This window comes from Cygnus olor, chromosome 6, assembly GCF_009769625.2.
Source record: "Cygnus olor isolate bCygOlo1 chromosome 6, bCygOlo1.pri.v2, whole genome shotgun sequence".
Taxonomy (NCBI): domain Eukaryota; kingdom Metazoa; phylum Chordata; class Aves; order Anseriformes; family Anatidae; genus Cygnus; species Cygnus olor.
In genome coordinates, this window is record NC_049174.1 from 5,742,847 (window position 1) to 5,884,070 (window position 141,224).

A 141,224-nucleotide genomic window follows, 5' to 3' on the forward strand; every position below is an offset into this window, starting at 1 on the left:
TCTTCAGGATTTTAATGTTAATTTTTTTTTCTCCTGTATTGTGAGTTTGATTTGAATGGAATATAGTTTTCATTGTAGAAAGAAAAGGTTTTCTAAAACCCAGCCTGGCCTTCTATCTATAGTAGGGAACTCAGTGACAGGATATTTTTGAGCTTCTAATTGATTCTTATCTGCTATAAGGTATCAAAGTGGATGATCATAAAATGTGACCTTATTTTTATGTGGCATAGCGTAGGAGTTCTGTAAAGCCAGAGAAATAAAAAGACAAAAATCCTTATTAAAATAACTACCCAGAGCTTTGAATTCCACAACATAAATACAGTTCAAAATTTAACTTTTCAATTATCTAGTTTAAGCAATAACAAACTATCCCCAGAAGTAATAGTCAATAATATAATAGCAAGACATTTGTTTTTTCAGTCCTAAAATAATCACATCTCAAAATCAATTGTGAAAGTCATTTACTGAAAACGATATGCTATGTGACTTTTGTTATATTTGCCTTTTTTTTTTTTTTTTTTTTTTTTTTTAAGGCAAGGCAAGGAAAATGCTGTCCTATCCCAAGGAATACAAGAGAGTTATCAAACATGGCTGTGTCCCTCTTGCCACTTTGATGCTGAGGGACTCGTCCAGCTGTAAACCCACAGCATTGTGAGTATATGGTGTACACATACCTATAGTATCACAGTCTTAAATTCCCATATTCCCCTGCTTTGCTTTAGAAATTGGTTAAATAACAACATTAGCTTTTCAGTCTTCTGCCCTGATTTCCATGTAGCTGTCTTCTGATATCCCAGCTGTGTAGATCTGTGCTGCGTGATAGCATACGAGCACTGTAGGATTGTCTTGCCATCTGGTTTTACATCCTAAGGATCTGAATGAATAATCATTCACCAGAAGTTCATATCTTACAGAACATTGCCTAAAGTAATCCTTGACTCTAAGCATTAGATGATTCCCTCCAAAACTAGTACATACACACACATGCACTCAAAAAGAGAGATGTAGAGAACTGTAATAGAAAGGCTAGGGTCTGTGTGAGGGGAGAATCAGTGGGAGTATCTGGGTGTGGAAGTACAAAAGGGGCAAACATCAGGAAGGAGGCCCTCTGAATGATTTATGTTAATCTACCAGGTTTGAGAGGCCATCAAGACCCAAACAGACCTATATGCGGTTTCACAAGGCACCCGGTTTTGGAGACAAAGGACAGTGATGACTCTTGACGATTCACAGAGTTGGGATAAGATGGAGACACTGCTCACTGTCAGCTCCAGAAGGTCTCAAAAACTCCAATCTATTACCTGGACATTGTCATCAGCCTACAAAGAACCTCAACCTTTGTGACAAAATCTTGACAGCTGCCATCTCTTGTCCTCCCTGTCATCACAATAAATCCTGGACCTCACATTTGTGGACAAGAAGCCTGAGACACCACAGACATCCAGATGCTGGTGAGTACAAGAATTTGAGAGCCTGAGTGAAAGTTTTTTTGTTTGTTTTTAATTTGAAATAAGTTCACCTTCATCTCCTGTAAGATCTGAGATGGGTATTTGCTACATTGCTGATATGGTGTTGCAACAGTATCTCCTACATATACACATACACACACAATTGGGAATGTGTCTCAAATATGATTTCAAATGTGAAGAATCTATACTTGATTGAAATGATCTGATTAAAAACACTTCCTTGGGCCCATTCGTTCAAGACTTCCCCCTAGGATCCTTTCTAGCAGTTTATCAAATACTTTACAAAAGTTACATGGTCCAAAGCACATACAGCCATATGTGCACCTATACATTTATCAAAATGTATGTATTCATTTAATTCTTGCCAACTTCTGCCTTATTAGTAAAACCCAGTTCCCCATTTGGTGAAACAATGACCTTTATATTATAAATTCAAGGATTTATAAAACAGATGGTGGAGATAAAAAAAAAAAAAAAAAAGGAAAAACAGAAAGAAAAAAAGACAACAAATAAAACTCCAGCTTGTCCGGCTGCAAGGACCAAAGTATGCATATTAAAATAATCTTGGAAAGCTGGCTGCAATAGCTAAACCATATGGGCTTAGTTATGTTATACGGTACCCTTGAGTTAAAAATTATTAACATCTTCTCTTATGCTGTTCATGAATAATATGTAAAAAGCTATCTGATGGTGTTGATAAGAGGTTTAACATTAGTGAGTAATGGGATTCATAGGGTGTGTGCTGTTCATAGTATTCAGGATTCAGACTGTTTTTGAGTAGAGATTCTGATATAAAGGGGAAACGTGGTACTTATGTGGCTCTAACTATGGTGCTTAATGTAAACAAAAGAAAATCAGTAGGGTTTAAATAGCTGAAGACACCTGAAGAAAATTTATTTGACAGAAAACTCTCATCTGTTTGTCCACTCAAACCAGTTGCTTGGGTTAAAAGGTATTTGTTGTCTTTTTATTACATTTTGCAAAGAATTAAAGGGAAAAAAGAGTCTTAAGTTGTCATTAGTCCATGTGATTGTTTATACAAGTATGATAGGAGGAACTGGCTTCAGAAAGGATTCCTACTTCCTTTTGTCTTCTATCCTGACTATAAGGTTTTAATTTGTAGGTTCTCTTCATTTTCTCTCATAAAGTATGATGTCTATGTAGTTGTTGTCTTGGTGGTGGTGGGTTTTGTTTGTTTATTTCCTGAATGATATGAATTTATTCTTCCTATATTCTAAGCTTTCTGAACACAAGCCAACTTTAGAGTGGTACCTGTCTATTTATGTGTATGTGCTGCAGTGCTAAGCTAATAATTTCTGCTGAAAAGAGATTGCTTTGCTTTGGGGATGTGTCAGTTTCTGGTCTGTTTTAGTGTTTGTTCAGGCTGTGGACCTTGTGCACAGACTTTGCAGTCATGCCTATAGTCAAAGTAGTTCCTAGATCCTGAGACAGAGTCTCAAAAATTGCAAAGAGAATTTATATGTATGTACTGTTATAAGTGCTTGAGACATGGAAATGTGTGATTATTGTATGATAACAGAATCAAATGCATTGAAAGACAGAAAACATATCCGTTTCTTGCTTTCTCAATCCTGACTTGAACATGACTGAATAAGAGATGGAGGGTTTATACTCAAAGCTGTTTGTCAGAAAACAGTACTTGTAGGTACTTGGGCAGCTTATCATCTGACAGCATAATGTTGACCTTCTCCTACTGTAGTTTTCATTTCTGTTCTGGCAAAGTGGACTTGCTGTGGGCTCTGTGCAGTACAGATATTCAGATAGCAGAATTTATCTAGCCTGTTGTGTTGTGTTAGTATGCTGCTGACAGCATCTTCCTTGTGCAAATAAAACATAAATGATGTCTTTAATTAGTTTCCTGCCATGGCATCCAACATTAAAAATGGTCATCCTCAAACACATTTGTCACCCTGACATGTTTCTGTGGAGGCAATGGTCAATAACCCTTAAAGTATCAGTTACATTCCAAAGATAATTTCTTATGTTCCTTTAAAAAAAAAAAATGCATAAAATAATGACGTTCTTCAGAATGATAGAAAAAAACTTGATATTTGCCCAAGAGTGAAACTAGGACCTACTGGGCTCTTGACTGATAGGATCAAAGAAAGAGAAAACCTTTGCCAGGTTGAAGGTTTCCCTTTTAACTGCTGTAAAAATATTTCCAACAAGAGCACAAATCTTTTTTTGTCTTGATGGACAGTAGTGCTCTGCCTTTCATGCCCCTAGTTGGTAATTTGTTTACATGTTAGTAATTTTATATTATTGGTGTATATGTCTTTCATTGACATTATGCAGCTTTATTCATTTTGTACTCTCATGGCAATTCCTGTTTAATTTAAATACTGCAAAACCTAAACCATTCAAGCACAACTTTGCATTTGACCTGTCAGAGGAAATGACTGACATCTGTTATCCCTGCTCATTGTTTTGAGGCTTTGCAAGTTTTCCATTTGAAAAAATCAGATGTAATGATTGTTGTTGAAGACTGCCGGATGCAGTATCAACAGATAAGATGGATAAGACTGCTATTGGTTCGAATAGCAGTTGATATGCGCAGCAACTTGCAGGAAGCAAATTGTTTAGTTGAATTTTGTCGCTGCTCAAGCATAAAAAAAAAAAAAAATGTACAAAATACTTCTGTGTTTCACAAATGTGAAATTTAAGTCTTTTAAATTCAGTGAAAGTACTTGTACAAGATCTGACTATTAATTCTGGAAAAATGCATTAATTCTACATACTTATTATACTCTCATTTCCATTAGAGCAAGCATCTTCTGTGGAGTTCTGGTATATTCTGCTGCTGCTGGAATAATAGTCTCTCCATTTACCAGCCCCAGGCACTGATGATATGTTTTTACTCTCTTCATGGTCTTTTGTCAATAGTTGGCCAAACAATATTGAGTTGTATGCTGAGGTGTTGGCTTTGAAAGATAGGATGTATTTAGCCTGCAATTGCGTTCCATGAGCAGCTGAGCACTGGCAAAGGATGGAACCCTGGGGGCATCGAAGGGGAGCATAGGACCCCAGAGCTGGAGGGATGGAGTGCAGAGAGTGTTGACAACCCATGGACCTTCCCTCTGGTCTCTGCTTTTTCAGTTTTCTATGAGTAACATGGTGATAATGATGCTTCCCTGACTCACAGGGATGTTTTGAGAATAAACACATTGAAAGTGTGTAAGGCGCTTAGTAACTATGCAGATGGGAGCTATAAAAGTCCTTCAGACAGAAAAACCTGAGCCTTAGCAGTTCTGTGACCTAGATCAAGCAGCTCTGTTCCTGTCACCAGACCTGCCTGAGCTCATCTCCCTCAACTGTGTAATTAGCTGGTCTCAAATGGAGTCCTAAAAATTTCTAGAACCTTTTGCAGCTTTTCCCTTTCCCTTAGGGTCTGGGCATGCCACTTTATTTTAGTGATCTACAGGGTTTAGATTACTTCCTAACATACTTCAAGGCTAGTTTCTACCTGGTCTTCCCCTCTTGTAGCTGCTCTGCTGACACTGTAGCATTCAAGTATTAAAATAAATAATTCATGTAATAGTTTTTTCTCTTCCAGAGGGCAGAATTAGATCTTCTCTAGAGGAATCTCATCTTTGTTGTAGCATCTCTCGGGGTGTGCAGGAGTTTAGCTGAGGGAGCAGAACATTTCATCCAACTCTTGGTATAAATACTGGAAAATCAGTCATGATCATAGAACTCTTTTCTGCAATAAACATTATTTTTCTATAATTTGTTCTAAACATAGAAATTAGTGATATATATTGCAGAGTTTTTCTGTGCTGGCTTCCTGTTAAATGAAGCCAGCAATTAAGAGTTAAGGATTTTTTTCTCCTTTATATAACGTGATTTTTGACTTGCTACCAGTTGAAGGAAAGTATTGTTGCAGCTGAGATACATTTATCTCCTTTAGGTGACTTTTTTGTTGTAGGCAGATGAGTAATTTGGTAAATTTGATAAACTAAATTTAATATGTTGCTTGGAGTTGTGTCAAGTGGAGCAATTTATTGAATGGTTGTAATTCCCAAGTGGTGTGTGAAGAGAAGCTTTCTTCTGAATTTTTCTGTCTGGCAAAGTACAGACATCCTTTTCCAGCACATAGATAACAAAGATAATGAATGCAATTGCCAGTTTGCTTGCAGTGAGGAGAAAGAAAGGGAAGGGCCATGACAACAAAACGATACATCTTATGATGTGATTCAGGGATCTTTTTTTAGAAAAATAAACTTTCTTTTCATTCCTACCCACCACCATCACCTTTTCTCATATTTTAGCCTTGGAAATTGTCCCATCTCTCTTTTGTTGCAATGTTTTTGTGTTGTCTTTGCACCTGGGACACTGCTGCAGTGCGGCAAAGGGCTGCCCCTTGCAGTGGCTGTGCTGCCTGAGGTTCCGCACAGCAGCATGCCCAAACTGGATGAAGTTTGGGATTGCAAGGTCCAGGCTCTATCATCCAGCAACCATTCTTCTTATTAGCACCAGAATTACACTGGAGTAAAGCCACAGCTCTAAAAATAGCAAATCTTTTCATGGATTCTTATGAGGAGAGTTACTACCACTTCTCTGGGAGAAGTCCTGGAGACTACTGAGTGATACAGATCAGTTAGGAGGACTTTTCTCTTTTATCCAATTGATATTTGTAGTTTTCTTTGAAGAGTTACTGTTTGCCACTGTCAGACAGCAAACACAGCTCAGGAGTTCTGTAAATGGTATCTCAGACATGAGTTATCTCAGAAATAATGAAAGGAGTATAAACCAAATCTGCATTTCCCTGCAAGGATGGAGGTGACCAAGACATGAAAGATCTTTCCAGCTCTGATGATATGCTTCTTCTTCCGGACAGACAGAAGTAGAGCAATATGGTAAAATTCTCCCTAATTTATGAATTAGATGTAATTTTCCTGTGAAATGTAACCATTTCCAATGCAAAGGATGTCCTGTAAAAACTCTTTATTCATGTTATACCTTAACACAAATGAAAAAAATCAGTGAACTGGAATTTAACCTCCTTTCACAAATTCACCCTTTTTTTCTGAGTTCAGTAGAATTGCTTTTCAGATGCTTCAAGAAATGAGAAATTCAGAATGTTCAGATGGAAACAAAAAAAAATCTACTTTCCTGTACTAAATTAGTTGTGGTTATTTATAAATAAGAATGAAACAAAGGAAGACAATGGGCAGCAAAATAAAGACTATTTAGTGGTCGTCTTTGTTCAAAATGCAAAACAAACTTTTACAAATTTGTTTTGCTTCTCTCTTTTAGTAAGGATTAGTTACCATAGCAACTAAAATATAACATGATATATCCGTTGCTACTCCCAACATCTACAAAGCAGTTTTTAAGAGAAAAAAAAAAAACTTAATATCAAAAAGAACGGAAGAGATGAGGTCTTTATGCAGCGTAAGGAAACTGCACTGATACTCAGCTTTCCTTTGTGAGTGTTTGATCAGAGCAGTATGAGGGACCTGTACTTCCACTAATGAAATGGGGTGGAAGAGGGAGATTATGTGTGGTTCTGTTAAGAGGTCAGTGAGAAAATCTATGACCACCTAGCTGAAATTTGGTCTGAAGTACAGTGAAGTCAAGTTGGTTGCAATGAAGATCATCTCTAAAGCTAGAAAGAGCTACAGCATCTCAGTAAATTATCTTTTTAACTCTGCTTTAAGTGCATGACCACAAACAAGACAGTCTCATATTATATACCTGAAGTCTGGAAGGATTTAGCAGCCAAGGTTCCGGGTCTGAGTTCTGCTATCAGCATAAGAAAAATAATACTTTCCTGTTTAGGATGCTGAGGCCATGGGTAATCTCTCCAGTGCTCCCTTGGGCCTGATTCCATGGCTGAAGGGGGTATCAAATGGGGATTTTTCACATTTATATTGTCTCATATTTAGCTGATACTGTAAAGAAAGTTGTTAACTCACAATACAAAGTGACACGCTTAGTGGATGAGGGAAAGGCTGTGGATGTGGTCTACCTTAACTTCAGTAAGGCTTTTGACACTCTTTCCCACAACATTCTCCTCAAAAAACTGGCTGCTTGTGGCTTGGACTGGCATACGCTTCGTTGGGTTAAAAACTGGCTGGATGGCCGGGCCCAAAGAGTTGTGGTGAATGGAGCCAAATCCAGTTGGAGGCCGGTCACTAGTGGAGTCCCCCAGGGCTCAGTGCTGGGGCCAGTCCTCTTCAATATCTTTATCGATGACCTGGATGAGAGGATTGAGTGCACCCTCAGTAAGTTTGCAGACGACACCAAGTTAGGTGCGTGTGTCGATCTGCTCGAGGGTAGGAAGGCTCTGCAGGAGGATCTGGATAGGCTGGACCGATGGGCTGAGGTCAACTGTATGAAGTTCAACAAGGCCAAGTGCTGGGTCCTGCACCTGGGGTGTAACAACCCCAAGCAGCGCTACAGGCTGGGAGATGAGTGGTTGGAAAGCTGCCTGGCCGAGAAGGACCTGGGAGTACTGGTTGATAGTCGGCTGAATATGAGCCAGCAGTGTGCTCCAGGTGGCCAAGAAGGCCAACAGCATCCTGGCTTGCAAAAGAAGCAGCGTGGCCAGCAGGTCTAGGGAAGTGCTTGTCGCCCTGTACTCGGCTCTGGTGAGGCCGCACCTCAAGTACTGTGTTCAGTTTTGGGCCCCTCGCTACAAGAAGGACATCGAGGTGCTCGAGAGGGTCCAGAGAAGGGCAACGAGGCTGGTGAGGGGTCTGGAGAACAAGTCTTATGAGGAGCAGCTGAGGGAGCTGGGATTGTTCAGCCTGGAGAAGAGGAGGCTCAGGGGTGACCTTATCGCTCTCTACAGGTACCTTAAAGGAGGTTGTAGCAAGGTAGGGGTTGGTCTATTCTCCCACGTGCCTGGTGACAGAACAAGGGGGAATGGGCTCAAGTTGCACCAGGGGAGGTTTAGGTTGGATATTAGGAAGAACTTCTTTATTGAAAGGGTTGTTAGGCATTGGACTAGGCTGCCCAGGGAAGTGGTTGAGTCACCATCCCTGAAGGTCTTTAAGAGACGTTTAGATTTAGAGCTTAGTGATATGGTTTAGTGAAGGACTTGTTAGTGTTAGGTCAGAGGTTGGACTAGGTGATCTTGGAGGTCTCTTCCAACCTAGATGATTCTGTGATTCTGTGATATATCATAGGCTGACAGTATATTCTTGAATGTGATAAGCCTGGTTAAGTAGAAGAAAACAGTCCATCTAGAGTGTCATATAGTAGTGGCCTGATAGAAGGACAAAGTGTAGGAAAAGGCCTGGCTGGGTAATACGTCTAATTCCTCCTCCAGATAAATCAGGCACAAAAGGAGATGCATTCTTCCTTGCTAAAAGTCTTTAGAGCACAGAAAAAAAATTCTCTTGCTACACCTGCTAGTAGGTATAGGTAGTGGAAAAGTAGCAACTGAACATTTTACAGCTCTCAGGAATAATTTCCAGATATTATTTACCTACCTCGTATTTAGACTTTATGTTTAAAAGAAGAGTACTCAAAAAAAAAAAAAAAAAGACTTTACCTGGTGGGTCACGCATAATCATTTTCTGTCTTAAACTACCTGTGGCTCACATCCCAGGAAATTGGAATCTGGATGAGAATATTCCTTGCTTTGTCCTTGATTTCAAAGTAATCTACATAGCTTTTCTCCATAACATCCATTATCAGTTCTCAGAGCCTGTCTAACCCCCTAGTAAAATGCATTAAAGAAATTCACAGTACATTTACTTACAATTGGAATTAGGCTATCTTAGATATTTCCAAAAATAATGCTTTTGAAAGATGTTTGTCTGGATCAGGACCAACAGAAAGGCCTTTGGGCTAAATTTTCAAATGTATATGGTTTTGTTTTGCTACATTGATGATCCTGCTGTTTGTGGGTCAGTTATATGAATCCTCCTGAACAGATATAAGCAGCATAAAATCTTTTATATTTGCTGTTTTTCCACAGCTGAACTTAGATTTCCTTTCTTATTCAATATTGCAGTGAAAATAAAACAGATTGTTTTAGTTTTTACTGTGAAACCTGGGTTTGAATGAAGAATCATTAAAAGGTTTAATACCCTATCTTACACTTTGGGAACACAAAATTTGCTGCTCCTGTCACCGTCACCTTCACATTCACATCCTGAGTTCCAGCTGATGAATAAACAGACTGGAGATTATCACACAGGGAACATTCATGTGTAAAATGAAATTCCTATTAAAGTTCATTGCTTCAAATGAAATACGCTTTGTAGCTCTTCCTGTAGCGATTCCTGCTGGGTTCTGTCATGATATGCTGAAATGTAGTCTTCTTTCTCTCATCCTTCTGCTCAGTCCTGGAAGAATGTGATCATTTTGATGAGGCTTTGTAAAGTTTTTGACAGAAAATGCTAGCAATTATTGCATTATTCAATTCCTTGATTAGAAACTGGTCTTGGGCCATTAGCGACATGCTCATTTAAAAATACTTCTGTTTTTTAAATGATTTTGAGTTGCTTTCACCTACGGTCTCTGAGTTATTTTGAATGTGCATACCATACATTGGAATTTTCAGCCCCATGTGTGGTCAAGGCTGCATGAAGATGCCTTGCTCTACTTTCCATAGTCCTCCAAGCCTACCCCAGAAGGCTTTGCACACTCAGATAAACCCACATACATCTATGTCCCATGCCAGGGCACCCAACAAGTCAAATGACCAGGAAATAACCTTACATATTTCTCTGAAGTACCCTTTGTCCTGGCTTCTAACTCTGTAACACTCCAAGGCTGTATGTAACACAACATTTTAGAGTTTTTCTTTCCTCTCAGAGATGTGCGCAGCATCATTTTAAGAAGCAAGTTCATGTTTTTTATGTCTTCTCGTTATCTACCTGCAACTAACCAACAATTCTGACTTTCTTGTAATCCAGATATTCTCTTTTATAAATTTCTGGGTTAAAATAAATAAATATATATATATTTTTTAATTCTGCAGTTTAAGTACTATATTAATTTGTACATTGCTGTCATCTGAGAGCCGAGGATAACGAGGGCTTTCAGTGCTGTTACTCATTTGACATTAAACATTCCTTAAATCCATTCCCATTAAATTGCAGTCTATTGCCAGAGATGTTCATTTCAGATACCGTATGCTTAGTGAAAATAAATGTATACAATTGCTTGTTTAGCCAAATATCCTTTAGAAAAGAATCTCAGTAAAGTGACGTGGAGCATTTAGATTTTTCAGAACTGGTGTTTGTTTGTTTGCTTGTTTCCAAGACTACACAAGCAAATCTCTTGCTTTTGGGGGTTAATTTTTCTTGTGCTACCATTAGCTTTTCACTTAGCCAGTATTTTTTTGGCTTATGCAATGAGCCTCAACAGTGCTCTAAGAGGGTGTGCCTGCAAGCTCCAAATCTCTCCCAGATATGTATTCAGTTTACAAATCATATCCTTTTCTAGTTGATGATACTTATGCCTATTTTAGGTGTGTGTGATTATGACTGACAACTCCCACTGAGTTATTGTGTTGTTTATGGTATTTCTGCTAATCCCAACTCTGAGGGAAGATTTTACTTGAGTGTTCTTATTACATCCCAGGCTTCTAAGAGGTGACTGGGGGACATAAAGCCCCATGGGGAAGAGCATGGGGTGGATATTTTTTCTTCCCTTGGGATCCGTTGGGCACAGGGAAAGTCTATTCTACAGAACACAAGTGATTTGCAGTAGTAGTTAGATCTCTGCAGCAAGGTGCAGCATCAGAGGGGATGAAATAAATATCTCTCTAGGGCTTGGAGAGTACTGGGCAGAATTTGCTTTAACTCAGAAATTCAGTGGAATAGAAGAACATAGTGAACAGGTAGAGTCGTTTATGATTTTTTTTTTCCAGTTGCTTCTCCAGGCTTCAAGTTTTAAATATGTTGGCCTATATTCCAACATATGGGAAGGCCCTATTTATTCAAATACAACTCATTCTAGTTTAATTTCTTTCATCTTTCAGAAGACATAAAGTGCAATTGCCAAAAAAGGAATGATTGCATAGACCCACCCCTAAGTTCAGGGCAATTGGTTGTCCTGTAATACTGGTCTTTTACAGTAACAATGCGACACTTGTTATCTCCATCTACGAATGTGCAAGCCATCTCTTGTATTCAACTACTGAGCCCAATTTTTTATTTTTATTTTTTAATTTCTCCATGTCTTGTGTTTCTCATTTTGAGCCTCTAGACCTGTTCTTGAATGACTTTAAGACACCTAAAGTGTCTTAAAGTGTCTTTCTTTATTTTTTTTCTGGTTATATGTAAATAAATACAGCTATGTTATAAAAATATAGCAATGAGTTCTGATAGATTTTGATTACCCTAATACTATTCGTCAGCCTCTTTCTCAAGCTCTGATTGATCTTCCTGCAAAACTAGTTAGTCTTGGCAGATCTAAGACAGCTACACCGCTCTCAATTTGTCCCTTTTCTGCTGAAGAATTTTCCCTGATAGGTGTTTGATACAGTTGAAAACATTTGTATTCCTTTAGCTCAGCTGGAGAAACTCTCCCACTATTGCGAAGAAAAAAAAGAGGACTCGAATTCTTTTCTGCAGATTTTCCTAGCAAAGGCCTATTGTATGTAACTACTGAAGTCAAACCCTTGGTAGTAACTGCACTAGTGAGCTGGGAATTAAGATGTGCACTTAGCAACCAGGGGCCTTCACTATGCTCCCCCCGGTCTGCTAAAAAGATTTTCCAGCTCTATTGAAGAACAAAGTTCACACCTCCCTCAATCACTGGTTCAATCACAATGGCTTACAGTTAGACACCTTCATCATAAAGAAAAGGAGTAAGTTAAAAAGAAAGAAGCTTTAAATAGGAAAATGAAATTTATATTCCTTGAAAATAATTATTTACGAAAGTAATGAGTAACAATCAGTGGGAATATTTTCAATAACTAAGATAAAACATATTCAGATTTTTTTGATGACTGGACTGTATCTGTCCTGTTTATTCTTTCAGTGTTACAGACTATGAGGCAGCGGGACCTCTGAGTAAATAAAGCGTTGAGGATCAAGTTGGTGAAACAAAGCTTACCTCCTACCTTTGTGAAAATACAACTTACTTCTTTCCTGTTGCCTGAAATAACACAATAGCAAACAATCAAGTAAGTTTAATTACATTTTATTATTTAATTAATTTAATGAGTTCATCCACTATTTCATTACCATTACACTTCTGCATGAAAAGGAGGTCATTTTTCTCCCTTCTTTCATAGGGAATAGCATTTTTAAATCTCTGTGTAAAGACAGCTTCTAAAAATGACTATTTAAGCAAAACCCCACCATCTGAGGAGTGGGGAGTGTTTTATGTTCAATATTAAAGAGTAAGGTTAGTTTACAGCTGGAGCACTTCTTTCACAGGTGTTACAGGGAGAGTAATGAAAATCGTTTATTAGCAGGTAAGAAATCACATGTAAAGGCAGTTCTTTGCTGAGTGTGAGTCAAAAGATGAGAATTATTTTTGTGTTAGCATTTCTTTGTCATACATACAAATCCACATGCAAAGACCTTTCTGACACCAGTTTTTAACCTAATGAATTTTTTAATTTCTTTGCAAAACTCCTGAGAGCATTGCAGATGGGCAGGTGGGTTACCCTTTGCTCAACAACAACAAAACCAGATCCTCCTCCTAAAACTTAAGCTGTTGTTCCCTATCACCTGTGCTAAGCAAGTTGAATTTGTCCGGACATAACTTAAATGAGCTTCAGATCACACCTGTTGGAGTGTTGGTGTAATAGAATGATTTACAATAGTTGAGGTGGTCTGATGAGGTTTCTTTCCACACCCTTTTGTACTTAATACCAGGCTGCTAAACCGTGGATGAGAGACCCACATTGAAATTCTTTTTGCTGGAAAAGAAAATAGGAAATAAAGGGGGGTGGAAGCAAGGATTTTGGTGGCTTTCTGAAGCAGAAAGATTGCACAACCTTTAATGGTAGCCAGGCAGGCATTTAACAGGTTTTTTGAAGACCAGAACGAGTTTGTGACTGGGTATAAAGTAAAGTTGAGACGGTAAGTACAACACGTGCTTATTTATTGTCTAGCTGTTTGTGAAATCTAATGTTAAATGAAAATGGTATTGTGGAATGTGCAATGCAAAAAGGCTTGAACTGTCCTTTCACACCTTTTTCATCTTTGATTTGATAACTTTCAGCAACAAATGGAATATGTGCTCTTTCTTTTAGTCCTACACAGGAGAGGGAGGGGGGAGCAGCTGGTGAAAAGGAAATGAGGGAAGAGTTTGGCTGAATGTCTGAAACACTGATGGGTTTTCTTTGCTATGGTTTGGGGACATTTTTTTCTTTTTGCAGAGCCTTTTTTTTGAAATGCTTGTGTCACATGCATTTTTAAGTTTCAGAGTATCCAAGTCCTGCTCATTGTTGAAGAAGTTACATGAGAGAGATGTATGTTTAACAAGTTTGTATTGCATTGGGAATGTGGGACAAATGGGGTTGGTAGTTAATAGTAGCATGCTCTTGCACAAAAGGTGTATCGTTGGTGTGTGAAAGAGATCATTTCAACTATACATAACTGTCTGGACAGTGTGCTAGTTGCATTTAGCAAAGTCACAGTGGTGATCTTTCAAAGATGCTTGTGTCTGGAAACAGTTCTTAAAAATACACCTTGGCAAGAATCTGTGCTACTACTTTCTTTTTAACACTAGTCTTCATCAAGGAGTTCCGTCTTACAATCAGTAAAAATATTTTATAGATAGAAATCTTTTCTTTGCAAGATGCGTTTGAAACCCAACTTCCAAGGAAAAATAAGGAAACATCTGTATGTGTGAAACACTATAGCCTTGCATACCAGTGCCTCAGCTCATTAAAGTCCATTCTCTGACTAGTGTTGCTCAACATTTTCATGCATTCAAACTCTTTTGTTTTATGTGCGTTATAGCTCTATAACATGGTTAGCAAATCACCGTATATTGAATTATCTTTGAAGGTTCATGTGGAAAGGAAGACAATAAAATTAGTCTAGTACTAACCTAGGTGGAAGCAAGTTTAAGCTTCATGCCAGTGCTATCATCTGCTGCAGTGCTGTCAATTCCCTCAGTGGGAGAGCTGCCCTCATTAACACAGCTTTAAGCCTGGAGACAGCACAGAGCATTTTCAAACAGTATCAGCTGACTAGAGTTAGTTCATATAAATCAGTGGGTAGATCATAAAGTTCCTACTGCTGCTCATTAATTAGTGAAGTTAGCTACATCTTCCTGCACATAACTCATATTTCCTGGTATTATAAGAGTCTGTGGTGTGTGATGGTTTTACTGCTCTCTGAGGACAAATTTTAACGAGTTGTACACTGGAATTTCTTATGACAAACTAACAGTGTTTTGCATGCATTTGTTCAGTTTCAGTTTAAGGGTAGTCTGGTTGTGCATCCAGCATTTTGCTTAGAAAAGCTCATGCATGGTTGGCTTGTTTGAATAGTCTACTGCTGTAGCATCTTGAATAAGTTTAAAAGAAAATGCTCTTAGGAGTCTGAATATTGATGCTTGTTTGCACAAGCATGAAAGCCTTCTTGAAAGGTCAGTCTAAAGCATCATTGCCTGGTTTTGTTTGCCCTTTTTTTTTTTTCCCCCTAGCAATAGCATTTCATGCAATAACGTTCTTTTACTGTAAGTTACTCTTATACCATGACTGTTTCCCTAATATGAGTGAGTTTATGACGTGCTAATGGCATTTCATGTTTTGAAGATGTTGTATGGGGCAGATGTAGATTTAGTCAGTTTGCTGTGCACTGGGTAAGTGGGACAGTCAGGTTTGGAACTGAGTAGTAACACGTAGCACTTCCATCAAACACAGTTCAGCAATTAACTGTACTCAGCTTTGCCGTCAAAGAGCCTGTTATATGTTCTTGTATCTGAGATAAAGTTACACAGTTAAGTGTGGTTGTAAAAAAAAGAAAAAAAAAAAAATGGAAAAAGTAGTTAAGTCCAAAATGTGATTAAACATTTCCCAATTTCCTGTCAAAGTTTGTTTAGAAAATCTTTCTTTGAACAAATTTATTTTCCTTGTCCTGCACATTTATGATCTTTAAAGAGGATTAACTTATTCTGCGTTTTTTCTCATGACAATCATCGATGTATTTTATTTATACACAGGTAGGGACTTTGAGCTCAAAGCACGTCTTCTACACATGGATTTCTTTGAACAGGTTTCCCCAGACCAAGTATTTCCAGAATTTGTAAGAGGAATTTTTTCAGGGAACCCGATCTCTCTTCCTTGCTGTTGTTTATGTTTATGCACTTTACAAGTTATTTTCAATGGAACTATTTATTGAGAGCTATTGTCTCTTAAAAAAAAAAAAAAAAAAGAGAGAGAACAGAACCTAATACTTTACAGATATTGATATATGTATTTGTATGTCATATTCAGCTTTTTATCTGACTTTGAAGTATCTTGACTTGTACTGCATTGACAGTACAATGGATCTTTAGTTGCTGATAATGAAAACTGGTTATGTTAGTCTGACCTGTATACCTCTGATATTTTGATATGAGACAGGACGCTAACAAGGAATTTCCAGTTGTGACTTCTGGAAACAAGACATCTTAAATTATCCGCTTACCTTTTGGGGCTGGAATTCGGATTGTACTTTTTTCTCATGAAAACTTCTCACTTGATTGTTTTTTTTTTTTAACACAAATATTTTACTATGTTTTCCTCTGTTGTTCTTTTTCTACTATAATCTGTTTCTGAAAGCCATATTTATTGTGATGAATTAAATAGAAACAGGTGATAATGATAAATACTTTCACAAATTTAGAAGCATTGTTGACGTATCTATCTTTATAGCAATATATAGGCAAAAATTCTTATCCACCTCTGACTGCTTTACACATTTAGCTTTCCTGCCTGAGACATAATCATCTCCCTCTGGTTTTAATAGAAATTTCTATAAACAAAAAACCATAAAACTTTCACACTTCTTTTTCACTTACATGGGAAACATGACAGACAAAAGTCTGTTTCAGTGCAGACAAATGTCTGTTTTAGTGCAGCAAAACTTTTCTGTGGTATTGCATACAAAATGCATAAATACCACAATTGCCACGAGCCTCTTCCCTTGTCTACTTTAATCAAAAGGCTTTTGATAATGTGTGTTAAACTTAACTTGAAAATAGAAAGCACTTTTTTGTAGGTACTGCAAACATTGTTTGGAGCAGAATTAATGGCACAGTTATGCAGAACACTCATGAATTTTCTTGGTTTAAAAAGTAGGGTTTACAATAGGCAGAAGAACCAAGTATCTTTGCCTTGTTGAAGACACATTGTTTGGAGAATATTGAATTATAATTTTTTTTAAAGTGTCTCAGCACGTTCACAGATAAGTGATGTGCAACCTTGAGTGCAGTTTGACTTTTTGACAGAAAAATCAAACTCACTGCTGAAGCTCATTTCTTTCTTCAAAAATTGCATACATGAGTCATTAGCACCTTTAACAAGCTGGAAGATCTCCAAATTTATTTGGTCAATAACTCTCAGCTTCAGAGTACTCCATTAATTTCTTTCAGGTTCTTGATGATGTGCCTCTCACAAAACTGATGAGCATGTTCACAGCTCTTTCACTTAACAATGGGACATATGGTATGATTTGCATTTGTGAATTTCTTTGCTATTAGCTCTTTGGAACTATTTTAACTTTCTTTCAATGTAGTGTTTTGTCTGGAAACATAAAGAATTTATTGGTGAAAGTACAGTATTGGTGAATGTATTTTAGCAGAGTTTGTGTTTAAGACAACAGTAAAGGGAGATGACATGGTGCAGTACGTGTTCTTAGCTTGTTAATGGATAGTAGCTCTCTTGTGAAAAGTCAAAGCAACAAATGTACGTATTTGTACCTATACATCCATTATATGTATGGTATACTACAAAATACTTGTGGGATAGCTTTCACTTCTTTTCAAGAAGTGAGATATGTTTTCTCTTTGGTTGGCTGTAACTCCCTTCCTTAATCAGATCTTGAAATGTGTAGTTCCTTATCAAGGAAGCAGCTCATCACTACATTTATAATAACCCTGTGGCCCTGTGCTGAACCTGCAATCGGCAGATCACGTTATGGGACAGTAGAACAGTTTTTCTTATTTCTTTGTGTTATGGTTCATTACATATGTATTAGATTTCACCAGCCTTTTTGGTTTCTGGTCACTCCATCGTGGAAGATTGCTGTGAAATTCTCTACACAGTGGTCCCAGAAGTTACTGCCTTCTGGGAGGGGTTATATTTACCACATACATTTTTTCTTCTTTTCTTTTTTTTTTTTTCTTTCTAATAATATAGTTGCATGATGTCAGAAATGACCAGTGTCTAAACTGCTTAACATGAGGTGGAAGTTTTCCCAGCAGATCAGTTGGATCTAAAGCTTCTTGAGAAAGTGATCTTTCAGCAAGACCAAGAATTACCAAGAATGTTGTAAAGTAGGGGAGGCTAAAACAAGGAAAAAATGCGTATAAGCAATTAACTGGGGAGTAATCCCCTTGTCCTGAGTCCCAACCACATTTTAGACTGACAGAAACTACAATGCTGTTTTCAATAATTAGCAAATAGACAAGAATTGAGTTAAAATAGCTTATGTCAGTCTACACCTGATTGTGGCTGCCGTATTTCTAAGCATAGTTTTCCTGAAAGACCCCATGTTCATCTATATTTGCTCCCACCGAAGATTAGAGACTACTACCATCGATTACACCTGTAATGGGCGTTTTAGACATACGAAGTATATTTGTGCTTGGATGTTATGAGGGCTTGAACTGAAGGGTAGACACGAGAATATAGTTCATCTGATCTTAATAGTTAATGTTGATTTACTCCACCCAGGGAACTTTTACCTGGCTTATACTGTCTGCAGCACTCTGTTAAGTACTGTTGGTACAACTGTGCTACTGAGGGAGAACTTAACTTATGATTTTTCCCTTGGCTGTATTTTTGCTTTGCCTCAAGTAAGTCATAAGGGTTGAAGTATATAGTTATTCTTCGTGTGGAAAAAAAACTTTCTTTAAAAAAAAAAAAGCAGGGGATAATTTCCTGCTTCAATGTTGCCATTGCAATGATCAGGCAGCAATAAAATTCTTCTTTGTAATTGTTATTATCATCTGGTGATGGGAGCCTTCTGTTCCTACAAGCTGCTAAACTTTCCTTTTAACTACAGCCTTCCGGACCCAAGTTATGTGCTGGGTCTAAATGGAGGGGAAAAACTTGGGGGGGGAACAAATGCAAAACTGATTTGGGGAGCCTTAATACCCTTTAATAAAGTTTCTGATTTTTTTTAACATAAAACAATCTTTAGAAAAAAATAAAATTGAATGATCTACTGAATGTTAAAGATTACAGTACAAAGAAATGATGATATCTCTTAATGAGAGATCAAAGTACAGTGTTTTGGTACAAATTCTGCATGAAAGCTATTTACATTTCACTGAAGTTGCATTGCCTATATTCCCTTTGCACTACTGTGCATGAGATTAGCTATGCAAGTGACAGCACAAGTGATGCTGTATGATCTACGTTGTGATTCATAAGGATCTTTCCCTGTTTAGACAACTTTGTCAATGTTTTGTGTCCCGTAGTCTCAAATGAAACAATTAAAAGCAAAGAAAAAGATGGATTAGACTGAGAGGTTTTAGGACAAATGCAGAAGTTCTGAAATACGTAAAATTGGTCTGAGGACAAGAAACTGAACAGTTTGGGAAAAGGATGAAAGCAATGTGCTTGTGTTTCTGTACAACAAGGGAATAAAAAAGGCCTCATGTAACTCTGATAAAATATTGAGACTCATTCATGCTTCATTCCTAGTCAAGTCTTGGAAAATAATATTTTGAGTTAAGCATGCAGCTTCAGGTGTCTTGTAGAAGGTGATGGTGGTGGTAGTTCACTTCTCAGGTGTTTGCAGTTGACTAAAAAGCAACATACAGTGGAAGGATCAATAGTGCATGTTCTGGTAAACCTTAATTGTCAATACCATATCTAATTCTTGGAATTCCTGAGCTCCCTTTGTTAACTGCTACTGGTTTGAGAAGTTACTGATGTGTTAAATAGCTCCCTTAGGTTATGGACAGGCAAGGCCAAATCCAGATTAAAAACAGAGAAATGACTATTGAAGACAGCTCTTGCATGTCTTCAACCAGCATAAAAATTGATAGTAAATGATACAGTCACTTCTGTCTAGTTTGAAAAATCTGTACTTACTGGGCCATCAGCCAGGGACTCTTAGATCTCAGAAGAAAATTGCAACTTGATGTACAATATGCAATATGTTAATACATGCTGCTTGACTGCTTGTTTAATGAAAAAAAGTATGTTTTTCAACTTGCTACCTCAGCTCTTCTAGACCTCATTGGAAAACTACAAGATCAGCAGTGTTTAACCACAGCTACTCCACAAAAAATTCAGGTGTATTTTTTGTCATGAAAACATTCCTATTGCTTAGAAATACATTTCAGGATTGAGTTGTTTTTTCAAATCTTTAAATAATTTTATTTGAGTAAGTGAAAATAAGAGTGCATTAATTGAGGGGTACCATCTGATATGAGAAGTATTCTTAGCAAAATAGAAAGTAAACTTTAAATACCAAAATATATTTTTTGACTTCATTGGATCATTTCATGTAGGCTTAATGCATTAGGGATCACTTTTAAAATCCTTTTTTTTTTCTTATTGCAAAGTGTTCACCCCCAATCTTTAAATCATGTTTTTAGTTAATTTCATATAAGGATACTTTTTAGTATGCAACTAAAGTAATTCATAATTAATAAACCAAAGTAAAATGTTTCCCGTATTAAGCTGATAACTGGGCAACTGGTACTTTTTTTAAAATGCAGTCAGGTATTTTATGGGAGAAATTTGATTAAGGGTCAAGTTGTCATGGACAAGGAAGTAGCTTCACAAACTAGAAATATGTTCCAGTTCACTTTTGTCCTATGTAGCTGTAGTAAAGGGGAGATGATGGTGCTTCACATAAAAACCTCGTACATTGTCAATAGTCATACCAATATAAACATTGTGCCACTGTTAATAATGCAGCAATATGAGATTTTCTTAACTCAGATTTCTTAGAACAGGAAGTATTTAATGTTTTCCCAAGTAATTAAGACAAAATATCTTCTTTTAAGCATTGAACAGCTGTATCTACCCAAACTGCATTATATGGTAATTAATCATATGTCTTATAGTTAACTTGTTTCCTTTATTCTTTTTAATACAGTATAATTAAAAGATATTTTCTTTGACTATTACATAATATTAGTATTAAAGCAGCTTGCCTTATTAAAATAATCGGATTTGTGTGACTACAGCTTCATAAAAATCATGCTGTGAACAAAAATATGTATGAAACCAGGAGCATAGTTGGCATTGAGATTTGCTAAACAAAGAACTAGCTGGTTAAGTGGGTGACAAATTGAGCGTTACACAAAAGATTTTAACTGTATCACTCAGAATTTGTGCATATTCTTCCTAGCATATACATCTGTGTGTACAAATATGAATAAATGAATTTGGATAAAATCTCATTGCGAGATTTGAAGATGGAAAACCAGAAGATTCATTGAGGAGCTTGGGGCTCTGTGAGGTTTGGAGTGGTCCGTGAGGTCCTGGGGAGATGTTTGCGAATGTCTACTCGCCCCTTCATTCGTTAAGCAGTTTTATGGGGCAGGAGCTACTTCAGATACATCTGGCATCTACAATGATCATCTTCAACTCTTAGACTTGGAAATTGACATAGTGAAGAGGAAAAAGTAACCTACATCTGGAGTGTGTTGTTTGTGTTGTTATACTGCAAAACTAGATGAGCCTCCCTTGAAACACACTTGGAAAGCTTTTAATAAATGCATGCAAAAAAAAAAAAAAAACTCTGAGTTTTGCTGAGTTTGTTTTTCACCATTTACTCTTGGAAGCTTTTATTTTTTTATAAAATACATTGGATTTTATACTCTTGATTTAGTCTTGCAAACATGTTAATTGAGTAAGCATTAAGGAAAGCAGTTTTAATAGAGTAAGGAATTCAATTAGTCTAGGATGCCATTTTTGGCCTCTGGGTTTGATCTAGAGCCATGTAAATGGCTGATTAGTTATGAGGTGGGAGGGAAGGGCAGAGATCAGTCTTTAACAAGTTCACACTGTTTACCTGGCACCACATGATCTCTCTATTACATATTCTCTAGGAAGTGTTAAAAGTACTTTAAAGCTACTGTCTAATTTGTCTGCACTTGTTTTGAACACTGGATTAACTGAAGCTGTCTGACTAACTGGCACTACCTATACCAAGGTAGTTGTCTTCTACGGTTGCTCACCATATTTCAGAGGTTGTCTCTACACATCTATGATAACTTGACTTGCTTTTTTCCCAAACTTGCAAAATTAAATTTTGCTTGGATCTTGTTGGGATAAAGCTCTTATAAATAGACCAGAAATGTCTGGAGAAATCTTTAATTTTTAAAATTTATTAAGTATAAAATATCTACAAATATATGAGCAGGTATAGGTTGTGTGTCTGTTTTATTCCCCATCGTGACACCAGATAATTAGGAGATAGCAGTATCTCATTTTTTTCAGCTTTACTTTTGGAGGCAAGAGTTAAGCTATCTAAACACTGAGTTTCCAAAAAATGCAGTAAAGTTTTTGAAATGATCATGCATAGAGCTGTGAGTTGTCAAACCTTGTTGAGGTTGTTCTTGGCCTGACCACTTCACAAATTCCTCCTTTTGCAGGTGGTATGCTAAACCTCTGCTACATATCACGGTTTCATAGGAGCTTTCGTAGTGCCCACTAGTGTTTGTGTTTTTACCAGAACATTTAGGTATTCCCTTAATTTCATTTTCCATAGTGCTTTCTATTTTTAAAAGTATCTGAATGGTTATATGAAACGTGACTGCTTGGTTTCTCCAGGGCTGTAAAAGGAGGCCGAAAATATCTGTAAAACGCTTATTTAAAAAAATAAACAAGCAAAAAACTCCAACCACACACACACACACAAAAAAAACAAACCAAAAAACCATAATGAACTTCCAATTTCCTACATTTGCTGGAGTCAAAATCCACAACTACAAAAAACAAAGCACTTAACCAGACTGTAGATCTGTTTGACCAATGGGAAGTTGTCTTATATGAAATGTGTTACCCAGACAGACAAACAAATGTATGTTTTCTGTAAGTCAGAGGAACAAGCCCAGTAATTGCTTAGCTTGGTTCGCTGAACTTGATGGCCATGATTAGACTGGAAGAAGTGCCGGAGGGTATTGCTGAGGTGAGGCTTGATAAATCCATATCTGCATCACCGCCCTTGCAGTAAGCTGTATTTATAGAAAGTTGAATGGTGCCTGGGTGAAGGATGCTCATCCACTAATACAGTGTTTTCCTCTCTGCTTATTAAGGTATTTTTAACGAACTCAAACCAGCATATTCCTTAAAGTTTTGGTAGAGCTGTTTACATGCTTTATCTCTGTGTATTTATGTAGGCATGTTCATCAGCTGCGCTAGGCCCTCTGTGGAAACAAAGCTTTTCATGGAGCAAGCATGGACAAATATTATAGTCCAGAAAGATGAGTCAACTGGGTGAATAACATACTTTGAACTTACTGTGCATGGAAAATAATGTCACTCTGAGCAAAATGAAGAATTATTTGGAATCTAATAAACACTTCACCCCAAACAATTTTTCTTTCCACCTTACTACTTGGATACTAAATAAGGTGCTTTATATGAAAACGCTTTATTGGGAAATGTGCCCTCATAAACACTGTTTTGAGCAGCAGAGACAAATTGAGTTTGCTGGAATAACTAAGTACGTAACAGTGAATTTGTCTTTTAGGATAGAAACCATTTGTGCTACTCTAAAATTTGTACTTACCACATCTTTGAACATAGTGTCTGTGCCCACTGAGTGTGTGACACTTTAACATCACTACTATTGTGGAGTCAAAAAAAAACACAAGTCTTTCTGATGCAAAGTGGGAGCTTTCCAATTGCTATGGCTAATTATATCTGAAGGGAAGTCTAAAATCTTACTTTTAAGTGATCATGCATCTCTTCTGAGGATGCTGGGACAGATACCTGGCTGATATAAATCAGTAGTGCTCAAGTCAATTAACGTAATCCATGATATGTGGCCAGTAGTCACACTGATTAGATGGTCATATTTTTCAGGAAGAAAATGTATTTGGTAGCTTTCAGTAAAACAAAAGTGTGTGAGAAAGTTAACAATGAGCTTTAACCCAGCTAGCTTACATTATGTTTATTCATCAGATTTTTTTCTTAACCTTTACCTGGAATTAGCAAGCACTCGAGTAGCCCAAGTTCATAGCACTGCTGTGTGCAGTGGGTGCTTGTTTAACAATGTTTAACAACTGTAGTCTTCGGTGACTTATATATTCTTTATAAGTAATAATTATTTTAAATCTTATTTCACTTAAAACTGCAGAACAAATATCAGAATTTATTTAAATCAAAATGCATCTAAATTAAATCTACCAAAAAAAAAAAAAAGAAAGAAAACCACCAGCCAAAATATGCAGTATATTCTTAAATGTGGGAGCCGTGCACTGTCACAACAAATTATAAATGTTAATTATGAGCAATTCACTTTATTTGCATATTGCAATATTCAGAGATGATTTGATTAGCTTTTTCTTGCACAGTAAACTCTTCGCTGATCTGCAGCAATCCTTACAGTCCTTGTGTTATCAACAAATCTGTGTCTGTACTGTACTACTGCTCTGGATGTTGCCATCAGGATAGCTTTAACTGCCTTGTGGTGATGATTAATCAAACTGATGGCACATTGGTAGCTGGTGTATTAATTGAGTCAAAGTTGCTGTGCAGAAAAGCATATAATAAACCAATTGTTTTTCACCACATCACTATTGAAAAGAAACTGCAGTTAAAAGGAGAAGCCAGAGGAAACAATTGAGATTACTTGACTATACATATATATATTTATTTTTAATATTCCTACTTTTATAGTCTCTCTTTCTTGGGAGCATGAGGGTGAAAGCAGAGGCAATATAATACTCAGGAGCATGACTCAAGGTGGACAAACCTTTAAACCAAAAATTGCTGAGCAGTAATATTTGCAGTCCCCAGCTATAAAGAAGAAAAATCAAATGGTGCTGAGTTTGCTAGATACAACAATGGTGATTCTGTATAGCAATTCTTTTGCTATGTACAAGGAATTTACTTCATAAGATTGTTAGCAATAGCATATATGGATCATGAAGGCTCGCGGGAGTTCTGTCCAAAGCAGCTTCTGAGGCTCAGGTTTACAATTAATCCAGGTAATCCTGATATGCTTAGAATAAAAACTATTGGTGAAATAAAATAAATAATGCTTTCAATACAACTTTATAATATTGTATATCAAATCATCTGTTTCCTGATGTACTCTCTTTATGTTCTCTGCAAGTAATCTGACTGTAGTTTGGGAACATCCAATCTACCAACTTTTTTATGATTTGCAGTATGTGCATCTGTTGCACAATGTCTGGTGTTCCATGATGGTGCCCAGTTTAAGCTTTTCTCTTCAAAACTTAGGGCTTGAATGCATGTATGTAATGGCAGTGAAAAGGCTAGTGCTAATGAACTCAATGATTTTTCCTGCAAACTGAACGAGACAGAATTACTGAATAATTGGTGAACCTGGTTCTGCAAAGAAGGATCAGCATAACCTCACTGAATGGCAAACCTATATGTTTATATATATATATACACCCATAAAATATGTTTGGCCATAACTGAAGAATGATTTGCTCATGAGGAAAAACAAAACAAGGAAGATGGAAAGGTTTTCAAGAGTGCAAACACCAATAATGACAGCATGGGTATATTGTGATACTATAACTACCTCATAACTAAATCCTCCTGTGTTTTATGTTTCTGGAGGAAAAAAAAAATCACCTTTCCACACTGAGCAGCTATGCCCAACTGGAAGGTAGAGCACTCAAGACATTTTCCTAATGAACATAAATAACAAATCACTTTGATTTTGTGTATTATCTTGAATTGCAAGCCAAAAAAAAAAAAAAAAAAGCAAACAAAACAACCAAAAAAACTGATTGTGCCATGAGTCTGCAAATAGGCTGAATTTTATTGGTCTGTAAATTTTTCTCTCAAATTCCATGCTTTAAGGACAGGATCAAATTTACATTTATCATCAATATTATAGTGTGAACAGGTCCCTAAGCTCATAATGGCAAATTGATCTGGCCTTGTATATTTTTTTTTCCCATGGATTTATATTTTGAAACTAGAATTTTTCCTTTGTCAGCATGGCCTTAAATGTATCCATTAATGAAAATATGAAAAATGAATACATCTAAATTATGGAAGCTACTCTGCATGTTCTAAACTGTATTTTACTTAGTTAAGCTTAATGGATGTTCCTTAAAACTATTACTTTCTTGGCTCCCCATGTGTCTCATTTGTCTTAAGCTAGCTAAATCAATTATGCATGTCTTAATCTTTGACGTAATCTATGAAGTTAACATTTCCCCAGGAATAGCATATTTATCTTCATTTCCTAAAGATTATACTTAAATTTTCTATTACCCTGGGTTCTCAAAATTTACATATTTAACTGTTTTTTATCTCTCTATATTTTTCTCTGACTTCAGCCTAAATGGAATGTAAGTCTATCTTTTTATTGCAAAGAGAGTAGCATAACTACAAATGCATTTGCATTTCATTCATTATGCATATTCATCTGTTTACGTTGACCAAACCTGCTAATCTGTAAGGATACCACTAATAAAGTTGTAAAAAAGTGAAGCCAAAGTCTTTTCCTGTTGCTAAAAAATGTGAGCTGTATTTTGTAGTTCGTTACTTTTCAGTTACTGGGAAGTTACTTAAAATGTAATACTCCATTCATACTTTCATCATTGGAAGACTAATTTCTTGACCATTGCTCTATTTTCTCCTGCCCACATTGAGGTCTCCTGAGATGCCACATTGCTGCGATATTCTATGATATGGAGAAGCTGAGCTTCAGTACAAAACTGAATTTTAATACCACTAGTGGTAGAGGCAATATAGGTCACCTGATTCTTAGGAATTCTTAGGGCAAAATAAACATTTTTGTCTGACATTTCAACTGTACAATATGAGCCAAATAATGTTTCCACCCATTGCTTAGAGTAGCTGAAATTCTGTGTCTTGCCCCCAGAACTCTCTAATACCTGAGACAGACATGATTACTATTTAGCTTTTATTAGAAATTTAAATGGTCAAGGTCACATTTTGAGTAGGGATAGTGATTTTAATGTAAAGAAATACTTTGTTCTCTATAAATAACCTGTTAATAGCTTAATAATTTCGGAGATGTTGTATTTTGCTCAGTTTGATCCCTTTAGTGATGTTAACAATGCTAAGTATTTCTGCTTGTGAAGAGGTCCTTTTGGATTTATGCCACTATGTATGATGAGTTCTGGTAACAGTAGCCTGCCAATGCTTTTGGCTAAAAATACAGTCAGATCTCTACTTGTAACATAAGTGCATATTTGCCAATTTGCTTTGGAGTCATTATGTTAGCCTTCCTACTTGTATGCAAACCCCCAAAAGCTCTCTGAAATATTTCATGCAAGCTGAATGAATCCTCCTTAAAATCAAGTTGAAATTTTTGATGGATCCTTAATGATGTTTGAAAAGTTTTGATTAACTCTACTTTTGGGGCAAGTCTAGAAGTACTTGCCAATATCTGTCTAAAATAATTATCAAAAGAAGACCTAGAAAATAGCCCTTGAAAATCTTACAACTGTTTTTCTTATTTGACTTAGTTTTGACAGGGTAGCTCTTATAAGACTGACCTTTCTGTTATGACTGCCTAGGATTTTGAGATCTAACAGGAGAACATCTCAACCTTTTCTTTGTGTTGTAATTACGTTTTGTGCAGAATTTGTAGTAAAAGATGAAGTTTAAAATGAGGAACTGTGGCAAATGAAGGTGAAACAGTCCCATTAAATGAGAAAGGTAGTTTCTTAGCGGTTGCTGAAGTGCTGTTGTGCAAGTTAATTGGGGCCATGTCTGAAAAGATGTTAATGACCTGCTGCGCATCTTCAGTTCCTGTGGCTGCAATCACAGCTGAAGGTGTTGGGGATGGCTTAGACCAGATTGGTCCACCTGAGAAGTAATTACAGTAATTGTTATCTGAAATTCCTTTAGAGTTGCTTTCTGCAGCACTTCCAATCAATGTTGTTCTGTCCCTTTTCATGGAACTCTGTGGAATCCATGCCTGTCTCTAGGCCTGCTAGTTGTATATTATAAATTGTTACAGTAGCCCACAAATATTTTTTTTTCCTATTTTTAGGCAGAAAGGTAAATGTGGAATGCATGTCTAAATTTTGTGAAGCTAAAATTCTGCTGTTCAGTTTAGTGGGACTAAAGCTCGTCACCGCATCAGTAGGTCCTGGCTTTTAGATCAATTCTGAAATAAACCGTGTACTGTGCTACTGCATTAACACTCCTGTGTATTAGAATGTAATCCTGAAAATGGCACCAGAAAGGTAATGGATGTGAACTAGGCATCCCAGCTGCATTTTGTTTCCTATAATGTCAGGTAATCAGGGCACTATTAACAATTCATTGGGGATCCTTTTATTGTTGTAATTCCCGGGAAATGAAGCCTGGCCGTGATCCAGCCTATAGGAGAGAGCTGAAGTGCCAAGGTGTACCTCAAAGCCTTTATTGCCTAAACCACATTCTAGCTGCCGTAAACCTGCCTGTCTTAATTTATGTAATCTTGCTAAAAGCTTTATTAATTGTTCTGAATGGAAGAGTCTTGTTACTTTATTTGGACCTCTGCTGGGGCAGAGGTTGCCTGAGTCACCTCCCTGACTGGTTTAAATATAGCCACTGCTTTTGGAGTCCCTCCAGGCTTACAGGAATTACTGAAAATCAATTCTGAATCTTCAGATGACTCTCTCAATTTTTACTCTAAAGATTTTGTTTTAATCAAGAACTTTTCAAGTCATGATAGGAAAGGAAAAGGATTGCATATGTCCTACAATGTGACTATTTTATACTAGGAAAAAGAGAGACTAAAATAGGAGCATTTATGGCTGTTAATATTAGGCCCTCGTGCTAAGACTACTGACAGCTATTAATGCACTATTATCAGTGGTTTTCTTCTTAGTATTGTTTGATGGACTCTTCTGCCAGAGTTTTGTATAGGATATCTTGTATTTCATATTTCTGAGTCTTTCCTGTTAATTAGGTTTTCATTTGTTCCATCATTTCATAAAAATGTATGATGAGTTATAAGGAAGCCAAGCAAACCATACAAAATGAAGTACTTCCATCTTTGCAAGTTCAAAATCTCAGTTCCTTTCCTGATGAGGAGATTTTTATTTATTTCTCAAGAATGAAATATGTTAAAATTTTGACCTACATCAGGAGAGTCCTGAGAGCTGTGGCTGCACTGGGGCTCTCCTCCTGGTAAATCTTCCAAGGGTGGATGTGGATACTGATAAGAAATTTGAAGGCTTCCTATGCTTCAAGAATGGGCTCTTTCTTTTGGAAACTCAGGTTTTGCAGCAGGGTCTTGAAGTTGCTTTTCATTGTGCTTCAAATAAAATACCTGGCCTTGCTGCACATCCTGGAAGTTGGGAGCTTTTGTACAACAAGCAGCTGGACAAGTCAAATTTGGTCTTACAGGCTGTTAGCGTGTTGTTTATCTACTTTGTACAATAGGCTGCTGTTGCAGTCTGAATCTTTCAAATTTAGAGGACAATGTGCTCTGTAAATTCAACTTTATTTCATGACATCATTGAGTACATCATGCTTTAGTATGAGCAGGGTGTTAGGAGTTGAATGGGTGGTCACAACTGCCCCAGAAACAATATATAAATTTGAAGGTTAGGGACTGGAACAAAGTACCTGTTATATGGTCACTGTGAAGATCCAAATGGAGCTTAATCATGTGAATCATGGAAATGCCTAGCTTCCTTTCATTTTCCTGAAACAGGCTCTGGATAATGTAGTTGTTTCTTGAAAACTGCACAACATTTTGTTCCTTTTTTTTTACTATACTTTTCCCCCTTTTTAATTGTCTCAGGAAAAATTTCCTTAAACAAACCTTCAATAACAGGGTTCTGAAAAAACACACCACGCATACACACAAAACCAAAAAAAAAAAAAAAAACCCCTCTAACAGCAGCATCTCTCATTCTAGTATCAGGGGCAGGAATTAAAAAGTTAGATTCCAAGATTTTATAGAGAGCTATGGAGGTATTAAGCAATACTAATGGACAACTTCATGTTTGAGAGTCAAATTACAAAAATATTCTTGAGTTAAGGTAAGTAATTGGAAAAAAAAATAGTGCTCTGTTAGAATACTAGGGTATAATAAAGGTGTTTATTCTGAAATAAAAGTACATTTCATTTGTAGAATAAAAAATGACAAAACAAAGCTTTATATTTTACTGTAATATTAGTGACATGACTGCAGCTTCAACACTGCATCTGGTTTTAATAGTTTCATTAGTCTAGCAATATAATACATTGCACATAGTGATAGCAAAATGAACAGAATAACAAAATTAGAAGCATTGTGGTGGACAGTATATATATTAAACTATTTTTCCCACGTGTATTCATTTAATTAGTCAAATAGTGCTTTGTAACAATGAATGTGCTGTTAAAAAATCAGATTTGACCTCATCTTGCTCTGAGGTCTGACTGATTTTTTGCTCTCTCTCTATATATTAATTAACAGGTACTCTGTGTGTGGTTATTTGTATGGCACTAAAACTAAAGAAATAAAATTGGCTGATCTCTGTGGCCATTTTTAATTAAAGAAGTCTTTAAAATAACCATCCTTATTGATACTTTTAACACAATTCTATTCCAGATTTAATTCTCTCAGAATGTTAACTCTTCTTAAAAATAAAGAGAAGGGAAAAATGGAAAAAAAAAAAAAAGACCAGCACCACCACCAAAACCCAACCAATTCTTCATTTGCTGTGTCCTGATGGACTGAAGTGGGCTTCATGCAACTCTGAAACTTTGAACAACTTCCCCCCAACCCTACTTGTTTTTGTTTGTTTGTTTTTGTTTTGTTTAGTTTTTAATGATGGAGCACAAACTGTGGGACTATGTTTTCATAGTTCAGATGTGTCATTCTTTGAGAGTCAGTGCAAAACTGGAACAGTGTGGAATTGCAAGTAATTTTTTTTATTAAGCTAAATTGTACAACCTGACAGCAGTCCAAGAACTGTAGAGCCCTCAGCTGAATTTCAACTGAATGTTTCAAACAGAAGCATTTGCTTAGGTGTTCCTGTACAAAGCATGTGTATAATGGCAGAGCTGCCCTGGAGATTTCTGCAGGGTAGCTAGCAGTCTGCCATCATAGTCCTTTCTTGAAGGCACAAGAACTCTTCTCAGTATGATACAACTGATGGAATTAACCTCTCCTACAAAACTGTCTGTATAGATCTGAGAATATATTTCAGGTAACACATCTATAAAATAGAACATAAATTGATTTTAATATCGTAGGTTTTCTTGTGACAGGCAGTGAAGGAGTGTTAGCATACTCTGCAATGCTTATGTTTATACCAAGAACTCTGATGCGTTTTCCAAAACTTCACTAAAATTTAAACTTTTAGTGTTATAACTTAAGCCTATAATTATTGATTGTTCTAAAAAATGTGAAAAGCAGATCATTTGAATACATGGTGGGTGGTTAGGATTTTCTTGGAGTACAGATAAGGCATTGAAAAGGATTACGTTAAAGGACTGGGTGTGCGTGAGTGGGATGCAATGGAATGATTTAAGTGTTTTATCTGAACACCACAAAGCAGGAAATATCGGAGATGAAATGTTTTTTTCTTTTGTAGTGTACTTTATGTCTATTTTATTTAATTAGAAGCACAGAATGATTAATTGATTTGGTTTAAAGGGGGAGGGAAAAGGATTGAAAAGAGAATCTTTGCCTTTTTCTGTTGTCTCTAAACTTAGTTGCTGCACGACTGAGGCTGTAATGTGATATTTTGTTACTGCATTTTATATAGATAATTCTGAATGTTCTGATTCTTTCTGCCATTTGAAAATAATAACTACATTAAATACCCTAATCATTAAATAATTCAAAGACTTTATTTTAACTCTAATTTAGATCCCTTTATGTTGGATTATAGCCTGTCATTTTTCAGAGTATAAGAAAAGGAACATTTTTTTAGGGTTATTAATTTTTTTCTCTAGGATAGACATCTTCTCAAAAGTACTTTCCTGTTCTGTGAAATAGTGGAAAGAAAAAGAAAGTATCAGAATAAATTATGAAATATGGAGCTGTTGTGGGGTTTTCAGTCACACAGTCGTCATTAGATTTTTCTTAAGGACCTGGTAGAGGAACAGGAATCTAATTGGGTAACATACTTGATTACTTGAAAAAAAAAATCAAAAAACAACCTAACAAAAAAAAAAAAAAAAACAACAAGCAGCAACAACAACAACAAATCTAGTGTTTTATCCCAAGGGTGAAGTTTCAGGGGCGAGGCGAGGCTGACTGCTCATTTTACAGTGCCTTCTCCCTCTGCCTAAGCACTCACTGCACAAGCTGGAAACTATTTACTTCTTATCTTCTTCTGGCTCATTGAAGTGAGCTTAATAAGGTCAGAAACCAGCACAGCAAAGGCAACAGCAAGACTGGGAATGAAGCTGAGGTGGGAGGGATGGCAGCTTCTTAGAGACAGCTAGTTGTTTCACTGCACCTCTTTGACAGAAGCACTCTCTCCTTCTCTCCTGTGTCATCTCTTCAGATGTCGTCTCTGCTTTGTTTATGAGTGGCCAGCCTCTGGTTTGGGTCTGGCTGCTGACCTCGAGCAGCTTGTAGGACTTGAGTGTTCACATCACTCATGGCAATGACATAACATAGCATAACCTGATGCTGGATGTTCTTCAAGAGCTTTTCTCCAATTGTGGCCTTGATTGTATAAACAGGGAATATTTTGGTTAAATCTGTTGATTTCCTTGCAATTAATCTCAGTTTCCTGATAAATCAATGAAAAACATTGAGGCAGCCATTGAGAGAAAATGTAAAGGAAGGGTAAAGTGTGTTTGCGCTTTTTTTTTTTTTTATTCCTGTCCCTAACTCTTATGCATCCCAGAACTTTAAAACACAGTCCAAAATAAAACAACTTGTTTCCACATTCAGTAATATTGATCACATGCATAAAGGAAACTGTACTATTTGCTTTCCTAGGCTACTTTACAAGGTGTTGTCATATTTGATCAAAAAAAAAAAAAAAAGTAAAGGGGCAATGCTGGCTTGTGGCAGCTGAAGCTCTGCTTTTGTGAGCTGGAAACAATTGTACAGAAGTCAAGTTGGCGCATCAGTGAGAGTGTACTGTAAGAGACAGGAGGGTCAGAATAGAAGATGTGAGAACTAATAAACAATGGGATTAGAAACAACTGTTAGTTATTTCTAACAGCAAAGGAATTCAATTGCTACAAGGTGAATGCTGGTTTCTGTGTCTTAGGATATCCTCAGTGGACAGCTACAGAAATGTTATCAGTGCTCTAGCTGGACATGTTTCTGTTATGCTTTGTCTGTGCCTTAAAATTTTGATAAGCAAAGTCTTTATCTCGGGGGATGAAGGTTGGGGATGATATTGTCCATTTTTCTGATGATTCCAAATAGTAATCTTGAAGATGTCACAGGCCTCTGCAATACCTTTAACTGGAAATGTCATATAAAAAGCACAGAGCTATTTGTGTCCAGGTAGCCTTCCTCTTTCTGAATGAAGACCTCCTTGAAACAGCCATGCATTGTGTTCTTTTTTTGAGGGGGCGGGAAAGGATTATGGTGGATTTGTTTGTGTGTGTTTTTTTCTGTGTGTTCGTTTTGTTTCTTCTAACTGCATAGCTTATGTTTTAATGTGTTCTCTTAGTCCTGCTTATTTGGCAGGGAGATGCACTGTTGCATGCATTAAAAAAAAAAAAAAAAGAAGTATGAAAGGAAATAAATTGCAAAACATCAGTACAAAGCTTACTCAAGACCGGTTTGAATTGTGCCTGTATATGAGCATGAAGGACAGGTAAAAATTCCCATGAGGACTGAAGGTAATGAGGAGTAGGGAGCTGGAAGGCTGGAGAAGGGCTGCATGGGCCTGGGGAGGTGTCCCTCCCTTCCCAGCAGCTCCTTCCTCTGCACCCCAGCTCCTGTAGCATTAATGAGCACAGCTCTCACAATGTTACAGTTGTCCTGTGCCCTCAGCTAGTGAGCTGAAAGATGGCCTTTGCCTCAACTCTAAGCTAAACTTAGAGTTCAAGTAATACTTTGAAAACTGTGAATTCGAGACCTCAAAGAAAATGGATATTTCTCAGAGGGCTGTGCTGTCTTGTGCTGCTTCATCAGCTGTGATCATCTACTGCTACTTTTTTTAGCAAGTCAGAAGAAAATCTATTCTAATGGCTTTTATTGCACTGATTTTACTGATTCAGTGATTCAATCCACAAAGTAATTTGAGAGGGACGTTAAATTGGGTGGAATTTGAAGGATTTTAGCATTCTAAGCCTCAGCCCCTCAGGTTTCACACAGAATGAAACACATAATCAGCTTTCAGTAAGCACTCATTTTCATTAATCATAAACTGTAGGCAAAGTTAGAGCTTACAAATTTAGGTCTTTTCTTGTTGTTTCATGTTAATGACTATTATCTCCTTTTCCTATTGTATATGACTCTCTCACAACTGTGTTAGCACAGATGGTGAAAATCCCTAGCAGAAAAGCAGTCAGCATTTGTGAGCATGATGCACTCAAAGTAAATGACAGAGGAGGAAAAATGCATTGCTTAGGAAATTAGAAAGCAGATTAAACTATAATAATGCATGTAAACACATCCAGGCAAGCAGGCAGCAGCTTTGTTTTTGACACAACTGCAACTTCAATATATGTAACCTTCTGCTGAATTTATTGACAGGACAGGGAAGCAAGCTGCATAAAAAATGGAGGGCAACTAGTTGAATACCAATAATTTACAATGCTTTTATTTAAAGCTTGTCATAGATTAGGTAGTGAAGTGAACTAAAATCTATAGAGTAGTGTGTCCTTTAATTATCATATTTTGACTGAAATACAAGTGAAAGTTGGACCTATTCAGAAGCACTTCCCTTTGTTAACATGCATACTGTATTAACTGGAGCTACCAGCAGCCTTAGACTTAAACTCACCATAAAATGGTGACTACTTAGTCTGGAAACAATAGACTCAGCACCATTCATAAAACACATCACAGGGCTTATGGGACTGAAGCCCTTGGCTTTGTACAGGGCTTGAGCCACCACCCCTTTCCTTGTGACAAACTAAGCAACTTGTTGCTAATTACTTTGAATTTCAAGACCCATATTAGGAAGCTAATTCCCAAGTGAGCAACTTAAATTATTATAACCTTTCACCTGTTCCTCAATTTTGGTAGCCATAGCCTAAATTAAATGCTGAAACTGAACTCATGATGCAAACTGTGGGCTCAATCTAAACATCATTAAAGCCTAAAGCTGAAACTTTTCAAAATAAAAGGCTTATTTTTTTTTCTTTTTTTTTTTTTTTTTGCCCTGTATGTTTCCCATGGTGCCTCCCCAGCTCTTCTCAGTATTGGCCCACTGTCTGACTGTTGGTTGGTGGTAGGTGTGAAAATTGCCTTTATAGTCATTGGTCTGAGAAAGCAGACAGTATGGAAGCAAGGAGAAGACAGGTGCTTCCCCTGAGTCTGGCATGAAGTCTGGGAGTTTGGGTTTATTTTGTTTCACAAGGAGTAATGATCCATTTATTTTCTAAACTATTGGGGAATCATGCTTCAAATGCTTGTCATTTTATAGCATTGATGCTATTGTAGAGGACATAATTTGACTCATAATTTGACTAATTTCTGCAGTTTTTGGTAAAGTGCGGTTGAAGTGCGCTTCATCAGTGAAAATAAATGGACTGATTTTAATTACCTTGAGAGACATAACTGTAAGACACAGTTCCTATTCAGTATTCAACACAGTATCTTCTCTCTCCTGCCCAAAAAATTCTATACTAGATGCATCATGTATTTTCTTTCCCATTTCTGATCTGCTTAAATCGCCATATGTCACTGTGAAAGAGTTAATAGGCATACAAATGATGGATTTAAGATGCCTCTTGGAATTTTGGTAGTGTATAGAGTTTTATAGGAAACATTTTTCTGTGCAGAGCCCACTTCTCTTCCCTTTTCAATATTTCAGCACTTGAATTCTTCTACTAGATTAGTATGCTTTCAAAATAAAACCACAACAAAAAAACAATTTTCTTAAACAGTGTCTTGTAAAATGCTGGTCTTAAACAGTCATCCAATACAGTAGAAAATAGAAAATTTGGCTTTTTGCTCTAATACATGTTAAGCAGATTGCTACTCTCTTACTTTTAAGTAATGGCTTTGAATTATTTTGGTTTTAATACAAAACTAGTCTTCTCTTGGCAATTTGCTATCAGAAACTTGAATTCTTGAACGTATGATATAGCTCTAATCTTTTTGTCTAGGTACAGAGAGAAAATACCCAGAATATGAGATTGTTGTAGCAGTGTCACAGATATCTACATAAGAAGAGCAACTCACTGTTTTTCTTTTCTTTTTTTTGTCTTGAAACAGGCTGAATCTCATTGTTGAGTTGCTATCTTCCAGATTGATGTGTTTTTTCCCCATATGGCTTTATACCTTCTCATACTGGTATTTTTCCTCTTGAATTGGGAGGTACTACCTATTATGGTCACAGCATCACCTCTCCCTGAAGTTTTAACTTCTTACCTTGCTTAGCTCTCTGTAGTTTCTCACAAATCTTTCTTGCAACTTAGAAATAGTCTCAGCATCCAAGACAAGGTTGCACTGCTAAGCTGTGTAAAAATGAACCCTTGGATCAAACAGCTATGTCCAAAAAGTTGTGATAAACGTAAGTCAGGCTTTTCTTTACTGGACTGTCTATTTTCAGATATGGTAGATCTGCTCCTTCACTTCTTGATGAAGGGTCTCTCATTTATTTATGGGTGACTTCAACTTTCTAGATGTAAACTAGGAGATTGCTAAAAAAAAACCACAACAAACACCTTGCTTCTAACTTCTTGGTACAGGTACTGAGGGAGCTGACTAAGAAAGGTGCCCTCCTAGATTTGTTGCTTGTAAACAGAGAGGGTCTTGTGGGTGAAGTGGTGACTGGTGGCTGTCTTGACCAGAGCAACCATGAAGTAGTAGAATTGAAAATCTTTGGTGACAGGAGGAAAACTGCCACCAAAACTTCAACTCTGGATATGCAGAGAGCAGACTTCAGGCTGCTGAGGGAACTAGTTAGGAAGGTCCCCTGGGAAACTGCTTTTGAAGGCATTGGGGTCCCTCAGTGCTGGTCAATTTCTAAGTACCACCTCTTAAGAACACAGGAATAGGCAATTCCAAAATGTCAGAAATCAAGCAGATGGGGCAGGTCAGCTTGGCTGAACAGGGTTCTTCTTCTAGAGCTTAGGCAGAAAAAGAAAGTCTTTGGCTGCTGGAAGCATGGCTGGGCAATATGGGAGGACTACAGAGATGCTGTTACCATTGCAAGGAGAATATTGAGAAGCTTGCAAAATTGTTCCAATTTTCAAGAAGGACAAGAAAGACAACCCTGGTAATTACAGGCCTGTCAGTCCCACATCAATGTCTGGTAAAATTATGGAGATTATGATTCTGGTAGTTATTGAAAAATACCTGAAAGACAATGCAGTCATTGGTCACAGCCAGCATGGGTTCACAAGGGGACAGTCCTGTTTAAGAACCTTAATTTCCTGTTATTACAAGGCCACCTACCTAGTTGACCAACGGAAGCCAGTTGATGTCATCTTTTTGGATTTCAGCAAAGCTTTCAATATGGCTTCTCACACCATCCTTCTGGACAAAATGTCCAGCATACAGCTAGACAGATACATAATGTGATGGGCAAACTGCTGGCTGATGGATTGGGCTCAGAGGGTTATAGGAAATAGGGTTACATCAGGCTGGTGGCCAGTCACAAGTGGGGTTCCCCGGGGCTCCCTTTTAGGGCCAGTTCTCTTTAATGTCTCCATAAATGACTTGGATGCAGGACTTGAAGGTTTACTAAGGCAGGTTGCAGGGGCAAGGGTCTGAGCTCTGCCCTCTGGGGACAGCAACAGGACCCGAGGGAACGGCATGGAGCTGGGATAGGGGAGGGTCAGGGGGATAAGCTGGAAAGGGTCAGGGGAGGGTCAGGTTAGGAAAAGGTTCTTCACCGTGAGGGTTATTGGGCACTGGAACAGGCTCCGCAGGTAAGTGATCACTGCCCTGAGCCTGCCAGAGTTTATGGAGCATTTGGGCAATGCTCTCAGGTTTGGGTTTTGGGTGGTCCAGTGTGGAGCCAGGAGTTGGACTCAATGATCCTTGTGGGTTGATTACGATTAATATCACTATTAGGTAATTCTAGGTAATCAGTATTCAAACACATAATATCGTTTGTGGTTATCTTAGGCAAGGATCATAGTTTAGGTCTTTCTGTACCTGTGTAACATGGTTACTTTGTACTTTAATAAATAAAAGCTAATTCAGCAAATGTTAAAGGCAGAAGTAAAGGATGCAACCTTGACTTATTCTTGGACATTTTGGGTTGGTCACAGTTATTGTAGCTTTGAAATTCTCCAGATGCTCTTAATGAGGGCTGTTAATTCTAGTTTCTCTAATGACATTAATTGTCCAGTGTAGGACACAAATGACTTGCCCTCAGAGAGAAGCTTCATGCCTTGTTATAATGTGTGAAATCTTTTCTGTTACTGATGTAGCTTTGCTTTTGTTTGTTTGTTACTGATAATGGTATAGAGGACATCAGAGAACACATTGCGCTAACATCGAATGACCATTATATGCAGTGGACATCAAGTAAAAATGCATTAACATTAATGCTACGCCCTATGGATTTTTTTCTTGTACCATTTTACATGCTCAGGGGATACAGTATTTATAGGGGAAAATAAGTTTATTCTTCTCCTCCCCTCTTATAGAATTTGTAAACTAATGGTCCATCAAGACAGCTTTTGGAAGTGCTATTTGTTTGCTCTTGTAAGAAATATTTTTCCTTCATCATACTGTATAAAGAAGGATATTTTTAACCTTGGGGCCATGCAGCAAATATTGTTTCAGATCTCTGGTCAGGATGCCAGCACACTAATTGGAAAGCTGGTCAGAAGCTTTTAGATCCACAGTGTGCTGACCTTTCTTAAGAAAGGTCAAGAAGCATCTGTTTGCCTTGTGAAATTCAATCCCTATGCAAAGAGTGTCTCCAGAAGGACTATCAGACTTGGACAGACTAGTTCAAAATGAGAAGAGGTAAAGCACTGTGCTTCTAGTTTTTTTGTTTGTTTGTTTAAGCTTTGTGTATAGTGTTTTCATAGGTGCTGTGAAGCTCTCATCTAATGAAAGTAACCATCTTAAGCTGCTCAGATGAAGAAGCCTGGCATTGCATAGCACTCCTACATGTAACTGACATAATTACTTTCTTGACTCCTGAGAGAAGCATTTAATTGGGAACCTAGATGGATTTTTTTTTCTTCACAGACAGCACTAATTTTTCTGTGTAATTAGATAGAGTAGCTTGATCAAAGAGAAATTTAATATTTCACAGGTACATTTGACTGGCCTTTACTTGCTTTTAGAAATGTTGAGCCCGATTTAGATAGTCACCCTAGTTGTAACATGAGCATATAGCATTTGCATGAGTATGTTTTTCTTTTAAGTGCTGGTCTATTTTGAAGTATTTGTTTCCTCCTCCATATCCAGGAATAAACTGGCTAGGAAGACTGGTTGGTTGAAACACAAAGTTAGAAATAGTTTTTCCTGTTGTTGTTTTTTTTTTTTTTTTAGTTTGATTTTTTTTTAATATAAAATTTGAATTTTGTGTGTGTTAGCAAACCTCTTTGTCCTGAAGCAATAGTTTGGATCTCTTTTTTTTTTTTTTTTTTTTAAAGCAAGACAATGGAAGATTAAACAAGATCCATAAGAGCAGTAAGAGCAGGTTATGCTGCTTTTCACCAATAACTAAATAAGTAGGGTTCTAACACAGGATTTAAGTGAAAAATTGAATTCCCACTTTGAGGAAACTGACATATGTCCAGTCTCTAAAGGCACTTAACTCATCTTTTAGCATTGAGCTGTTTAGGCTCGGGAGAGATGACTTTTTAAATCTCTCTTATGAAATTGTTCTAACCACTTGGGTTTCCATAAGAAATGTAAATATTCACTCATTTGGACAGAATGAATTAATATAACACACTGATTAGGAAAATGGAGCCCTAGAAATAGGCCCTAGGAAGTAGGACCTTGAGATCCAGTTTATATTCCAGTGGGTATTTACTGCTTATACAGAGGGGAAAAACCTAAACAGATATCACTGAGAATATTTCTCACCAGAATAAAATATGAAAATTAGCACATCGTCCTTGCAGATGCAAAGCTTCAGAGGATGTAGACATTTGGGGAATAGTGTCTTAAGACAAAGTAATTAACCATTGGGGTTTTGATTAATTAAAGGAAAAATATTATTTTATCTGTCTAATTTCATGAATTTTCCATATCGCTTTCTTTTTTCGAGGATCAAGTCAGGAAAAGTGCCAAGTCAACAAAAATGTTTAATAGCAAATAGCATCTTCAGTTTAAAAGATTTTCCTAAGATATTTTTTTGGCTCTAGAGTCTGATAGAATGATATTCTGCTAACAAATAATTTCAGACTGATTTGGGAGAGCGAAATAGCTGAAACTGAGCACACATGAAGAACGAAGTATTTTAATTGGCAAGCTATTTAGGAAATTTGAGTTCAGAGGAGGCTAAACAGTCTATTAGAATATGGCTGACTAATTAAGACTCTTGAGCAGCGAATGTTTGAAATTGGTGTTGGTGTGAAGCTGACTGTTTGAGATGCTTTGTAGGTGAAATAATATGTATCCCTGGTCTTGCTGTGTAATCTTAATAAGATCTTGTTTTAAATACTTTGATTTGATAATCTCATGCAATGGAAGTGAAAGGCTGGCTTCAAAACGGATATTACCTCCTTCAAATGATATGACATAGGATATTGCTAAGCCTTTACTGAAATGGTGTTGAAAGTGTGATGTTCCTGTGATGGGCTTAAGCACAAGAAGGTGAGGCAACAAATCAACCTGGTAATTCCAAATACATACAAGCCTTTACTCTATGTAAAGCTCCCTTAGAAGCTGTTAGTAAATTCAGAAGATATGTCTAAACAATAATTAATCATAAGGGTATAGCAGCAAGAAAATACTCTTGGATGTATCATTTCAGATATACTACCAATATGTTCTACCCTAGTTTTGTAGAATCTTATCTTTTTCTTTCTATGCCAACATTATTAATAATTGGTGTAGTATTATGTCACTAAGGTATGTGTGGAGTTTTTGTTGTTTTTTCCCCTAGAAGTGATGTGTAATGTGCTTGATTTAGTTCATGTACCTTACTGGACAGAGGGCAGTTGGCTTAACAGTTCATTATGTATGTGTGTTTCTCTCAGATATGATGTTGGCAGTGGACATTTTACCAGAAGAGACCTTTTTATGGAGGCTTCATTAATCTCAGGGTGACAGATCATAGTTGGAATTTTACAAAGGCACGTATAGGTCCTAGATTGGAAATGCTAATGTAGTCTCTCTGATTTCCGCTTCTCTCTAGAAAGATCTTTGAGAATGGCACATCTCTCAAAGAATAATTGCATTGTTAATTGAGAGTCCTAGTTAAGAAGGTCTCTTATAGGCTAAGGTCTCTTATGTATGTCAGTCTTATGGCTCCCAAAGTGGCAGCTTTAGCTTTATAGAGTAAGTGCGGATCTCTTTGCTGTTCCCTTCCACATCAGTGAATAACCCCCCACCTCCAGGTGAGGTGATGGTTTTCTCTGGTGTGGCAAAAGACTGTTGTTTTCTTTCTTTGCAATTAAAAGCCTGGATAATGATTCATTCGTCTAGGTAAGGGAGATTGCTATCAATGAAATGAGGACTGCATCAGGAAGGAAGCATGCGATGGTGGGTGCATAGGCCTGCACAAGTAAATTGTCAGATCTATTGAGGCGAAAAAATTGAAGGAGGTTTGAATGAGAGAAAAGCTGACTGGTGGTAAAGACTTTATCCTTTTTTAGCCAAGCTACAGTCCCAAAGAGAAACGCAAATAGTGTAGTTACACTGGTGTGAAAGGTAAGGATGGCAAAAAGCTCTGCAAGGTACTTTATTTTTTTTATTTATTATATATATATTTTTTATAATCGGTAGCAGTCGCTCAACCAGCAATTAGCTACTTCCGTGTTATACATGAATCATGAAAAAATTCCTCTCTGGTACAGCAAAAGTACGAGGTGTTCAACAAAAGGGACAAAACAAAAGCCAACACCTGCTTTATTCAGTAAAGTTAATTTAAAAAGTTGATTAGTTTTTATCTGTCATTTAAATATAATTTTAGCTCTCACATGGCTAGAAAATCTCTACTTTTTGTTTGTACATTTTTCTGGCATTAAAGCTTGCTATCAGACCTTTTCTGGCCTTGACCTGACTTAGAGCTGTAGAAGGAGTCAGAAGTGTTTTTTGAAGGTGGTTGTTCTCTTACTATTAATTTGCACAAGAATTTCCTGAACATTTCAATTGGCAGTTTAAAGCAGAGGAAAAATGTTCTTCACTGAAAGGCAAAACAACTATTTTTAGTAGAAGCAAGAATCATCTAATTGCACTTTTTCTCCTCTTCTTGATTATGATAAATATGCAGGGAAAGAGAAATTTAGCTACATTCTTAGGTTATCTATATAGCATCTTAGCAACTAATTGTCATATTTAACAACAGGATAAAATGTAAAAAACACAGTGACATGAAGAAAAATATCCAGCCTTCCTCTTGAACTGATGCATTTAAAATGTCATGTAAAACAATCCAGAGAAATCCAACTACATACAATTAAAAAGAATTGGTCTACTTTAGAGAATGAACATGGTAACAGTGTTTGCGGGATGGGTTGGCTTGTTTTTGTGTTTGTTGTGGTTGTTTGCATGCAAAGTCCGGTGATTTTCTTGAGCTATTGAAATAGTACCTCCATAACAACAATCTTGATTATTGAGTTAATGATGGAGGAGAACTTCAGCCAAAATTTCTCAAATTACTTCTTTTGCAGCTTTCTATTGTCATGTGGTGAATAATCAGTCATGCTAAATCTACATGGGCATAAATAATTCTTTGTGCCAGGACATTGTGTTTCTATACAAGCCAGCTGTTTCAAAATTGGAAACCATGAAGATCTCCTTAGTCTATTAGTAAGAGCTTCCAAATTCTGACTCTGTGGTTCCCCTTTAATTAAGGGAGGGAATTGGATCAGCATATGCATTATGCTAAGTTCCACCATAGCTAATAGTTCACAAATGTCTTCTGTTCTCAGATTACATTTTTAAATGCCAGAATTCTTATTTACACTCTTAAGCACACTACATGCAGAATTAAAAAGCAGGAAGATGTGAACATGTTAAAACATCATAGTAGTATACCACCTGTTCTCCAGATGTAGCCCTTGTATTTGAAATAAATTTGTGTTTTAAACAGGCTAATAGTTGATAGGGAATTATTCGCCTGTCTCTGTCCTAAATACAGCAGCTAGGATAAAGTTAAAGAAGACCAACAGAGCTGTTCAGCATGATAATTTTCACCATTTCAGCAATCTAAATGAGCTTTCACTCCAAGTTTCCTCAGAATAGGATTTTAAGTGGATGTCCTTGCTTGAAACTGGTGGAGCAGCAAAATTACTACTATGAAAATTTGGGGATAAAGAACTATTTGTCACAAGCTCCTATTGAGAATGTATTAAATACAGAAATATTCAAATAAGAATGATTTAATCATTCTTATCAGCTGCACTTTTTTTTCCTTCCCCAAATGTAGTCAGCAGGCAGAGGTCACTGTCTGATTGCTTTTATTTCTAAAATGGTATACGAGTATGAACAAATAGACCTAAAACATTTCTAGAGTTAAGGTGTAAAGGCAGCTGACACTCTAAACATAAATTGCATGTTACAGAGAATACGTCACTTGGTGTGCAAGAATTGGAAAATGTATTGTTTCCATATTCCTATGGTCATACTTTTTCCATTAAAAGAGATGGATGCAGCAAACTTCTAGGGTTCTTGTTTAGAATGAGAATAGAATCACTGAAATTCCTTTCTCTTCTACTGTGTTCTTGATTTTATTTTTATAGAGAGATCTTGAACAATATCCAACATATCTTTTTGCTTTAGTTTTGTTTTGTTTGCAATTGATACTGGTAACTGAAGCAGAACTTCTGAAATCATCTATATCTGTATTAAACTTTCTACTTTTGAACTGAAACTTGCTAATAGATGTTATGTAATGGCAAAAAAGAAAAAAAAAAAAAAGCTATATCTGTAATTAAGCGAGCATCCAACTTGAACTTTTTCTGCAAGGGGGCTGTAGCTACTAGTGCAGTGGTCCTTAAACCAGAATAAATTTTCAATCTGCATCATAACTCTCCAGGTTAGTTGCCATGGTGATTTCTATCACTGTTTTAGGGGACAAGATTTCTATGGAAACAGTTTTTATGCAGTCTCTTGCTCTGTGTGTTCTTTGTCAGCCCCTTCCTATACAAGATTTGAGTGCATTGGCTGGACTTGACCAAGAGGTTATCTTGGAGATAATTGGTTTCTGGTGACTTGTTGGGTAGTATTATTGCTTTTCTTTTTTTCTTTTCTTTTTCTTTTTTTTTTTTTTTTTCTTTTAAAGGCACTTGTTTTAAGTGTTGGTGACAGTATAGAGTATACTGGCAAGTTCACACTTCATACCTTTTTATCTTTTCCATTGATTCCTTCTTTTAAAGGTGAAAATCTGCCTATATGCTTCTTTGGAAGGACTGTTGTATATAGGAAAGGAGAAAATAGAGTTTGCTTTGACTGCTCAAACTGCTCTGCTTGTGAGGAGAATAATTTAGTACCTTAATGAGCACATTTATAATATTCTCTGGGATGCAATATTAATGCAGATAACAGGACAACTCATGATGCTGTTAAGCTGTTTAAAACCTTTCTTTCCCCCAGAAGTGGGATCTATCTCTTTCCAGAAATGGAATGTGATTAAAAGAAGGATAAATGATGTGATGGTCTTGAGAAGGGCAGCAGTGGGAGTAGCATGTTGAGTGATCAATTCAGTTCCAGTTCATGTCGGTGAAGTCTATTCTGAACTATCAACAGAACTGAACAAGTGTTAGGAGAGCTCTTGGGGCTCTGCGGGAGCAATCATTTAAATTTTTAGCTTGCTTTCTAAATTGACAACAACCAAATCTGCTGATAGGTTAGGATATAATTGGACTATAACAGGGTGTGTGAAAACAGTCTCAACAAAAATCATTTTTTAAGATTTGTATGAGTGTTGGCAGTATAATGTAATAATTTCTAGTAGTTCTAGTGCATCTATCAGCTGATACTGCCTTCTGAGATTATGCTGTTCATTAGCCTTGAAATATCAGAGTTGCTTTTAAAGAATTAGATTGCTAAATAAAGCAAGTCTAGAATAGCTTTTCTCATTATTTTCACTGTATGTTATTTCAAAATCTTCTTATAAACTTTGGACTAAGCAAACAACTTAGGCTTGGTCAAGCAACAACATGCAGTTTTTCATTTAAAACTGATAAATGAGAAAAAAAATTAGTTTTTTGTCCAAGAATGTATGAAATGGGTTGAGAACTGGCACAGTGCTTGAGCTGCACTAGTTTTCTGTTACTGGACTTCACAAAAAATTATGTTTCTTTGGCTAAAGGGGACTGTTTTTTCCAAGTCAGTAATAAGACCAGATTTCCTATTGAATTTAATATATGCAATTCAGAAATAGTATGTCTCTTACACTTTTAGATGACCTTGGCCAGACCTGGCAAAGTCTTCCTACATATAATTTTAATAAAATTGCTTTGTTTATTATATATTTAGTAGATTTTAAGGTCACCCAGGCAAACAGCATTCAAGATTTTAATTTGATGTCCTGGTTTCACCTGGAAGGGGTTGAACTGATTTCAGAGTACCATACAGGGGTGCCACACTCTTGCCCTTACAGTTTTATCGAAGTCATCATTAAAGACCTCTGCCATGCCAGCACACAACCAGGATAAGATATACAAAACATGGGCCTGATGTAAATTCCTACTGGATTTCATATTTCATATGGTTTGCTTCTGAATTAATTATTTCATGGTTATTAGGTGGATTTCATCTATTCTGTCTACTTCTTCATTCCATTTGAAAAATTCCTTTAGTCTATTTTCTCTTCTCACTCCTGAGAGCCCAATCAACTAAATCTAAATCTTTTCCCTTTAGCCTTTTCTTGTCTTGTTTCTCAACAATTTTGTGCCATTGATATACCAAAGAGAGTCATCTGAAAATGAAACCTACCATGTTAAGCATTTAACAGATTTGTTTTGTAGCCTTGTTTTCCTGACGCCAAATCATACCTAGACAAAGAAGGTAAGTAAAAAGAAAGCTGAAGGAAGGAAGTATTTTTAAATTCGAACGTGCATCATCTGTCTTGCTTTGTCCCAGGAAGCATTTGAAATCAGCTTCTTTGCTTGTCATCAAGGAAGAAACGTATTTACACACTTGGAATAGCTGTGATTATCCCCTAGCAAAGTTGTGCTTGTTTGATCTTACTGGAACTTCTCTCAATATTTTAGTACACAGTTGGAGATTTCCACAAGAAAGTAGAGGATGACAAATCCCCTGCAGTTTTTCTAGCTGGCTACCACCTGCTACATCTAGCCAGATTAAATTACAGAAAGCTGTGTGTCCAAAAGTCAGCTATCTATCATGTTGAAAGAAACACTGGTATGAAGGTCTGTAAGGCTTGTTCTATGATGCTCTGCTTTTCTCACTGATGAATTCTAGTCTGCCTATTTACTTCAACACCATGGTATGTTATTTATTTATAATTAAAATGATTGAATTTAAATAACATAGCTAAAATAGTTGCATATCATTCTCTCCCACCTTGCCATTTAAGTTGTGATACAGCACAGTGAAACTACACTCATGGTGTGATTTTTTTTAAAAAGGTTTTGTGAACTTGCTCTTAGTTATGTCAACGTTTTTTTTATATCTGTTTCATATGTAAATTGTGGTGTCCAATGACTCTCAATTTTGTTTCAAGTGGTTTTCAGGTCTTCCTCACTAGTGATCAGTTTCTGTAAGTCTTGTGATGTGTTAAATACAAGGTGATTGCTCTTCAAGTCATCTGCTTTTCCTTGCAGATTTTGTTTAACAGCAAAAGCCTTGATAACCTTATTACAGGTTCTGCCAAGTTATGCATACTGTATAAATTAAATTGCGATAGTATTGTCTGAAGAACTTCCTTCCACAGCCTTTCTTGTCTTCCATTTACTAGCTAAGGCACCTTGCGGGGAGAGATGGACTGAGAAGTTGTATTGCAGGTTTGGTTGTTGCTGGCCTCTGAAAATTAAGGTCAGGACTTCGAAGTGATTGCCAGCATAAGCATGGTAAATAAAATGCAGGCTGCATGTCCCACGTCTGATAGACTGTGAGCTCAGGCTTTCAAACTAAGGATCAACAAAGGGTAGCATGAGAGACCACAGAGCTGGTGCAGTCTCTGGAAGAGGTTGTGTGAGTCAATAAACCACAAAACACTAACCCACAGGAAATCCATGTGCTTACAGAGCTGCTCCTTTTGGCAGGTAGTTTGGTAAGACTCAGCCATTCTTGTTATCCTTGGTGTCCTATAGGTTGCTTATCACCCTGGCAAATGCAGATAACAGCACGGCAGAGTAAAATTTCCTGCAGCAACCTTTTTGTTTAGAAGCTTGCATTGTACTCTATCCATGATACCATGGACCAGGATATCATGCTAATGTTACCACTGGCCTTTTAAGCATTTTATTACTGTAAATTGTTTTGGGGACCATGGCAGATCATGTTTCAAGTGGTATGCTCACAAGATGGATTAAAAGGTAGCATTTCAAGGACTATGAAAGGAAGTAAATTTAGGCATCAAAGAAATTTATGTTGGAATACATTACGAATGAATTCCAGTCTCTTATAACATGAAGCAGTAGCTGCCTATTACCTATAGATAAAAATAGTAGCTTCCAAGAAAGGTGGAAATATCATAAAATGCATGTGTTCCTTTTTTTGCATGTGTGTGTCTACCATAAATCTCTGTGATCACATTTACCTGAGAGGAATTGCCTCATTGCTTGCTGGGACTGTTATCAGAGAGAAATATGACTGACCTTCAGGCTCTGCGTAGTTCAGTGTCTTAACATCCTTATAGCTTTTGTTCACTTCCACCAATATTTGTGTGTGTGTGTATCTTTTTCCTTAAATTTATTGTCATTTTGTTGACTATGCCAACTTCAGCATCTTCTTGGGCTGGTTGCACTGTTCATTTCTATTTCATGTTTAATTCCTTTCTTTTGAGAGAGATTGCGCAGGGTTTGTCAGTACGACTGTTGCAGTACAGTTGCCATACTCAGGCATAAGTGTGAATTTCAAAAACCGTTCCTTTGTTTTCAGGAATCCAGTCATATCATTGTTAGAAATAATATAAGTTGTGTTACTGAATAAGCTGGAGTTGCTGGAAAAAGCTTTCTGGCACTAGCTAAAATAAAAGGTCTGTTCTTAACATATTTGCATATTACACAATTATGTTCTTTCTCTTAATCCACATAACAGGAAACATAATTACAAACCTTAAGAAGTAAAGTTTAGGGTATTTTTTTTAAATCTGCGTCATAGATTAGAAATTATTAGCTGATTAGCTGCAAGAATTTACCCTTTGTTTTACTATTTACTATTTGCTACTGTTTACTTTGTCTTTTGATGATTATGTTGTTCTGAGATCTGTAACAACAGTGTCAATTTATCTTCAAGAAACCATGGCAATTCTTTTAAACTTCTCTAAAACATTCTGAAAATGCGCATTGTTTTTGGACACATAGGTGGGATCTGAAGTCATCTGAAAACCTGGTCCAATATATCCACATTTAATCTGTTAAAAACATGGATGTTTGTTATTGTTGTGTGGTTTTTATTCTTTTGAATGAGCTTGGAAAGACAGTGTACACTCACATGTAACAATTGTAGATAAGCAGTTTTCCCTTTCTCTGCTTGACAAAGCAGAGTTACAGTTTGCATAATCTTCAAAGAAATAAGCAATAAATGACTACTTTGGGGAGTAAAGACCAACAATTGTGATTTCCTGAAAATTGTGCTATGCAGAGATGAGCTTTCCAGGGCAGGCATGCTGTGGGTGGTTAGGTGTATGTATTTATAAAAACATTGATTTTGCCATTTCTGAACACTCATCCAACAAGGCTTTTGAGCATTTGGCCAGTGTCAGATAAGAAAAGGGCATAGTACCATCTTAGAAGGTAGATCATACCTGGCTGGTAAATGTTATGGGGGTAAAGAGGTTGTTATGCAAATCTGTGTGAGAGCAAGAACTTTGACACCTTCCCTTCGTGTGGGATGAAGGAACATATCTGCTTTTGCTTTTCAGGGAAGATTTAAACCAGATACTGCACATATGAGGTACTTAGGTGAAAGCAAAAATATAATTATTGTTATAGAGTTGTGCTATTAGTTAAATACTCATTCGGTTGCGTTACCTTCAAATACAGTGCTCTAATACAGGCTAAGGAGCTGAGCAGCTCTGTGCTCCCAGTGGCCACATGCAAGTACAGGTGCTGAGTCTGAATCCTGACATGAGAAAACACAGCTTGGTAGGAAAGTTATCCCCTACAGAAACATAGAATAATTCTCAGTATTTAAGACAAATTCTAGTGTAAGCAAAAAAATAAATGCTTTTGAAATCTTTTTTATTTACCAATATAGAGAATGTGTTATCCTGCTGGGATATGTCATGGCACACATGTAACTTGTTTTCTGATTTATTTTGACTACATAAATCTGTAAGTGAGCATATAAAGTGACATGGAAAAGAAGTGAATACATGAAACCATATGACTACCGTGATGTAAATAGTGACAAAGTAGATGCATTAGCAACTTGGTGAAACCTATGCATCTCTGCCATCAGAATAAACCCCTCCATGTCACCCATTACTAGGAATGAGCATTTAAAAATTGTGGTGGGTAGTCTGTTATAGGTGGATCAGTCTGTTTTATTGCGGTCAGCATCAGCTGCAGGAATTTTCTATAGGATTTGCTGGGTGAAAGTAGTGTGATTTTTCTAGTACGTGTTTAAGCTGTGAGGAGAAAAAAAGTTTGTTTTACATTTTTGCCAAAAGGGTAATTGAAAGTTATTTGACTGGACAGGAAAAGTTGCTGAAATTAAGTAACCTATAGCAAATATTCCTCAATCCTAAACAGTCATTAATCACCTTTATTTTGGCTGTCCCAAAATACAGCTCCTCCCCCAGGAATCATAAACAGATGAAATATTTTAGCTTTGGAAATACTCAGCTAATACATTGGTGAGAGGTAGGCCTAAATGCCGAGATTTAATGATACCTGTATTTCATGACTTAATTTTATTTTGCAATATGGGAATTGATTTATGAAAGTAGTCATCTTTGGTATATATGGCAGAACTGAGGATCAGCTTTCGGGTGCCTAGGCGTGATGATGAAGCCTTGTCCTAGGTGCTCTTGTCTTCTGATGGTACCTGTGTTTGGTCCATCAGAAACTATTACACAGATCTGTGTTCCTTAAGTGTGGTAGGGTATGAGATAAAAAGTTGTTGAACTTTGTCTCTGTCTGGAAGCATCAGGTGTTCAGTGACCCTGTTAGAAAACATGAGTCTGAGAGAACTTCCCAAAAGCTGTCCTGCAACCAGGACTTTGTTAGGCTGTATCCTTACTTTTCCTGTTGCTTTCTTGCACATCCAGATGTAAAGCAGTTGTTCTAGATGCTGACTAGATTAGGAAAATATAACAAGTTGCACATTCTTCCTCATAAAAGTAGCTTTTATTTCTTTTATATTAACAGGCAGCATATTATTCATAACAAGAGTAAATTTAGTACAAGGTGTCATCTTTTCAGAATGTTATATGAGGAGACTTACTCTAGAGTCAGTGTAGCATTATTACTGTCAACAGGCTCGACAGGGGTGCCAACCAGTGCCGCTATAGCTTGCTTTAGATCTAAACAGTGCGAGAAAAACACATCCTGAAATTTCATTGTCATCTTTCTGCCTTATAATTTGGCTGTAAATATAAACAGAAGCTTGATATAGAGGAGAAGTATCAGAAGTAAAAGTATTTTATCCAAAACTGGCAGAAAGTCAAAAATAAGAATTCCTTCTTTACCTTTACAATTATCTGAAATGTCAATGATTTAAGAGAGCAATAGCATTTATTGGAACACAACTTGACTGGGATGAGGTGAAAACTTACCTGTTTTGAGAAGTGGTGCTTCCCCAACCCTAGCTCTGCTGGTCACCATGCTTTGATCCTGTAAGCTACAACTACATTAAATCGGTCCTTATTTCAGGTAATACCAAATCATCTAGCAGAAGCTGAAGACTTACCTTCAGTTTTGTCTATTTGTACTTGGTAACTATTAGCCTGACAACTGGGATGGCTTCTTAAATATAACCTGTTGTGAAGATATCTTCACAAGCAGGAACTGATTAATTGTTCATAAATATTATTTCATTACCATCTTGCACAGTGTATATTTCCATGTGTGTCCTAATTGTTTTTGTGCTTTACATTTGATTAAAAGATCGTCTCTTTGCTTACAAAGAAAAAGAAAACAATTTGACTTCCAGAGACATTACAGAAAATTTTTGTTAAAAAAACAAGAACAACAACCAAAACCCAAAAAGCATCTACCTTCCCAAACTTTGTTTTTAAGAATCAGATTTAAAGAACAAATAAACAAACAAACAAACAAAAACACTACATTTTTAACAAAGATTGTGTTAGATAATTGAGTTTATTTACTTATCACATTTATTATAATTTTCAAATATTTTTTCTAGCATATTTTGAAGAAAGATTTTAGTAGAGGTAATGCTCGGACAAGGAAAGAAACCTATAGAAATTATTTCTAAGTCTTTACCACAACTATAGTCTCTGCACATCCGACGTTATTGAGAGAAAGTTGAGAGCTGTTAGGGGCATTAAATAACATCAAATAACTATTTTAAACAGAGAGGTAAATATTTTTCAAGATATATTGCATTTCACTTAAGCATTTGAGTGGGAAGTTTCAACTAGAGATACTGGTCTTCTAAGAAGTTATTGAAAAGCCGGAATAAAAACAAACAAAAAACCCCTCTGTTCTCCAAAGGTAACTGAAACTTTTAAAACAAAGGCTCAGTGTGGCCAAAGCTGCAGCTTTGATATCAAGTATCATCTTTGTAAGAAGTTTGGAACCAAAACAGAGGCTTTTGTTCCATTGAATTATCAGCACAGCATTGCCAAAAAGTAAAATACAAACTAATTCATTTTACACCACCAGGATAATCTGGCTTCTTGCACTTCCTATGCTTCTTTATAAATACTCCCTTTCTGAACATTGTTGTCATGATTCACCTGCTCTTCTGCAAGTCCGAAGTTAAATGAAGGAGAGTGACTGTACAGAATACAGTAAATATTGCATCCTGGTGTGATCCTGGATGAAAAATGATGATAAAAATTGATCTGCCAATTATCAATAGACATTTCAGCTTGGGGGCAATTATTTTATATGGTGGCAACACTGGCAATAACAGACACTTTTTTTTCAGGTGTAGCTGTATCATAATGGTTCTGAAATCTTAATTTAGAGGAAAATTTATATTTGCATAGAAAGATATGTCTAAAATATTTGTAAAACAGGTTAGGTCCTGTGACTGTGCAGAATAAATTCTGAGAGGGAGGTTTGGTACATCTGAAAAATTTTCAGTGGTTTAGTAAAGAAAGAGACCTTTTTCTTTTCCTTTTTTTTTTTTTTTTCTTTTTATTTTATTTATTTATTTATTTTTGCTGTCCAGTGTGTAGCTTTTCTCCTCTAGTCCTTTCTCCTGTCCTTCTCTGGGGTCCTTCTATTTTTTCTTATTTTTATAATCTGCTCTTCAAGTCCAGTCATCTTGTTAAGAACAAATGATGGAGGAGCTGCTGGGTGTTGGGGTGACAGCGAGCTCTATACATCTACTCAGAGCTGCTGAAGAAATTGCTTGCTTACCTATGAGAAGCTGGGCCATGGTCTGTGGACACCTATCAGAGGCGGAGTAGGCAGGATAGAAATAATGCTCAGAGGCTGTGGAAAACAATTACTAATATGGCAGAGTTTATCAGTCACTTTGATAGCAGGGGTTTGTCAGTTTGTCACCAACATCATAGGGTTTTGGCTATATTCCCAACTGCTATTAGAGGATCAAATAACATCAAGTCTCCCAAATACCCTTTTACCACCTTTCCTTGAATATGAGGTTCTGACAGTTTGCCTACCCAGCTGCCGTGATTGGTGCTTTGTCACCTGAGAACTGAACTGTCACGAACAAAGCCAGTGTTAGCTCTGTGTGGTCAGAAACAGAAGCTAGTTCAGAAAAAAATAACTGAAATATTAGCAGGCAGGTCCTGCTGTAAAAGCATGACTTTAAAGGTCAGTGTTGTTTATATTTTCTGTGTATGAGATAAAAGTGGATCATTTTAGATCTATCGTCAGAATATCCTTTGTACATTTGCCTGCAGTGCTCTGAAAATTTGGAGTTAATTTCATCTTTAATATGAAATAGGGTATATCCATTTGCATAGTCCCAAGCAGAGAGGTGCATGTGCTGCATTATGCCTTTCTAGCATGCCAGTTACACTGAGTGACAACATGTTAATAAACGCAATAGACTGAGTCCTAAAAAGATGAGAACACGGAATTAAAAGAAATCTCTTGAATCGCCCATCATCATTAACATAATATTAGATGATTTGCTTTGCCTTTCCAATTCAGAGGTTATCACAGAACTTAAGTGCTCTACTGACTAGAAGTCTCATAACTTTCAGCCTAAACATATTGATGCCCCTTTAATAGATATTTGTTCCTATTTAGACATTGCCTTTTCTCCCATCCCTGATATTTATCTTCCTGAAACATTTGTAGTAAGTGACCACATCTTTTCTCTATTTTCATTTTGAGAAGCTAAAACCTATTCTGTTTCTACTGTATTTTCTCATTTTTCACTTCAGTTCTTATGTACTGTGGCTATAGGCAGGACATAAATACCATGGGCAGATTGTTTATAGTGATTTCTTTAATGATAATAATGACATCTAGCCTGTAGGGAGGGGAAAATGTCATTCAGATTTCATATATGAAGTTATATTTTTCTTCTCTCCATCAAAAATTCAAGTCCAGATGAATTAAGAAAGGACATATGATATGAGATTAGTGTAAAGCAATTGTTAGCTTCTTGTTAGCTGCTTGAATGTACTGGCAGCCAGCATTTCCAGTAATGGGGACATGGGAGGAGAAGGAAGTCGAGGTCTTGAAAAGATGACAGGTGTTGAAATGTCTTCATAAATGCCATAGAAAGCACTTTTGTATGTGACAGTGTCCTTGGCATCCCGGCTGTCTTCTGTACACGGCTCTGTCAGGATAACCAGGGCCAGCAGCTGGGCCATGCTCTGGCTTTGCTCTGCGCAGGGACTGCAGCAGGACGCAGAATGCGTGCACCACTTCTGTAGCTCAGCTTCTTGTTGGAGTGCTGTACCAGCTGTAGATACGCCTGGCCTCTGTAAATCAAATCCAGAGTGAAGGCTGGAAGTAATAACTAACAGACTTGAAATAAGAAATCAAGCTGCTAATAATTTTAGACCTGGGGTGTTGGAGTGTTTCTTTGGAGTGTTCTTTGGAGTGCTGGGCGATCTCTGTGGTGTGGTGAGCAGTGTAACTCCCTTAGGAATAGCTCTGGTATGAAATAATATGTCAGGAATTAAGCACCCTCTGCTGCTATTGGTGATTTCTTTGACCGAATTAGTATTTTGTTCTTCTGCATAACATCTGGCTGGAAGACATTATGTGCCTGTTGGGAGCATCCTGTTGCATTATCTCAGTATTGTCATAACCCACGTACCTATTCTGAAAAGCTTGATAGTCATAACAGTATTTTTTTTCTCTCAATTATTCATCCCTCTGAGTTATTCACTACTTGATACTTGAAGCATTTTAAAGGAAAGTAGCATCAGTACATCGGAAAAGGTATTTCAAACTGTACTAGTAAAAAGAAAATAACTGTCTCTCTTAATGAGTACTCTTTCCTAATATATTATTGAGGGGTTGGTTTGTTTTGTGTATTAAGTGTTGACAAAATGGGGAAAATGCTTGAGAAGAAAATTCACTTGGCAATATAAAAAGTGCTTGTAAAATGCTTGGTGAAGTGCTTTGTGTGGCAAATGGTCTAAGCATCATCATAGTGGGCTCCTACTGGCTTGGTTAGGCAGCACATGGCTGCATTGGATAGGCTTCATCTCCTTAAAGCAGTTATAAGAACAAACAGAGCAAAGAAACAAGGGCAGTTACATGTAGCTAGCTATACATGTTGAAGGCACCTAATTAGTAAATACCCTTTGATTAATTAATTCTGTGAAAAGTGTCTGGCACTTGAGTTTAAGGCGGGAGCAGAAGCACCTTGCTATCTGTTATACAGCTCGTGAGAAGCCATTCTGGCAAGATTAGGAATGGAGATTCACTCTAAGTGGGCAGTGATGGCTGTAGCAAACACTAACCTGGTACCCTTAGCCTGTCAGATGCTTTCACATTCCTTGTGTTCAGCTACAGACAAAAAGTAGCTTGTACGAATGAAAACATCATCATGAAACTTTCCAAAGCCTGTCGCCTTGGTCTAATTGCCAATGGGAAAATAAGAAGTTAAGATTCCATTGACCTGAATAGATTTTTTTTTTAAAGCATTTTGGAAAATCCAACAGATAATCTTATTTATTTATTTTTTTTTTTAAGAATGTAATGTGTAGAGAAATAATGCATCAAAAGAATTGGCTAAAAATTGAAGTGTGGAACAAAAAATTGAATATAGGAAGCGAATACTTCAGTTTTTCAAAGATCTGATTTTGAAATCTTTATCCAAATAACTTCATACCCTTTCTTCAAAATGCTATCAGATCTACAGCTTTAATAAAACCTAATTAGATCTCTGTAACAGAGCAGTGTATGTGTTTTTCCAGGACATACATGTGCTTTGGACACACTTGTATGCATGTGGGTTTACTTAGTCTTTTGTACCTAAGACAAAGTAAAAGTTTGATAAATTCACTTTGATAAGTATTGCTTTTTCTCTGTTAAAAAGGATCAGGCTTCACTGAATAAGCAATGAACAATATCTTATTCTTGAAACTGTCTGCAAATGGCAACAGGTATAAACAAGCACAACCATGTGATGTTGAAACCAAGTAAATGGTGCATGCAGAAAACAAATTGCCTGTGTTTTTCAGGTAACAACTTTAAGCCTCATGTCAAGATATTTTCATGTGTGTTGCATCATGTCTAAGAGTAGATGAAAATCTGTATTCATTTGATAGTAATTTATTAACTAACACGCAATAAGTATGAAAGTATACCACTATTTCTAAAAGTCTTGTTTTCCCTATTTATCAGAAATCAGGGGTGTGCTGTATTTCAGTTAGTGTTGGGTGCATTTTACCAACTCAAGTGTAACTGTACCAATTGGAATAACTATGATAACAGTGACTCCTGTGGTGATTGGCTGCTTAAGTTAGACCTGTAAAAGATGAAGAAAGAAAGAAAAACTTATGTCATCAAAGGCCCCTGACAGGTTTCTTTTCTCAGATGGTAATACATTTTTTTTTTTTTTTCCCTGGCACTTTGTATTAGGAACACATTTACCTTTGAGGAACTCTTGAGAAGCACTTCAAAAATGCTTTTTAGAAACTAGTGGATCTTGGTTCAAAAACTTATTAAAAAAAAAAAAATGCGAAGTTTACTATACCAGGATACTCTGTAAGAAAATGTTTCAGTTAGAGTACACTGTTGTAGACTTAATTTTTGCAGGCTTGGAGGTAAATAATATTTGCAAAATATTTTAAAATTTGAAAGACAAATACTGGCCATGATACAAGTCTGACATGAGATAAATACTGACAATATTTCATGATACAATATTTTCAGCTTTTTTTTAATCACTTACCTGTATATCATTAACTGTAGCGAAAGCAGAGGGGTGTGTGTAACCAAGTGGAAGTCTTTTCTTGTCCTGTTGCTGGACACTTGCCTCCCACACACACACATCCCAAAAGGCTGGCAAAGGTCTTCCCGTCAATCACTCTGTGTAAATACTTATTAGTTATGGACTTTGCAAGAAAGCCTACTGAGGCCTTATTGTCTTTTCAGTGAGAGACAGTTCTGCCTGCTCATCTGTTTTATTGGCCCGCAATGCTAACCTCATGCCAAAATTGTTATTGCTGTATAAATTAATGAGAACATGTTATTGCTTCGGCTTCTCAAAACTCCATAATTGCAAACACTAGAGACATAAATGAAGTAACACTTTATAAAAAATTGGTCACCTTCCCCAAATCTTTTTCATGAAAATGCCATTCAGAATAATTTCTGAAAATGCTAAGAGCTTGTTGCGAGCTTAACATTATGCAGCTTTTGCTTAGGTGATAAAATTGAGCTAGATTTTATTTTATTGAGCACAAGAAAATACCAGTTTTTCTGTCCAACTATGCGCTGTAATAGGTTACCTGCAGACATGCATGTTAATAGAAGAGTTCCCAAAGATCTGTGAAATCACTGCAAGCACCTCTGCCATTGTGATAAAGAATGGTTATGAAGAATATCAGATATGTGAATAATGGACAATTTATTGTATGTATTCCTTCTTGTGGAGCCTACTGAAAGAGTGGAGTTCAGTGCTTCACTATGTACTTGGTGCTTTCTCATCAAGTACTCACTATTTCACCCAGCTGGCTTCTATTTTTGATGCCACCAGCTTCTTTGTGCCAGTAAGCAAGAGAGTTTAAATTGCTCTCTTGTGCTTTGCAGAAAAACAAACAAAAAATCCCACTTCAATAAAGGCTTCTATTCTTTGCTCTGGCCTTGCAGCTGTTACTCGTACACTTGCAGTGTGTGAATAGCCAAGTAGGCATTGAAGTCGTTGGACAGGTCAAATATCCTGAAATTTAAGTGTCGGTGTGCAAGTCTTTTCATAGCACCAGGCATCTGATGGTCAGTGTTGAAGATCAGAATGCAACTGCTTCATGTTTTTCAGTAATGTGCACTCTGTATCCTGTTGAAGAAATCAATACCGAATTCACTTGGCTCTCAAGGAAAGAAGAGGTCAGAAAATACAAGTGAAGCAACAGTCTGACCTAATTCAAAATCAGACCATTGAGTACTTAGCTGTTTTGCTAAACTGTAGACAGGAAAGGTGTCAGGAGGAGCTGCACGAAAGGGTTCACTTGAAATACTACTTGAAAAATAATCAATTTGGACACTTAAATAAGAGATTTGAGTATCTGTTAAAATATTCTGTATTAAAATTATGAAAAGATCTGAAAGTGTTTATGCAAATACAGACCATGAGCTGTTTTGCTTGTGAAGGTCCCCTTCCCCATCCGCAGCAGCGTTGCTAACCATTGCATTAGAATTCGGTGTGTACAGTTGTTTTTTAGCAGTAATGACTTCCAACCTTCTTTAATATTTTATGTTCATTATGAGCTCTATTAATACACTGAAGAGCTGAATGTTAAAACCAGCATTATATTGTCAACAAAATTTAAAGGAAGCATTTAAGCAAATTCACCAAGGCAGCAAGCTAAATAGGGTGTTTTAACTAATCCGGTAGAAGGAATTGTACTCACTGCCTATGGATTTTTTTTCACTTTACTGCAAACCAATCAGTGCACATCTATGTGGGTATACTAGTACTTGGATGTCATCGTTTTATTAGAATTTTTAATATTGCACAGTTAGTTCTGGAAAACAACATGAAATAACAAATCACTAAAAGAGAACAATGTTGTCAACACATTCCTACTTTAATTTAAACAGTAGCTTAGGAAAAGTAACTAGGTTGACAATAAACTACACTAACTCTTCTCAATATTTGCTTGTAGGTTGATAATGAAGTAATCAGCGAACAAATGCTTGAGAATCAGTGCTGAACATGTGTGTGCTTGCTTTTTTAACACAGAAGTCATCAAAAATGTTTAAACAGAAGTCATCAAAATAAGAGGAATGATTTGTGACTTGATAAATTGCATTCCTCAAGAGTAGAACTTGTGATGGGAAATTGGTCATTAGTGGAAAAAATGATCAAGTTAGATCCAACTTAGAAGTTTGCAGAAGTATTTTTGAAGCTCTATAGACAGAAAGGGCAACATAACTACGAGGGCTGAGAAAAACAGTTTCACTTATCCTAGAATATATGCGTGTTAACTTTAGAAGATCTAAGTTTATTGTGGTAGTGATCTCAGTGGCTGAATACAATCTGATAGGTTAAAAACAATATCCTTTTCTTCACCTTTCAACTCCTAGCTTTTCCATTAAAAAAAATAATAATATATATATATATATATATATATCTCCAAGCCCAACAAGTTTTAAGTATATGCAACGTGTAAGAAACCTCTAACAGGGTTTTCACAACAGGAAGGTGAAGTCTTGTATACTGGCAGAGCAGAGAGGCGTTTTTGATCTTGTTGAATGGCAGGGATCAGGTTTGTGTGGACAAGGCCCAAATAGGAATCTTGCTGCAAGTACTTTAGAAGGAATTTAGGGCTAGACTCCTATTTTGCAATCTTTAATTGGAGGCTGATTGTATATTTTAACTCTCCTAAGGCTCACAGTCAATTTATAAGTTGCTCACTGACACGAGCATGATGGGCCCCTAATGATGAACATCATTACTCACTTCTATGGCTTTGCGCACTGGGCACAGTCCAGCTGTTAAGAGCACAGCAGGTTAAAAAAGATGGTTACAAACAGAAGAATCTCTTACATGACAATAACTGATAACATTTATTCTTGAAATAGCTCATGATTGTGACATCTAACATAAATCAATGGTGTGGTTTTGTTTTTGTTTTTTTTTTTCTCTTATGTAAGTGCATCTGACACTGCTCATATATAGGTGGTAACCTACTGAGGAAGTTGTATAATTTCCAGTCCACAATTTACATCGTTTCTGGTAGAATTATACCTGACTTGCTGCTGATCTAATTAGAAATCAGACTTGCTCTGTTCTGGTCTTGCAGAAAGAGTGAGTCTGAAGTTTCCCACCACATTTCCAAAATGTGTCCTTCTCCATGAATCAGCCTTGATTTCCCATGGCTAATTGTATTTCGCTGAATCTTCAAATGAATTCATTTCAGTTGTGAAAAGCAGTCTCCTCCATATCCCCTTAGAGCATTAAGTAAACCTAGCTCAGGTCCCTCTGGCACCTTTGTACTGTTTTTGCTGAACTCTGGCAAATTATCTATTCCTGCTGCTCTGAAAATCTCAAGTTGTATAACTCAAACAATGTTCTGGCAGCTGTTTCTAGGTGATTTGGAGCCATCTAATTTCTTTGGAGCAAGCAGCTGTATTTCTGCTCTGTTCCTAACTAGCATTTCATTATTGAAGCTGTCACATGCAGGTGATGGAAGCATTAAACACAATGGTACCGTACCTGATATTGACAGCTGTGTGTATTGGTGCAGCATTCGATGACATCTGCACAATTACTATTTTGCCTACTTCTCAATTAATCTAATGAGGAAGATATACCATTCCTAATGTACAAATCATCTAGAAATTGTCCTATTCTCCATTTCTTGAGTGCACCAGAGCTCTGGGCTTTTATATATATATATTTCAATCATTTACATGCCTTTCTGTGCCATAGCGAGAGATGGTTTCCTGCATGAGGTGCCTGCCCTAAGAACTTACCTGCTGCACACTCTCTGTGGTAATTTTATTTTCACAATCGTTACTGTTCCTGCCTCAGTGTAATAGGGAATTGCTCTCTTTCTTCCACTGTCTCTCCCTGGGCTCCCTCTTCCCAGCTACTGGTTTGGGTGCAGTTGGAAGATGCCTTTATAGCAGAACACAGCTCTCATCTGCAAGGGGAAGTAGGAATTCCAGTAAAAAGAATTTTTATACTCCTGATGGCATCTGTAGGAGGATTTGTACTGACATTAAATAATCCAGGTTAAAAAAAAAATAACGAAAACAGTACATTCAGTGTTAACTGAAATGTTGAAGAATTCATGACAGTTTTTTTTCTGAAGATTTTTGAAAGAGTCAAAAAAATACTTGAGCTGTCTTCTTTTTAAAAGCATTTTTTTTGTTCTAAATGACACTTTCTTCAGAAAAAAAATATTTAAAAATTATTGCAAAACTTGTTGAAATGAAAAAATAATTTCACCTGACTTTTTTTTTTTTTTTTCTGAAAAGCTTTAAAAATAATCAATTACTTCCATGGTTTTAGTCTCAAAAGTAGTTAGTTTTGTATAATGCTTCTGTGGATAATTCTTCTTTTTAAAACCTTCACAAGAACCAGCAGTAAATAATCACTGATTTAGTGGCTGAAAGAGAATAATCAAAATACTCCAGCAAGGAAAATATAACAACAACTTAATGATTTCCTTTGTGATGAAGAAGCTTGACATGTTCTTTCTCAGTGCAGTAACTATGCAACAGATGAGATAAGTACATCTGTATTTTCACTGGTATTTCTGTGGTTGTAGAAGGTTTCAAAACCAACCCTTTATAATCTATGTGTTTTGGGAAATTGTTGAATTTAGACTGTTATATTGCATGCCTTTTATATTCAGAAACAAAGACCAGATGCTTAAAGAGGAAGGTTGAACTCAGAAGCAGAAGTTGGGCATTTAGCGGCATGGTAATTCAACTTTTTAGGTGAATGCCTATTCACAAAAGAGCATAGTCCTCAGCTGCTTGGTGGCAAGTATCTGTAAATCTACAAATTTCCAGTTGTTCCCCCAGATTTGTTTGAAGTTGCAATATAATTGGATTCTCTTTGCTTTTCTTCATGTTGTGTGGCATTGTTGGACCAGGAGCTGTGGTGTGCTCTTTTCCTTGCTGTGGTCAGCAGATGTGTGGTGGGATCCTGTGTCCTTGGAAGGGAAAACAACGGTAATGTTGCTCCAGAAGCCTCCTGAGCTTTGTGCTAGGCACAAACCCAGCCTGCAAGGCACAGTGCCAAATGCATCTGCCCTGTTCAATGCTTGTAGTCATTACTTCATCTCATACAACTTGTGTTCCCCTTGATTATTGATCATTCAGATGTGATTATTTATTTGGTATGGCACAAATTGCAGTGCAGAGCATATCTTGCTTTACTTTATGTTATTCTTAATGATGTATAGTTGGGAGAAGGATAAACAAAAGGGCTTTACAGCTCAAAAAAGAGTTGTTTGCTACATTGTTCAAGATGTTTTCTGAAGTCTTTTAAAAACATATAGGAAAATTCTGTTTTTTCCTAATGGGATGTCCTGACTTGCCCATCTGTAGGGATAGGAATGTTTATAAAACAGTCATTGCTTTATAATTGGAGTACAGCATTTCTGTGTTCTTAAAAAAGGTGGGGTTTTGTTTGTTTGTTTTCTCTTCTCCTTTCACAACAGTTACATGGCAGAGCTGGACTATGTGGTTACTGTTAAATGGTAACTTCCTATCACACTAATGCTTGCCCACTTTACGTTTACTCTCAGTAATTCCGTGCTCATTATATTTATAGCATCTGAAGTGGTCAGTTTGAAATTCAGAAGATGTTTCTAAATTGAAAAGTGGAGAGCTTGCATGTTAAATGATGTTCGTTCATACTGATGAATGGAAACTTATTTTGAGGATTTCTCCTCTTTGAGGAGTGACATTCTGTGCATCACTAAAATAGAATAGTAATTTTTAATAGTAAATTTTACTCACTTCAAATATCTCTGCTAATGTTATATAGACAAAAAAAAAAAAAAAAAGACAAAAAAGGACCCTAATTTTGAGAAAATTCTTAGGATATCCCAGGGACTTACCTGATGCAGCTTCAGAGTTATGGACTTTCAAGTGCAGCTTCTGGATGTGTTGTGTAACTTGGGGTAGGCTTGCAGAGGAGCTTAGTCTTAATTAGAAGCAGTGAGGATATTACAACACTCAGTTGTTCTGTTCGGTTCCTCAAATTACTTTAAAAATTGTATTCATTTAAAACATGTCTTTGTATCTCTCGACTGTCACAGAGTCAATAATGTGAGCTGCTCTGTTTAATAATATCACCTAATGAAATGCAGACAGTCCATGTCTTACTGCATTATCACCACATGCAAAAGCTCATCTTCACCTGGCAGCAAAGGAAAACCGTGTGTGTGTATACATATATATATATATTTTTAATTTTTTTATTTTTTTGCCTTGGGATGCCTTGAGATGAAAGGCTTTTCTCTTTTTAACTTCTTTACTAACAGCTCTAAATAGTTGGGTGTTTTTATTTATTTATTTATGTGGCTGATTTGCTCTTTGGATTAAAATGGCAAATCCGAGGGCTGGAGCACCTCTCCCATGAACACAGGCCATGAGCTGGGGTTATTCAGCCTGGGGAGATGGTGTGGCTGCATGCCTTCAAGCACCTAATGGGGCCTATGGGAAAGTTTGCTAGGGAGTGCAGTGATAGGACAAGGGGCTTTAAACTAACACTTAGTGGCAGGTGTCCCTGCCCATGGCAGGGAGTTGAAACTAGATGATCTTTAAGGTCCTTTCGAAACCAAACCATTCTGTGGTTCTACTGTGAAATGTTTTTCCTAGGAGCTGATGGCAGAAGAAGTGAGGGAGAAGTTTAAAAGCCATAAACGTTTTGCTGTGATAACGACAGGCTTAATTAGTGCTGAGCCAGCCTATTGCTACTCAGCAGCAAACCAGACTACTAATGGTTGAATTAAATAAGGGTAAATGTACTTGTCTTAATATTAACTGTTAATTTTCTCACAAATTTTGTCTAGTTTACCTAACCATTCCAGTGGAGTTCAGTGTAAAAATACCGAAGATATTTAACTGTGATTGGTGTACTTCTGCACTGGCACATCCAATTGTGAAGCTATCTGCCTACTGATCCTCAGTTTATTCACCAGCACCTCAAATTGAAATGTTTAGTTTTAAATAAGTTTGTGATTTGGAGTTTGTTGGTGTCTTCTTCTCCTGGATAGTTGTGATCTGCAGCAGTGTCTTGAAGATAAATAAAACCAGTGGAAGGCAACTTGCGTGTGAGAACCCCAACTGTGGTACCCAAAAAGAAGGATGTGGTGTTCTGCTGTCCTAAATGTTACGGGGCCAAAGCTGAGAAATTAGGGCTTTTTGGCAGGGCTCTACACAAGCAGATGTTCCAGATACCATTTTCTGAAAAACCCTCTCCCGTGCTGCCTCCACAATTTTGTATGAACGAGAAGCACAGATCAAGTCAATGATGTCACTGCTCCTTGAGATGAACAAAAGTATGATGTGACGTACCATGTATTGTTGGCTGAGTGCTTGGGTAGGAAGCTTTGGTCTACATATGTGCTTACATAATGTTTTCAAATAGTCTTGTGTAACCACAAGTCATTTACAATACTTTGACATAAAGTTCAAAGTCTGCTCTTGTAGCTGAACTTTAAGACATACAACTGCCAGCCTTCCCGAACTCCAAAAGGAGGAGAAAAAAACACTTCTATTATTATTTTTCCTCCTGCTGTGCAACAATGACTTTATCCAAAATTTCATTTGGCAGCATATTAAAAATGTGCAAAACAAATTGTGGCATTTTTGTTACTTTGTATGCCTAATTTACAAGGCAGGAAATCAATTTGAATAAATAGTAGTGCATAATTTAAGTAATGTTTGGCACAAAACCTTGGCATCAGGTTTCCGTAAGATATAAATTTAAATGAACAAGTCTGTTAGCTGCCTCAGATGGACCTGTAGCAGAAATCTGCAGACAGATTTGTAAATATGGAAGCAACATTAGTCACCTCTGTAATGGAAAATGTCTAATATCCTGCGTACATATATCAGGATAATTACATTGCAAAAAGTTACCAGATGGCACAGAGGTTTGTATACATTTTTCAAGTGAATTAAGGTTGTGGGAGCCCAGAGAGAGGCTGTTAAAAGGCATTTCTGTACAGAAACTGTGAAATCTAAAGAAGTAAGCAATAACACTCATGCTGAGGGAATAGTTAAAATAATTACACAATAAGTAATGAAACTCTGAGGGTCTTATTTTTCCAAACATGAGCATTACCGTAGTCTTGTTAACACGCTGTTTTCAAGAATATAGTAAAATAACAGTTGAAAAAATATTTTCCATTGCTTTAAAACACACATGAATGCTCCATATAAGCCACCTGTCTACTGATCACCTATGTCTGTTAAACCAGCTTTGCTGTGCTGATGTCTGAAATTCTCTATGTTCATGGCTGGGGCTGATGGTCAAAAGCTGGTATCCCTTGAACTGCTTTACTAGTTACTGAGAGTCCCGTGATGCATCTTTATGAACATTAGATGAATCTTGCACTGGTGAAATAGAGGAGGCAGTGGTAAGATTTGCTGGCTGATTAAGCAATGAGGGAACATCAGAGTTTTGGTAACAGACTTGTCTCTTGTGCAGATTCCACTGCCAAGACAGAAGAGCTATGTTGAAGACTTGGTTTGGACATGTAGGCATAGACATTGGAAGTGGTGCGTGAGAATGAATGTGACAATGCCTGAGACTCTTTAAGGAAGGCTGAAATGAAAGAGTTGTCAGTCCTAGCCATTTTTTCAGAAGATGTTGATGACATCCTTGTGTTGTATGGCCAATAGTGGGAATCACTGCAGTTGTCTGGCAGTCTTTCATTCATGCATCTGTAATAACTGAAATGAGCGTGCAAGTTTGTTCTGAAGTTGGGCAAGAATTCAGCTACAGCAGAGGAATTTCTTGGAAACAAATTTTGTCAAAAGTGTCGTGCAAGTATTTGGTTTATTGTCCCTGTGGTAACTAATTCAGGGTAGAAGAATGGGTATTTAGATTACTGAAACTGTTCAGAAATTATTAATATAATAGAGAAAAACATGTTGAGTCAATATGGACCACCCACTTTTTCACAGGTTAGGAATTGAACTGCTTAGAAAGAGTAATCACTGTACCTGCTTATGTTTGTTGGACAAGATTTAGCTTGGTTTTGCATTATAGAACACACAAAGATCTGGTAGTTATTAACTCCTTTTCAGAGCACCATCTAATGATTTACTTTGTTGACATAGTGCCATTTTTCTCTGTGAAATATGACATTTGGGGTAGTCATATCATTGGATGGCTGCAGAGGCTGTAAGTTTGAGCTGAGTCACCTGAGGTAGGCTTTATTCCTAGTTTTTTTTATTGGCCTTTTTGTATGTCTGGAGACAAATCACTTCGTTTCTGTCTTCCAGTTCCTTCGTCTGTTAAAATGCAGCTAATGATAGTGATTTCCTTCATTAAACATCTTCAGATCACTAATCCAATCCACTATTTAAAAGTTAAGTATTACTTATTACTATATTCCACCCTTCTACAACGATCCCTGTGCAGAATGTAAGCCTGAAGCACATGCTTGACTGACTTTGTAAATTGAAATAGACTGAAGCATATGTTTAACATCTGTCTTTAATTGGGTACCTATAGATGGAGACGAACCTGTGAAGCATTTCGAGGTCTCTAATTTCTAAATTTGCTGCTTTCCAGCACACACCAAAACTCCTGTTTGCTCATCCTCAGGGGAATATTACCACATTCATCTTTCTCAGCAGTCTTTTCGAAGAGGAGCAGTGTGCCCTGCCTGAAAGGAGTTTTATTAGTAAAATGAGCTTTTATTTAACTCCTTACAGTTAACTTGCTAGTTTCGTCATTTATTCTGAATTAGAAAAATAGTCCTATAATGTTTGTTATTTTTTTTCTTAAGATTGCATCCATACGATTCTACTCATTAATTCTATTTGTTAATTCTTTCATGGTTTTGAATTGAGTTGACACTGGTTCGTCATGGAGGCCACACTTCTAGAACTATGATCGTGACAGCACCTGGCTCCATTTCATCTAATAGTCTTCTGGTATGCTGAAACATTTCATCCCAGGTAGCCTTTCCTAGCATTAACTTTATTGCACAGTTTATGAAGTTCTGAATGACTTCATTTATCACTGCAGTTACAAATAATATACAGGATAGTTTCTGTCCCACTCATATGAGAATGGAGAATTTCAGTAGTTTACATTACCAACAAATAGAAATACCAGAAAAGCCTAAGCTTCAGCATAGGTTTGCACCCCTTGATACAAAACAGAAGCACACTGCTTTGGCTTGGAGATGTTACCGTGTAGCTGCCATTGTGTTTGTAATAGAGAAAATAGTCTGCAGCAATTACTAGATATTACATAGATGTTGTGGTCTCTGAAGTAAGCATCTGTTTTGAATGTGCTATTTTTTTCTGAAGGACAAAAGAAGTGAAATGATGGCATGCTGATATTCTATAGGCTCTGATGTATTTTGGGGGTGTCATTTGGGCTCTTCCTTTTAAGCAAAATTTTAATTTTACAACAAAATGTTTAGTGATATAAATCTGAATGCTTGCACCAGATAAACGGAGGCCGGATCCAAACATAGGCTGCACGGGATGTGCACTTCAGTGCTCTTACAGCATTCTGCTACTCATAAGACATTTAGCTGTTTGTTATGAGAAAGTAGCAAATGGAGACTGGGTTTGCAGCAGCCACTTCTGACAGGAGAGAAGAGTGAGGCTCAGGGAGCTGTTTTCTTGGCTGCTATGCTACAGCTAGGTTTATAATCATAATTCATTCCTGAACTCCAGGTGGAAATTTTAAAAGAATTGTTTGAAAATTGGAATGTATTTTGTGCATAGTCAGCATTCTTTAAGGATTTCATGTTGGTAATGGAATGTGTTTGGAAGGGACATTAAAATAAATTTAGATGAAATACCAGTGCAGTGGGTCTTGAGTGGTGCAAGATTTACAATGGGAAGCTAGAAATCATATTTAATTTAAATCCAAATTCAACTTAATCACTGAAGATTAGAAATTAGCTGTCATCTGGGCTTTGAGGAATGACTGATGTGCTTGCTGTGTTTGCCAGCCGCTATGAAAGGAATTTACTGCTGTCTTTGACTATTTTGAAAGCAGTAATCTAATTGCTAAGTGGGTAGAAATGTACAGACCATCTTGCTGCTTACTTAGTAAATGAAATTTTTTTGCAGGGTTGCTATACGGAAACTGAGTACAATAAAGCTTATTGAAGTTGCTGTAATGTAACAAAGAGATTAAAAGTGTTATCTTCAATGTGACAGCTACATTTTGTTCTCTAGGGAGTGTTTTGAAGCATTTATTCCCTGCCAGAAAAAAAAACCTTCTGGTCTGACACATTGAAGTTTCACATAAGAAGTAATAGTGTAAAATTAGTAGACCTCATCATGAATAATTCAGGATTTCTAATTTCATCTGAGGCCTGTCTTTACAAATTAAGTTAATGGTAAACTTAATGGTAAATAGTGATTTGAATGAGATAATAGACTTTTTTTTCTTCATAAAAATGTAAATACTGGAACCAATTATAAAAACTAGATGAAAGACAGAGCCCAAGTTTTTAAACTCTTTATATTATTTATAGTTCTTTCCAGATCGCCCAGTAATTATATGACCAAGTAAACAAGTATTGATTGCAGAAAATGGTTTGAAAGAAGAGATGAGTGTATCTCATGTGTTCCCTGTGCAATGTGATTATTGAAACCACTCGATAGCCTCATCTGGTCTCAAGTGACTGCTTGTGCACTTAAACATAGTAGCTACTTATTTAGAAGAAACGTGAGTCTTGATTTACATCTGTGATATGCAGTACAACATAGAATGAAGGTATGCACTTGCTGATGGTTCTTTAAACCAGTCCAGCAATTCCTTATCACACAAGTAAGGAATCAGGAATCATCTAGAAGCTTGGAAAACCTGGGTCTCTCTAGCAACAAGCTTAAAGATCTCTAAAGATCGGTATCTGGACCCTTATGTGAAGAAATAAATGCCTTTCAGTATTGCAAGGAACAACAGCCACTTACAGTTTCAGAATGAAGCAACTGCTGAAAAGCCAAGTTAGAATAAGCATGGACTCTTAAGGAGTCAGGGATGGAAGGAAGGAAAGCACCCATAACTCTGTCTCCCAAAAAACATATAAAAAAATATAAATCTATAAATGTGTTTTCTGACCAAAAGAAAAAAAAAACCTTGCCACACTTGGTGCCACCTTCTGCGTTGTACAGCCCTTACTAGGACTTTCCCCAGGGCATATTCCTGTCAGAGAGCAGAGAACTGCACAGTAAAAGCTTACTGGCATGCAGAATGAAGGCCTCCGACATTAAACACAAGGTCTCAAATGTAAAAAAAAAAAAAATCAAGTTCTATGCCTGCTGATATACTACTTCATTAGGAATACACTAAAAGTTCCTTTCAGAATACTAAAATGGCCTGAATAAAGCCATTGCACTTCTTCAGAAGCACAAGAGAGTTTCATTACATGAATCACAGGTAATATAGGGGTGAGTCTTAGAAAAAATTCCTGTCAGGGCCACCATGTGCTGATGAAATGAAATAGTATCAGTAGATTCCTGAACAAACAACTCAAATCTCATAATAAATTCTGTTTTTTATTATTGTTTTCTAATCTGCAGTCATGGGGTATCAAGCTACAGCACACATCAGCAGGTGACATGGCTATGAAGGCTTCTGGGTTGCTTTTGAGTTGTCAGTGCTCTTCCCATTTGCTTGTTGTGTTGAAGTTTCTAGGAAGACTATTTTTTTTTTTTTTTGTGGGGGGGGAGGATTTTTTTTTTAGTGGCATGAATGCTAGTTGTCTGCTATACTCTCCAGTTGGAGTTAATTTAGTCAGCAAAGTTTAGCACAGGACTTGGTTTCCCAAGATGTGAAAGGCAACTCGGTTGACTTTCTGTGTCCCAAAACGCATGGCTTTATTGTGCATATAAGAACAAGTGGCATATAGACTGTTTTCGTGCCTATTGATACTGGTAGCCCTTTCTATAAGAAGGTAATCTACAAAGCCTGAAAATCTGTTTGTACCATGTACAGGATAATGTTAACATCAGGTTATGTAGTTAAAATATGTGATTTTAAGTGTGGACGTAGTCCAGTTGGAAGTCAGTAAGAACATTTCTGCCTTTAAGCCTGTATGTAAATGTGTAGGAGAAAAGCCTTAGTTATTAGGTAGGTGTGTGTATAAATATTTATATTCGTGTTCGTGCACATACACATATAAGCTGTTATGCAGCAATAACTACAGAATATATTAATGTTTAATATTCAAATGAGAGCAGAAAATATACTGTCTCTAAGTAGTCTGCATAGCAAATGCACAAATAAACAAAAATTGGACTTGGGAAACTTGACAAATATTTGAATTCTCTTTTGGATCTTCTGTATTCTGAGCATGTAACTGTAGGTTTGTTTTTGATGTTCTCTGAGCCCTGCCTGTTTTGGTACCCAGAACAGCAGTAAATTGAGTGTCTGACAGCTCCTGAAAACCATGTTCTGTTGCTTTCAGGTTGAATACCTTCTGAAATCGATGAAAGAAAATGTACAATCTTTATACATGTTTAATGTATTTCTGCAAGAAAAGGTCAAATGAAGTGGAACATTTCATTTTTGGTGATCTTGTGTTTGTGGTGGCAGATGGGAATTATGATGATCAGATCCAGCTGGTAGCTGTGCTACTCTTAAAATGGGGAGAAATGTTTGTGCCTCAGTGAGAGTTGGGGGGAAGATACAGAACCATCATAAATATCAAGAATACATTAACCTATGTGCCTAACCTGCTGCTTGCAGATTCAGTATGCTCCAGTTAACTACTTTTATGTTGAACTAGATGGTTTATTTTGCAACAAGTATTACACCATTTTCTCTTATTTGATATGCACATAGGGCTACAAGAGGGTTCTCTAAGGCATGCATATGTATGCACACACCCATGTGCTTAAGGTGGCGTCTTCTGGATGACAATAACATCTAAAACACCTGCTTCTTAACTTAATGGTTGGTGAAAAACATATCAAAGTATCTAACATCTAGTGTATGCATGGAATCAAATTATATTTAACAAAGCCAAAAAAAAAAAGTGAAGGCAACTTAAAGCTACGCTCTAATATTTAATACTAATTTTAGAACAGATGCAGAACAGATGCAATGTATACCCTTTTTTTTTAACTATTGTTTCATTTTGATCTTTTTTTTCTGTAAGGAGAAAAGAAATTCCCACCATCTCCAGTTAGCAGCAAGTTCTCTGAAGACAGTGATGGCATGAAATAAAAAGGCAGGAACTGATTTCACTTTATTGGATGATTTAGGGATAGGCAAGGTCTCAAAGTTAACAGGTATTGGCAGAAGATAGTGGGTGTTATAATTTCTTGTCTCTTTTAGATATTGAATATCTGAGTGGAGAGAACTAAATAGAAAACACCCAGGTTCAGGAAATCAAAGCTTTCTGAAAGTGAGCAATTTTGGCTGTCAGTGACCCCCACATCCTCATTTTCAAATTTGGGACTCAATTTAATTTCTTCAGTTTTTGCTTTTTGGATTCAAAGTGAAGCCTATCTGGAAAAGCTTGAGATCTGTTCTAAGAAATCTATGCTGAGCTGCAATTTTGTCCAGGCCTCCTAATGTTCTAGAGATAGGACCTCTTCTGAGACCTAACAAATACTATTGCTTAGTATATTACAGGGTGAACCTTCAAGATTAAGAAATTTTTCTTAATGCCCAGTTTGAACCTCCTGTGTGCAGCCTTATACCATTCCCTTGCATTCTAATTGTGTTGTTTTTCTCTTTTTTTTTTCTTTTTTAATAAAATTGTGCTGTATAGTTATCAATATCTGAGCTGAATTCTGCTTTTTCTGATCCACTGTTAGAGCAGACCATAAACTACTTCAGCTCTACGTGTGCTGGACTGGAGTTAAAACTACTACTCTGTTATATTTGACACTACTGGAAGAGTTTTAGGGACCCGACAACTGAATGATTCCCTGTATGATAGTCAGGGAGAGGGCAGATCTTAAAATGACATCCGAATTTTATGTATTTGTAGATACAGTCTGCATATCTGGCTTTCTCTGTGTGGATTGCAGTGCAATGCAGGTGAGGGCAAGTGTCTAATCTAGCTCTAGAGAAGAGTATTTCCATTCTTGAGCTCCCTTGCTTCAGGGTTAGTTACTCGTGCCGCAGGTCCTCTGACCTTGCTGCACATGATTTTGTGGCTGCTTGTCGTTGTGAGTGGGCATACCCGGGGCTTTGCAGCCACTGGTGGCTTTTAAAGGATTTCATGCAAAACAGCATACAGATCTTACTGTAGGAAGCAAAACCATTTACTTGTCCAACTGAGATATTGAGCTCCCCATCACTTTGAGGTTTAATTGGTACCTTAATTGCAGCTTAACTGGCATAAAAGGCTTTGCACTAAAAACATTAAATGTGTATCCTATTAAAATAAATAAAAAATATAATAATTTCAAGATTTCACTTGAGCTCAGTAGGGTGCTTTTGGAATACATCCTTTGTCAACCTGCATGGCCAGAATATGCAGCCCTGCTGCCTTCTCAGTAGGCCTGTCTGTTGTGTGCCAGAATGGTCTCTGGTAGTTGTATATTGTTATAGTTTGTTATCCTGCTTGAATTTTAACGATAAGGGAGCTGAGCTTCATCCAGGTCATAATGTAGTTGAAACAAGTTGTGCTGATGACTGGTGGTTGTTCCATACAATGACAGCAGTGAGGTCTTAGCCTGGCAGGTAGTTTAGCTGGGGAAAAACCCTCGGCATCACACAGCCCATGTGGACTTCTAGGATGAGAATACACAGCCACTGCAGTATTTAGGAAAAAGTCTTTTAAGTGTTATGGCTCCATTTTTTTTGCCTGCTTTTTGTTGACAGTGAGTCTCACTTCAAGGTTAGCAAAGATTGCACTGTACTAACTTGTTGTTGTTCTAGTAGTCCATATTTTTGTGAATGGGAAGGGTCAAAAACACTTTTTTGTTGTTGTTGTTGTTGTTTTTTTAATAGTAGTAGGTTTTTGTAGGATGTTGTTACAGGTAGGTATTTTTCAGAAGGTATGTACTTGAATAATAGTTCTGTCAACCCTTAAATGGCTTAAAAATTTCTGGATCTCACACACATTACTCCTGAATATTTCCTTTTTCTTTTTTTCCCTGATCCCCTGACCCTCACATTAGGATGCATAAGGCCTCATTTGAAAAAAAAATTACTTTTAAAACCAAAGCTCTTTTCAGCCCCAGGAGATGTACATGATTAGAGAGTTACTAAGCACTTTAACGCAATCACTCAGGCTGTAAGAAATAAATATATTAATGGAAAGTGATCAGCAAGAATCAATAATTTGCTGGGAGACCTCAGTGAGAGGGAAAAGAAGTCCCTCTGGCTTTTAATTTTGGAATCCACATTAAGATGTGCTGAGTACTCATGATCCTCATGGGATTCATCATTCCTTATTAACAGCAGATAGGATGATTTTGCTTGTGGAAAAAAAAAAGTGCATGTGACAAGGATGGAGGAAAACTCAAATCTGTAATTCTTGAAATGATTTAGAAAACCCTGTGAGCTACTGGCATGTTTTCAATAAGTTCAGTTCCATAGATAAGACTGGCTAAGGTGAGCAGAACAAAACAGACGCAAGATGCCTATCCTGTGGCTGTGAACATAACAGAAACAATTTGATGTAGCCTTCTCCAAATACAATTACCTAATAATTACATGTCTCATTTAGGGTAATATGGAGTTTTCTGAGAGTGCATTTCCCCGTGCTTCCACAGCTGTAAAAATGATCTGATAAGAGAGAATTTGACCTGAGTTATCTCATGCGTGCCACAGTGCAGAATTGAGGTTGGTCACATTTGTGCTTTAGTGCAGGGGATCTTCATGCACACACATATAAATATATGATGTGTATGTATGCATGTATGTAAGTATGTCACATGGGTGTGTACATATGCATATATAACTTTGCATTGTTGCAGTTAGATGTCTTTGGCCCCAAAAAACATTCTGGCCCAAAGAAATTACAAAACTACTGCGCTAATTACCCTGCTCCCAGCTTTGATATTTTGTTTTCTCCTACATAATAGCTGTGTAATAAGCAGTAATTTACCCTGTCATTGTATTGTGAAGGAAAAAAAAAAAAAAAAAAAAAAAAGAATTACTCCCCTGTTTACAGGTAAATGAACTGAGAAACGGGAACATTAAGGACTATCTTGACATTGTTTGCAAGCCTGTGAGAGAGTCAGTACTAAAAATCAGAATTACTGAGTACCATTTCAGTATCTTAACTATATGTACACTTCTATATCTGAGCATAGTTCTGTATTCTCTTTTTCTGGAAATCCATTTCTAACACATGAAAAGGATGTTGCAGACTCGTCATGCTCTCAAGGAAGAGTGAGAGAAGTCATGGGTTTTGGGCTTATATCCTTTTATATTTTGAAGTTGCTCAGATATACAGTCTGAGTAGTTTTGATCTCTCTAATCATCTTGTTGGGTATGACTATGGGTTACTTATTCCACTGTTGACAACTTTTTATAAGTGTGTCTGTACTGGAGCCAGTGCTTCTGTGAATATACACGCACTGATTTTGTTTTATTTTTAATTTTTATTTTTTCCTCTTCTGACTTGTTTCTTACATTTTACCAGGCCTGGCATGATCTCACGGTTCCTGTAGTAGGAAAAACGATCACCACCAAAATAGTAACTAGCGTAAATAACATATGCAGAGTTCATATTTTATCTAAAGGCATAGAAATGCATAGGAGATCATGGAAAATGGTTGCCTTTAGGATACATTAGCTCCATAATACATGGCAATCAGCTGTGGTGTAGAAGAAGGCAGCCTGCCCCCTCAGTGTAGTACTGCATGCATGTTTTTTGCAACTTTTTCAGCAGCTCAAAACAGAAAGAGCCTTTTATATCTAAAAGTTCAAGAAGGATTTAGATAGAAAACTTAGAGAGAGTTAGCTGGGTTTTGGGCAGGAAAATGGAATAAAACTCACTACTTACCAAAACTTGTTACGCAACCTCTGGCTAAGGTAACAGATTAGAATACAGTTTTAGAAAATTTCTGATCTAAACAGACATTATAGTACTATTTTTGTAATGCTCAAACACTTAAAGGCAGTGACAGATTAGTGACTGGTAACTGCAAGGTTAGAGATCCAGGTTCACAGGAATATGCTTGTTTTATATTCTGCAGTCGCCAAACTGAGTCCACAGTAAGCACAAAGAGATCCTATTGACAAATAATTTCAGTGTCACCTTTGGGCTAGGTGGTCTTTTCAATCTTGATAAGTAGACTCTCTGTGCATTCACCTGTAACCACTATTCTCAGTTGTAACCTGTATTTATATATTTATTGCTGTATGGAGAGGTGTATTTTTGGCAAGCAGAATGTATCTAGTGTTGTGTTCTGTGTGCCCTGCAGCTATTTTCTCTCTCAGACATGTTCAGCTCAGTTTTGGGCCACCTCTATGTTACCCCATATCTCAGCCATTGTTTTATTTATTTATTTATTTATTTATTATTTTAAACACCTAGTATCAACTTTGCATTACATTCACTTATAAATCCATGTGCATCCTGATGACCTACATTAAACCTAATGACCCTTCTTGTAGCCAGAGAAAATCAAATCAATGTGAGGACATGAAAGAAGCACAAATCCCATTTTCGACTTGAATATAATAAATAAGAACAGATATGTCACAGAGGTTACTGAGTCAAAGCTAAATCTAGTGAGCAAGAACCTGGGAGCTCCAAAGTGAGTCTTACAACAATTTGATTCCTAAGGAAGTGGAAAGAAATCAATAGAAAGCTAGTCATCCATTTTCACAGAGGCCATGCTTTGTTTTAGTCCCTAGCTTCCTGGCCAAGTTTCTGTCACTGTTAGGTGGATTGGACTGGTGTTTTTCTCTAAATATAAATATGTTTTCTGCTTGCCCCTTGTATTGTTGAAAGCTTTGTCTTATGTTGTATGTGATCTTCGCTCTGGTGTTCAGATAAATGGTCCAAGTTTCTACTTTAACAGATGCTTTGGTGGAAATGTTTTTGGTATGCTATAGTTAACAGGTATTTGATTTCATTGTTCTTTTTCATATATGCTCCCTTGGTGTACTGCAGTAAGTGATGATACGCTGTGATGTCAAGATCTGAGAGGTTTTATCACTGTGTTTCTTTTGACTGGCAAACATATGCCATAAAGCTTTGTGTACGGTAACAAGGCAGAAATAAAATAATTAAGGGAAAAAAAAAACCTCTCTGAAGAGTACAGGAGCCCTTTTGGCAGCAAAAAGAATGAAATTGTGATGTGCAGATCAACTAAGCTGTGGTGACGAGGGCATTAGTGGAACTTGCTGTGGTGTGAAGTCAAGTTATATATAGCTCTTCAAAAGAAAAGCTCTTCTATCAAAAGAAAGGTAAAGAATGACTTGAAGTGGTCTTTCCCTTGTAGTTCCCATCCACAGTGCTTAGTAGTTACAATTTGCAGTCTATTAATTTATTTGAATTTTGTTTCTGCTTTTTCCTTCTATGAAATATTTAGCATGAGGTTGAAGAGGTTTTATCCATTTTAGCCAGGGGACTATATCTGTCGCTGGAACATTAAAGAATTGAACAAGAAAGTTGCAGTACTACTAAAGGAATAACAATAGGAAGTGTCAGGGGGACTTATGATGACAGAAACTTCTCTGGTCTTATATCCAAAAAGGTACAATAAATAAATTCCAGGTTTCAAAAGCCTAAAGAAATGAAAACGACACAAAGTATAACATTTACAGCATGTATTTAGCATCTCCTTAGAAACCAAGAGCTAGCAAAAATCTGGAAATTACATTCTGGATGGGGTGCAACAAAACCACAGGTTTCTGTCTCCTTGGTTTCATTTGCTTCACATCCTATTGAACATGGTCAATGTGTCTTTTAAAATAACTTGCAAGGTAGATTTACCCTACCTCTGACCTCTCATTTGTCCATTCCCAATTGATTTGATATTATCTGCTTTTCAGCTGATGCCCTTGGTGCAGACAATGAGATTTCTTTTCCACAGGCTCTGACCCTGCACTCCCCACTTCAGATCTATCGCTTGTTTCTGTTTTATGAGGATATGAAATTCTTTATATAAAAAGATGTGCAGCAGCAAAGACAGAGGGTTTGCAGCTAGCAAGTCTTTGTTATTTGTAAATTTTTTTTTCTGGAGGTAATGAGGCTATTTTGAAAGTCACTGTGTTCAGCTTTCTTCTCTTGGGTTGGTAATTCCGTGAGTCCTCCTGAGCTGGAGCCTTGTGCAGCTTCAGCAGTTCTGCATGTTAGGTTGAATTTTTCAGTTAGCACTCTTTTCTCTGTCACTTTTATCGTTTACACCATCCAATTTTATTAGAAAAAATATTTTAAAATGTAAAAATGTGCTTTCCAGTTTCCCTGCTCTTAACCTAAAATTTAACTTCTTGTCATGATGCTTTTAATGCCAATGTAGAAACATTTGTGTATGTAATGAAGGAGCTTTGAGCCCAAGCACTGTAAACCAGCAAGGCAAATAGCAGCTCTAGCCAAAGCAATGGATGAGTTTCACATTGTTGCTACTATTCTGCACTTTCCAGACTTTTCTAGCTGAGCTGAGTTTCCATTGCAAACTCAGTTTTCAAGCCCTCTGAAAAATAACATAGTCCATTCCAGCAGAAGGAAAGGAGTGATGATGGATGTAGGGATTGAGTAGGTTTACACTGTTTTTGCTTTTTGGTTTAATGAAAAAATGGGGAGGATTGTTTTTTTGTTCTTGTTGTTTGTTTATTTGCTTCTTTTGTAGAATGTGCATCTTGTATATAAATGGCCTTCTGAAGTTCATGTCAAACTGTGGTATTTAAAGAAAATAGTTTTATCTCCTTTTGAAAAAGTCTTGCTTTTCATATAATTGAAATAGTGCAGGCTAATGTTGTCAAGCCTGTTTATTTTATTTGCTGACAACATGCTCTTGTTGCTGTTGATGGAGTGTTTAGTTGCGACCTTGCTTTGTGAAAAGAAGGACTACAATTTCTGTAATGAGAGAGATTTGGAGTTTAAAACAAGGAAAATAAGTGTTTAAGATAAAACTGCAAATATTCGATATGTGAAAAGTTAAATGGTAGCAACAGAATTGAAAACTGAGGATTTGAGACCACAGTGCACTGTGACTGCACTGACCTGGAAGTGTAGCCTTGTGTTGCACCATGCAGTATATTGTATAGCTCTTGACAGTGCTTTCTTTTGTACATCACAAAAAGTTAATACAAAAATGGATATTTCCCAGAGCTCTTCAACAATTTTTTGATTTAATAGACAACATTAATCCTTCAAGCCTTCTGATGGTCTGTATTTTGTGCTTCTTGGCACTGGCACATCATCACTTGAACAGTTTCTGTTGAAAAGTACCTGTCAGCAATAAAGAAAGACTCCTCTGATTTTAAAAAAGTAAAGTAAGAAACAAAGCCAAAAAAATCACCAGCTGAAAACAAAACTCTGTGGGGCTGGAGGAGACTTTTACTCTATTTGCTTCAGAGGGGCTGATTAAATGTGTAGTCTCTCTTAAACATTATCTTGTATATATTTTCTTGGGCTTATTTTTATTAAATTGTTGTGGCAATATAGCAACATTTCTTTGCGTTTGAGATGTTACAATGAATTTTTGCCATTACCTTTCTTTTAGGTAGCATAAAAAGCTGCAGCTCCATTTGAACATCAAGCGATCTGGGCTTGACTTGAGCAGCTTTGCTTCAATGCTTTCAGTAAAATGTAAGAATGCAGCCTTCGATATTCCACATGCAGAAGAAAATTGTTGATAAATTATAATTCTTTGAAATAGATTTGTATGAAGATATAGGATAAAAATAGGCATCCATGGTAATTTTCTGGAGGAAAAAATAGATAAAGAAGCATAAAAGCTTCACTGATAGAATTCCAGTCCCTGAATTTTAAGCTGTTCTTTATGCTCATGGTATGTCATTCTGAGCTAATTTCACTTGGAAAAGCACCGATTTTTGTGCGGCAGACAAGTAAAAAACTTTCAGCTCTAGAGAGGAATATGAAGAGCTTGATATAGCACAGCATGATGTGTTCTAATAACTTATTCAGACTAGGAGATCCCAGACTTAGAGAGCTGCAAATGTATGTAATATTTCAGTCTGGTCAAATTAAAAACTAAATTAATTAAAATTAAAGCATTCAGGAATTTATGAAGATTGTGGTTTTCTGTGTGTTTCTGTAGAAATGAAATCCTGAAAAGCAACTTTGTGATTTTTTTTTTTCCTCCCTAAAAAGGAAAATATGTCATTTTGTGTTTTCTTATTGCTTTGAAGGTCTAAATGAGGTCAACCCATAAGAAAATTGTTTGACATAGAAGAAAAAAAAGGCAGAAAAAATCTCCTGTTTGTCTAAGTTTTCCAACAAACATGCTAGAATGGATGTAGTTTTTCCTCAAAGGTTTCCTAATCTATTTTAGGAGAAATACATAATTGGAGAGAAGGCAACCAATTGCTAAACTTAATGCATGTAGTTGAATTCAGAGCCGATATTTCTTGAAATTGGGCAATTTCTGGAAGTCTTGGCAGCTGACAGGGAAGAGAGAAGTGACAGAAAGGCTGGACAATGAAAGTCCTTGTTCAGAGCTACAAGGTGAGGGAATAGGGGGAGTTTGTTTTGAAGGAGTCAGGTTATGTTTCTGGACAATGAACTGGGTTTCTACCTACTGTTTGTAGGTCTACAGTATAGGTCTTTGGAATTGCAACAGCTAAGCTTCCTGAAACTGGCTGACTTTTAAATAATTTCATTGTAGTCTGCTGAAATCTGTGGGTGACTCTGGAGAATCCATCTGTATTTGAGGGGATGATGGGATCTTTCACAACAAAAATTTACTGATTTTGAAATGGGAGGAGAGCAGAAACCTCCAGGTGAGGTGGAAGTATGCTCACTTGATGAAATAGCATTCTTACTAACTAATGTTGGAGTGCTTATTTGCTCACTTTGCCGTCCTATGTTACAGCCCTTTAGCATAGTATCAAATTTCTCCAGATCAGGAACTTCTAAGACAGATTCTGATCTGAAAATTCAGCCTTTGGATGAAATTTTGCTTCACTCATACTTGACAACATTTTAATTTTTTTTCCCATTTGACCTCAATGCAGTCTGTTTTGTGTTTTTTTGTTTGGTTGGTTTTGGTTTTGTTTTTTTTTTGGTGGCTATATCTTTTAGGCTGTTACCACTATAGGAGTAAATAGGATCTAAGCTCTAAGTCTTTTTTCTCCTTAAAATTAGACAGATACTAAAGTATGACTCATTCTTGTTGTTAATCTTTTTTTTTTTCCTACCACTCCTCTTTTCTCTAATCATTTTCTCTTTTTTTTTTATTTCAAAATTTCAGACACACAAGCAGACTGACTTACTGGCGGAATATCTTCCTATAACTGTATCTTTAAAAGCCTATTTCTCAGCAAAAGCATGTTTTATATTTCAGTGGTTCTTTCTTGACTCCATTGCACAATGTAATGTAGCATAGCTGATAGACTTCATTTAAAAATTTGGAGTGAACTCACTGTAGTTTTGGTACTCTTCAAGTCTGGCTTTCCACTTCTAGGTGGGAGACTTACAATGTATCTGAAAAAGATGGTTATGAATATTTTTAAGCAACACTTGTAAGAAGTTAATGCCACCTTAATAGACTATTAAACGTATGCCTATTATTAGCAGTAGTGATGCACAATTAAATTTCTGAAAATAAATCATATAAATGACATACATGAGTACTATTAAATTGCCATTCTGTTTCCTTTCCTACTGTGCTTAGAACCAAGCTATGAGCCTAGTCCTCCTTGCAAATGTGTCTTACCCCACCTGCCCACACCAAGTACTACAGAGTCTGGCGGGTTGTCCTTTGTCCTTATCAGCCTGAATTTTGGTATTAATACTCACACTCAGTGTTTCTGATGATCTTAGAGAATCTTACTGATACAGCTACATAGGTGAAGGTGGCTTTGCATCCCAAGGCTCCTTTCTGTGACCCTATGGTTCAAAATAGTTGCATTTCATCCATATTCTTCACCCTTTGGTCACATAAGTAGTTTGCTTTAGCCTCAACTCCCCTACTTAGTTCTAATTTGCTCTCTTTTAAGAATGACAGTTAAAACCTGGCTTTGTTTTATTTAACCAATTAATACAAGTGCTAATAAAAATTACTCTGTGTATGTCGTCATCCTCATTTATGTGCATTTTGGAGAGGAATGAAAATGTGTACATATCCTTGTCATATAGCGCCTGATAAAAATCAAGTTGAAAATTAATACAGTTAAACAAGACTGGGGATATTAGGATCTCTGGGTTACTTCTCTGATCTCTATGGATCTGAATGTATAATTGTCATTAATACTGATAGAAGTTATGGACTTTAGCTTGAGGACATAAGACCCAATAGAAAATTATTCGTAAAAAGAACTTCATAATTAGCATTCCAGGCAGCGCGTTATTAAAAACATGACTGTTTAATCCCTCCTTTGGATGTAGCAGAAACCTTTTCATTATGTTTGGTCTGGATTCATTGGGAGAAATGGGAATAGAGGGAGTTCTTAAAAAGAGCAGTTTATCTTCAGTCATTAGGTCTCATAATGATTAGCTGTTTCCCTCATCCACCCATCAGGTTCCCAAGACACATATGAATTAGTATTTGTGCAAAGATTTCTTTGCTGTTAATCCATTTGCTTGTGTTTTGGTTTTGTTGTTGTTGTTTTTACTACGGGAGAAGCTCTGTTGTGTGACATTTCAGTAAAATGGTTTTAACTGTTGTGGAGACAAGCATGGAGGTATTAGGTTGACTATGAGAGATATGCAGGGTAGATCAAATCCATGGCCTTTTCACATTATAGCCTGAGTTTTTTTTAGTAAGCTGTAACTCAATAATGGCATGTTTTGCAGTTTTAAATGTATTTTTTATTATTCTAAGTAAATTTCTAGTACCTGGAGCTTGTACAAATTATTTTCAGTCAGCTCATCTTAGTGAAGTATTATATAATCCTTGATCTTTTCCATTTTGATCAGGATCAAAATGTCACCTTTGATTTGCTTCTTTCACACTTCCTGTTCTTTTTAGACAGATCTAAGGTTGCTTGGGAGAGTGCCTGTACTCTAGCTCATAACAATCTATCATCTTCTAGTCTTGACCTCTGCTTCTTCCTTTTTCCCTCTCCCAAATCAATATTTGCTCTGTGACAGCTGGAAAAAAAAATTAGGAATCTATCTTCCAGACCAGAGCTAGCAAAGAGAGAATAAGCATGAGAAAAAAATAAGCATCCTTTTAAATAGGACTGCTTTATTCTCACTGGATTACGATCCGCTGAAAAGCACATTGCCTTTAGACAGCACATTCTCAGGGCAGGTGTTCTCCCAAACCCTGTGAAGTGGACAGCTGAGGTTTTCACCTACTATCTGGCACTGCTAATTTACCTGGATACTGGAAACTGCAATGGTGGATTACCTCTGGAAAGATCCCTTATGGCAGTTTCATTTCAGTTTTCTACTTTTAATTAAAATAATGTTTATTACCATAACATGTAGAGATGTCTTTTGGTGTGGCAGGTATTGCAGTCAAGGCACTGCACTGCACATAGAGCCCAAGGAATTTCTTCGCTGGTCTTTTTAAAATAAATCCATGCATGACTCATATTTGAGATCACTTTGGGAAGCACAGGTGAGTTTGAGAGTATTGTATTGACAGTCCCCACTAATCTTGCTTGCATGAGGTGGTGAAACAACATCATGTAATCTCCTCAGACTCCTACTTGTTCATTTTGGTCTAACTGACATTAATGATAAGCATGGTATTTGTATCTATTTAAACTTTGCCAGCCTGTAAATTATTCACCAGATAAAATGTCAGTTTTACATGAATATCCCTAAAGATTATTACACCATCACAGAAAAGGAAGATAACGGAAAAGTTCATTACAGTACAAACCACCCAAGTCCCAGAACAAATTGAGTTCTTGTTTGTGTAGGCAGGAACTTGGATACATCTGCAGGTTTTTTCTTTCACTGTTGTTCAGTCAAGTGAACTTAAAAAAAAAAAAAAAAAAAAAAAAGGGGGGGAGGGGAACTTGGCAACTTATGCAATTAGAAGTATGCAAATGATTTTGTAGGCCCAAATCCCACAGATGGATTGAGATATTAGTTTTTCTTTGATCTGACTCTGCATCTACTTTTCAGTCCTCTCTAGGAACAGTTTAATCCAGAAGGAAACAGTTTAGTCTGAAGTCTGAGTGCTGGGCCCTTGTGAAAACACATCATAGAAATCTGTATTACAAATTATAAGATTTGTGTGAATGAAATATGAATTTAAGGGTGTGGAAGCACCAGAAGAAGAAATGACGGAAGGATAGATGAAGCAAGGTTTGATGGCACTTAGAGGATCAACAAGATCATAGGACAGTTGCATAAAGGTTTCCAAGACCTGAGAACAGGAAAACAAGCAGTGGTGAAATAATGCACAGACAAAAGCTGTTAGGATTGAGGATGGAGAGGAAAGAAAAGACCAGGACTGCAGCAATCAGACAAATAAAGAGACAAAAGACAGTGAGTAAATCAGTGATATTTTCTTATTCCCTTAGGACTGGCACAGAATGGAGGGTCTGAAGGTCAGAATCGCTGTCAACTCCCCAGAGATGTGAAAAGCACAACCGTATTTCACCTCCTTCACAAGAACAGCCCTGGAGATGTGAAATCTTAGTAGGTGGTATCTCTTCTGCTCCATGACAATATAAGTGATAACAGGCAGATTACTTCAGTGTGTGTCTGTGTTGGTGCTTGCAAGAGTGTGGGTATGAGAAAATGCATGATCATTATTATTATTAAATATGATCATCTTCCTCTCTTGTATGGCCTCATATTAAACTTTTCTACATTATTTTAGCTTTGTTGCTACAATGTTGCTGGGATATCCTAAGTAAATATTGCTATAGCCTCAAAAGTTACACTGCTTCTCTCAACTCAGATCTCAGTGTTTGTGTTGGTATGTGAAACATCAGAATGGATTTACAAGGTATGGCAAAAGAAAAATTTTCAGCTGCTTGTATAAGATAGGTAGAAATCTTGTGGATACAAGTCTGTAAAAATTTTCATCTAATCAAGTCTTTTCTGACAGCATTTGGGCCAGGGGAGGGAGACCACTGTTGCAAGCAGGCTACAAGACTTGTGCAATAGTTAAGTTCTAGCAGTTAAAAAAAAAGTTCATATAACAAATAGAATCCTTTTTTAGCCTCGTTCTATATGTATTACAGTGATTGCATACATATAACATTCATTAGGTAATACAAACAGAAGTCTACCTATATTGCTCAAAGGACTCCATCCGCGCTTTGTCACAGATACCACTATTCCTTCTGACAGTCCTTTATTACATGACCATGTTCTCTTCCTTAGGAGTGCTGTTCCAGCCTATAAAGCCACACTTTCCTTTGGCCTGTGTGCTACGCATAAATTAGAAAAAATGACACAACATATAGTACAAAGTTACTGTTGTCACACTGTTATAGGCAAAAGTCAACACTGTAAAGTCCGAACTGCTATTTCTCACTATAAAAAATAAATAAATCCCTCTTCATTATAAAACTTCATCTCAGTGATGTGATGGTGCCTAATTTCAATATTGTCTTGTCTCATGTTTAACATGTGTTAAACATAGTTGATCCACCACCAGAAGTCTGGGTAAAATTAGTTTACAGGTCTTGCTCTTTATCTAGATTTTGGTTGTTGGCAGGATCACTTATTATTTAAAACTTAATTTTCTAATGACTTTTGAAGTTTACAGATTTATTTTTTTCTCTCCATTAAATGAGGATTCCTAGCTGATCATCCACACTTCTGAAGGAAGAAGGAAAATTCGTTAAGTACTTATGATGCTTTTTGTACATCCCAGATTTCATTGCCAATAAATGAAGTGTTTATTTCTAATAAATTAGAAAAATAGTTAGTGCAAGATCCAGAGACTTGGGTGAAGGTTTGTATTGGGCAGAAATGCAACTTGAAACAAACTAAAAAAAAACACAACAAACAACAACGAAACACACCACCAAACCAACACCATAATATGCTTTTTGAAATAAGGTTTAGGTGCAGTTGTCTGTTATAGGGCTTCTGATATTGATGAACTCCTTTCTAACTGGCAGCAGTACTGAAGACACTAAAATTCTCTGCTTTGTATTTGTATAAATAAATATCAAATAGTTTGGTGCTTACTTGTTTTAGAACATTTTAAGAATTCCTTTTCCTATGTGCTTACAGTTCCACTGACACCAAAAGGGCTCTCTGCCTGTGAATATTAACTTTCAGAATTAGGGTGATATATGGGTCATTAATTTATAAATAATTGAAATTCCACTTCGATGTTGTGGAATCATGAGAGTATAGACAGTTCAAAGTGTCTAAAGCAGATCTATAAAAGATGTTTCTGTAATATCTGTAATGTATCTTGTGTACTTGCATCACAATTAGAGTTAAAAGGTGTAAAATGTCAAAAGCTAGATATTTCAAGACTGGCAAAACACTTTTTTTCCCCTTCTCTTTATTCAGTTGAGCTATTTGTTTAGCATCTCTAATTACAATGACTTTTAAAAGTGTACTCGTTGTATAGCTAATCTTCTGGCATGTAGAATTTTCTCCTATTTAGATGCACAACCACGGAGTTCTTGCTGTGAAACGTATCAAATATGAAATTGGGCTATGCTCCTTGATTATAGTTCTCCAGTTACATGATAATTACAGGTTGCAATTACAGGTATCAAAATTAATTACATTTCAGTTGCACTGTTTTATACAATGATGCTGTTATTTACATGAAATTGTAAAAAAGCTTGGAAATACATAGATAGGAAAATATGACAATTCTCCCTTCTTCCAGAGTCTTCATTTTCAGTCAACATTTAAAGTGAGGATGTTTGAGGAAATATAAGAGCATAGAAGACAAAATGTGTGTTCGTTCTTTTTAATTAATGGAATAATTTAGTCCAGCTCCTGATCAGAGCAAAGACATCCTCCTTTTCGTTGTATGCATATATCAGTGGCTTGGGTAATGAATGTGAAGGTGATGAATGAAAAATTGGGCAAGATAAAAAGCTATTATTTCAGAACCTCCAGTTGTTTGGAGGCAGCTGCTTGAGCAAAAATCCCTGAGAGGCTTGCTTTCTTTGGGTACCTGGAAATTTCAATTGGCTTTGCCACTGTTTCCTTCCCTCAGCTACTTTCAGCATTAGCACTCTTTTGATGGAACTGCAAATGCATTAGGTATAAATTTAACACACGCATGTTGTTTATTTTTTTTTTCTGACTTCGTTTACTCATTATCTGTTGTTTGATGCTCAAGCATGATGAGGACCATAGCACCAGTATTTTCAGCATTTTATTTATGTAGCATGATTTGATTGACTTTTTTTCTTTTATGTAATATTGTCTTATTTGCATGTTTTAAAGCCAGCTGTCATTAAAATAAATGATGGTGCTTTTACATTCACTTGAATGGCAGTTGGTGTCAAAACAAAATTTGTTACAATCTATTTTACCTTGTAATGAAACTTGCAATGCTATATTTGCTGCATAACCAGGAACATTATGAAAATTAACCACTGCACCTGCTCAGTACTTAATATTCATTCTTGCATAAAAATATCTCGCTCACTTCGATTTTCTACACTACACCTAAAGACTGGCTCTGTTTTGAGGATGTTTAGCAGACAAAATGTAGTCATTTTAATGTAGGGCCTCTCTTATTTAGGTAGCTGAAACAGCGCAAAAGTCAGGTTGCAGTCATGTTTTGTGCTGTTCCAGTATGCAAAACCATTTAAATGGATTTCAATATTTTTCCCCAATACCACGTTTTGACAAACGTAAGTCTGCTGAGATCAGAGTCCATTCAAACAGTAACTCTTAAAATCTGCATCCATAAAGAAAGCACCAGCTCAACCTAACATCTCATACTACTGCTACCAAATTAAACCCAAAACAAAAGCATTTTGAGACTAATGAATCCTTTTTCTAAATGAGATGTCACTAAGCAGTTATTAAGTATATCAGAGTCATGACAAGTTTTTATATATTTTAACCCCAAACCATGGTTACTTGCAGAACACTGAAGATTACATAGCATTTCTAAATACATCTAATCCCCAGAGTCACTGAAGCTTGTGACACTTTATAAGCATTCTTATTAAATCTGCAGAACTTCTGTCTGATTTTGCTTTGCCAGACTGTGCAAGCAGATAACAGTGTGGAAGGGCAATGGTACGTCTGTAAAGAAAAGTGAGTATCAGGGAGGATTGAAATAATACATGATGAAACAAAAACGTGCTTTAGAAGCATATCTGTATGCTGTCTCAGAGTCAGATTATGCATGTCCATATGAGTAGTATAAAAAAACTAAATTGAATTATTGAGCCTGACTTCATATGTTTGAGATGAGCAGAGTACAAACAGATTTTGCACCTCAGCTCCATCAGCACTGATTTTGGGGTTAAGATATGGTTTTCCCTAGACTGCCTTTTATCTATCTATCTATCTATCTATCTATCTATCTATATAAAAACAGATATGTATACATATATAATGACAGCATTCTTGTTTTACTGTTAAAGTGAAATAGGCATCCTTCTAATCTCTTACATTGCTGATGCCCACTCTTTAGTTAATAGATTTGTGCGTGTTGTGATATACACATGTTCACACAAACTAAAATGCTGCATAATGTGTTTTCATACTGCAGGTGTTATTCAATAGCAATGCTTATTTTTCTTTGTCTTAAAAAAAATCACCTTAAAAACTCTAGAAAATAAAAATCTCTGGAGAACAGAGGGAAATATTACTAGACAAAGAAAGTTGGCAATAGAGGAAAGTATTGCTAGACTAATTATCTTAATGATAACTTTTAGAAAGCGTAAGGTTTTCTAAGAAATTCTCTTCCATTCTATTTAATCTGTTGCCATTTAGCACACCCAGTGAATTGTGTTTTAATGGTCCCAGTAAACGTTTTCCCTCTTTTTGTCAGTAAAATGGAGCGTGGAGCAGGGCTAGGCATGGAAGAGGAGTGGAGTCTGTACCATCTGCCGAACCATAACTCGATTAGGAGCAGGAGTCCTCACAAATTGGAGGCTTGTTGTAAGATGTGTCCTTTGAATAGAATTAGGTTTTGCCCAAATTAAATTATGAACATGAAGAATGATTATAGGCAAGCCCCAAGACTAAAAAAGATTAATTACAGGCCTATTATTAGAAGCTTCTTTTGCATAATCCTATTAGTTTAATCATATGTTCATTTTTCCCCATATGTGTGGGAACATATTTACTAATTTTATGTAATTGAACACACTCCTTTTTATTTTATTTTTGTTGGTTTATTTTAGCTTTATTTGCCAACATCATTTCAGTCTCTTCTCCCTCTCCAAAGATAGATTTACTTTAGATATTACACAGCACAGTTAATTACAAGGAACAAGTGACTACACAGAGCATTAGGCTTCCACTCTTTTTTCTGTAGTGACTCACTCTGTTGGTATATTGGGGTTATTAAAAAGCAAACAAAGATGTGTAAAAGGTTGGGTTTGGTGTTTTATTAGATTTATCATTTACAATCTAACAATTAGACAAGGTATCAGTTAGCTGTCTATCATACTATCACTAAATATCATCAGCTCTGCTTTCTGCTTTCAGGTGGTTTATTTGGGTGACACGGTACATTTCTTAGAAATCATGCAGACATGCTCTTTTAATAAGTGTATTGAACGTTGGATTTTAAGCATTTGGCTTTCTTAGGGTAAGATTGTCAATCTGTTGGGTTTTTCTCTGTTCCTACTGTGGTTGGCATCCCTCCGGCTGTCAGACTCAAGGTAGATTTCATGCAAAACTCCTATTCAAGATGCTACAGCTTGTGGCATGCTAATGTACCAGAGACAGATACTTGTTCATAAAGAATACTAATGACAGCATTGAGGAAAAAAAATAGGAAATTGTTTTATATATTTGACACAGGATATGGGTGGGGACATAATCAACTGGACTGGTCGTTAGCTTCTTGGTGGATGGGAGTTTTCTACTGTGGGCACTTGCAGAGCTGAGGTTCCTGAGGGGAAAAGAAAAGTCTGTGCAGGAGCTGCTTCATACTTCATATGTTGAGCTTTCCAAACCCCAGTCTGCATACTAATTCTTTCTACTGGAAACTGTCATTCCTGGATTTGGTAAAAAGTTGTCCCATTGAGAATAGTCCTGGTTCCTGATCTTTAAAAGGTGTAGAACTCCTTTATTCAGGTCCTACCTTTTTTTTTTTCTTTTTTTTTTTCCTTTGCTGAAGGAGATAATATGCTGTAGAAAATAGCTTTAAAAAAAAAAAAAAGGTTCATGAAATACCTTACATTTCTCCTCCTTTCTTTCTCCACACAAATAGTTGGTCTTTCTCTTTCCACTTAATAGAATGTGCCTACTTGGAGATGGAAATTGCAAAAGATATAGCAGGATTAATCAAAATGTAATAAATCTGTTTCCAAATGATTGCATGCTTGCCAGATTTTTATGTCAGGCAGAATAAAAGCCATAGGTCTCTAGCTTTTGAGATTTCAATGATTTCTTAGCTAGTAAAGTAATAACTCAATGTTGTTAGCTCTGGGGCAGTTTGTTTCCAGAGTGCACTCTAGTATTAAAAAAAGAGCAAACAAAAAAAACACCTTTGGGTATTCTAATCTAAAAAATGTTTACAAAACTCACCTGGCTATCCGTCAAACCAAGAAGCTTTTCTGTAGTGTTTTCAGTGAAGAGAAGCTGTTGGTTCATGTAAATGGAAGAACAAAATCTATTCGGTATTCCCCAGCGGTAAAATCAAACAATTCCCAGAGTAACCTCTCTGTTGCCATTTTATCAGTCTTCTCACTATCTGTCGCTGCTGAAAAAATATTCAGATTCTTGCTTTTTTATGCAGTAAATGCAGGCATATACTACATATTTCAGGCATATACAGTTGTGGGTACATACTGTAGATATATATGCACATGGGTACGTACTGTTTTCAGACGTAGAAAGCAACTGTATTTTGTTTTCCAGATGTGATTTATCTCCCTTCCCTCCCTCCTCCCCCCCCCCCCCCCCCCCCAACAATCTACAAAGGGGGGATTAAGGATGTTTTTTTTTTCTTTTTAACAAATCCTTTTTCTTTTTGTATTTGACCTGAGAATGCAAGGTCAGCTCAACAGTTTGCATCAATGGCATAAGCAGTTGTGTACAGACATATTTGATTGTATGTTGTTCATTAAATCAAAAATGTTAATGTTCGCCCAAATTGTGGTCACCAGGTTGTTGGATTTCCTCATTCAAACCATTACCTTTTAGCAAAAGAACAGAAAATAGTGCAAAGTGATGAAAGCATTATAGTGAGAGACTGTACCCCTCTTGGTTTCATTAACACACAGCCAGCAAGGAAGAGCGGCTGTTAGGTAACTGCAAAGCAAGTCATATTTAGGAGGAAGTTCGTGAAGTTCCTAGAGAGGGAACACGTCCTCAGGTGGTTTGGTTCCTTATGTTCCCAGAGGAGGAAAACTTCATCTGGTGGTTTGTTGGTTTGCTTTTGCTTTGGAGCTGTGTGTTTGATAAGTAAGACTTGTTTCAGGCAGTCCTTTCACACAGGGTCTCTATTATTTGAATGAACTTGCAACATTTTGCTGAGGTAAAGTATAGCAGCATGTCTATAGGAGAAAGGAACAGTTGCTTTCTTCATTTCCCTGTTTTCCCTACCCTAAAGGAGAAATTACCACTCATCCTGAAGTGTCTCTGACTGAAGCTTCTTGGCTGAGAGTTCAAAAGAGTTTCCCTGTTCTCGAAGTCTTGCTATATTATTTCATTTAGTAAATGCTTTGATTTCTTTTCTGGCTGGCTGGTAAAAACTCTGCAAGGAGATTGATCTGTCTTCAATTTGCTATTCTTTCTTATTAAAGCAAAGAAATTGCTTTTGTGTGCTGGCTTTGCAATATATGCATGTACCTGGGTGTATTCCCTTCTCTATCGAGAAATGAAACTTTAATAAGTTTAGCCATACTGAATTAGCATTAACTTCAGCTAACAGGGTAAACATGTGGAGCTTTAGAAGTGTAACAAGTGAACAAGCTTTAGAAGTGTAAAGGATATATACTTGTCTACACTGTGGTTTTCTACACTATCCCTAAATGTATGCCTGTGGTTTCACTGCTACCCCAGCTAAATCATTGACAGCAATTCTTATAGACCATAAATAATCTTTACGTGGACTTGTAAAATAAGACAAAAATTGGGAGGGAAGAGTAAATGCAACAAAGACAAAAGCAGTACGTGTTGTCCATGCCAGATCACAGCCTTGATCTTGGGTATGGGTCTGTACAGACCCAAGCCTTAGGTTCCTGCTTGGCAAAAAACGTGACATGACCTTAAAGCTTCCTGAAGTAAATAACCATATCTGTGCAAAATGTTCTGATTAAAAAAAAAAAAAAAAAGTGTGGAATTATTGAACAATACATAGTACTTTTTGCCTTTTTTTTTCCCCCCTCAAATAAAGCATGTCCTCAAAATCAATATTGCTGGATGTGCTGTGCTGCACCTTTAATAGGCAGGGTGGAATGGAGATATCTGCAAAACAGCCTAATCCTGGTGGGACTGGAGAGCTCCCAGGCATAGAGTGGGGATTTCTGACAGTCTGTTTTAATTTAATTTAATTATGACTGTCTTCTTAACTTCTGCAGCAGAATTAGAAGTCTTTGCAGTATTGCATGGCACACATGCCCAAGTCTAATGTACTCTTGGAGGTTGTGATGGTACTGTAAAGTGGTTTTCTTACATAAAGAAGTCTTACCAATATATCAAATGACCATTTTGCAACCTGTGTATTTTAAATATCAAAGTTTGGTGCATTGTACTTTACCTTTGCCTGTTCATTGTGATCGACGATATAACTCAAGCTGACCAGGAGACTGAGGGTTTTTTGTCTGTTGTATTCAAAAGCTGAAGTGAAGATAATTTGTAGAGTAATGACAATTGAAGTTTTCTGAGAGGAAAATTAACTGTGGCAGTACGGGGGCTAAGCTTATCACCCAAGAAGAGCCCAGTCTTCAAACTGAAGCATCAAGAGCAAATCTGTGCCTCTCTGCAGAGCATTTATACTAGATGAGAGCCTCACCCCAACCATAAGTATGACTTTTAGAACGTAAAACAGTGAAATTTGCAGAATATAAAATAATATGACATCAAGAGAGAGACTCCGTTTTCCAGCAGTTATCATCACTGAAAAACTCTTGTATTAAAATTGGTGCATGGTGGTTCTGTTTCTTCAAAATTTAGTAAGAAAAATAGAACAAAGTTTATTTAGACACATCTTCAGCTGAATTACCTCATTATTATTATTCTAATAATTAGAGCTAATTCTAGGTTTACTATTAACAATACCAGAGAAAACTTGTTTCTTAACATTACTTTTTTGTGCAATTTTTTTCTCTGTACCTTGGGAAATTTATAGGTGCTCAACCTCACGTTAACACAGATTTCAGAAGTAGTTTTGTGTTGGAATAAAGAGCTTCTAAAAACTTTATTTTCTATCTAGTGTAAAACTTCTTGTAAAAAAAGACAGGAAGTCTTTTTTACATCTGTGTCATGACAGATTCCCTTAGTCAGTTTGCTCTGCTTTCATGGTCTCTTCTACAGTAATGGGAAAGAAAAATGAGAGGTTGTGGGATAAAGAAAAAAAAAATCATATGGAAGTCTAATTGTGAAACGTCACAGTTTAGCAGCATGATTTGTAGACAGTAAAGTATTGCTTCTGTTTTAAGGAATTTTAAGTAGATTTTAAGGATTTTATGTTGATGTATCTAAAGGAAATAACATTTCTTCCTTCATGATATCAAAACAAGATATAATTGACATTATTATATTAAAGGATAGGTGAGTAGATTCCTGTATCAGAGATAACAAATTTATCTAGACATGGATTTTTTATCTTTAATTACTCTTTTTGTATAGAAAACTTCATACTCTGAGAAACTATAAACTAGCAATATTTATAAAGACTCCCAGCCTGCTTTGAAAGTCCAACTGTACAAATGTAGCAGCGCAGAACGTCCTTGGAGATCTTCCAATCTAGCCATCAAATAAACCTTTTATTCCTCTTAAACCAGCTGTTAGGAAGCAGAGAGAAACAGGATGTTTTATGATGCTGATTAAAGCAGTAATCTAGCGTCTTCTTTATTCAACATATAAAGATACGCTGATGAAACAGGGATAAGCAGTCAAATTATTGCCTCAGGTTAACAAACCTGCAATCAGTTCTTTTTTTTTTTTTAGACCCCTTGAACAACTATATTTTAGTCTAACCAGATGTTTGAGCGTTTTAGTTTAATCATTGCTAAATATTCAGTGACGAGAGATTTCAGCATTTGAAGGCCTGACCTTAATTTCTGAAAATCAGATTTCAATACAAACTTTGTGTGTAAGGAATGACAACTCAGATGTTAATTACGATTGCTTTAGCATCTGTGAACCACAGTGAAGTCTTTAAAAGTGTGTTGATTGCATTTCACACAAGTACAGTAATCTGTCCAAATGTACAAAATTGCAGGCTCATGGCCACAGATGTCTTAATTTACTATATTTTGAAAAGTTTTGAGGTCTTCCATTAAGTAGGTTTCAATGCTGTAGTAGCTTTTTTTTTTTTTTTGTGTGTGTGTGTGGTAATATCTTGGTAAAAATCATCCTTGAATTAATATTCTTTAACAGTATCTGTGTTTTGATGTAGTTACTATCTTTAATCCTCATTAATGAGGAAAAACACGCCAATATGATGAATGTAATCTTTTGTTCTATTTTCTTCAAAAGTCACATAGAAAAAAAAGAATTGAATTCCTCTTCTCATTGTAGTAACTTTCCATCTGTTTGCTCTTCTGCTTGTATATGGGGATTAAGTACTAATAATAGTGATTAGAAGATTTTGTATCTTCAGACCAGCTGAAACACTTCTTGATCCTTTCCAAAAGGGAAGTGGTAAAGTAACTATGAACGGATGGCAGGACGTCACTGAAAAAAAGTATACCTGAAATGTATTGTTATTTCCAGCTAATGAAGGACTCCGAGTAGCCTTGCTGACTCCATTCAAAATCTTTCTTCCAACTCTGTTAAAAGAGCGCTTTCCATAAGTTTCAAAAGATTAGCCTGTTTCTCTTCAGAAACACCCCCACAATCCAAATGTGTAAAAAATAAAATAATAAGCTAATTGGAAGAAAAATAAGTGCATCATCTGCATTAATTAAAATCTGGTTAAAAATCTGTTTATATTAAAATAGGAAGAAAAACCTCATTTCTAGGTACATGGACTGCAGAATGCATAGCAACTGTTGAGTCAGACACAGACTTCCACTCTACCCCCTTTATTTTAGGCTTAATGGGCTAGACCGTGTATTAGCATGGCCATCCTTACCTTTCTTGCTTACCAAAGGTAGAGCAGATTGAAAATGTCCCTTCAGTGCAGAGCAGCCATATTATTTTACTCTGAAATGTCAGGAGTGATGAATGTTCTGATACCTAGATACTGCACCAGGTTATTACACTAGCATGCAGTGTATGCTAACGGGATATGTAGAATTTCTGTGAAAGAAAGTTTCAGAAGAAACTCAGATGATCTTTCGCATGTTCTACTAGACCACTTCCATTTTACTACAAAGCTTTTTCAGAAGATAACAGTGAATTTATGTTTTTTTATATTAGCTTTTACATTACCACCTCCTCCTGGGAATTATACTTATCTTCAACATTGTCAAACTCTTCTCAGGCAGAAGTCTGCTCCTGGGGGTGCCTTCCTTCATTTGTACACTAGGGTACTTCCATAGTTCACTGTAGTACCAAAAATATATGGAAAACATTTTGTTAGGGAAGCCATAGATGGTCATTTTATACCTATTGCTCTATGCTAAAAAGAAACATGGTAGGCAGAGTAGGCTTAGTAAAGGTACCCATTTGGACTGGCACGTTTTACTTCTAGCTGCTCATTAACTTCCAAGCAAAATGTTTAAATAATGGCAGAGGTAGATAGATGTATGCAGTTTCTTTTGGTGGGATTAATTTGGTCTGCAATATTTCTTTTTTGTGTCGCCCCCATTAGTGCTCTCAGGCAGGTCAGCTCTGTGGAAATGTGGGAAATATCAAATCTCCTATTACCGTGTCCAGTACTTCTTAGCTGCTGCATAAGCATAGCACGGTATTTGTTATGCGATGTATAGTCGGGTGGTTGGATGTGTCTGTATATGTAGGTGTGGTACACAAATGCTGCTTCCAGCAGTGGTCATTTAAGATCTTATTATCTAAGCAGGCTTATAACAAGACACTTATGAGTATGATGGATTTCCAGACAGTAAGATCAGTAATGCTGTGCCATTTCTTTAATAACTTCCTGCTGATGCTTTACATAATGATCCATTTTTAACAGAAAAAAAAGAATACACATTCTTTGGACCCTGAAAAGGCACAACACAGGCAAACACTGTGGTGTTTGGTTCTATTTGTTTTTGGAGACCAAAAGTTTGAAAATACAGTAGAGAGGATGTTGTACTTGAAACAAAGTGCAGATTTCCTAAGAACTGAAGAGTTGTTTGCACCAAAGGGAGCAAGGCAGGTCTTGTTTTCAAGGATGCTGGCAGCAAAAGCAGTCCAGTGTAGGAATTCAGACAAATACTTCTTTATCATCATCAGTCTATAACTTCATATATAGATGAAACACGTTTTCCCTGCAGTGATATAATTTTATATGAAATGCTGTTTGTACTTGTAGCAAACAACTTAAAATGCAGTCCTTTTTAATGTAGACTGCCTGCATAAGTTTACAAAGGAGAAAAAAGATAGTTGGCTGAGGGTGACTGAAACTTTTATGGTATATGTGTTTGCGTTTATGCCTTTTATTTAAAAGCATTATACTTAATTTGAAGATTAATTTACCTTAATTATTTTCCTCTGGGAATAAAATTAAAGTTTCCTTCATTATCTAATACTATTCAACTTTGTGTTGAGACTCAGAGGTCTTCAAACCTGGGTAAATAATTTCAAGTTGCAAAGCTAAAAACTGCATGTAGCTATTTCAAATTAAATATATGGAAAATAATGCTTACAATAATGTCAGTTTTTATTCAGTTTTTTAATTTCATTTAAAAATGAAAAAATGCAAGGGTATGAGAGATCAAATACTATCTTCCTGAAATCGACACTTCATGTAGGGGTGGGGTTACGTGCATGTAGCTGTAAGTGTCGCTTATTGGGTTTAGTTATAGATGAGTGTTCAGAAAATTAGAGGTATTAACTTTTTGTGCATGTTGAATACTGTGGTCTAGCTGTTTTGTTGCTGATATTGATCCTGTAGTTAGAGTTCACCAATTCCAATTAATTACATCATTAATGAATCAATCCATCACTCTGATCTTGACCCAACTTTAAACCTCAACCGCTGAGCATTTTCTCCCTGTGGCAGTAATGAATCTTTCACTAAGTTCAGCAAATATGTACATCATAACATTTCTGTTTTGAAAATGTGAAAGAAATTATAAGAAATGTTGATGCTTTAGCTTTTGTAGCTTGGCAATGTGTTTGAAAAGAAACCAGCATGTTCTGAGCATTGCGCACATTAATGCTTGTAAGCTTTATGAGTCCAAGGATAGTCTTCAGTCTTTTCACATGTGGTACCCTGTGTGAATGAGAAAAAATAGGAAAAGTCAGTCACTTGAACAGACCATTCAATATGGTCATTTGTTCAAAGGAGCCAGAGCCCATTGCTTCAGCTATATTCAAGTGTGCAGTAGGTGTTAAATTGCAGTGAGCAGTGATGGTCACGCTAGGAATTAGTGGTAACCAAAATAAATAAATGTAAATTCCACATTTTATGGGTCACTAAAATCTTCCTTCGTATCAGGAGAGTTACCTAGCAGTCATAAAATTTTAGATACATTAAGAAGAGTTGAGAATAAGCATATAGCAAAACACCAGAAAAATGAGCAGTTGCCTTTTTTTTTTTTTCCTTGCATTTTCCATAACATGGCAAGGAACAAAGTCCTAAATAAATTTGCAGAAAAACTAAGTTGAAGAACTCCTTAACAAACAGCATGTTAAAGAAACGTAGAGATTCTATTCTGCATAGGAGCAGTCAGGTCTGATTTTCTACAACTAGGTAATCAAGGGTGGCCAGAAGTCACCATAACAATTTTTCTGTGCACTTAGCTGCATTACGCTTGTACCAACTTGAGCTTTCGTGTCTATCAGGAAAAGGCATGCCAGGTGTGTGCTGCACCCACATTTGGATTAATACAATATACATTGTTTTAGGACTTTACTTTTGATATGACTAGAACCTCGCTTTTTTATTTAAATTATTAGTGACCAACTTATATTGATTTGGTTTTGTGCCAGCATTTATACTTTTTTTAAAAAAAATCATTATTATTCTGGTAGAATATAATATACCCCTTTTTACAGACACGGTGTGTGGAATGTTCATACAGAAATAGGAATGATCTCCATCACAAACCATTCTGGTGCCAGTTTCCTTCTGAGATTTTTACTCCAGCAGAACTACACATAGTTTAGTTTAGTGGGTTGAGTTGAATAAGAATTAAAGCTCCGTGCCACTTTTTTGGACAAAAATATATTTGTAAGCAAAATACATATATGCTCTTAACTGCATCTCAATTAAAATTTTACTGAAATATTGAATGAAATTGCATGTTATCTTAAAAATATTGTGAGAAGGGAATGTAATTTTTGAACACTTTGTAAGAGTAGGGCATACTGTTGGGGGTGTCGTTGGAAGCTTCCTTGTAAAACTAATGGTAAGGATATTAAGTCATTGGCTGTGAGAGAGTAGCTTCTCTCATACTGATGAATAACTCATGCCAGAGGGTTAGTGCCCTTCCATTTAAAACACAGAAGCAGAATATGCCCATGTGATGCAGACATGTTATTTGCATTCTCAGTATTGACCTCTGCCCCCCCACCCCCCCCACTTGCTGCAGTCCCTTGCAGTAGGGCAGTCAAGTACCAGAAACAAGTACTGGTAGGTATTGTCCTGCACCTGGGGCGCAACAACCCCAAGCAGCGCTACAGGCTGGGAGATGAGTGGTTGGAAAGCTGCCTGGCAGAGAAGGACCTGGGAATACTGGTTGATAGGCAGCTGAATATGAGCCAGCAGTGTGCTCAGGTGGCCAAGAAGGCCAACAGCATCCTGGCTTGTATAAGAAGCAGCGTGGCCAGCAGGGCTAGGGAAGTGATTGTCCCCCTGTACTCGGCTCTGGTGAGGCTGCCCCTCGAGTACTGTGTTCAGTTTTGGGCCCCTCACTACAAGAAGGACATGGAGGTGCTCAAGAGAGTCCAGAGAAGGGCGACAAGGCTGGTGAGGGGTCTGGAGAACAAGTCTTATGAGGAGCGGCTGAGGGAGCTGGGGTTGTTCAGCCTGGAGAAGAGGAGGCTCAGGGGAGACCTCATCGCTCTCTATAGGTACATTAAAGGAGGCTGTAGAGAGGTGGGGGTTGGTCTGTTCTCCCACGTGCCTGGTGACAGAACAAGGGGGAATGGGCTCAAGTTGCGCCAGGGGAGGTTTAGGTTGGATATTAGGAAGAACTTCTTTACTGAAAGGGTTGTTAGGCATTGGAATGGGCTGCCCAGGGAAGTGGTTGAGTCACCATCCCTGGAGGTCTTTAAAAGACGTTTAGATGTAGTCCTTAGTGATATGGTTTAGTGGAGGTTTTGTTAGTGTTAGGACAGAGGTTGGACTAGATGATCTTGGAGGTCTCTTCCAACCTAGACGATTCTGTGATTCTGTGATTCTGTATTACCTGGGGGTTAGATCCCAGGATGTGGCAGGGTGGAGATAGGTAAGTGAACAAACTGAATGGAAGTGTGTGAAAAAGTCTCTTGTAGTAAAAAGTGCAGCCACACAACACTTTGTGACCACAGAACAGACAAATTCAATATATTTAGCAGCTGTGTTACCAGTGCCTAGGCCTGGAGCCCCAAAACTCCTCCAGCCTAGAGGTGTTGGGAGAAATGAGTTTACTTTCATCCCATGAAATAATTTATATGTTGGTTCCCAAAGCTCACATTTTGGGTTATATTGCAAATTGCACCAAGCGTGAGAGGTGCATATTCCACCTGAATATGGAAAGCAGGGTTCAAGAGTAGCCAATTTTAATTATCTTTACACTTAACCCTTAGTGTTTTATAAAGCAAGGGGTAAGTGCTACTAACATTTTTGTGGTTTTGATATATTAGGGTCATTTTTTTTCAAAGTTACCTTTCGTTTAAAAAAAAAGTAAATAAAAATTTGCTGTATTTCTCACTTAGTCTCAGGACCAGTCAGATGGATCTAGAAACCTCCTCCAGTAATTACGGATTACTGCCTATTGCCAGTTGTTCATATATAAAATCATCTTTTCAGCTTTTATAATTTATTTTTTTTTAGGTTTTGCTGTTGCAGTACCTTAAAAATTCTCTCTAAATGCCTTTGCTCTTTCTGATAATCCAGTTGATGAGGCAAATGTATAAAAATCACACTAATGTAGGCTGAGACATGTCCCATATTAGCTTGTTTTCCTAGTCAGAAAGCCATAGAGCACTTAATAATCCTTCAGCCTTCTTGAGAGAATATATAACGACATTATGTTTGCTCAGATAGATTTTATTTAATCCTTTCAGAATATTGCATTAGATTAGGAGGCTCTATGTACTCTTGTGTGTTTCTAGTAGGCAAAGGATAAAGTTGGAAAAAAAAAGAATTTAGGTTAAATTGACTTCTAATAGGAAACTATTTTACTGAAACTCAGAAGTGGATCTGTGTGCGATAAAGGACTGCATCAGTTAGATTTCCAGTCAAAGAGGTGACTAAATTCTTCTTGAAGATATAATTAAGGATGTGTACTTTCACACCATTAGTGTAGCATTTTTTTTTCTTCCACGTTACTATCTTCACTACATGTGAATTGATTAACTGCTTTTGCAATGCGAAGTGGAACTCGCCCTGTGGCAGCCAGCTCTACAAAACTCAGTGTAAACAGCTAGCCAGCAGGAAGTCCAGAGCAATCTTGTTAGGTTAAGTGGTTTCAAAGATGCTCACCAAAACTATCGTAAAACTTTCTAACTCTTGACACTGTAAAACCCTGCTGCATATCCCAACAAAGCAAAGCACGATTCGGAGTGAATTACTGCTTTTCTATTGGCTTTAATACTGCCTACATGATGGTATTTATCAAGGTGGAACTTGTATGAAAATAATGTCTCTCTGTTGAAATCGTATGGGTAGAGAGAGACCCTCAGCAGGCAGTGGGAGGCTCCACAGGAGATCTCAAGTGACGTACACTGTGAGTATGGTTGAGTTGGCTTGAGCATATCATACTGTGGAAATCAGAGGAGTTGGGTTTTGGAGAGCTCTCAGGAAGTGAAAGCAGCCTCCCTCTGCCCCAAAGTGGCTAAATCAGTTCAATAGTTTAACAGTAATTTTCCAGGAGACTCTGAGTTCATTCTGATTCTACACGTACACAGGCACACACAACTTTTAGATATAGACATATGATTGTGTTTCATAGGCTGGTCATTTTATTTTACTTATTTATTTTTCTGTAGTGGGTAAGTGGATAATAGCTTTTTACCCAGTGTCTTAGCTGAAAATGGCTGGTATATGGTGCATGGCTGGGGAAGGCATTATACGTATTTGTCTTGTTTTTACAGCTTGTTTTGATGACTATTTGTCAGAATTGTTAACTGTTATTTTGGCTTTGGTAATGCACTTGGCCTGGATGTGCTTAGGAAAGTATCTGCATTATATTCTTGACTTCATATTCTTAGTTCGAGTAATGAACAATAGACAGTGATATGCCAACAATATGCCTTTAGCTTGTCTGTGTATTCAGGCATTCCGTAACATCTGAATTCCTTACTCCTTTCTGCTTTGTGACCTAGAGTGAAAAATGCATGAATAAACAGCCAGAGAAAGAAATTAATTCTTGTCAGACTAAACTCAATGAAAATCTCCTAGGCAAAATTCAGCAAGTGAAAAACAAAACCTCTCTTGTTAACATATTGTTATCATAAAATCTTGTCTTGAATAGTAATTAGTATTTAAGAAAATATGGGAGTAAATGTGAACAGCTATTTAACTGTCTTTGTTTTTAAAGTGTCATAGACTCTTTTACTCCTATGTGGAAAAAAAGTTTCTTACCAGAGCACCCTCAGTGCATCCAGTTACTTGACTGCACTAAACAGCACAGGGACCAACTTTTAGCACAGTGAACAACTGGTGCTACACACAGGGATAGCAACTGTCTGGTTCTTCAACAGATTTATTGGAAATCCAAATTGCCAACATCTTATTTACCAACAGTCATTTCTGTGTTTCTCTTGTACTGCACTTTGCTAGGCTTTCATATATATAATGTTCTCTTATTACAAAGGTAAATGTGCTTTGCTATAAATGTTGGAAAATGAGCAGTGGAAATGTCTTCCTGTTTGTAGAGTTTCTAATCAAAAGGGAAATTCTTGGAAAAAAAATAACTTATTGTAATGATTGGAAAAGTCTTTACATGCAGAGATATACTTTCTTCAGAAGGGAAGAAAAATGTATATGTTCTCTAATGAAAATGTGAAACAAGGATCTTTGCAATACATAATTACTATTATTACTGTTAATTGAGCCATCTTTTAGAATTTACTGAATCAGTAGGCCTGTTTTACTTTGCTTTTTAATCAGAACACTATATTAACTTAAAATCCTTTTGGAAAACCTATAGGGACAGTATTAGTCTGAATCAAAATTATAATGGAAATCGATGAGAGGAAAAATAGTACAATGTTGATGTGAGTAAATAGCATTTAAAACAAAGGAAATGTCAAACAAATATTTTTTATTAATGTTTTCTTTAGGATTGCATCATATACAAAAGGAAATGACGCATCATTGAAGTGTATTGCATGTCTAACTCAAACCAACAGCACAATTTACCTTATGTCATTAAGTCTTATACAAATAGTATTTTCCCACAAGGGGAATATTTACCTCTGCTTAAAATATGAAGTAATAAGTCTAATTGAAACAGGAAGGTGTAATTTATTGTAAAGGTATTTCGTGTACCACTAGAATTTCCAGTCAGCCTAGCTTTTGCATTCAGCAGCAATTATAAATAGTTTACAACGTTCATAGATATTACAAGATCTGTGTTGGACAGAAGGGAAAAAATATGGCTATAGGTCATAATTAGCAGACTTGATTAATGATTCTTTTTTTTTTTTTTTTTTAAAGTATGTGAATAGTAAAATAGATGGTTAAGAACCCTTAAGTTTTATTGCAGTCTCAGCAATGTTTTTGCTTTTGATGGATACTTGGAGAATAAACGACAGTATTTGTCCACACTTTATGAGAAGGTTTGACTTCAAACTAAAGACAATGGTTGTAGCATTTTTTTTTCCAGTCAACAATATGAGTTGGTGGTGTGATTTCCTTCCACTAAGAAGGAATATGAACCTAGAAATGAGAATTTTGTATTTAACAACTAAAATAAGGTGCTGTTCTTACTGCTCAGGGGTTGTTTTCATTTCATGTCCACACGAATGAAATTATTCTGTTCCACTAAAGTCAAATTCTTTATTATTGTCATGACCTTTCTTGGCACAAGCTTTTACTTTGAAGTAATTTTTTTCCTGAAGTTAAATAACTAGAGTCACATAGAGAGTTCTGGACAAGATTTTAAACAGTAAATGAAAACATTAAAGAAGTACATTTGAGATACAACTCATTGTCCAAACCCTTTCCACCTCTTTTTAAAATTTTGTTTAGAGTAAAGAAACTCCTCCTTGTTTGAAAATTTATTACCGTCTTAAATGCTTTTGTATATCCAGTAGTATCAATCCTTCCAGGTTTACGGGCCTAGATTATTTTACCTTGAAGGGTCACATAATACCTCATTGCACGTTTTTTCAAGATTGGTTGCAGTAGCTTTCTTCTCCAGTTTCCCAGTGCTATCTACTATTGCTCTTGTATTTCACTTTATTAAAAATAAACTAAAAAAAAAAAAAAAAAGAGTGAGAGAAAAGATATCCATTTAATTTAAGTTCTGTTTATTTGTAATCTCCATTTTTAGCTGTGTATATTTTTTTCTTTCCTCTACTTCTATTGCTCATGACATTAAAGCATTTTCCTAGTTTCATGAATTTCTTTCACATGGTTTAACCTCTGGTAATTTTGATTGTTTTCATCATTAAACTGGGGAAAGTGTGTCAGTCCTGTTCTGCTAATAAGAATATTAATCACATCTTTGTGACAGATTTTATTTCCACATAACACTGCGATAATCCTAAAAATGTCTTTCAATACAGACTTGGAATTTATTTCTATCTTTTGAAAATTATGCTGATTTATTAGAATATGTGGCAAAAATCACATTAGATTTTCATTAGTATAGTGAGAACAATCAAATTTCCCCTCTTTAAGCAGTTAATTAAGTTGACTGATCACTATAGTAAATAATGGTTTAATGTACTAAAGGTTGTGAATGTAAGGAATAAAATCAGATTCAGGAAAGCCTTCCATATCTGTTGTTATTTACATAAGCAAAGTTTCTGCCACTAGAGAACGTTTCTCTTTTCCCTGAGTTCGTAAATTATTTTGTTTTTGAAAGCTCTGGGACAAATGTATGTTTTATTTGCATGTACCAAATCATGAACGTAGTTATTGACTCTAAATCCATGTGTTGATTTTCATGTGGAGTCCTCTACCTTTATACCTGCAGTAATGGAAAAGGCAGTTTATTGCATCTGTAATGTCATCCCCCGTGAACATCTCATTTACCTGGGAGCCTGGTGAAGAGGGCAGGGAATGAAGACCTGAAAGGCAGCCTGGGTAAGTGAGGAGATGAAATGTACTGACAGGTAAGTATTCTACATCTCCCAGTCTTGCAGTATTGCTGCTATAGCAAACTTACTTTCACACAGATGTGTGGATGGTCACACGAACAGGCCACAAATAGGGACCTTGTGATGTTTATCTGAAAACCTGTCAGAAATGGTTTTGTTGAAAGGAGAACCTTGATGACCTTCGTGTATGAAGAAGCAACATGTAGGAAAACTACTGAGGGGTTTGCAGAATCATGTAATTTGCTGGAGCTTTCTTTGAAGGTCTAGGTAAGAAACAATGTGATATGTGAAAAGTTTTAAGCTCAGAGGAATCTGAGACCGTTATGAGCATTTGAAATCTACTGAGATATGCTTTTTAACCCTAGAATGCTGATCATATTTTTCATAACATATGTTCACATTTCCTTTACTCTGCATCAATCTCTTCATCACATGATGCTAGTTCTCTATCCCAATTATTATAGTCCTCTCTTTCATGGGTATTTGTATGCATTTATTTGAGGAAAAGATTAGGACTGGCATTTGAAGTGTGCATGCAGTGATGCTACTTCTCTAAAAATAAAAATAAAAAATAATTTAAGTCCTTCACTGGAAGTAACATCTGGAGGAGAAGATGGTGAATTTGGCAGAAACTCTGGAAGAGCCGTAACAGAGAAATTTCACTTCCAATTTACTGTGACTTCACTGGCAATCTCTACTTCTTTAACCTTATTAACTGGAAGAGACAGAACCTCCATGCGAGAGATAACGGAGAGAAATTGATGGCACTTGAACTCCCTGCTAATATCTTTCTGAATGAAAGATCTCCTTTGAAGACAGTGCAGCAATCAGATGACAGATTCTGTGATAGCTGGGCACTTTTTAATGGCTCAGCTCTGGAGGGGTCACAGATCCACAGCTGGAAGTAAGGTAGCATTTCTGGAGGGACTTGAGTTCTCTTGCCTTAAAAGTCATCTTCTATTCCTGGATGACTGCTCTGTAATTGAGTTAAAAGAGCAGCTGTGTTGGTTCAATAGAGACCTTTTTATATAGAAGTAGTACCATTTATTCCTTAGAGGAACAAATATTCTGCTGGCAGAATGATGTTACATGGTACTATCTTCCCAAGCTAGGGAGAGGGAACCAATTATAGAAGCAAAAGATGAGAAGTGTAAGGAAATGGCTAACAGCTCAGTGAGCTGCAGTCTCAGTGTAGCACAGTTATGAAAATATTGACTTTGCCAGGTCTAGATAAAAACAGGTCTGGAGTTAACAGCCTGTGGCTACGCTCTTGTGGTGCCTCTCTCCATCTATCAGAGGTGTTCATGAGCCACTTACTTGAAGTGAAATTTTCTTTTCACTTTAGATTATGCCTTTGCAGACTGTAATTTCATGCCAAGCACTTCTGTGGATGTTTGGGGCTTATCTTTTAATCCTGCTTTGTTTGCTTTGCTATTCTCTCTACTCACAAGCTTTGTTGTTAATAATATGGAGAACAGGAACAGCAGAGACTTCACCACAGGCAAATTCACTAGAAAGTTCTCCTGGATAACTAAGGAACAAAGTTAGCAAGATTTATACATGTTTTTTCAGCCATAACTGATTTGAAGAAGTTAATGGCTGACTGGAGCAGGCTCCTAAGATTGCCAGCAGCCAGTGAGTTGCCTAAAACTCTATTAATTTATGCTTGGTTTAGTAATTTCTGTTTTTCTTAGTTTAATTTTTTGGGGCTTCTGTTCAGTATTTGTATGCTAGTTTCTATGCTAGACTCTTTTCCCAACAGTGGGAAAAGGTATTTTAGTCATGTTTGACTTCTGCAGACAACCTAAGAAGCTCCCTGCTGAAGGCTGCAGACTTTTGAGGGGTATCTGGCTGTCCCAGGCATCCAAGGAGAAGACTTTTACTGCAGTGTACAAAGTTCTGGTCATACTGGTGACCACCATGCTACCCCCTTATGAACAGATTTGATTTTTGTATAGTGCTTAAGCTCTTGGATGTCCTAGCAGAATGAAGCAAATGAGGCTACAGCTGTTTATCTGCAGCCCCCGCAAAGGAGAGTTACATAAGTTGCAGGGAAAACAGTCCAACATTTTTGTCAAAAGTTGATCATGATGCTGAATTTTCCAACTGTATTTAGAAATTAAAAGTACATGTATTTAATAGATTGGAATCTGTCACCTGTACCCAAATAAAACGCCTATTTAAATCAATGGGAGGTCTTACTGTAGAAAGTTAAAGTGATAGCAGGTAAAAGTGGTCTTACATGCTTTTGAAAACACCATCGCTCTTTTCAGAGACGAATGTAACATACTCCAGAGGGTACAATTTCCCTTTATGAAACATGCATGACTTGTATTAGCCACTGTTTGTTGCGTCTGTGCTTAGTACTCAAGTGGTAGCTGAATAATTTAAAATTGCAGACATGAGTCATTAACTCACCTATCTTCTATTGCTTTATCAGAAACTGACCTCTACTGAGTCTGTTTGCAAAATGGACTGACTAAACAGCAGTTGTGAAGTTAGTTTCTGGCTATTCTGTAACAGACTTCACTTCTTTGGCTATTATAGGTGGCTTGTGAGAATAAAATCCAGTTCTTATAGGATTCCCAGAACCTTTTAACAAAAGTTTGGTCACAGCAGAACTCTTGTTTTCTGTCAGTAGGTAGTGGTACTCACCAGAGCAATAGGGAACACAAGAAATTTGGCATGTCTGTATTAGAACTACATTACCATTTAGAGAAATGGTCTCCACAGGCTGGTGATGTGAGAAAAATAAAATTGTAGGGCTACAAATTTTGTTTTCCCTTCCTGTAATAATTAGAAACCTGTTTTTTCATGGAAAAACACTGTATCTTGGTGTGGGAAGGAATAAGCAAAGAGTGAGAGTGCCAAACTAAAAGCTTCCCAAGCAATAAACGCAGGCTGCCAGATGTGGTTTGGTATTTCACCAAAGCAAGGACAGCTTTGGCTTCATTAACAAGCACTAGTCTGTTATTAATGTGACAGACATTAATTATAGGTGAAAGCACGTGTATTTGGGAACTGATATTCTTCCACGACGTGAGAAAAATAACCTTGCTCTTGATGCCATTGTAATAGTGACGCTTAGCACCGGAGCTGAATTAAACGCTGCCAACATGACAGCTGCGGTGTGTGCTGAGCCCAGGCCGTGCACGCGGCTGTCTGCTGTCAGACTGGGGCTGCCCCGGCTTCCTGGCTGATGCTCTCAGGGTCTGGAGAGGCTCAGAGCTGTGAATTATTCGTTCATGGTACACACCGTGGAAAAAGTACTGTGGGGTGAGAGCCACTCTGAATTTTGTGCTAATTCATGGGCATGCTGCTTGTTGTGAAAGTCTGGTGGCATGGGTGTGAAAGTCAAATATAAATATAATATACAAATTTCCTAAGATCTCTGTTCCACAGTCTTGTGGAGACTGCTTAACACTGTTATTCAGCATTATGACAGCAATTTTACAGAACTGGAAGGCAAAGGACAGGTTACATTTTTTTGTGTGACTTTAGGAACAAAAAAAAAAAAAAAAAAAGACTCCTGAATACATTTAAGCTCGACAGCTCAGTGTTTTATTCCTGCCCCCAGTCAGAGCAATGACTGCATGTGAAATAACATAACTGGCTGTTAAAAGCAATGCTTGGGGTTTTATCGTCTGAGGAGGGATTAATGGGCAAAAAGGCTTGCCATTCTGTCATTTTTCTTTTTAAAACTAGGTGTAAAGCGGAAATTATCTTAAGAAGCTGTGGAATATAAGATGAGGGTTCTCTGTGGGTTATATACCTATATTTAATTTAGTTTATAAATGTAGATATTTATGTCTAATATACATGTAAAACACTACTTTTATATCATAATCTGTGTTTAATGAGCAGATTTTATGATGTTCTTTAGCCATCCTGCTAAAAGGCTGTCATCTGTTAACCTCTGCAGGACCTTTTTCAAAAAGATGTCCAATCACAGAACAGAAATAGGATTGTATTAACATTTACATTCACATTTACATTGCTAGTTTCCTTGGTCTTGTGACTGGCCTTTGGTGGTGTTTTCTGAGCTGGGCACAGATCCCAGCCTCACTAACCTCCCTTGCCCATCCAATCTGAGCCTAAACACAAAAACGTGCTTTCTGTGTCAGGTATAGTTCACATGAAGAACCTGTGTGAGTGCTGGAGGACAAGTCCTATGTTGTCAGCTGCATATTCATGATTTTCTGAATATGAATAATTATGTAGTGAAAGATGCACTAGGAGGAAAAGTGAGCAAGCTGTTTCCAGATTTCTTATCTTCCTCTCTCAGAAAGCAAATACTTAGTTAAGTTACTGTTTTCCATAGCATGGTTACAAAACAAGAAGGAAGAAAAGAGTTACTACAGATGGAAATAGGCTTTTTTACAGATGTTTTGTAAATCGTTTGGTTTTCTAATTACCACCCCTGACACTCTTGTGCAGTAGTTTCAGTAAATGATTTGTCTGAAGTTCCACAATGAATTATTGTCTGTATGTTTAGATGGACATAAGCTCCCTAGGAAGCCAAAACTACAAAGTGGGAAAAGATTAAATACAAGCTCCCCTGTGAGCCCTTTTTGCACTTACTTTCCAGATGTACAAATCTGCATTTTTTAGGTCAAGTTTCTTCAAGAAATTTGGCTGTGTTATTGAAAGCAGTAGCACCTAAAGTTTGGCAACTCTTATTGATTCTCACCACTTCTTTGATAAGGCTACAAAATCTTTGTTTAGAGAATCACCCTCATCATCTTTCTTCTGTTTTCTTTAGGAAAAGTAGCAGCTCCAGCCATTGTCTTTACTGTTTTTCTCTCTCTAGCTCTGGATCTCCTTTACCTCCCTTTTCTTGAAGGGTAACTACTTTGCTGAAGGAGTTACCAGCGCAAATACTTGGTGACATCAACACACCACCTTGTGGTTGCAATACAAATGATTCCTGGACATGAAGGACATTTTCCAGAATGTCACACTTAAGTAGCACATTCATAAGGATGTTTTCGAAAGTGTCCTTCAAAGTCTAAAAATCATAGAAAAAAATCAATGGAATCTAGATTTCTACACCAAAAGTTGCCAAGAGGCTTAGGTGGGACTTAGTAGCCTCACTGCAATTTTCTGTGTCTAAGGTAAGAGTAGGACTCTCATCATTATAGTTGAAGAAGGGTCTGGACCATGTATCTTTATTTCTAACCACAACTACCACCTTAACCACAAAAATACTAAAAATATTTAGCATTTTCCAAAGATGAGACCAAATATTTAATAAGCATTTTGTTTTCTAGAATGTAACATTGCTTTTAGAAACAACAGAGGAGAATTTTCTTTATCCTACAATAAAGTCCAACATACAGCATTTTAGCAAGGTGCTTGCACTTCAATATGTCATTGCACATAAAATGGGGAATGCATTTGCAGACAGTGCGAAGCTGCCTCATCTTTATGACGGCAATGCAGGAGGTACCACCAAGGTCACCCTTCTATAACCTTAAATAGCATGCTGACGAACCCAACTATTGAATATCCACTTAGCTATAGAATCTAACTGCAATGGAAAAGATTTTGCTCTGTTACTCAGATGGCTCATTAGAAATAATAGTGACTTTCTACACAGTGTAATGCATATTGAATTTTGATTTCTAATCTCAGGACGATAGAGTTTTAGAATAAGAAAAACATTACTATGAGTTAACAGATTTTAGAGAATACAACTATATCTCTTTTTAAAGAAAAATCACATACCTTAATAAATTATAAGTATCGAAAAAAAAAATGAAAATAACAGCTTACCCAGAAATACTTCGGTGGATGCCATTTCTATAAGTAACATGGTAATAGTTGATTGCACAGATCAGCTTAAAATTAGTAGATCTGAATTGGTTGGTTTTGTGATTAGTTGCATTTTTCCAAAAGCATTAATACACTATATTAATCCAATAAAAAGAAATAGACAATTTATGTTACACGTAAAAGCGTCAGAGTGAAAATAAGCATGTCAGAAAAAAATCACTTTCATTTTGTTTTTGAGCTGCTGTCTTTCAAGGTTTCCAATCTGTTTTGTCCAATTGTTTTCAAAGAGATGGTACAGAGTGGAGGTCAATCAGCAATTTTTGTTGTTGGTAAAAGCTTTAAATGGATTGCTACTTTAAATTAACATCTGCCATACATAAAGTATCTTTGACTTAAAAGAAGCATGTGCCCTAATGGGACAAAGGGATGATCATCTTCTTGGTTTAGTTAATTAAACAGATAAAAAGGCTTGTAAGAGTTATTTATATTGTAGTGTGTTTGGAAGAAACCACTAAGAAGAATGTGATTTCCTTGCATCTGCCTGTGACTCCTTGGGCCAATAGTATCAACTTTCTTTGAAAGTTTAGCAGGTTTGTCATTGTCTTGAAAAAAGCCATGATTTTCTCTTCTAAGTGTGCCAAATGTAGTCTAACATATTAGTGGGATATAAGCCACTTTTCTGAAATGCTTAGATGAAATTCCATAAATTAGTTCAAAAGCAGTACATACTGTTACCTCTTTCTTTCTTTCTTTCTTTCTTTCTTTCTTTCTTTCTTTTTTTTTTTTTTTTTTAAATGGACTCCATGTCAAATAGTGTATTGGTATACTGTGGTGGTTTTAGTGATGTGAAATGTGGAGAGGTTTTCCCTCCACTGACTTTGAAAACATACTCACGTAATATATATCCCATAACTTCTTACTTCATTAATCAACTGAGAAACCCTAATGTTATGCAGAGACTGAAAATACATTAGTTGATTTGCAGCTGTCACCATGTATACTTTTGGGCATTGTCTTTAATCTTTGCAATAATCTGTTCTTCACTGCAGTCTGTAGAACTGTCTTTTTCTGAAATCAGACTGAAATCATAATGATGTTTGGGTGTTAAATCTACCTCACAACATCAGATCAGAAAATTATTCCATACTCATTTTTGAAGTTTAAAGATTAAATTCTGAGACAAGTAAAAAATAAAAAGTACTAACAGTACTGAGGGCGAGGGGTGAAAACAATAGGGAAGGATATAAAATTTAAATTGTAAATATTATATTATTGCTTTTACTTTAAAGCAGATTCATGCACGTAGGAAAGGTCAGGTAACTAGTTTTGTAACTTTTGTCAGTAAATTGTGAATTTGGTCAAAATAGCAGGCAAACCCAAAAACAAAATTGGACCTTATGAGAAAATGTGCAGGATAAAATCATATTTTCCAGAACTCATTTTGAGGAACCTTTCTTCTATGTATTCATTAACTTACCACATGCTGACAAATGAATAAGAACAACAGCCATGCATAAAGAACTTTTTTCATGCTGTGCCTACAATAAAGACATAACAATTTTATTTGGAATGTTTTCTAGTTTCAGCCGTTATCTATGCTAGACATCTGTTTTGGTGGCATTCACATTAAAGTAGGTATTTTCTATCAAGTAGATTTGACATGTTTCACTTAATCATCTCCATTCTTAGGTTCTCATTATGATTTTATGAGACCAATGGGACTATTTAAACTAACCGCAAGTTTTCTAAAAGTATTAGACAAAATTCTAAATTTTCTCTCTGATATTCCACTGTATTTCTATGTATACATACAAAAAGTAAGAAAGAAAACAAACCAATCTGAGATAAAATCTTATTATTCTGAGATAAGAGAGCAGGTATAAATCACATAGGGTTACAGTTTTTGCTACCTAAGAAAGCAGAACTATAAGATTAAAATAAATGGTTAAGATCTCTCATTATTCACTTAAAATATATATAGAGAGAGGAAACAACCACTACATGATTTAAGAGATCAATTAATATGAAGTCAAGTTCTCACTAGGATTATTCAGTTACTTCTCTGTTCTCCAGAGATTAGAGATATGACATTTCCAAAAAGAAAACTGTATAAAGCAAGCAATTTGAAGATATTGGTCTTAATCTGTAATTGAAAATTAGAAACACAGACCTACTAAGTTTATTAATCAAACCTGTTAGCCATCATCTAATGCTTCATGGACAATATGTTTGAGATTATAAATTTAGACTGAGCGACAGAAGAGGTACAGATACAGAAGTACTACCTCTTTGTGTTTAACTGATTATGCTGCTAAACATAATCTCTGTTTTTAGGCTTTCTCTTTGCTTGTTTTTGTTTATTTCCAGTTATACTTCAGTGGCCTACTAAATAGGTCATTTTCAACAATATTTATCTTTCCTTGCTGTTTAGTTCTTCTAAACATTCTTCTAAATATAGATGGCTATATTCTCCCTTAGTAGGCACTTGGCTAATCTATACAAATGTATCTGCTTTATAAACTCTTCCTTTTAGCCCCTTGCCAGATTGCATGTAAATAAATGCAAATTAAACACGCGTCAAACCTTATCAATCAGCAAGCCTGGAAAAATAACTCATCTTATTAAACTACGGTGACTTAAGCCAAAAGAATGGCAACTTTAGGTTTTCTAAAGGAAAACCCATTCCTGTGCAGATCCAGCACTGTGTCAGAGGCTACTGCTGCCAGCTTGGCTGTATTGGTTCTGTTTGAGACCTGACCACTGATGTGGATGTGGTTCATGCAGGTGGGTTGCCCTGTGGTGCCCAGGAGCAATGTAAGCAGAAGATGCCCCTGTGCCCACAGACCCAAAGGGCCCAAAAGACTAGGTAGAAGCAAATATATGATACAGAGAAGCATCGTGTGTTCATTAGCTCTTTGAATATTAGCGAGTTTGTGGTACTCTTCATCCTGAGGGCAACGTGGAAGTTTTCTAATTATGTTGACCCTTCAGACTGAAACAAAACAAACCCCACTGCAACATGAACACAATTAAAGTATTTAAAATCCTGTCAGAGTATTTCATGTTTGCTTTTAGGTATTTTGATCCTTTATCTGCAGCAACATGTCACTGTGAAGGGTGTTTGAGGTTTATGAAGGTTTTGTTTGTTTGTTTTAACACATGGATTTTGGAAGCATGGAGGAGTTGTCCGTTCAGCAGGTTTGCTGGAGGGGTGCGTGTAAATATCCACTGCAGGAGAAGATACCGAACAATTCATGCTTAATTACTGAGTGAGTATCAAGCTTACTTCTAGAGATAATCTCTGCTTAGATTATTTGAACTCGATTCAACTCAATATCATGTTTACTGGACTATAAATTTAAAAAAAAAAAAGAAAAAAAAAGTGTGGGGGGATTAATCTTCTTGATATTTAAGAGTGATGGAGTAATGTCAATGGTTTGGAAATAACATCTGTGGGCAAAATCCCTGAAATGAATGGGAATATTCGAAAAAGCTCTTGTGGTTTTGGATCAAGCCTGTCTCTATAAAGTTTGGGAGGAAATTTGCATGCACATCCATTGGTCCATGCAGATGTCTATTTCTGTATTCAAAATAAACAATTGCATACATCACCAACTGTTTTTACTTGCAAATAGGGGTTACTGTGCATATGGATTTTATAGGAGCTTTACAAAAAAAAAAAAAAGTCCCTTTAATAAGATAGCCAAAAGCAGCTCACATTTCAGCGTTGTTATTCTGAAACAATCATTCTTGACACTGTTGCCTAACAGTTGTGAAATATTATTTCTGAATGTAAATAGTTGTAGATTACTTAATTCAGATTTGGAATACGATAAAATAAACAAATAGTGACTCAGTGATGAAAATGAAGTACCAATTTAAAAGCTTAATTATTTTGTTAACGTTAATATCTTTCAGGTTTAGTTGTCTAAAGTGTAAGGATTCAGACCGTAACCTCCAAGCTAATCCAGCCATCTCAACTCTCTCAGGTCACCTGGATGTGTTAATGTGCCACCACCACGACTTTATGGATGCTGCCCTCAGCAAGGTCAGTACGACATCTAGTGGGTCATAGCTTCCTTTTGGAGGTGTTTTTCTAAGTGTCTAGAGGACTCACGAATTCTGCCTATCTTCTTCGGGTGAGGCTACTAATATTAATTTCCTCTAACATATTTATTATCATACAGTGTTACTCTATCAGCATAAGTTTCTGTAGAAGCCTTATCTGACAGAATGAGGGAAGTAAAAAGGAAATAAAGCAAGTAATAAATAGCACAGGAGGCTTTACTTAGTTTATTGGATGTGGTCTTTGGTTTACCCTCATTGCCATGGAGGAAGCTGAATTGTGCAAAAACAATAATCTTGAATTTTTTTTGGCATTACCACTTCGATAAAAGGGTCACTTGGAAATAAATTTTGCCTTTTAGTTATAGCGATAGGGAAGTCCTGCAGCACTCAAAGATCAGCAGAAAAAATGAGCAATTTGCACATGCATCCTCCCCATTTCCCCCCAGTATTCCAGGGAATTTGCAGTTTTGCCACTGGCCTACAATGGGAAATGGTTCTGGTGCCTTCATTCACCTTTTGCTGCTGACTCAGCTGTGGCAGGGAGGGGAATTGCTGGTACTGGGAGGCTTGAGCCTGCAGCACGTGTGCGCCCAGACCGAGCGGTCACAGTGCTTCCGTTAGTGGATGGAGGACACAAGACAACTAAGCCCCAATCATTCACAACTATGTTTAGCTTGGATTCAAATTCTGTAAAAATAAAATGAAACAGTATTTTTTTCCTAAATCAGCTCCCAGCTGCAGTGGTTGAATACCCCCGATAAGCGTGCAGACATTACATTTTTCTTTGTCTATGCAATGCCTTCTATCCATGAATCAGAACAAAGAGAGGCTTTATATATCATTTTCTCTCTCTATTTTCTGGAAGCACAAAGATTGTGCTGCATTTATCATGAGGGCTGACAGAAAGCATATGGATATAGGTATTCCTTGTTGCAGGCAAACGTATTCTGCTGACAGAACCCAAGAAAAATCACCAGGCTGCTCCAATTTTTCATACTAGCTGCACTGGGCGTTTAATGACACAATCGTAGCAATTTGGTTCTATTACACAGAATAGAGAAAGATGTTTAATTTCATAATGTTTGGAATGGCTGCTTATTTATTTTTAACATCACAGGGACAGGCTGGAAACCCTTTTCCTCATCAGGTCTAGCCTAAAACTCAGAAAAATAGCAGATGCTCTACAGTGTAAAAGTAGTCCAAACAATTGCTTGGTTCCTTGTATCTAGTGCTCTAAAATGCCAGGGCCTATCACAAATAGGCTAGGGAGACCAGATACAGAATTGCATAAAAACAGCAATGATGAGCATCAGATCAGTTCTTATTGAGGGTTGGGTGTGATGCTGGCTGAAAATGAGCAGGCATCTCTAGGCTGGCATTCTGGTTGTGTTTGCTAAAAGCTGTTTTTATCTTCCACTCTCTAGGTAATTTTTATTTTTATTTTTATTTTTATTTTTATTTTTATTTTTATTTTTATTTTTTTTTCCCCAATGCTGGTAATCATAAGCATTTGTGTCAGATAACTTCCATAAACTCTCAACATACCTGGAACTTGGATTAAATTTCCACAAAGCACATGCACTGTTGAAATAAATGAGGTTAGTTGATCTCAGATCATCCCCTTACCTGTCTGTGTTCTACCTCTGTAGTATTTTTCATTCTCAAATGTATCGATAATTAAGTCTGGTATACTTTAACTATATCCTTACTCTGAAAATACTTTACAAGAAGACTTGTGTTCTCATCTCTTTGCTACTGATGTCAATAGCAGAAGCACTAAGGGGTTAAATATCTAAGAAAGCAAAATATCTTAATAATTCAATTTTGTGTTAATTCAAAATTGGCATTAGCTCCATGGGTACAGGGATATGAGGAACCTGGCTGTCCGAGATACGTCCCTGTATAAGACCAAGTGATACTGTAAACTATTCTAGACTGATATTAATTTCATCCTAAGCCTTTCTTAGTAGAAGTTTGAACAAGCATTTTCTTTCTCATTGAAAATACTGTCTGATCATCTCTGAAAACACTCTGTACCAGAGAGTAAGCCAATGAGTGAAGAGCAATTTTCCTGCAATCCCAGTACATTATCTGTTCCTCTGGTAGAACTGAAAAGAACAGGTAACATGTAACTATACTGCTGCAAAACTGCAAAAGAAACCTTGGCAATACTTACTCTTATGTTAGTGGTTCTTATTGGTGCAGGAAACCATTCAGGAATGTCAGAAATATTAGTAGCAAGAAAATAAGAACATTCTAGTTCTTCTACATCTTCTGCCTTTCATTCCATCTTGAAATGTTTGGGTGTGTTTTTTTCTCCATTTTTCGGTGCTTTTTCTTTGTGAAAATTTTATTCAGTCTGGAGAAAGAAAGAAAATAAATTATAGAAAGCTGTTGAGATAGTATGTCAAGTGCATTGTAAAGTGACAATCTCTAACACAAGATGAAAGTCTCTAATATGATATAAAAGCCTCAAGTATGTTATGCCATCTGCATCATACTTGCAAACATTTATCTTATTGGTCCTTGACTTTCAAAAGCATCCTGGAACTGAGTTCAAAACATCCTTTCTCCGTCTTTCCTTGTTGTTTTCCATTGAACAGTGAAATTTTTCGGTATTTTATATATTCGGGATAGCTGATATTCTGAAAGCTCTGGGAGTCTAGAGATATGAACCCTTTCCTTGGGCTCCTTCATGCTATACCTGGGATGGTTACTATACCATAGATAATGCAGTCATTAACCTGTATATGATTAAGGATACAATGACAGTAAGAATTTTGAAAGCACAAGCAATTTCACATTATGAAGCTCAAGCATCTCAAGTTGTTTAGGCTGTGGACTTTATAGCAGCCAGTCTGTGAAATAATCCTTCAAACATGCTAGCACCATCTGTAATTAAAAAAATGTTAAAAACATTTTGTAGTCGGCAGCGTGGTAATGTTGTGAGTGTAATTGGGTCAACAACAGTAACTCAACAGGAGTTACTATGAGAAATAAAAATGATGGCATTATCCAAGCCTGCCCATTTTTATTGACGTGATGATGGCTTCTTAGAACACAGTGAGGAGACCTCAAAGGTTAGTGCTCTAGCTTGTGATATTTTTTTACCCCTTGTGTTTTCTTCTGCATATGTTTTAAAAACATTGATTGAAAGCATAATCATGTTAGTAACTGCAGTACCGTAGACTTAGTGATTATTTCTGGATTTTGCCTGCTTAAATTTGAGAAAGTTGTTATTTTTTTTAATATGATCTGAACGCACTAATGCAAATCGTGCACGGGATTGCCATATATGTTCTGTTTTTTTGTTGTTGGTGGTGGGTTTTTTTGATACAAATTGCTATTTATTTTAACATGAAGGTTTTGGACTGGTTTAATTGCCTGTAGTAGATGATGATGATATCATAGGACCACCTGTTTATAATACATGAAAATTTTAGTGCTCTTTCACTCTAGCTTGTACCAACTTTATAAAATACTATAACACCTAATTTTAATGCTCTTATGTAATAAAAACTTTAAACTGGGCAACAACAATATCTCAAACAATTGTTTTTCTCATATGTGTACTAGTTTTAAAAACTATGAGCTTTAGGAAAAACTATTTTACTAAAATATGTGGTTGAAAAAACATTGAAAAATCTTTGCTTTTAGAGGTGACACTTTAATACCACCACAGTATAAATTCTGTCACTCAGTTTGTGTGCAAAACCCAGAATGAAGTAAAAATTATACAATATCCAAGAAACACTTACCTGGATTCACAGTGATTGTTGACAGCTCACGTTGGTATTTTAATTTTAGAGACTGTATTTCAATCTTTGGAAATATTAAAAACACAGAGCAGTTGACACTGATAATTCTATTTCTTTGGCTTAAACAGATCATTTTCTATGATGATCTATCATTCTATGATGATTTTCCTCCATCTCCCAAACTATTTCCAGCTCGGTAAAGCTCATGTGAGTGATTGTGTCTAATACAGTAATGTAGGAACATAAAGTTGCAACATTTTTTTTTGTTGAGGTTTTTGTCTAACAGTCTATATATTATTGTCTGATCGTTGCCCCAGGCAGCATTTTTTCCTTTTTTACATTATTAATCTTTCCTTAAAAATATTATGAAATGTCAACTTTGAAGGTATAGAAGACAAATATTAGATTGGAAACTTAAATACTTGTAAGATGAAGTGTTATGTGAGAAGTTTTGATTAATCGTCAAATTCTGGAGAGGCAATTTTTTTCAGTGTGGGTGAATTGTTTTTAGTAGCACCACTGGAGTAGATTTACACACTGATTTAAAGGATGATCACTACTAAAATGTCTGATGCAAGAAGTAGTTGTTAGTTATTAGTGGTAAGAGGCAAATTTACTTTTTATTTGTTTAAACACAATGATGATCTTTAAATATACAGTCAGGGTATTTGTTTCGATCTCAAATAAAGAATTCCTACATTCCTAATGGATAACTTCTATAATGTGTGGTGTTTGTATCAAGTCAAAGATCATTGTCTTGTTGGGGCTAAAAAAAAAAAAAGAACCATAAAAACGTGCAGAAAAAGATAACTCTTGCCCCAAAGAGCTCACAGTTTAAAATATCTGAACTTTATGGAGTATGCTTAACATTGTATAAACAGAAGATAACATGAAGATAATGTATGGCTTAGAGTGCCATACAGTTTAAGAACCCTTCTCAATGTGATTGCAATGAAATCAAAAGCTTTCCTTTAAAGGTAAGTCTCTGCAATGCAAACTTTGAAGTCCATCTACTCTTTAATGAAATCTTATCCCAGTATGTTACCATTTAAAAAACTGCCCCAAAGTGGAAAATAATTTACACCTGAATCCACCAAAAAGTCAGTAAATTGATGCCTGTGTAAATCACTGTGTATAATCTGAGTTTTATATTTGCATAATGACTTAGTGGTGCATATTTGCTATGTAAATGTGGAGTGTGTAGAGGTGGTGTTAGCTCCAGGGAGAAACATTTTTGCTGTACTTGTCAATTGGTGTTCCTCTATCCAAATATTTTTTTAATAGAAATGTTACTTGTAAAATCTACCTGATGGGAAACAAAGGTAAATAACCTTAATACAGGAATCGTATCCTACAAACTTTGCATTCTGGCTTAGGCATAATTGTAAGGGGGATATTAAAGTACTATAGGAGAAATTAAAAGGAGATTTGGAGTTTAATACCAATTAAAACATTAATTATTGATTGGGGAAAACCTCAGTGTGTGTTTATGAAAAGAGATGCTACACGAATAGAAATTTAGGGAAAAAATAAGGCTATGTCTTTAAACTGACAGCCTTTCAATTGGTAAAACAAAAATAAGATTAATTACACAAGGAAATGCAGTTTGTATCGCAATATCACAAGCTATACTGCATAAATTTGTGTCCTGAGGGACTGCTAAATAAGAACTTCTGTAGCTCATCATTTGGAAGTTACAGAAGAGCAAAAACAACAATAACAATGCCTGCGTGTATTTGTAGCTTTGCTCTGAGTGTGACCCATGTATGTGCCACTGCTGAGAGAAACACAGTGCAATGGCCTTATGCCCTATGATTACAGCAATGGAGGGAATACCAAGACTAGAGAAAAAGTATTTAGTTTAAAATATTGTTGCTAGATTAAATGGATATAAATTGGCCATGAACAACTTCAAAGTTGATACCAGGAGGAAGTTTCTGATTACCCCTAGAGTAAATTTATTTCAAAAATAAGAGTCCTGCACATACCTGTGATATCAATCTTGTGGTTTTTGTTTGTTTGTTTGTTTGTTTTGTTTACTGTAGCTTTGTTTGCAGTGCTTTCTTCTTGTATTATGTCTCAGGCCTGGTCCAGTGGCCCAGGTACTGCTTTTGAGGATAGAGGATTTTACTACAGGTATTTGGAAGGCTGCACCTTGTTGTGTCAACCCCGTACTTTGTTTTGTAGCTTCTTTGGGCATGAAACCTGTACCTGTGTGTGTGTATGTCTTGCACAAGGATGTCTGGAGGAAATTCACCGGCAGCAATGAGATGAGACAAGAAAGGCAAGGGTCGCATCACAGCTCAGGAGCGAGGAGATGGACAGACAGGCCAAAGGGAGGTGGTCTGGTCCGGGAGGCCTGCACACCACTGAGAACATTTTACATCCAAGTGGCGATTAACTCTTTCAGGTGTTTGTTACTGAGGTTGTTCTTCAGTACTGGATGTGGGGGTTTCTGGGACCTCTTAATAACCATGTGACTTCCATTGTGACTGTTGCTGGTTGGTGTGGCGGAGTTGTCCAGCTGAACAATGCTGGACTTTCTGGTCATGTAGCTGTATTGATGGATTGACTCAAACTAAACTGATAGCAATGGTATTTGCATGCCTTAGTACCGAAACTCCTGTAGCTGCTGTATGTCATGACAAATCTTTTCTGCTGGCCTGAATTTGCATTTTTCTTAAGTCTTTTTTTTTTTTTTTCTCTCCAAACTTCTAGCAGAATTAATAGTCTAGAGGCATGTGGTCTTGCAGTAGACTTTAGTTGTCTTTGAAGAATATAGACCAAGTTCCATACAGGGGAAATGAAAGAGCTGAAGATTACCTTCAGCTGCCCATGATTAAGTTTTGCCCATAATGTGTTTTCTCTGTCTCTGCAGGCCTCTTATCAGCCCATGTTTGTACCGAGCAATGTACAAACACCCCTTTTGTACATAGCCAGCTATATTTCTCCCAAATTAACTGATTTATTTATTCAGCAGCATCTAGATTTAGATGCTTTTTCCTTAGCATCTTTTGGTGTTGTCATGAGCTTTGATATGCATTCCCAGTAATTTGTAATTACTTCTGTCATGCATGCATTTATCAGGTGCCTTGCATTTTAGTGAAATAGGGAAATTTAAAGGAGCACTGAGAATCACCAGTTTATTTGAAATGAATCAGGTATATTGTTTTCATGAGAGTCCAACCAATCTGTTCATCATGGAAGTATCTCCCTTGGACAGCGACAGCACCGCTTCCCAAGCAAAACGCGGCAGCGGTGCAGCTCATGCCCCTGAACTACCTTTAAATGAGCTTGCTAGAAAGAGAAATCAGAGGCACCTGCCTGCCCTGTGAAAACACCTCTGGGATCTTATTTTTCTGCAGATGAAGGTGATTTATGTACTTTGTAGAATGAAAAATGTACTGGACATGCTAAGTGTAATGTTATTCATCAGTGAATCTGCAGGTAAAGCATTGCTGCCCTACTGTAGGGCCGACCTCCAAGCCCCATGGCTGCATCTGAGAGCGAAGCTGTCATGAACGCTTTCAGGCAATTTCATTTTCATGGAGCCGCTAGAAATTACACTCTCTGATTCATCACGGGGAATACAAATACTACAATTACACAATTATCTGGCAATTTAAAAATTAAGCTTTTTAAATTTCAAGGAATTATACCCATAAGACCCATTTAATCAGGCATGGCAATAGGAACCCCCCTAGGCTTTTGCCTCGTGTTAGCTCTGCTCGCTGTAGCGTGTGCTTTGTTTTATGCTAGGGTCACATCTCTGCTGCCCTTCCAGTCAGATCAAGATTATTATTGGCTGTGAATTGTTCTAATCAGTATCATTCTGAAAAAAATGATGTGCCTAAATGGTGCGTAGACTGATCATCCACTGAGTATAACTTTGTATGTTGCTTCTGCAAACATGTTTGAACAACTGATCAGTGACTAGTGGTAGACCGTGTACAGACTTACCTCCTTCTCATTCTGCAAAGACTTCTGTCTCATTTTTGATGCCCAGAGACAAGTTTAAATTACATTTTGAACTTGAAAAATGCAGTTTGAGAAATACTGACTGGGATCTATAGTCTAACTCATGCAAATACCACAGTTCTTATTTAATTGCAACCAATTTGCTCTTCATTTTTTTCCCCCATTGTTTTTATGCGTTCATATTACAGGTTTTTATGAAGTGCTCCCATACCAGTTTCCTCCTATAAATCTAATGGTACCATAAAAAAATAACCTCTGCCTTTTTCAGACATTAAAGCCATTAGTTCTGTGTTGCTCTCCTATTAGAGATATGATTGTTTTTGAAGTCAGGTTGAGGAAAGGAAACTGCTCCTGCTACCTAGCTGCTGAAGCACCTTCTGAACCTGAAACTGAGAATTCAAAGGCACGTTTTCCTTCAGGTATACGCCAGATTACACACGGGTTATGTGTGCAGCAATATGAGGAGATATGATGAACCAAAATTAATTTTTTCTACACTTCTCATTTGGCCTAAACAATGCCAAAGTGACTAAGTACTGAACCAAATTACGAAGTATCTGTCATGTCAGATCCAAGATACAGCTTTGGCATGGAAGCCAAAGATTTTCCTTGAACTATGAGCATGTAAATGGCATGCAACTGTAAGGGGCATAGCGTTAGATGAAGAACAAGGCACAAACTGCAGTCTGCAGGGTGATTAAATTTGACTGGTCATAAGGTATCTCTGTGTGCCTCATTTTTTACCTTTTAAAAAGAATGTGGAGGAAAATCAAACCTTTTAGATCACTCTTTGTTCAGATCAGTTCAGAATATCTTGCTGTAGCTCTGTCAGATGTCATGCACTCGGTGAACCACTTTGCGAAATGCTGCACCCCGTCTCTTGTAAGTCCGATGAGATCATAAAATGTTGCTGCTGGTTTGATCCTTTGATGGGCTTAGATTTGCAGTAAAGCTTTCAAAATATTTTGCACTTTATGTAAAATGGATGTGTTTATCAGGAGATTACAGAGGAACATCCTGCTGGGTCATGACATGTTGTGTTTTGCTAACTTAAAAAGATGACTTATTGGTACATACAATTTACTGCTAATTTCAGGCAGAGAGGTTTTGAACTATAGGAATAGTTCCAACAGACAAAGCCTTTTTCTTTGCAAAAAGCCAGTGCACTTGTATTAGATTTTATTAAGGCATCTAAATTCTACTGTTAAGCAGGAATATTTTTCTAAACTGGTCAATAGGTGGTACTGGAGCAAAGTGTAAGATGCTACGTGTAATGATAGTAACTTGTGTAGCAAGATCATCTGAACATGGGAAAATAATATGTTTTGACTCCTCTGGCAGATCCTGCTGCAAACTGTTAAAGGACAGTGGCACAGAAAATGTATAAATTTCCTAGGGTGGATTTAGATGATGATAAAACTAAACAAAACTGCAGGCAATTCAGAGCAAACTGTCTCCTAATCTTTTTCCCATTAGGTCTTTGTGGGCTGCTTTTGTGCAATGCTGCTGAAGTTTTAATTGACCGGAGGGGAAAAAAGCTTACTTGGTGGTGACAACATCCCCTTGTGGGACCACTGCAGCTGGACCCCAGGCTCCTTTCCAGCTGTTGTCATGGAGAAAGTCTCACATCACTGTTTTATCCTAGTGCTTCTCCCTTCATAGGAAAGGAGATGCAGCTCAAGGGTATTTAGGGTGGAGCATCATCTCCTTGGTCCAGGCTTGCTCTTCTAGTGCACATTTTGTTATTATTATTATTATTATTATTATTATTATTTAATTCACTGTTTTTTAAAAGGGATTTGCATTATGTGCAGAGAGGCCTGAAGTATTATAATCAAAGAAGGCTGTCTTAGTGATCTCAGGTGCTTGTGATTATTTAGAAAAAACAAGTTACGTCTGGTGCTGTTCTCAATGTGCTGAGTTGAGGCATTTCACACATTAACTAGTAGGAGGAAGGTGCCTGAATTCACTGACCTCTCGTTCTCCTACTTGCATCCAAACTGCCCATCCTCAGTTTGGACACAAACCAGATTAAACAGTCTGTGATCGCCTTGGAATTAGAGGAATCTGCATTTTGGCAGGCTTTGCTTATCAAACAGGAGTCACTGTAGATGTACCATTCAGTTCCTAGATTGCTGAGCCAGAAGCTTGCCCCTGCATGCACCTTGAGCTGTTCCACTGGAAGAAGACAGTGAAATTTTCAGTGGTCCCACCCTCTCTCCTGCCACCCCCACCTGGGGAGCTTTGACATAGAAATCCTCGTATCATGGATGGTTCATGACCTTATATGTCAACTGAACCTTTTCCTGTGAACAGGTTCACCGAAACGAGGGTCACGCTGATCTTCAACTTGAGAGCATTTTCTAATGTAAGTAATGACTGTATTGATGTAACCTTTTTGACTAAAAGAAAGGCTCAGTGCTGTTGTGTAAGCAAGCCTAGCATCTCTTCCTCACTTTGCATCCCAGCTCACGTTTAATAATGTCATAAATCACAAGAAGTTAGTGTTTTTCTACAAATATTTTGCCTTTATGACATATCATGTTTGTTGGACCATGGTAAATGTATTCCACTAGAGAAAGCAAGTGTGCATGCAATTTAAAATTCTGGAATATTAGAGTCACCATTAATAAAAATATGATGAAACTGTCTTGGCAGAAATTACTTTCCAACTTGATATGAAGTAGTGAGAATAAGGAGTTATTTGATACATCCAAACTGATGTAATCACTTGTTTCTTGCACAGAATGGTTATATGCAAGCTGACTTGCAAGTTATCAGTCTACCTAACACTAGGGTCTGAATTTCTGTAATATTTTCTTTTGCGCACCATTGGATCACATGTTGTGCACAGGTAGGACCTATCAGAGTTGCAACCCAGAGTCCATGGGTGAGCTAGGTACCAAACCTTGTTTTGCTAAGGCTCAGGCACCTCTGCACAAAACAGCATTACCTGTTATCACAAGCCAATGGCAGGGGCTGCAGCCTCTCTGTCGTACGTTTTGCCACATTAATGCAAGAAAATGCAGGTTTCAGCAGTTGTTTGAAAACCCCTGCCTAAACACACTAGTATTTAATAACAGGACTTTGGGATCTATGTACTGGACTATCTCATTAGCAAACGTAGCTTCTTTCCTCGCTCTTGAATCATCTACGGACCATTATCTGTTTTTCCAAATTGGATTGTTTTTCGTAACTGTTTGTTAAATCATTATCCCACAAAAATTGCAGCCTATGGGTGCATCTCCAAGAGGAATTCTATCAGAATTCACTAGCTCCAATCCAAGACACAGCAATCTTTCCCTTGCCTTCATTGACTACCTTTAGATTTTTTAATAAGAGTCTAGTGAATGATGAAGAGTAAGTGTTCTTGTACATGCCTTAATATACTTTTTGTCATGTAAACAGAGCTATTTGTAAAAGCTGAAGCACCTCAAACATTTACAGGAACATGTAAAAACACTGAAGAACAGACACCAGGCTATAAATACCGATGAAGCACTCAGCAAATGTGTTTGTGAAGACATCACCTCATTGTTCATTCAGTATTGAATTTCCCCATCACTTGGTAAGTGCTACTAGCATCAAATAGTAAAGTACCATGACAAAAGCAAGATGCAGATGGCTGGCTGTTTAAGTCATTGCTTGATCTGAATGCCAATGGAATTGGATTTGATAATGCTCAGGGAGTGAAAGGTGTTGTATCCAACACCCCCCCGCCCCCTCGCCTGCCTTGTTCATCCAGTAGTACTTTACAGCACAGGTCAGGCTGTCGTCCCAGGTCATGTAATGACTGAAGCATTACATGTAATAGTAAGTGGTAAAAATCTAAAGGCTGGACTGTGTCTTTTGCTGTCATATTGATGTAGCTCAATTGGTTTCAATGGGACTACCTAGGAGAGCAGCATCCTCTTAATTCGAGGAATCAATTCTGCACATTACAACACGGGGAATGATTAGAAGAGCTCTATGGATATTTTGATATAATGGCAGATATTCTCCTGTTAAAAATCAAAGGCATTTCACAGAGATCAAAAGAACACTTGAAACTGTAGTTCAGTTGAACGTGTCATTCTTTTCCCCGTATTTCTGCTTTTGGACGATATTCTCTTTTATTTTGACAAGGTGGCTAGTATCTTCCTCCATGGATCTTCTAAATTCACAGGCCTATTAGCTAACACAAATCAGAGTCTGACCCTCAGCTGCCCAGTGGGAGCTCTGCTTTCACCCAGTTCTGTTTAACCCTTTCACACAACTAGCCGCTGAGGTAGCTTTTTCCTCACACCTGTCACATGCACTCATGCAAGGTTTTCCTTGTTAACAGAGCAACATTAGACAGGAAATAGAAAAGAAATAATGATGTTGTGGTGACAGCATCTTCAATGCCACGTGCTTGAGTGATGCTTGGATTTTAAGCAGATTAATGATGTCAGTCTGCATTTCTCCATCTAACATTCAGTTCTGAGCCAAATAATGATCAAACTCCTTTGAAAAGTGTATCTCTGAGTAATGTTATGAAAAAAATCATTAAGTATATTTTAGTATTGATTTTTGTGTGTGTTTTTGCTGTTTTATCACTTTGCTAAAGAAGCATAGTAATTGTATTACCCAGATTCCTATCATATTTATGAGATCTACGGGTGACTGGATCTCTGCCAACCTTATGAAACTGATCTAGGGAAAAAAAATGAGGCGGATATTGTCCAATGTGTGTTTCTTAAACCGCCAAAATCTGTAGTTGCCTGTAAACTTTCTTGGCTCTTGAAACTTATCTTTTCCACAGCTGCCAGGACACATATGATGAAACAGATGCACAAAATGAGGAAGGACTTGGCATAAACAAGCGAAGTGTACTGCTCCGTCATGGACAAATAAACACCGGATTTTCTAGAACTGTGTGACTGTGAGTAAAAACAGCACTAGACTGTCAATTCCTGACTGTATGTGGGAGAACAGTTGATGCTGTGATAGTGTGCACTGTCCAGATATTGTTTAGGTCATGACAGTGAAAGGAAATGTTATGCTTTCCTGGCAGAATTGTATTCTTTTAGACTTGTTGACAATTTCTTGCTTTATTTAAGTAAATAAGATGAACCATAAAGCTACTCCAGAAACCTTGAACATGCTGACAGTTCACGTTAAATCAATTTTAGTAGAGTTAAAAATAAAAATTATTAAACTGAATATTTTTGCTCCTAAGAAGAATAAAGCTGGTTAAAAAAAATACATGTATGCTGATGCTGCATTTACATACAAGTGCCTGGGATAAACCTCTAATGTAAAATGAATTCCCCTTTATCTGCTTTTAGTGACCAGAGGATAGTACATTGACACTGCTGGGGAGGTTTGCCGCTCTGTTGCTCACACTGGGCTCCTATGATTTGTGTGTAGCTTTCAGGGAGAGTCGACACGCCTTATTTCATGTGAGCAGCATCTAAAAATCCAGATGCTGTAGAAATGTGACTGTGCATGGCCAGTGAGGATGCTCCTTAGGAGGAGCAAGAACCAGAGTCTGTGGGGCGCTCGCATCCTGCCAGTGGCACTGAAAGCTGGCAGCAGCCACAAGCAGCAGCGAGCATGCCGAGCCCTCCCGCGCTGTTTGCGTGCGAAGCAGGCGAAGCTGTTCCTCCTGCTCCGCACCCGGAGTGGAGAGGCCTCTGTTGATAACTAAAGTGTATGGTTTTGAGTATGTATTAAGCCTGGTCAAAATTAAGGAATTCCCCGAGCCAATATTTGCAATCTGTATAGATGGTGAGCCAAATTCTGCCTGGATGCTTAAAAGCTGTTGTGTAGTCCTGCATTTCTTGTGGGACTACATGCCGTTCCCCACGTCCCTTTCTGTCTCTGATCAGAGATTGAGATTCGGTCGTACAATTGAAACGGCGATGATTTGATTTAAGGCATACCGGCCATAAATGAGATTAGACAGTTTGTAATGCTTCCCATGTTCATTACGGCTTCTGTCATCACGATAATAGATACATGTTGTAGCATTTTCTCTTCCTATTACAAACTTTCACATAAAGATGAAGCATCAGTATTTTAATGCCTGCTTTTTTTCAGTCATAGCACCATGGTATATTTGCTTGATCTTTTGAGTTTCTGATGCTTATTTTTCTTTTGGTTCATTAATCCTGTTTTTTCTGTACAGATTAATTATTAATTAAGATGCTATTAACTATCAGACCATTCAGAAATAGAACATCAGAAAGATGAATACAGAACAGCCTTCTGTTAAATTTCTGTCTCCCTCTCTGTCTTCCCTCACTTAGGTGGAAATAATTTTGCATCAAGTAGAACAGCCTGAACCTATGTTAGAAAGAGCAGTAAGGAGAGTCAGCATCCTAGGAATAAGGAATTGTCTTCTGGAGTCTGGAAGAATTGAGTTCAAACGAACATCTCTAAAGGTTCCCATGTGCCAGACAGAGATCAGCAGTAACACGGACTGACTGTTTCATATCACTAAACAGCACAGAGTGTGTCATTTGGCCAGGTGAGGATATACAGTGACAGACCTTTTTTCCTTTCAGGTGTTGTTGTAGGCTCAAAAATGGTCAGCAATAAAATAGAGGAAAAATCAGTGAATCACCAAGTCCCACAGATGTAATGGGTAACCTTCTGAGAAAGAAGAAAAATATATTCCAAAGTGATGATTTTATTCAATTAAAAGCATAGCTGAAAGCAAGCTGAATCTGCTAAACACATCGGATATAGATTACATTGCAAAAACGTACGAGTGAAGAGCCATGAATTGCACTGCCACTTATGAAAATATTCATCATCTCAGGCTGGTGCCAGAATATGTGGAATAGAGCACGTTATTTCTGGTTTGCTTCTGCTGTCAAATTGGTGACAAGACCATTATCTCTAAGATTCTGTTGGAATAAGGACTGGGTATAACTTGATTAACCAAGATGGATACTGATAGCTAGGATAAAGTTCTTAAGAAGAAACTGACCCTGAGAATCACAAAGGACAATAGATAATATTTGATGCAAGCTTGTGCAGAATGGAGTAGAAAACAGAGTGGAATAGCATCATTTAGGAACAGAGGCAGAGAAGCCCAGGTATGTTGTTATATGATTTACAAGTATTCACAGCCATAGGGACTAAAAAACCAAAAGTCTGCATATTCTTACGCTAGTAACTGTTTCCCTTCTCTGTGCCTTTTTGCCTTATGCTTGTCCTGGTTTTGGCTGGGATAGTGTTAATTTTATTCTTAGCAGCTGGTACAGTACTGTGCATTGGATTTTTGATGAAAATAATGCTGATAACACACTGATGTTTTAGTTGTTGCAGAGCAGTGCTTCCACAGAGCCAAGGACATGTCTGCTCCCTGTGCTGCCCTGCCAGCGAGGAGGCTGGGGGTGCACCAGGAGCTGGGTGGGGACACAGCCAGGACAACTGGCCCCAGGATGTACCATACCCCAGGGCATCATGCTGAACAATAAAACCGGGGGGAGTTGGCCATGGGGGTTGCTGTTTGCTCAGAGACTGTCTGGCATCAGTTGTCTGGTGGCAAGCAGTTGCATTGTGCATCACTTGCTTTTTTAATTTTATTCCTCTTATTATTGTTATTATTTACTCAGTAAACTGTCCTTATCTCAGCCCACAAGTCCTCACACTTTTACCTTTTTTTTCTAGTCTCTCCTCCATCCCCCTGGGTAGCAAGCCAGAAGCTGCTGAAATAGGAAAAAACAAGCCAAAACACCCAAGTGTTGCACAACACAGTTGCTTACCACCAGCCAGTTGATGCCCAGCCAGTCCCTGAGCAATGGCAGCCCCCCTAGCAAACTCCTCCCGGTTTTATCACTGGGCATGACGCCATGTGGTACAGGACATCCCTTCGGTCAGCTGTCCCAGCTGTGAAAAGTTTTAATGTGAGCACAGCTTTGTACCAACTAAAACAGAACAGCAAAATATTTAAAAGCGAAAGGGAGTATTTCAGCTAAATAGAGTTTGGTAGTACTAGAAAATTAAAAAATAACTCAGGAACATAATAACTTGGTATTAATGTGCATAGCACTTTCACCAATGTGGTGTCAGGATGCAAGCCTAGTTCCTGCTAGCAATTACACCCCTGAAGAATGTCTTTGACTTGCCTTGAACCATGGGTGGTCAGAAGAATGGGTATGTCTTTACCTAACTGCTCTGTCAGGAAGAGGCAATTTAGTCAGTAGGCAGGGACATAGCCATAACATAATTAAATAGAATAAAGCCTACCTGCCTAGTCTCACATTAACATTCTGTCTAATGTTTTTGTTTGTTGTTGTTTGTTTTTCCCACAGCTCCTTGTGCATGTAATTGTGGATGAGTTTCTACTGAGTAGGAAGGCAGAAGGGTGCATGTGTGCAGTGTAGGCATAACTCATGTCCATAACCATATCTGGCTTGAGTCCTGCTCATACCTAGCCTTGGAGAGGACCTGAGGAGCTGACCTGAGTAAAAGGGATGTGTCAGAAAAAAGAAAAAAAAATTTAAACTATTAATGAATAAACCAGAAAGAAGAAAATGTGGGCAGTCTTTGGTTACTTGAAGTTTTGGAGTGCTTTTTGTAGCCTGGAAGGACATATGTTATAAATAACTGGCACACCAAGAAGAAAAATTAAGGGGGGGGGGGGGGTGGAATGTTAAGTGTTTTGACATTTCAATGCCTGAAGACTCTGCTGTGGATAGCTCTTCAAGAGAGATAATAAACTTGAATTTTGCTAATGAAATAAAACAAAATGTAATAAAGGATATGAGTATTGCAGCCCTTCCTGTGTGTAAGTTAACTTGGAGAATAAACCGTTTTTGCTTTGGATGCCTAGCAAATGTATGCACTTCAATCATCTAGAAACGCTAAATTCTTATTGCTGACCCTTCCACTGGAATTAAGTGCTGACAGGAACTGTTGGTGTGTGTGTGTCTGGGTGGCAGAGTTTCTTCACTCATGGGTGTATTTTTAGACCATGCTAACTATAGAGCGTGTACACTGTATACATAACACATCACCTATATACTGGCACACTAAAGTATATAATACAGTCCAACTACAGCCTGCATAGCATGTAGTACATCACCTATATACACGGTGCATATAGAACAGTAACCATACAGAGTGTACGTTCCATGAAGGCAGGAGCGTGTGTAGAATATGTAGAGAGGAAAGGAAGGAATGAGGGAGGGAAGAACAGACAGACTTTAATCGTCAAAGATAGAGGAATTGTGTTTGTAGCAGTAAACCACCATCCTCATTCCTCTGAAATCACCGTAAATCCAATCCCATTAGGCAGATCACAAGCTACCCAAGTAAAGCAGTGACAGCAATACTGGCTTTATGTGGAAATTGTTAGCTTACACACAAACAACCATTTATACAGCCATCTTTGTAATAAAGACATCTTTCCCTTGAAAATATGAAGAGAAATGTTTATGTATGTGCTATCCCTGTGTATCTCCAGTAACTTGGTTTTGATGTTGAGGAGTCACTCACCATGTAGTCACCTTTTTTGACGATATTCTTGTGTTAACTGGGCAAAATAATGCAGCGTGCAATGGTGATAGGTCTGCTATGGATGAATGGCATAAAAACAACAGAAGACAAAGCTTGTTATCTGTACTTATAGGTGTACTTGCAACTTGCTGAAGTTTCCAGATGATACAAGTGCCTGAGTGTCTGGTTGCACCTCCTAGACACTGAGCACACAGAGGAAAAAAAAAAAAAAATCATCCTGCCCTTTGGCTACAACTTTGGTTACTGCCATGACATTCACACTTAGGTCTTAAGGTCACATTGCAAGCACCCCATGTGTTCTGGACCTCTGTCTGAGGAAGGATCAGGGAAGAACTTTTGACTGCAGCCCTAAAGGATGAGTATGGACACTTAAAATGAGTATGAACAAGGTACTCACCTAAGCAGCCTCTGTACAAATAGATCACGCTGGATGAGACGAAGTCTCTCCACTATCCCGCTGCTTTCACCCCTTTCCCATCCATCCGGAGGCCTGCAGAGAAAGGTAGCAGACTTACCCTTTGGAATGTTACCTCTTGCTTTAGCTTCCTGGCAAAACCAGACGGCAAGCTTTCCAAGGTCACACAACAGTTTGCCTCCCTGGAAACTAGCCATTTTCCTGCTCTGTGCAGCCACCTTTGATTAACCCAAGAGGTCCCAGACAAGCAGCGTGCAGAGGAGTTACAGCAGGCATGGAGGTGGGGAGGGTGTCACCGTGTTCTTAACTACACTTGTTCACCAAGTGGCTGGATATGGCCTGGCCTGTGGCAATTTGTCATGTTGTATGTGATTACTCAGCTAAAGATATAAATTCCTGTAAGCCTTAAAATGTGGTCACAAAAATGATAAAGTAGCAGAGAAAATAAGATTTACAAGACACACCTAAGGTGTAAATATGACTAAAATAACCCAAACACATACATAGTCAAATGCTGCCTTGCTCCACTTGCTTTAAATTCCCATACAGTGAAAAGGCTGATTTACCATTCATTCTCAAAGCTGTATGAAAACTCACAACATTGTGTTGTTTGATTGGAATCACTGAAATTCTAACGTTATAACTGTTCAGGATTGCTTTGAATTTGAATCAACACTTTTGTTTGTTTTAGCATTGTCTTCCCTGTGGACACAAGTTTTGCACTGGGAAGTTTTGCATACATATTTGCATATGTATAGCCAAGCCTGAGGTTTTTGCATGAGGTCAAGATTTGTTGCAGCCAGTGCATGCCCAGTCTATAAAATAAAGCTCAGGCTTTTGAAGCTGATACAAGGGGAAAAACTGACCAGTCATGAGACATCCTGCTATGTCAGCCAAATTCAGCAGCCTTGCTGAGTGAAAAATTCAAGACTTCACCACCCTGAAGCTGCTTCTGAATACCTTCAGGTGTGGTTGCCACCCTCCTAATGTGCGTAACACACCCAGAGCGTCCTTACAGACAGTTGTTCCCTAGCCCTTTCGTGCCCAAATACTGTAGGTTTAAAAAAAAAAAAAACAACCTATTAAGTATTTTTAGAGCTCGTCTACATCATTTTGACAGAACTAGGTTAGAGAGCAGTAATAAGTGTGGCTACATCAGCAGCCGTTGGCAGGATGGTGTAGAAAGAGAGAGACAGAGAGAGAGAGAGAGAGAGAGAGAGACAAAGCATTCAGGCATGGAGGACATGAGCGACAGCTTCCTACCCTGCATTGACCACTGCAGCATTGGCCACTAAATGCACAGGCTCGGAGTTGTGACCATCCTGTGCAATTCCTACTGAGGCGCTCAGCTTATCACCGTTAGGGTAATCTATTGCTACAAGGGCTGGAAATATATCGCTTTATTACAGATTTTAGCCATATGCACAATTTTTACCTGACTCCTGAGCCATCACCGGCAATGTAACAGTGGAGCAGCAGCTGGTAAAATTAACACTGACAACAGGGAGGAAAAACCAAGGAAAAGCTTATGTAGATATATTTATCTTGTAGAGCTGCTCTGTGTTCCAGCTCTGGGATCCGTTGATATTGGGCGTTGTGATGCTGGCTCTAAATAACAATATTGCTGTGCTAACTGAACATGCCTCGGCGTTGCTCTTGAAGTCTTGCTATTGTAGGCTTGTTTGCAATACTGCGGTGCCTGCAGTGTCTGCTTTCAACAGTTCTGCTAATTAATCCCTAAAAGTCCACAAACACACACACAAAAGAAAGTGTAAATAAGTCAATTAATTCCCACCACATCACTCCTATTCGTTTTCACATTTTACCTGTTGCAAAGCTCTCATCAAGGAATGCGACAAGTTATTTCACGTATGCAGTAACATGTTCTGAATGCGTACCAAACTAAAGTTACTGTTCCGTATATCGATGTTTCATAAATATTCATGCATCTCAGTAATATATTGGGACTGCAAATTAATTAGGAAAGGTAGCATGCAGTTACATTCAAGTGATAATCATAACAACTACTTGAAAAGTATTCGTTATGTCTCACGCTAAAGAGGAGGTTGTCTTTACATATTTAAACCAAATGTTAACTTTAAAAGTTAAATATTTCAACTTTGCCACAGACTACCTAGTCATTTGTAGAATGTGCCCTTTTAAGTGGCATGAGACGACACCATCTAGCATCCGTGGGCTTCTTCCCTCTCGGTAAACCAGGGCAATACAGAGTAGCTTACATCACCATGAGACAAGTACGTGTTCAAGAGGAGGAAAAAAAAAAAAAAAAAAAAAAGAATACTGATGCTTTGCTATCAATTATTCTCAATGCTTAGAGGATGCTAGTTTGTTTAATGTGCCATTAGACAATATAATTCTGTTCATATTGATAGATCCAAGCAAACAGCAGAGCAGAAGAGTTTTTCCTGCAGCCCAATGACTGCTAGGTTGTAATACATCTGACTGGGTCACTTCCCCCAGGAAAATTAGAAGTTTTTGGGGCAGTGTCTCTGCAATCAAAAATGCCAAGCCAAGATCATTAACAATGCAAAGACCAGATGATGCTAGAATGTCTGCTTTCATTCACTTGCTTAGCAATTTATTCATAGAGATACACACAGAGGCTTAATTAGGGTTACCTAGAGGAGCTTGCCAAATTCACAAATGACTATTTGATACGAATTCCTTTATTAGCTCAGTTGTTGCATCTCCTGTGATTTTATTTCAAATATTTTCATTAAGTCGATCGATAGTAGCTTAATTCTTTCAGTTGACATTGCTGTGAAAATTACAACACTAACAGATGGCCTCAAAACTGATCGCATGCACATAGAAGAAACATAATAATGTGAACGCTGATTCTGGGTGCTTGGAAGAGTGTATTCTTTCAGGAGAAACAGAATTAAGGTCTTCCTTATTAAGCCATGCTTCACTGAATAACTGATTGTGTCAAGCCTGCACCTCTCTCTCTCTTTCTTTTCTAGGCTTTCTGATGGTGATGTGCTGATCTGCTCATTATTTCCAGCTGCTTAGGGCTACTTGACATTTTGTAGACAATGCCAAAGATGCCTCTACCTTGAGACTTGGACTAGGCTGGCACTGAGTAGAAAAATATCAGTTGCAAAGGCTGCTTACACATACTCACTTTTCAAAGCAATGGTCTCTAAATGTTAAATATGTTAGCAACTCGGCTCCCCATACCAAATATCTTGGGGCCTGCAGGTTTCAGTAAGTCTAGTCTGCACATGCCCTAGCTCTTGGATAATGGCAGGTGTGCACTCAGAGAGCATCATTCAAGTTTAGGCTGAAAGAAAATGGCAGGTGCTTTCGAAAACACACAGCAAAACCATGGCAAACCAGGAACATTGGCAGGCTACTTCAAAAGCCCTCTCCTGATATCAGCCGGTACGCTGACATCTATATTATTCCATTGTCCTGGTTTCAGCTAGGACAGAGTTAATTTTCCTCCTAGTAGCTGGTAGGGTGCTATGTTTTGGATTAGGATGAGAAGAGCGCTGATAACATGCTGATGTTTTAATTGTTGTAGAGCAGTGCTTACACCAAGCCAAGGACTTTTCAGCTTCTCGCTCTGTCCTGCTAGCAAGCAGGCTAGGGATGCAGCAGGAGCTGGAAGGGGACAGACCCAGGACAGCTGACCCAAACTGGCCAAAGGGGTATTCCATACCATCTGACGTCATGCTGAACAATATATAGGGGTGGCTAGCCGGGGTGGGGGGGGGCAGCTGCTCGGGGATAGGCTGGGCATCAGTCAACGGGTGGTGAGCAATTGCATTGTGCATCACTTGTTTCGTACACATTATTATTATTAATACTATTATTATTATTATTGTTGTTGTTGTTGTTGTTTGTTGTTGTTATTGTTATTATTTTCCTGTCTTAATAAACTGTCTTTATCTCAACTCACAGGCTTCACTTTCCCGTTTCCCTCCCCCATCCCAGAGAGGGAGGGGGGAGGGTGAGCGAACGGCTGTGTGGTGTTTGGCTGCCAGCCGGGCTAAACCACAACATCCATATATTGAATAACTATATTCTATAGTTATTCTGTAACACATAGAAAAATAGCTGGACAAAATGCAAGCTGCAAGAGTTTCTGAACTTTTCCTAAGAGATGTTATGCAGGCTCAGCTACGAAACTAGATCACGCATGCAGACTCACTGGTGTGTTCAAAATACCAGGTCGAGGAAGAGATGACTGCTGAAGGCTGGCAGTTGGTAGAAAAAGAGACATCTTGCTTTCACTGCTGCTAGGAAGCAAAGCTTTTGTTAGAGGCTTGGCATGGATCAATATGAAATCTATAGGACTAAAACACAATGCAAAGCACAGCATTTGAATGACTAGTCACTGCAGCGAGTGGAGAATCATCTAGACCATTTGGTCTGTCTATTTATTCCACTCTCACCCTGAGAAGTGTGGATAAATACATGGTCTTCAGCATATAAATCACCTCTATGGCCTTCGTTAGTCCAAAATGGATTTAACTACTTCTTTCTTTATCTTTTCTGGAAATATATCATTTTATCTTTTCATATTCTTTCACTGAAGATATTGCTTAGGAACCTTTTATCTGGGGATTGTCCAATCCTGAGGCACAACAGCAGTAAATGAAAGATGCTCCCTCCCATAGCAACTAAATTCCACAGATTACCATATTGGTAATTTTTATTAGCATTTAAGTATTAAATTAACCACTAGAGTATGAGCCTAATAGACAAATCACATTAATGAGCACATACGCTGGCAAGATGTCAATGAAAGTTCAACTAAATTACTTTGCTTATTCATAGCTCCAGAAATTAGGGGCATAATTAATCCTCTGTCATAGTTCCTAGACTGCAAATATCAATAATGATTACAACAATATTTTACAGTAGGCTACAAATATATTTTTATGAAATTTTATATTTTTATTTTTTTTCCCTGGGAAACAACAGAACAGGCTTCCAATAAAGTCTTGTATTATGGTAGATTTTCCTATAATCTGTTCCCAGTACTACATAGATATTTAGAAATATAAAAGGTAAGCTTTCAAGAACTATCACCATCACTTTATCTGTGAATTTTTAAAGTTACTCTGTTCTTTCCTTTTACCTTTGCATGTTTCCAATCGATTAGTGAACAACGCAGATTAAAAATGCATGGTCACTATTCTTAGAATTAGTAGCATCTTATTCTAAAACACTATGCAAAACAGCTGGTTGTATGGAGGGGAACGCTTCCCATGTCAGCAGGCACCTTGGAAGCTATGTGTTACCTAGTTACGGCCTTTAACTTGTATTGGAGCTACTTGTTCTATAAGCTACTACCAAATATGAGATGAGCTTCAGATCCAGATCTCTGACAACTCTCTTGGTAAACTGGCTCGAGGCTAGGAAGTTCTATGCATTTTGGAAGAACAACTTTTTGATTAGTGGTCTGTGAGGTCACACGCCATCAGGATGTCTCCTGAGAGGAAAGTTGAGGGCATTCGCTTGTTAAGACTTTTTATATTGGTAGAGGAAAATGGGAATAAATTATATTAGATAAAATGAAATCAGAGATATCACTGCAGTATAACTACAATACCCCAGATAGCAGTAAGTAGCTTCTTTGCCAATTAATTATTTCAAGACAACATTAACTTTTGCGAACACTAAAAATGCCTGTCGCCATAGCATGCAAATGTGAAACTCGCAGACAGCTCTGAAAGGAACACTAAAATAGCCAGACTGTTACCGTTCCCCTCATAATAAAGCAATGTCTCTTTATCCCTCTTATTTTTTCAAGTCTCATTTCTTTTCCTCATGCCAAATGACAGCTCCATAAAATAAATAAATAGAAATAATAATACTTGAACTGCTGCGCTGAAGTGTGTCTTCCAGTTTGATCGTCTTCATTTTTATTAAAGATAGAATAAAAAGTTGACTATTTCTGGGTACATTCATTTTCTTTAATGAAAGAAGGGACAAAAATATGAATGGTTTGCAGATTAGAAATTCAAATCCAAACATATAAAAGTAATCCATCAACATTACTGTGTTGTGTTCATCCACAGTCTAAAATGAGTACGGAGGAAATTATAAAAGCCCAGGAATTTTAACAAAGGATTTAAGGACTGGGCATATAAGAGCAGAGGTAGGACCTTGGACCAGCTTCTTTAAAAAACACTGAAAAAAATCAAACACAAAAGAACTGTATAATATAAAAACTGACATGCTGAAATTTTAGAGAGACAAAGACAAAAAATAGTTGCTCATGATAAAACAGCTCACAAGGGAAATTAAAAATAAATAAAACCATCCTGGAAGTCTGAAGTGCCAGTTTCATATAGTAATCACTATAGTAATCAAAAGGGGGAAGACAAATTGGAGAATACAGATTAAAAAAAAAAAAAAAAAAAAAAACATATGAAAAAAAAATCTTAAATATTTAACTTTGAATAGACACTCACAATACCTGGACTTATGCACCACCAGACTTTTCCAAAGATTTTCGGATGTTCCGCACACAAAAGACCTAAATGGTATTGTTGCTTTATCATATATTAATTCTAACTTGATCCAAGGGACTTAAGGAACCACTGATCTGTCTGACTCTTAGGTAATGTAAGATAGCGATTATTCTACTTTATATCAGCGGCTTATACCGATTTGGCACGGGAGTTTAAAAGACATGTTCAAACATCTCCTTTTCTACATATTAACTCTTCACAAAGCAAGTACTTCTTTTTTCTTGAAGAAGCTAAAGCTACAAGCAGGAGCTGAATACATTCCTGGTAAATGTATCATCTTTACAGATGTAAATCATCTTTACAGATGTACTTTACACCTCAAGCTGTACTCAAAATACACCTTTGGGTTTTAGTAAAGGGTTGGTATGCAAACTGTGATATCGCAAAGCTTTGAAAATCGTGCAAAAGATTGGCTTCAGTCACGTCTCTCCTAGGTTTTGATAAATGCCTAGCAAAAGTTCAGAATTAGCGCCTAGTTACAAGTGAAAGATCTACTGCCTTGCTCTCATGTTCCAGTCTTAACAGCGTTTTAACCTGCTGAAGCTGGAGCTCAGCTGGATCCTTCCTTAACCGTGGAGATGACGACTAAGCTTTCATCAACACGAGAATGGGGTCACTCGCTGCATTTCCTCTGCACCATGTTCTCAGTACATTGAACGCATTGACTGAACACTCTGAAATAAAAGACAAAATGATTGATTGCGTTAGCTGTCACACTTAATGGGACGTCCTTGCAATAGCAACAGCTTTACTTCTACTGACCTGTCCTGCCTTACTCTTCTCCTTATAAAAATAGCTAATCAGTTATACCCAACAACCACTTCTGTTGACTGAGAATGATTTTAAGTCTCTAGTACAGGTGCTTTTACCCTTGTGTTCACAGCTTTCACTGTTTTCATAAGAGTGTGTCCTAGCCCTCATGATGGCTGGAAAGAATCATGCAAATGGCATCTGAGCACCTAATTTGCTGAGTGGTTAAAAAAAAAAAAAAAAAAACAGACACAGGAAACAACCAAACAAAACTGATGGTAAGTTAACAAGTGATATATCCATCTGTATTTTTTCATTTAGGTTATTTGAAGATAACAGTTCTGCCACCCAGGAAGCAGGTGGGACCTCTTCAGAGGGGCATGGGGACAGGAACAGTAGGCTTCACGTTACAGCTGTTCTTTATTCACAAACATCTTTAGCCAAAGCAGAGAGCAGCAAAACCTTGAAATTATAAGTGCATTAATGAGGATATAATTACTATTAGCTTGCCTTGAATCCAAATATGAGCATACCAGTGTGGGAATAAAAATGTTGTTTTTGCAGAGTTACATTGTTTAAAGGTAAGGAATGGGGTATTGAGATATGCTTGCAGTGATAAGAAAACTTAGCAGGCGACCTCGTAAAATGCAGACAACCAGACTCCTTAGAAAAATTAGGTAAAAATCACGGTGTTAAGTCAAGTCAGATAAGTGAAGAAACATTACCACTTCAAACAGTAAAAAAGTCAAAAGAAATTTGAAATTTAACAGGCCGGCAACTGAAGGCCAGGCATTGTCTGTGAAGCATCAGATAGATTCCCCACTCAGTGGGGAAACAGGGGAGGGTCCTGTCATCAAAAAGTATATAAACTGTGTTTTGGAACCAGTAGGTGCGCTCCTGCTTGTGGGACACCCGCCATTGCAATCGCGAATAAATTACTACTTCACTGAGATCCTCGCCTGAGCCTAAGTTATTGGCTAGGGAGTGTGTCTCACACCAGCAACAGCACATACATGTTTTGCAACACTGTGACAACATACCCAAACACAATCCACAAGCATTTTTCCTGTGTGAGCAGCGCAACTGTGAAAGGTGCAGAAAGATGCACGGCTGCATAGAGGAGGCATGGAAAAAAAACAGACGTGTGCCGAGCAACAGAATTTGCTAGGTAAAGATAAGCACAAGGGACTGCAGTTAGGCAAGACAGGCAGTGAATATGCAATGAATGTCTGTCTTGTAAAGTTTCCTTTTAAAGTGTAAAATGGGCTCAATTTATTGGTCTCCAAAATACCACACAGCCATCTCATGTTCTGATGTGCATGCACAAACTCAGTGGCAACACTTCTAACATGCAATCACTGTTGCACCCACAATGTAGTCCATCACCAATGTGCAGGATCTCTAAGAAAGTGCATTCTGGATTCCTTTTCCTAGGCTCATCCTTATCTGCCTTTCATGGTGTTCAGGCTATTTTGGCAAGCTGCAACCAAGTGTGCTTCATGGGACTAGCACAGTGCTAAGAGCTACCTGTCCAGATCTACCAAAAGTGATCACGAGAGGGGAACTGCCACATCTGGAGCTGAGGTCAGAGCAAGAAACTTCACAGCTAACCTGCAGACCAAGAACAAGCACTTGTGACAACCTTCTATCCAGAGATATATTTCCTGAAATTATTGCGTTGGCTTTCCTGTTTGGTTATCTCATTTAACAAAGGAAGGAGAAATCATTTTTTACATAGCTGAACTTTAACTTACAGGACTTCTTTTTTTCCCCTCTGCATTTTTGGCAGACTGAGAGATTTTAACCATTTCTCATCAGAAAAGAAGCCTGATAAGTATTGATTTGGGATTATTTTTGCATAGCTGTTAATTTCCTCTCATTTAACTCTTTAGTTTTCTTTTGTGTATTTTGTATGTTTCTATTTATTTACATTATTTTTCTCTATATTACAGAAAAAAAAGGAGTTATATTGCACACTTCTAAATTATTTTTCTAGTATATTGCCATGGGTCTAGGCAGGCTGAAAGCAGCAAATAACTGATACAACATAGTGCCGGGGCAAATAATAAACTTTGACTCCTGGGGATAAATTTTGTACTTGAACATAGCAATATTGCCCCCATACTGTTGCAATGATGATTTTGGTGATTCATTTCAGGACTAATAACGTTCACCTGACTCAGTGTGCCACTTTTCACTTTATACTTAAAAGTTAAATTCATTATTATGTGCTATTGAGATGGCCAACAGCTCTCATGATTTTAGTTAGTACAGAAAGAAGCCACAGAAATCTACAGAGTACCTTATCTGAAGACAAGTTTGTTGTTGGCTCATGGCAGAACAAGTTGTGGTAACGAGTGGTAATCACTATAGCTTTTCTGAATACATGACGAGTATGTTTTGGATCTCAAAGCTATCAAGAAGTCAAATTTTAGGTTCCTTTCTTTGCTGTGAAGATGATTAAGGGAAATGGTTGTTCCATCAGTAGGCTTGAGAATAAATTTCCTATAAAATATTCAGCTTGACTGAAATTGAATTTCTTTCTTCTTTGTAATGTTGCATAAAATTTGAAAATGCCTGGTTATTTGCAGGTGATGTTGCTATGCAACTACTTCACCTTCCTTTCTTGCTTGTGAAGATGAGCAGTTAGTAATTCCTCTCTAAATGTTTTAACCAAACTTGCAAACAACTGAAAAAAACGTAGAAAACTGTTCTGCTGATGCTTTTATAGGTATGAGATTATTTCAGCTAGGATTAAGAGTTAAAAATAAAAATCTACATGAAATACTTTAAAACTTCTTTTCAAAGAAGTGGCTTTTTCTTAAGCGGACTCATGAAAAAATAATATGAAATCCAGTACATTTTTTTAACAACAAAAAAAAAAAAGACAGAAACCAACCCACCCAAAGAAAGTGAAAAGAGAGGACCTCTTCACAGCAAATGTATACTCGCACATATACATGCATTTGATATTGCTAGAAAGAGATTCAAAGATCTCATTTCAGCAAAGGATCTATGCATGTGCTTATCAAGCTAT

At 37.1% G+C, this 141,224-nt stretch overlaps 2 long non-coding RNA genes across 4 annotated transcripts; both read left to right on the plus strand.

Annotated features, from left to right (window-relative positions):
* Positions 1-540: 540 nt before the first annotated feature.
* LOC121072497 lies at positions 541-83,277 on the plus strand. The gene is made up of 3 exons (XR_005821265.1): positions 541-651; positions 1,135-1,451; positions 83,135-83,277. It is a non-coding gene; the product is annotated as an uncharacterized LOC121072497 (long non-coding RNA).
* Positions 83,278-114,779: 31,502 nt separating this feature from the next.
* LOC121072454 lies at positions 114,780-129,800 on the plus strand. Of its 3 annotated transcripts, XR_005821227.1 has the most exons (7): positions 114,780-114,880; positions 123,335-123,386; positions 124,466-124,586; positions 125,802-125,921; positions 127,291-127,425; positions 127,549-128,085; positions 129,307-129,800. It is a non-coding gene; the product is annotated as an uncharacterized LOC121072454 (long non-coding RNA). The 3 variants fall into 3 exon arrangements; XR_005821225.1 differs by having other exon boundaries at positions 127,291-128,085; XR_005821226.1 differs by lacking the exon at positions 127,549-128,085 and having other exon boundaries at positions 127,291-127,511.
* The last annotated feature ends 11,424 nt before the right edge of the window (positions 129,801-141,224 follow it).